Below are 144,179 nucleotides of genomic sequence, written 5' to 3' on the forward strand. Positions count from 1 at the left end.
GGTTTTTTTCTCGAAGTGACACACCACCTGAGTTATGCTCTGTTTTTGGGTGAATTTTGACACACCAAGCTCAAAAGGTTGCCCATCACTGACCTAGATGGAATTGCTTGCCAGCTCTGGGAGAGGAGGGGGAAGAAAGAAGGAAGATAATAAGGATCATATAACTTGGAACACTTTTGTGGAAATTTGTCATTAAAATTTAAAAATTTTTAAAAATTAAAAAATGATAAAAGTGAGATCAGCAGAACCAAAACTGTATTCAAATGAACAACACCTGTGTATTTGAAGAAAACAAAACTGAATGTAACAAAATTTCAAACAGACTTGGGAGAGGATACAATGTAACTACCTTTGACAGTTAATTAGTTTGGTTTAGAGAAGTCTGTGTTCCTTTTGTATGTTTGGTTTCATTGATTGTTGTTATTTGTCCTTTGTTTTCCAAGAAGATCAATTATATCAAGTCGTGATGTCTTAACTTGTTCTTGAGTTGGATTTAAGTGAAACAGAGTTTCCCAAAGTGGTCAGCCTCACTCTCTTCCCTAGTCATCCATGGCCAGTAGCTGGACAAGTGAAAAATGACTGGCATTGGCTCATGATACAGTGAATGACCTTGGCATCTTCCATGTCTGACCAAGCTCTAAGTGCTCCATGGTACCTGCTTCAGCTGCCTTCATGGTTGTTGGACCTCACTGATAGTTAAGTTCAAAATTTATATTATGAAAAGAGTACCTCCTTGAAATGAGAGTGGGAAATTGCTCTGGAGAATGGAAGCCCAGACTCTAATTCTCATCTCCTTTCCCTGGGCTGACAACTCTCCCAGTGTCCTGGACAGAGGTAATAAAGAGTCTTTGTTTTGAAGAGGACCAATGATATTGGGGGTGATGTTTTGATTCATGTATGAATTAGATTTGAGTGAGGCAAGGTTGCACAAAGTCATCAGCTTCCCTCTCTCTTCCAGAGTCATCCAAATCTAGTGGCAGGACAAAAGCCAGGACAACTGGTGATGGTCCAGGATGCAGTGGATGACTTTGGCTTCTTTGATGCCTGACCAAGGTCTAAATACTCCACAAAGCCTTCTTCAGCTGCCTTCATGGCTATTGGAATAAATTTTTCTCATCTACACATTCCTTCAGTGGAAGTTTTCACCGGTTTAGGATAGACACTCCACCAATTCAGTGGCTTAAGGTCTGTCCTGATTGAGTAACTTTGCCAAAAAAGATTCTGTTAGCTTGGCATGACCTGATTTTGATACCTCAGTGCTGTGATTGCTACTTCCTTTTAGACGTGTCATAACAATCTCTCCAGAGATCATTTAGCTCGACATTACATTCTCATTTTATGAATGATGAAACCAAAATAAAAGGGAAAGAGATGAGAATAAGTATTTATATAGGCCCTATTATGTGTCAAGTGCTGTGTTAAGTGCTTTGCAAATATTATATCCATACCACAACACTCTGGGAAGTAGGTGCTGTTATTGACCCTATTAGTGACTTGTCCAGGATCACATTGTCAAGAAGTTTTTGAGGCTGGAATTGAACTCAGGTCTTTCTGACTCTAGTTCTGGTCCACTTAGATGACTTAAGTACAAAGAGGCAAAATGTCATACAGATAGAAGCAAAATTGAGACACTGAAATCCAGGTTTCCTTCATTTAAGCCCAGGGCTCTTTCTGATAGTCAGTGGGGGTGCTCATTTGTTCAATGAATGTCTTATCCTGATTTTTGCCTCCTTATCCCCAGTGCCTAGCACCTGGTAGGCACTGAATAATTTTATTGAAGTAAATACATGAGACTTGCTTAGTTGTAGTTGAAGTAAACTTTTGTAAAAAGCTGAAATTTGCATACAAAAAAAAAAAAAAAGAGAAAAAAGTCTCCGTCCTCCCACCAGGTGGCGGTGTTGGTCTATTTCAGTTGACTGACATTCTACGTGCCCGCCCATGCTGATGAGCTGGACAGCCTGTCTTCAGACTGTCACAGAGGCGGGGACTGAGACACAAAGGCTCAAGGGATGCTGGAAGACAAGATTTTGAAAAGAAAGCCTCAGGAGTACACGTGAAAGCAAGGTTTCTCTTTGTTGTGCACCTCCAGAGAGTCCAAAGAGGATCAATTGGGTCATGACATATAAATCAATTAAACATCTTCAGCCCCAGTTTCTCTATCAGAAAAATGAAGATGTTCGTCTTTTTTTTTTTTTTTTTTTTTTTTTTGGACAGGGAAGAAGATTTTACTCCATAAAAAGAAGTCTCAAGTAATTAGAACTCCCCAACAATTGAATGCGATTCCTATTAGGAGAATGAACTACCTGTCACTGGAAGTGTTAAAAAAGAGGCTAGAAGAACATTAATAATGATAAAATGTAGTGGCAGCTAGGCAGCTCAGTGGATGGAGAGTCAGGCCTAGAGATGGGAGGTCCTGGGTTCCAATCTGATGTCAGACACTTCCCAGCTGTGTGACCCTGGGCAAGTCACTTATCTCCCATTGGCTAGCCCTTACAACTCTTCTGCCTTGGAACCAATACACAGAATCGATCCTAAGATGGAAGATAAGACATTAACAAAATATAATGATAAAATGATAAAAAATATTTCTATAGCCCTTTAAGATTTGCAAAATATTTTACAATTTCATTTGAGCCTCACAACAAACCTAGGAAGAAGGTACTATTATTAACTCTAATTTGCAGATGAGGAAATGGAGGCAATCAGAGATTAAGTGAGTTGCCCAAGGTCATTTCGATAGCAAATATTGGAGGCTGGTTTTCAATTTGGGTCTTATTGGCTCTCTAGATCCAGCACTCCACCCACTCTGCCCTGATGCTATTGGGGGAATCATCCTTCTCCTCTGAGTAGAGACATGTTGTCGCTCAGTCATTTCAGTCACATTCAACTCTTCATGATTCCACTTGAGGTTTTCTTGGCAAAGAATTGGTGTGCCATTTCCTTCTCTGGTTCATTTATCAGATGAAGAACCCGAGGTAAGCAGGGTTAAATGATTTGCCCAGGTCACATAGCTAAGAAGTATCTGAGGATGGATTTGAACTTAGGAATGTGAGTCTTTCTGACTCTAAGCCCAGTCCTCTCTCCATAAAGACATAGAACAGACATTCTTTGAGTGGGCACAGATAATGGCATGCATATAGGTATGGCAAAGACATGGAAACACTGATTAGAACAACAAGGAAACAGAATGAGTAGTTAGTGGACAGATTGGAGTTGGCAGGGCAAATACTCACCTGCCATTGAGATTTTTTTTATTTAAAAAATTATTACTAAGCATTAAGTCAACAAACATTTAAGTACCTGTTATATCCAGGGCCCTGGACTAGATGCTAAATGAATAGGGACACAAGTCACATTATTATTTTTAACTACAATGCCTTTGCCTTTAATTTTCAAGCTCTTCAGTGGCCATGATGAAATAATCTGTACTTACCTTCTGCTGAGGGAGACAATAAGTACTGTACTTAGGGAGAGAATGCTGTACCTGAATTCAATTTGGCCTCAGATCCATGTTAGCTGTGTGGCATTGGGCAAGTCACTTAACTTCAGTTTCCTCCTCTTTAAAATGAGGATAATAGTAATACCTACTTTCCAGAGTTGTTGTGAGGATTAAATGAAACAATAATTATAAAGCATCTAGCACAGTGTCTGACACATAGTAAGCACTAAATATTTGTTGTCTATTAGTATTATGATTATCATTATTGTTACTGGGGATAGCTAGGTGGTGCAGTGGCTAGAATGCAGGAAGACGCCTCTTCCTGAGTTCAAATCTGGCTTCAGACACTTACTAGCTGAGTGACCCTAGAAAAAAGCAAACAACAGCAGTGCCTCTTTTAATGGCATCTGTGATTGCATTCACTTTTTTGTTCGCTAAATAAAGAGAACACTGGAGTCAGAAGCTAGGAGACAATGTGGCAGGGTGGCGGAAAGAACCCTGGCTCTGGTGTGGGGGAACTGGCTTCAAATCTTGGCTTCGGTTGGCTCTGTGACCTTGGGCAAAACACCCAATCACCTTGGGCTGTAAAATGAGGGGGGATGGATTAGATGATGGCCTCTAAGGTCTGCCTTGGGTCCTTGGCCCTGTGTTATTTCTGGGCTTGTGTTTCCTTCTCTGTAAAATGAAAGGGTTGGACTAGGTGATTTATAGAGTTGCTTCCAGCTGTAAATGCTATGATTTAGAGGTGGAGGCATATGACTGTGCTCAGTGTCCCCCTTGAACAATAGGAACACACTAGTTACTGACACCTGAAATGAGCAGGGACACAAGCCACATCACTATTTTTAACCATAATGCCTTTGCCTTTGAATTCCCAAGCTCTTCAAGATCCGTGTGTAACTTTTGTGGAGGATAGAGAATGGGATGCTGCAAGGGTAAAAGAGGGTGCTGGTAGAGCCTGCTTGAGGGCTGGTCTCCAAAATAAGGACCTAGGGTCAAGGAGTATGTGTTTCACCAATAAGAGGGTAAGAAGATGTGTTGTACCCCCCTCTTGCTTCAACAAAGAATAATGAGACTTACCTCCATCACTTCTACAACTAACCCAGTCCCCACCAACAGTCTCCCACCCATCCCCTCCCTTTGCTATGGACTGTCTCGACCAACTGGCCCCTCAGGGTAGTTACAACCCAACTGTTAATCCAGAGATCCCCCAGCAGTAGTGTGAAGGTACCATTTGGAAATTCCCAATCCCACCCTCAGCATCCCTACCACCATGTCCCAAATCATCTCTTGGCTGTAGCATGCATCTCCTCAGGAGGTAGGTTCTATGATCAGAGACAGTGTCTGCTGAGTAAAGGTTCTACATGCACCTCCTTCCTTTTAGATGGGACAGATGAAAATGCACAGGATAAAAACAATAACAATAATAGCTAAGGTTCTGCAAAATGCTTTCTGAACCCCTCATTTTATCCTTAAAACAACTAAGATAGGTGCTACTATTATTACTCATTTTAGAGATCAGGAGACCAAAGCAGACAGACAGAGGTTAAGCAACTTGCCCAATGTCACCTAGCTGGTGAGTGAGGCTGGATTTGAAATCAGCTCTTCTTGATTCCATTATCAGTTCCTCCACCTAACTTCCTGAAGGATGCATTATGTGCTTCATCATAGATATCACTTGTATCATCTTTCCTTCAGATCTACCCAGATGCCAATCTTCTTTATTCCTGTTGAAGGCACTGCTAGCCTTCTAGTCATCCATGATCTCACCATCTTGGGGTTTCTTTCTTCCTCCACAGCCTTCCAGTTGCCAGATCTCATCTTGACTTCTTCCTCACTCACACCTATCTCCTTCTCTTCAGTGGCTCCATATTGACACTAATATCAAATATCATTTTATCTTTATCTCAAACTGTTATATTTCCTATTTTTATGTTTCATGCTATGTATAATTATTGGCACAGAATGGTATGTATACAATTTATTTATTTTTTAAAATATGAAAAACTTTTTTCTTTCAGTTACATGCAATAACAATTTTCAACATACATTTTCTGAAACTTTGAGATCCAAATTGTCTACCAATTTATCTTCCCTCCCTACTTCCCCTAGGCAAGAAACTTGATTTGGACTATACATGTATGATCATACAAAACACATTTCCACATTGTCATGTTGTGAGAGAATACTCATACGCGACCAAAACCCCCAAATAGAAATACACAGAAATAGAATGACATGAAAAAAGTATGCTTTGATCTGTGTTCAAAGTCCATCAAATCTTTCTCTGGAGGTTCATGAAATTCATTTTAAAGACAATATGCACATATTGAAAGTACATACTAATATATATATATATACATATATATTTTCCTAAATGGAATACTATATTAAAAAAAATTAGGCCATTGTGGGAGAGATTTCCCTGAGATGTTTCTATAGTCCCGAGGCTACAGAAACTCAAATGCAAATAGAATAAAAGGGAAAAGGTGAAGTTACACCATAAGGAAATGTGTTGGCATTTCCAGTATAGATATAGGTATTTGATACATCTATTTATGGCCATCACTATTGCCTGTGGTTGTAAGAACGGTTGCAAGCTATTGGCTTGGAATCCATTAGACTTAGCAGTGAGAGAGGTACTAACACAGGTATGTCTTTGGGAAAATAGAGGAAAGCCCAGCTGCAGCATGAGTTTAGTAAGAACAGAGTGGCTCAGATTAATGTCATTTCTTCGTGTTTGTGTATGTGTGTGTGTGTGTGTGTGTGTGTGTATGAATATGACTTGATTGGCAGTTCTTCTCCAGTGACTTGCCATGACATGAAGGTGGCACTTGGTCTTTATTTTTTTATTTTTATTTATCTATTTTTTTAAACCCTTACTTTCCTTCTTGGAGTCAATACTGTGTATTGGCTCCAAGGCAGAAGAGTGGTAAGGGCTAGGCAATGGGGGTCAAGTACTTGCCCAGGGTGACTCAGCTGGGAAGTGTCTGAGGTCAGATTTGAACCTAGGATCTCCCGTCTCTAGACCTGGCTCTCAATCCACTGAGCTACCCAGTTGCCTCCTCTGGCACTTGGTCTTTAAGGGATATGGGCTGACCCTACCACGCTAGAGAGCCTTCTGTCTTGGGTGGGTTGATGAGTTTGTACATCAATCATCTGTGGTCCAAACTACTTAAATATGGTAAGTTTTATTTCTGGAGGATTGGAACCGGGGAATGATTTTTATTTTTTTATCATAGCAACTCGATGAATTGTCTACTAAGGCTAGGGTGGGAGGGGTAGTGATCATGGTATTTTCTCATTGACTGAGCAAGTACTCATACAGATAAAATCTTAAAACTTTGAAGTACTAGAAAAAAATGCATCAGCGAAATAACATATAGAGAGAATAACTTATCCTTAGCAAGGTATGTAGCAAAATCACTTGGCAACTATGGAAAGAGTTATTTGTTGGCTTTGGACTTGGATTTGAATCCTGCCTTTACCACTTTCTACTTTTTTTTCTTTTTTAAAAACCTTACTTTCTGTTTTAGTGTTAATTCTAAGACAGAACATCGTCACAGGCTAGGGGCTAGGCAATTGGGCTTAAATGACTTGCTCAGAGTTGCATAGCCAGGACATATCTGAGGTCAGATTTGAACCCAGGACCTCCCCCTCCTCTAGATATGGTGCTATCTAGCTACCCTTACTCCCTACCTTTTTGACCCTTAGGCAAATTATTTAGCCTTACTGATTCTCCCTCAGTTTCCTCAGCAGTTGAGGGGGTTTATCATTCCAGAGCACTGATGATGAAGTTTGTTACTAATCTCCTGGTCGAGAGGTGGATTCGAGGTTCAGAAAGAGACATTTAGCAAGGCTGGGGGACATATTCCTGTGCTACTGGAGAGGCTGAGGAGGGTGGATTGCTTGAATTTGCAGAGTTTTGAGCTGCAGTGGGCTAAACCAATCTGGTGACTGTATCAAATTCGACATTAATATGGTGAGCTCTCATCAATAGTGGGTTAAAGAAGAGCACAAATTCAGGTCATAAAATGGAACAGGTCAAAGTTCCTGGGCTGATCAGAGTGGACATAGGTCTGTAGGGAGTCACTGTATTTCCAGATCAGGCAAAATAGGGAGATGCAGTGTTTTAAGGGGAAATGACACATTTTTGGACGTGACCAATGAGGGAAGTTGACTGGCCACGTTTGTTACAAGGATTTTCTTTTTCTTTTTTTTTTTAATTGGTGGAGGGAAGGGAGGGGAAATGGAAGAAAATAATGGGTTGTCCACCCTCCCCCTTCCCCCACCCAAGATAGGAGATTCATTGAATATATTTGAATATATGTGAATATATATTCATATCTATATGAATACACAGGAAAGAACAGAAGGCAGGCCAGAAGGAAACACAGACAAGCAAGACAGTTTTGAAAGCTACATGTGGGATTTGTCATATATTTAAAAGGAAAGGCAAGCTGTGCATATTAGCAATTTTCAGTTTCATATACAATCCTTCTTTTCTCTTCTACTTTGTATATATGTAAATACTCATTTTATTTGGTGTCAGAACAAAAAAATAAAAAGAATCAAAGAGGGAGTTGGTTTTGCTGATTTCTTTCTTTTCCTTTTTATTTATTTATTTTTTTGCTGAATTATTTCTTTTCTTTCCCTTTTTAGTCTTTGTTCCAAGGAACGGTTTGCTAGATAGAAGAGAGGAGAGGAACCTATTGGCAGTCATAGATGATGTAAAAATATAATATACCAATAAAATATTTTTTTTAATGAAGGAGTTGGACTAAATAATTTCCTAGGCTCCTTCCAGCTCTCTATCTATGATCCTATCATCCTTAAAGACAAGATGTCTTGGAGATGTATTTGAATGAGAGTACTTGTGGCTGAATTTGCAGCTAAATTCAAAGAATGTTGATTAATGGGTTGGTGTCAAGCTAGAGATAGGCCTCTAGTGGTATGTCTCCAGGCTCCATAGGCTCTACCCTGTAGAACACTTTTATACACACTGGTTGAAGACAAAGGCTTTCTAATCAAGTTTGCCAGTAAAACAAAGCTTGAAGGGAAAAGCCAATGAATTCAATTTAAGGTTCAGAGAGTAGTGACAGGCTAGCATAAGGGGCTTCAACTAACAAGATAAAATTGAACCCGTGCAAATATCAAGTCCTCTCCTTCTGGTCAAAACACCAAATGGGTAGTGGGGGACCAGCCTTAATCTCAGTTTAAGGGGGAAAAGACCTTCCCTTCCCACTCCTTTTAATTTAACTATGATAACAAATAACTGATTTCATGGAAGGGGACAGGGGAAAGCCGATACAACCCTCCATGTGTAAGAGGCTGAGGAGCCTGCTTCTGGGAAGGCACTTTACTGGCTAATAGAATTGCCCTGCTCTCCAATTTAGAGCAAGCACAAACATTCCATAACTGAATGGCATCTGCAACCCAGGTACTAAGGAGATGGACTCTTGGGCAGCTGAATAGACAGGCCTGGGGTGCATTCCAAACAACACTAGATATCTAGCACCTTGCATTTACTTAGTTCCTTTTCTTAACTCACTGCTATTTGGGTGAGAGATAAGAGGAAAGGTCCTCTGGGGTGTTGTGATGAGGCTGACATGTGGCCAGCAAATGGGGGACCCCTGGCCTTTGCTTCTGCTACTTTGAGATGAAGGGGTATTAGAGACAACCACCATATTTGAGAGGTTAGAATCACAACCCTCCAGAAATTAGGGTATTTCTATTCCATGTTGTCATGCCCTTCCAAGAGCAGGCTCTCAAGCCTCTTCCATAGGGAGATTGCCTCAGCTCCTCATTACACTTACATAGCATTTTATGGTCTATAAAGAATTTTACTTCATTTATCTTACAATCTTAGTCTGCTTTAATAAAACTGCAGTTCAGAGAGGGGTGGGATCATGAATCATGTAACTATGGAAAAATACTCTAAATAAAAAAAGTAAAAAAGAGTATAACAACAACAATAAATAAATGTTATTAAAAAACAAACTATAGTTCCTAGAACAAAGGAAGTAATTTTCTGATTATAGTGTATTAGACCATTGTGTAGATTTTAGGACAATTGTTTTTCCTGTGAGATACTTCATATTTTCTTCTACTTCTTCTTTTTTTAGATCTTTTGACTTCAAATATTTTTTGATGTCTCATGGTGTCACTGGCTTTTATTTGGTCAATTTTAATCTTCAAGGAGTTATTTTCTTTAGTAAGGTGATGCATCTCTTTTCCTAAGCTGTTAATTCTCTTTTCAATATTTTTTTTCAGTCATTTTGATTGCCTGACTGTATGACCCCAATTGGGGTTTTCTTGGCAAAGATTCTGAAGTAGTTTGTCATTTCTTTCTCCAGCTCATTTTACAGATGAAGAAACCAAGGCAAATGCATTTAAGTGACTTGCCTAGCATCACACAGTTTGAGGTCAGATTTGAACTCAGAAATATGAATCTTCCTGACTTTAAACCAAGGGCTGTATCTTCTGTGCCCCCAGGCTTCATTGTCATTTGGCCAATTCTTAATCTATCAATTATATCATATTCTATTTCACATTGTTCCATCTTTCCCACAAGAAGAATGTAAGATACTTTATCAAATGCTTTGCTAAAATATACATAAACTTTATAAATTGCTCTCATCTGCTAGTTTAGTAACCTTGCTAAGAAAGGATAAGTTTGAGGTTGTCCTTAAGATGGATTGATAGTGCAACAGCGTGAATGGAATATCCTTTTGTGTTCAAGGTAAATTGACTAGCCAGGACTCTTTTGGCATGGACTTTGTATAGAAGTCATTGCTTTGTGTTGGATCACTGATAATAGATAAGCATTTATTAAGTACAGTGGTACCTTGATACGTGTGCACCTTAAGTCACAAGCAATTTGAGATATGAACAGTCACGATCACAATTTCATTTATTTATTTAAAAAATTTTTATTTTTATTTTGAGTATTTTCCCATAGTAACATGTTTAATGTTCTTTCCCTCTCCCCACACTCCCCTAGCCCCCCATAGCTGACGCAAAATTCCACTGGGTTTCACATGTATCATTGATTAAGACCTAATTCCATATTATTGATAGTTGGATTAGAGTTATTGTTTAGTGTCTTCATCCCCAATAATATCCCCATCAGCCCATGTGTTCAAGCAGTTGTTTTTCTTCTCTGTTTCTCCTCCCACAGTTCTTCCTCTGAATGTGGCTAGTTTTCTTTCTCATAAGTCTCTCAGCCTTTCTCTTGATTCTTGCATTGCTGCTAGTAGAGAAGTCCGTTATATTTGATTGTACCACAATGTATCAGCTTCTGTGTACAATGTTTTCCTGGTTCTACTCCTTTCACTCTGCATCAATTCCTGGAGGTTGTTCCAGTTCATGTGGAATTCCTCCAGTTCTTTATTCCTTTGAGCATAGTATTCTATCACCAACAGATACCACAGTTTGTTCAGCCATTCCCCAATGATCAGAATTTTTTGCTTTAAACAATAAGTAGATATTTGAATTATGAGATTCCACCCTTGGGAGGAGTGCGAGGTGGATGAGGTATCGAGTACAAGGGAGATTAAGGAAATGTTGAGGATTTGGGGAAAAAATTTAAACAGTTTGTTGAAAAGACACACTCAGAAAAGTTGCAACAGGTTGTGTGTTGGAGTTGTGTAATGACACTTGTTTCACACATTTTTGAAATGTTCTGAAAGGGAGGAAGAAACAAACTTCTATGGAAAGGTTTTTGTTGAAATGGCCTCTAAGTGAAATTGAGGAAAGTGTGACAAAACAGCCAGAATTCAATGAAGAAAATGATGATAATTAAGTGAAGTTAAAAATAGTAATTAAGTTTAGCAATAAAGTTACATATCATGAGTAATATGTAAGGTCAAATTTGCATTTAAATGTGGTATTATGTGTGTAGAGAGTAAGTTATGTTAAGCACACAAAATGAAAATGAAAACCTTCTCTGCCAGCATCTTCGCCTGACCTTGCAGGTAAATAACATTTTATAAGCAAGTTTATTTCTTTACATTCTTTGTTATCTATAAATATACTTATTTGTTATTTACAAAGTACATTTTCATATTTAAAAGCATATAAAACAAAAAATTCATGTATTTTGGGGGGCTGGAATGGATTAATTGCATTTCCATTAATTTAAATGGGGAAATTCAATTTGACACACAAGCAAATTGAGTTACGAGCTTGGCCATGGAACTAATTAAATTTGTGTGTTAAGGTACTACTGCACCTTTTTTGTGCCAGACTCTATACCTAAGAAGTGAGCCGTCAGATTGTCATTTTATCTTTTGGCCTTTCTCCTGTAGGGGGCAATAGAATTAAAAGCAGGTCTGGGTCTGTAGAGGGTGGGATAAGGATAGGGGTGGGGGAATGGCCCCTAATGGCTACCTTCCAGGAGATACCCTTGGCAGAAGTGTATGTGCCTTTTAATCACCCACATAGTCCAGAGGAGAGTTTTTAAATGATGCTGAATTCCTAGTCTTGGACTTGGAGAGGCAGTGGTGTAAGCTCTCAACAACAGCCATGGCAAGGGGGAGCTACATAGACCAAGTGGGAAGAGTTCCAGTCTTCTCTTGGATGGAGAGGAATTCCTGGGCAGTTGGATCCCAGGACCTAGCCTTCTTGATTGCTCTTCCTATGTATCTAGAATATACTTCCTTTTCATCTTCATCTCTTAGGATCTCTGGAATTTCTTTTAAGAAAACCCTAAACATCACTTTCTATATGATTGTTTCCTGAATCATCCAGCCATGAATGCACTCCTACAAACTACCTTGTATTTATTTTGTCAGTGTGTATCTATCTCTAATCATATCTATATATTTATAGGTAAGGAATCATGGTATATTTGATAGCAAGATTGAAACCCAGGAGACTTGGGTTCAAGTCCTGATTTGTTTTCCACATACTGGCTATGTGACTTTAGGAAGTCACTTCTGCTTCTTCTTTTTTGAAACCTTACTTTCCATCTCAGAATCTAAGGCAGAAGAGTGGTAAGGGCTAGGCAAGGGGATTAAGTGACTTGCCCAGGGTCACACAGGTAGGAAATGTCTGAGGCCAGATTTGAACCCAGGACTTCCCACCTCTAGGTCTGGCTCTCAATCTACTCAGCCACCCAGCTGCCCCTGCCCCTGTCACTTACCCTTTTAATACTCTAAGAAACTGTTTTGGACACTTCCTAACTGTGTGATCCTGGGCAATTCACTTAACCCTGATTGCCTAGCTCTTGCCAATTTTCTGTCTTAAAATTGATACTAAGACAGAAGGTAAGGATTTAAAAAATACACAAGGAAATTCTCTAAGACTATAAATTGAATAGAAGGTATGATCTATATTGGTAGAAACATTTCCTCACCGGGATTTCCTTATATCAGTGAAATCACACATATTTCCTATCATCTATCCATCCATCTATCTATCTGGCTATTTGACTGTCTATCTGTCAGTCTGTCTGTCTATGTATGTATGTATGTATGTATGTATGTATGTATGCATCTCTCTATCTGTCTGTTTATCTGTCTATCTCTATCCATTTATCTTCTACCTATCAATTTGTCTATCTTATTTAGCTATGGCTATCTGTCTGTTGTTTTTTGTTGTTGTTGTTTTGTTGTTTACCTGTCTGTCTTCATGTTGTCTCCCTCGTTAAAATATAAGCTCTTTGAGGGCAGAAACTATTTCACTTCTTTCTTTGTATCTCCAGAATTTAGCACAGCACCTGGCACATAGTAAGCCCTTAATAAATCCTTTGTTGATTGATTGACTGATTACCTGGACAGCTGTAGCCTTTGCGTCGTCCCCTATAGTTGTGTGAGTATGTATGTGTCTGTGAGCATGAATGGAATTGTGCAGGTGATCTTGGGATCTTAAAAACAATGTCAATGGATCACAAGCCTTGGCAAATTTCTGCCATGCTGGAAAGACAAATGATGTCTGCTGTCCAAGGAACAGCCTGGGTAAATACAAAAAGGCTCTTCAACAGTAGGCTAGTCGTCGGATGATACATTCTTTATCCATCACAACCCATGAAACGAAGAAGAATACAAAATGGCCCTCAGTCCTTTGCACCATTTTTCTGCTTCCATAGTGGCGTTGGCAGAGTGGCAGAAAACGAGACTGAGGATGTGAAGAATCACATGATTTTAGGATAAAGCTTAGACATTAGGCATCATCCTATTTTTAAACATTCATTTAATTGTTAGTAATTTAGGGGACCGCTGGGTGGCTCAGTTGATAGAGAACCAGACCCAGAGACAGGAGGTCTTGGGTTCAAATGTGGTATTAGACACTTCTTAGTTATGTGACCCTGGACAAGTCACCTAATCCTTGTTGCCTAGTCCTTACCATTCTTCTACTTCGGAACCAATACAGTATTTTTACTTTACACATCGACCCACATATAGCCTATGACCAAATACTTAACCAAAATTCTATTCATTCATTCATTCATTCATTCATTTGTTCATTCATTTATTTATTTTTATGGCAATGAGGGTTAAGTGACTTGCTCAAGGTCACACAGCTGGAAGGCCAGATTTTAACACAGGATCTCCTGTCTCTGGGCCTGGCTCTCAATCCATTGAGCCACCCAGCTGCCCCCCTTAACCCAAATTTTACAATAAGGTACTGTTAATACCTCATAAAAGAAAAAAGAAAAAACTCAGACTTCTTCTGTGGGACAAAGGGAGGGCCAAAACATTTTACATGGATTTCCCAGATCTTGGTGGACATCATATCCCAGTGGAAGATAAGGATTAAAAAAATTGTTAGTAATTTAAATATGAGATATTTTTCTTTTTTGTCCCCCTCAAACCCTTACTGTCTCTCTTAGAACTGATACGAAGTATCAGTTCCAAGGAAGAAGAGAAGTAAGGATTAGACAATTTGGGGTTCAGTGACTTGCCCAGGGACATTAGGCTAGAAAGTGCAAGGCCATATTTGAACCTAGGACCTCCTGTCTTGAGATATTTTTCTAATGATCAATGAGTTGTTACACCAGTAGAAGAATGAACAACAACATTACTAATGTTCTCACAATAAATGAAAGCAAAAGACATTGAGAAAATCGCTGCTCATTGGATAGATGGTAAATCAGTGTTTTTCTGGGATCTGGAAGAATAACTGAAAAGATGAATTGATCAAATTATCTTGTCTGTATTATGTCCTTCATTTAGCAGCAATTAGCCTCTGAGTGAATGATTTCGTGGTAAGCCAACTGTCACTCCAAAGAGAAGAGAATAGTCCTTGCACAATATTTACGGTCTCGGTGAGGTTTCCTGAAAGATATTCTTTGCCTCCAGCAGAGGTCACAGAAGGGCTGGAGATGGGGGTGCTGTGGCTTTTCAGATCAGTAACTCGAGTTTGGGCTCCACTGCTTAGCTGGGCAGGGCAGGGAGTGGTCTGTGGTCCCAGAGCAGTTTGTGGAGTGTGGTTGTTCCTGAGATGGCTTAAGAAAATACATCCAAAGGGCAAGCAGTACCCTAAATGAGGGGAAGAGAGCTGGTGGAGGCTCTGATTGATGGCAGTAGAGAAGAGACACTTAAAAAGTAGGTAGACTGAACTAGAGCTCACTTCCTAGCATATTCAGGTATCCCTTCCATGATGCCCTCTATGACCTGGAAAATCCATGTAAAATTTTTTTGGTCCTCTTTTTGTACCAGAGAAGAAGTCTGAATGTTTTCTTTTTCTTTTATGAATTGATGATACTACCTTACTATAAAATTTGGATTAAGTATTTCATTATAGACTATACGCAGACCAATATAAAGTAAAAATACTGTATGAAAAAGAAACAACACCCCTCAGAATAAATATGAAAATAAAAAAAGAAACATTCAAGGAGAATAATACTGAACATACTATACAGGTAATATTATACATAATAGTATACACAGTTCATGCATTTATGAGTTACTAAACTTTTCATTAAATTTTAAACCCTTACCTTCTGTCTTAGAGTCAATCCTGTGTATTGGTTTTAAGACAGAAGAGCCATAAGGGCTAGTGACTTGTCCAAGGTCACAGAGCTAGGAAGTGTTTGAGGCCAGATTTGAACCTAGGACCTTCCTTCTCTAGGTCTGGCTCTCAATCCACTAAGCCACCCAGCTGTCTCCTGAGTTATTAAACTTTTAACATTTCTAGCCTTTGTGTGTCATCTGTTGGCTTTTGCATTCTTTTGGCAAATTCAACTTTTTACTTATTTTAATTCTGAAAAAAAGAAATTGTCTATATTTGTGGTATTAAAAGACAAAATATGTTGATATTATACAATATTGTGCATATATTTTATGCATTTCTGAGTTTCTAAACTTTTTCTGTGTCATCGGTTGGCCTGTGGCTTCTACAAAACTCCCCCCCAAATTCCCATTTAATTCCTTATGCCGACCCATGATATAGTGAAAATGCAATGGGGAAAGTTATAATGTGGAAAGGATACCTGTATATGTGTGTGTGTGTATTTATGTATGTATGCATTATAAAATAAATGTGTGTATAAAATCATACACAAGAATAAACGTATAGCCACAGATGACACATAAATGCCACCAGATGACACAGAAAAAGTTTAGAAGCAATATAGCCCATGACCAAAAACTTAGCCCAAATTTTACAATAAGGTACCATAAATACGCCATAAAAAACTTTAGACTTCTCTGGTGTGAAGGGAGGGGCAAAATTTGTATGCAGATTTTCCAGATCACAAGGGTGTTAGGTCCCTAATCCCTGAGATGTGAAAGGGATATCTTATATGTATCTAAATACACACATACATACGTGTATGCCTATATATAGACATCAACACATATATGCATATGTGCATGTGTGTGTGTGTTTCAGGCAGGATATTAGCACTAAAGAAGCTCAGGTTTTCCCTTTTGATACAGAAAAGGTTCTATCTCTGATGTATGCTAATGATATTTCAGTTTTCCAGGTCCCAGGAATTTTAGAGCAGTGGTTGGCTAAAAATAAAAAGGCAGAAGAACATAGGATTAGAACACTCACTTTTTTCTTATCTCTGCTTAGGATGTGTAAATGGATTAACTATAGTCCCTGGAACTAGAAAGCTACCAAATAATCACAATAACAACTACAACAACTCCATGTGGGATGAAATGAGCATTATCTATGAAATCATAATTTCTGAAACAGGGATAGATCTCAGCAATTTAGGGATGCAAAGCAAAAAAATATAAAGCAATAAATTGCAGTAGGTAAGCAGAAAAAATAATGTGGTGACTCAAAAATCCTAATGGAGTTCTCTTTATCTCTAAATAACTTGACCTCTGACTAGAGAAATGGCCTTGAGGCATGTATTTTGGTGAAAAGATAATAGGGTCTGTGCTCAAGGAGTTTACAGCTTTCCCTCGATAAATTTTCTGGCAAGCTATGTCAAGTAATTTATAAAGGAAGGAGATAGCATTTGTAGTTTGCAAAAATCCCAACCTTTGAAAGCTATTAAATGAATGAGAGTGATGTTGCATAGAAAGCATATTCACAGCGGTTGAAGATGCTTGATCATTTTCTGTTGGGACTATAAAAAACCAGCGAAGATTTGATTGTCTGATAGTTTAGGATGGAAGCCTTTCACCTATGTTTCTGAGAAGGAATCGCTCAGGTGGCTGGGGAATGGGTGGAGGGGAGGAGAAGCGCCCCAGTCCAAGTCTCAGTCTTTCTTTCACCTCTTGTATAGAGTGACCTTAGAAAGTTCAAAAAGTTTTTGACTTTCCTATTAGCAGTATAGCAGTATCCCCAGAACAGCTGATGCCAGGATCTGAATCAAGACCTAAGAACAGATTGGAGGCATTGAGGAAAGGAAAGTTCAAGGATCTTCAAGGATTTCAACACAGAAGCTACATCACACCTCAAGGGAATATCTTGAGGACTAAAGCAAAAGGACTTCCAGGAGTTATGAGTTACCACCTTTGCTATATATATATAATGTAAGTTTGAGTTCACTTTTCTCTGAATTTTATTTGTACTTAAAAATAATAGTGTGTCACAGACTGAAAAAATTGTTTTTATGTGTGTTAGAGGGGAATATTTTGTACCAACTATGTTGTTGTTCAGTCATGTCTGATTCTTCACGATCCTTTTTTGGATTTTCTTGGCAAAGATGCTGGAGTGGTTTGCCATTTCCTTCTTCAGTTCATTTTACAGAGAAGGAAACTGAGGCAAATAGGATTAAGTGGTTGCCCAAAGTCATATAGTTTTCTTTGCAAAGATACTAGAGAGAGTTGCATTTCCTTCTCCAGCTCTTTTGACAGATGAGGAAATGGAGGCAAACAGGGTTAAGTGACTGACCCAGATGAGGCTTCCTGACTCCAGGTCCAGCACTCTATCCACTAAGCCACCATACAACTCTGCCACCATATAGAATACCTATTTCTAAAAGCTAATTTAGGCTAAGTGACTAGCTCATATCAGCTGATGATGATGGGGAGCTTATAAGTCTAGTTTTGTGAATTACAGCAGTAGATGATACCCCCAACTCCTCATGGCCATCCTCAGAATATTTAGGCGATATAGTAGCTACCTTCTGTGGACCCGGCCTGCCATTACAAATAAAAATTTGGGAGAAAAAGTCCAGGATGTGGGCTATGAAGCAAATTGTTCATCTGAAAACCATTCTATTTATATTTAGGAAAACTCATCAGTAGGTTGGCCCACATGGACGATAGCACAGATGCTTGAAGCTTGGAATTAAGGCATTCTCTTATGATCTCATCACCTCTTTTGGACTTCAATTTTAGTGTTTGCTTTACCCTTTCTAATGTGTGGATCATTCTCCTTAATAGAGAAAATGGAAACAAAATTGTAAATGAATAGTTTTGTTTTCTCTCCATCATCTGTTAATATTATGCCATCTGCCTCAAGAAAAGGATCCATCTATTCCTTGTTTTTGCTTTAAATATAACTTTTTTTAAAGGCTCTTTTTGTTTTCCTAGTATTTTTTTAATCCTTAACACTTTCTAGAATTAGCAGCTCTGGGCCTTGGAGGTGGCTGCCATAGCAGGAGCAGTAGAAACTTTGGGAGTTGGTCAACAGGTCAGAAAGAGATTAAGGGGGACCCTTTGTTGGCATTGGGTACATGGGGCACTGATTGGCAACTCTATTGCCAGTTCTGAGTTTCAGTTCCAGGACAGAGAATAAGGCTTGTGATTGATCATGAGGGAGTAGGAGCCCTGTTCCCAGTATCAAAGCAAAAAGCAGCACTAGCACTTGGCATCTGCAGGAGAATAGAGGACCTAGTTACAATTCTAGAACCAAGAGAAGCACTAGCATTTGTCTACAAGTGAGCAGGGGCCTCTTCTGGGTAAAGACCAGAGTATAGATCAAGAAAGCAGTGACCACACCTCTCACTGGATCACATTGCCTTGGAATCACTCAAAACTTGTAGATCTCTAGAAGTAGCTCTGAAAAGAGCAGCATGAAAAAGCATGAAGTAGGGGCAATGCCTTTCCACTCCAGGTGAACAGAGCTGAACTTTAACATAAAGTTCAAAGTCAAGAAATAGGCTGAGAAAATGAGCAACCAACCACACACACACAAAAGGAATTGACCATAAAAAGCTACAACAGTGACAGGGAAGATCAAGATATGAACTCAGAAGACAAAAATGTAAAAATAGCTACAAGTAAATCCTCAAAAAATGCTAATTGGCTCCAAGCCCAACAAGAATTTTTATAAGTGTTAAAGAAAGATATGAGTGGTGGAGGAAAAATTAGGGGAAAATGAGAGTGATTTTTAAAAAAATTGTGAAAATGAAATTAATTTGGTAAAAGAGACACAAAAATACTGAAGAAAATTAAAATTTTAAAACCATAATTGGTCTTACGTGGTAAAAAAAAGTGTGAAAATTCACTGAAGAAAAGAACTTCTTAAAAAGTAGAATAGGCCAAAGGAAAAAGGAGGTACAAAAGCTCACTGAAGAAAGCAAATCATTAAAAATTAGAATGGGGAAAATAAATACTAATGACTTCATAATACATCAAGAAACAATACAACAAAATTAAAAGAATGGAAAAAATAGTGAAAATGTGAAATATCTCATTGGAAAAACAACTGATTTGGAAAATAAATCAAGGAGAAATAATTTAAGAATGATTGGGCTATCTGCCCAATCTAAACATCATATTTCAAGAACTTATTAAGGAAAACTGCCCCAATATTTTGGATCCAGAGAGTAAAATTAGAAATCAAAAGAATCTACCAGTAAGCTCTTAAAAGAGATCCCCAAAGAAAAACTCCTAGGAATATTAAAGTAAAAATCTAGGGCTCCCAGGTCAAGGAGAAAATATTGCAAGCAGCCAGAAAGAAGCAATTCAAAAATGGAGGAGCCACAGTCAGGATCACACAAGATTTTGTAGCTTCCATGTTAAAGAAATAGAAGGTTTAGAATATGATGTTCTAGAAGGCAAAGGCAAAGTTCAAAGACGACAAAAAAATACAACCATGAATCCAACAAAACTTAGTATAATCTTTTAGGGGAAAAATAAATATTTAATGAAATAAAAGGACCTTTAAAGCATTTCTGATGAAAAGACCAGAGCTGAATAGAAAATTTGCCATTCAAATAAAAAATTCAAGTGAAGTTTAAAAAGGTAAACATGAAAGAATAATCATGAGACTCAATAAAATTAAAATGTTTACATTCTTAGATGGAAAGATGATACATGAAATTCATAAGAACTTTATCATTATTAAAGCAGCTAGAAGAAATCTGTATAAATAAAGGGCATGAATGTGAGCCAATTGTGTTGAAAGGATCTCAAAAAATATGAAGAGGTAAGAAAGAGTGATGTTCTGGGAAGGGGGCATAGAGGAAGTAGAATGTGGAAATCTTTCTCATATAAAATAGGCACATAAGGAAGACCTTTTATAGTGGAGAGGGAAAGGGAGGTGATAGGAAATGCTTGAATTTCACTCTCATTGAAATTGGTTCAAAGGGGGAAGAATATATATACACAATTAAGTGGATATAGAAATCTATCTTACCCCATATGGAAAAAGGAGGGAAAGAGGGTAATAGAGATATGAAAGGGGAGTGATAAAAAAGGAGGATAGGCTAATGGAGGCAGTGGTCAGAAGCAAAATAGACTTCTCAGAAGGGATAGCAGAAGAAAATAAGATGGAGAGAAATATACTGTAATTATAACTGTGAATGTGATGAATCAAAGTAACTCACAGAACAGAAGCAGATAGCTGATGGATTAGAAACTAGAATCCAATAATATGTTGTTTATAAGAGACACTCTTGGAACAGAAAGACACACACAGAGTTGAAATCAAGGACTGGAGCAGTCTATTATTCTTCATCTGACATGAAGAGGGCAGAGGTAGCAATCATGATCTCAGACAACGCAAAAGCAAAAATAGACCTAATTAAAAGAAAAAATCAGGGAAACTACATTTTGTTAAAAGGTGCCATAGACAATGAAATAATATAAAAAATTTTATAGCAAGTTTCTCTGTTAAAGGTCTAATTTCTCAAATATTTAAAGAACTGAGTTAAATTTATAAAAATGAGAGTCTCTCTATCAGGTTGCTTACTGTCTGAAGAAGTAGGACAAGTTGGGATGGAGTGAGGAAGGAAGGGTGGGAAGGAGGGAAAGAATTTGGAACTGAAAAAAAATTTTAAATTAAATTAAATTATTAATTTAATTTATTATATGTATAATAAATTATTTTAATTAATTTAAATGTTAAAAATTATTTTTGCATGTCATTGGGGAAAAATAAAATACTATTTAAAAAAAGATTCACCAATTCACTATATGTGCATTAAGTACCTACTCTGCAAAAGATAAATATTTAATATAAATTTGGTGAACTGAATGTTATTGCATTAAAGTGAATTGGTATAGTTCAGAGTCTGGAATGTCTACAAAGAGGTATCAAAGACTGAATGGCATTTTATTTATTTTTTATTTTTTTATTTTTATTTTTTACATTTAGAAACCCTTAACTTCTGTGTATTGGCTCCTAGGTGGAAGAGTGGTAATGGTAGGCAATGGGGGTCAAGTGACTTGCCCAGGGTCACATAGCTGGGAAGTGTCTGAGGCCAGATTTGAACCTAGGACCTCCCGTCTCTAGGGCTGACTCTCAATCCACTGAGCTACCCAGCTGCCCCATGAATGGCATTTTAAAGCAGAAGTTCTTAAACTAGAGGGAGAATTAGTTTGTTTTTAAAAATATTTTAATGACTTTTTTCATATGATCTATTTTCTCCATAAAATAAAATAAAATAAAAATAAGAACTGTTCAACAATTGGTTTTTGTTCATATATTTTTTTTTTGTTTTGAAAAGGACCAATGATATCGTGGGGTGGTCTTGACTTGCTCATGAATTGGATTATGTTAGGCAGAGTTGCATAAAGCCATTAGCCTCACTCTCTCTTTCGGAATCATCCAAGTTCAGTGGCAAGACAAAAGTCAGGATGATTGGTAATGGCCTGGAATTCAGTAGATGACCTTGTGTCTTTAATATCTGATCGACCTTTAAGTTCTCCACAGCATCTGCTTTTGCCAGTTTCATGACTGGAAAATCGTTCTCATTTTTCCATTTTGTTGGGAGAAGTCTTCAAATGCTTGGGGTAGGCACCTCCCTAACTCACCTTAGAGTTTGAAGCCTATTGGTTACCCTTAGCCTGGTTTAGCCTGTTGGCTGTGGTATTTTTACTGGAGTATAACTGCTGTACATGATAGTTTCTTGGAGAACCAGGTGAGAATTGGGTGGAAGGTAGGTTCCAATGGCAGATGATCAGCCTTGAAAAGGGCTTAGTGGGCATTCACACCAGAGACGCTAGTCTTTTCTGAACACTCCACATGCCCTTTTCTACCTCCCATTTTTAATGGTCAAAGGATATGAACAGAGAGTTTTCAGAAGAAGAATTCAAAGCCGTCTATAGTCATATGGGAAAAAATGCTCTAAATCACTATTGATTAGAAGAAAAAAAACAACTCTGAGGTACCATTTCATATCTCTCAGAAATGACAAATGCTGGAGGGGATGAAGGAAAATAGGTATCCTAATAAATTGAGTGCTGGGCTTAGAGTCAGAAAATCTCATCTTCCTGAGTTCAAATATGGTCTTAGACACTTATTAGCTGTGTGATCTTGGCAAGTTTCTTAATCATTTTTGCTTCCATTTCCTTATCTATGAAATGAGCTGGAGAAAGAAATTGCAAATGACTCCAATATCTTTGCTCAGAAAACCCCAAAATGGTGTCATAAAGAGTCAGACATGATTAAAAAGTGACTGACCAATAAAATAAACGTTTGGTGGAATTGTGAACTAGTTGATCCATTCTGGAGAACAATTTGAAACTTTGTCCAAAGGGCTATAAAACCGCAGAACTTTTTATCCATCAATATCACTACTTGGTCTTTCCCCAAAGAGATCAAAGAAAAAAAGAAAAGGATCTAGATTTACAAAAAATATTTATAGAGGGCAGCTGGGTATCTCAGTGGATTGAGAGTCAGGCCTAGAGATGGGAGGTCCTAGGTTCAAATCTGGCCTCAGATACTTCCCAGCTGTGTGACCCTGAACAAGTCACTTGACCCCCATTGCCCACCCTTACCACTCTTCCACCTAGGAGCCAATACACAGAAGTTAAAGGTTAAAAAAATATTTATAGAAGCTCTTTTTGTGGTGGCGATGCATTGTAAATTGAGGGGATACTCATCAGTTGGAGAATGGATGAACGAGTTAGGCATATGATTATGATGGAATATTATTGTGCTAAAAGAAAGGATGAGGGGAATGGTTTCAGAAAAAAACAACATGGCAAGACCTATATGAATGGATGCAAAGTGAAGAATGAAGTGAGAAGATCCAGAAGCTTGTTGTGCATAGTAACAGCAATGTTATAATGACAATCAACTATGAAACACTTGGCTACTCTGATCAATACAGTGACCCAAGATAATTCCAAAGGACTTATGATGAAAAAATGCTACTACTTCCAGAGACAGAACTGATGGGCTTTGAGTGCCAACTAAAGTATAATTTTCTTGTTTTATTTATTTTTTGGTGATATGGCTAATATAGAAACACATTTTACCTGAGTTCACAAGTATAACTGATATCACTTTGTTTGTCTTTTCAATGGGTGGGGTATGAATGGGGGAGGGAAGGAGAGAATTTGAAACTTAATTGAAAAGTGTGGGGGGGAGCTAAAAATAAATAAATAATACTTTTTTAGAAGAAAAAAGAGAAACTGATGTGGATGAGGAAGGAATTCTAAAACTAATTTTGATTTTTTAAGAAGAAAGAGATTTATGCAGAATATAGAAGCAAGGACAAGAAACAAAAGTTGAATACAAAGGTGTGCCACAGACCTACAAGAATTATGACAAAGGAGTTAAAGCCCAGAATGACCTTAGGCCAGTAAACAAAGCAAAGGACAAGACCTTTTTTAAAAAGCTAGATTTGTGGAAAAAGGAGGATGAAAGAAAGGATAGTATTACTTACTGTACAGGATGGATAGATTGATAATTACTGAAAACAGAAGGCAGAGCTACTTCTAATTTTGCTTCTGTTTTCTCCAACAAGGAAAATGGTCTTTGGAATGGAGAGGACAGAACAAAAATAGCTCAGAGAAAGTTGATACCTAAGTAAGGAAAAGTCAATACTTTAAACATAGAGCACATAGTGGGACTGTTAAATAGCCATTTCACACCTTCCACTTGATGTTCCACTCTTTGAACAACTCCCTAAAAGTGTGTCTATATCTTCTGGAAGACCAGGCCAGGGTTTGTGGGGAGGTGACATGGAACAAATATTTATTAAGCTCCTACTCTTTGCCAGGCACCTGTTCTCTTAGATAACTCTAATAACTTCTTACCAGCTAACCCACTAAATATACCATCCCCCATTAAACCAGAAATATGCATGATAAATATTAAACTAGAATAATGCTTCACAAGTATAACCATATATGATTCTTACAACCCTTCAAGATAATGTGCTATTATTATCCCCATTTCATAGTTGAGGAAATTGAGGCTGACAGAGGGTGACTGACCCAGTGTCACACAGCAAATAATTGTCTGAAGCTGGATTTGAACTCATGTCTTCCTGATCTTGGGCCCAGTGCTCTAGTCAATGTGCCACTTAGCTGCCCTGAGCTCATTGGCCTGTTAATGGTTATGTTCTCTGTTCTCTTCTGAGAAGCATTATAATAGCAACATGGAACATCTCCTAGAGCACAGCTGACAGACCGAAGGACAAGGAGTTCCTGAACTCTGAAACTTGTGAGGCTGCCTCCAAGGCTGGAAATGTCTATCTCTGGATTGCTGTTCAGATGTAGATGAAAACATATGATTTATCACTTGTTTATTTGGGGATATGATTTGGGATTTTGGTTTCATAAGATTACTCTTTTACAAAAATGAACAATATGCCAATAGGTTTTGAGTGACAATACATGTATAACCCAGTGGAATTGCTTGTCAACTCTGAAAGCGGGGAGGGAGACAAATGAATCATGGAACCATGGAAAACTTATGTGCAAACTTGTTATTGGAATAAAATAAAGATAAAATAAAAATAAAAAAGGATTGCTGTTTAGTCATTCAGTCCTATAATCAAGGAAAGAAACAGAAAACAGAAGAGGGAGTCAAGGTCTGGGACCAGGTTTGCTCAGGCAATCCATGTCTACCAGGGATGAGCAGCCACTATTAACACTGGTGGAAGGAGGAAAGACTTTTCCTCACTTCATAGGAATTACCAGAGGAAGAATTCCTTGCTACATATTCTGGAGAGAAGGAAAAAAGTGAGAGTGGAAACTACAAAGTGGAAGGTTCTTTTTAGTGTTGTGAGTGGGGAATTACTTCCTTATCCTGATGTGAAAAATTCTTCAGCCCTGGAAAGAGCAGTTAGGTGGTATAGAGTTAGAGCCCTGGGCTTGGCATCCAAAAGACTCATTTTTACAGGTCTAAATCTGGCCTCAAACACTCACTATCTGGGTATCCTTGGGCAAGTCATTTAACCCATTTTATCTTAGTTTCCTCATTTGTAAAATGAGATAGAAAAGGAAATGGCAAACCACTCCAGTATCTTTACCCATAAGATTCCTAAATGAGGTCATGAAGAGTTGGATACAATTGAAAAACAATCAAAAAGTCCATAGGAAATGGCTCAGGGTCTCGCAGTTCAGTGAGTACCTTGTTTATTCCCATCACATATCCTTGAAGGAATGGCTGGTGAACACCCAGAAAAAGAAATATTAATCACAAAGAGCCAATGTGATTTCAGCAAAAACAAGTCACAACAGAGTAAATTTATAATTTATTTTAGACCAGTTAGTAAATTGATGGGAGAAAAGAATGCTGCAGAAGGAGTTTACCTAGATTTTAAGGAACATTTGATAAATTATCTCATGTTATTTTTATGAAAAAGAGAGATATGGACTGGACAACAGAACAGTGAGATGGAGCAAAATCTGGTTGAATAGCCAGACTTAGAGAACAATTCTTAATAGTTCAAAGTCAGCTTGGATGTTCTAGTGGCATACCATAGGGTTCTGGGTTTGGCCCTATGCTATTTAAATTTTAAAATAGGGGGCAGCTGGGTGGCTCAGTGGATTGAGAGCCAGGCCCAGAGATGGGAAGTCCTGGGTTCAAATCGGCCTCAGATACTTCCTTGCTGTGTGACCCTGGGCAAGTCACTTGACTCCTATTACCTAGCCCTTACCACTTTCCTGCCTTAGAATACTGTGTATTGATTCTAAGGCAGAAGAGTGGTAAAACGCAGTATTGATTCTAATACACAGTATTGATTCTAAGATGGAAGGTAAGGGCTTAAAAAAATAAATTTTAAAATAATGCCTTGAATTAAAGCTTAGGAGGTAGGATTATCAAATTTTCCCATGATAAATTTGGGAAAAATAGTAACCCTATTGATTAACAGTGAAGATCTAAAAAAGGTTTTAACAGGCTAGAGTAAAAGTGTCATATATGTAGCCTGTGGCATAGTCCAGTGTGACTGGAACCAGATTAAATTGTATTAGGGAAATATTTAACACAATAATTAAAAATATAATAAAGCATAGATAACATTACATTTAAAAAATAAGTCAACATGCAGCCCACAGGGACCTCTTTGTGTGGTTTAGCAGCCCTTCTTTCTCTTTGATTGACACCACTGGGCCAGAGCTTGGGAAGAATCTCATAAGATGAAAAATCAGTAGCGATAAGAATAAAAAGTCTTAGATGAAGTTTCAAAAAATCAGCTTTGCCAATACAATAAAGGAGAGGAAATTATCAATTTTTTCTGAAAAAAAGATCAGGGGTTTGAGTGGTCTGCAAACTTCAAATGAGTAAATGGTGTATTCCTTAGGCTATATAACAAGAGCTGTCGATTCCAGGATTAGCTGGGCAGCTATGCTGTGCAGTGAATGGAAGTCTAGCCTTAGATATAAGTTGTATCACCCTAAGCAGGTCTCAACTTCTGTTTACCTCTGTTTCCTCATCTGTAATAATAGCACCCACCTTCCATGGTTGTTGTACGGATCAAATGAGATAATAATTATAAATGTGCCTGGCACATAGTAAATATTATATGTGTTAGCTATTAGTATTATTAAAGAAATTACAATAGTTTTCCCTACGTGGAGTGATATGTTCAGTTCTGGGTGCCACTATTTAAGAAGAATATTGATAAACTTGGGAGTATAGAGAGAAGGGCAACCAGAGTGGTGAAGGGTCTTGGATCTACTGTATGAAGGTTATTTGAAAGAACGTGGTTTATTTAGTCTAGAAAAGAGGAGATTCATAGGGAACATGTTAGATGTCTTGAAGTATTTGAAGGGGTTTCTTGTGGACAAAGGATTATGCTTGTTTTATTTGTTCCCACAGGTCAGAAGTAGAAGTAATGAGGTGAAATTGCAAAGAAGCAAATTAAGCCTTGGTGATAGGAAAACTTTCTAAAACGGGGGTGCTTTCTAGAAGTAGGATTGTCTGCCTAGGCAGGAACATTTCAATTTCCTCCTTTCTTCTGGTTTTCAAACGAGAGAGATGTCATACAGCACCATAAATTGGATTGTATCCAGTTGTAGCCCTTACCAGACTGACCTAGGTTCCTCCCAAGAGAAGAACTGGTGGGAATGGTAAAGACCAAAGCTTAGATCATAAATCAGGACTGAAAATATAGAGCTAGAATGATGAGTGTGTTGGTAAATATTTAACAACCAGTTCTCCAGGAAAAAAAAATACAAGCATGGTGGACTTTTTTTAAGAATTTTTTTTAAACCCTTAACTTCTGTGTATTGGATCCTAGGTGGAAGAGTGGTAAGGGTGGGCAATGGGGTTCAAGTGACTTGTCCAGGGTCACATAGCTGGGAAGTGTCTGAGGTCAGATTTGAACCTAGGACCTTCCATCTCTAGGCCTGACTCTCACTGAGCTACCCAGCTGCCCCATGGTGGACTTTTAAGTTTAATCTGTTTTAACATTTTATCCGTCATTTCTTAAGTCTAGATAATCAACAAAACAATAAATCAAATCCTGATTTATGGCATTTGCTAATTTCTAAAGTATACATTTTCACATTGAAAAAATTTAACCTTTGATCCACCACGTTGGTTGAGCTGACTCCAGTACACTGATGGCTAGAATCCATCCGTAGAGAGTCTGAAGTACCTTTAATACTATTTGTTGATTTGTTAGTTGGTTGATTAGTGGAATAATGCTGCTTACATTACAAGAATGGAGCAGCATGTTGAAGGAGCAAGTACTGCTCCAATATATTAATAGTATATAGTATGGAACTATATTTACTGTTGTCCTTCAATCAACATCTCTAAAACTAGATCTTGCCAACTTGATCATAGGATATTGAGACAAATAGGATCTTTTAGATCAGCTAGTTTGCCCTTTTCATTTTGCAGAGGAGCTAACAAATGTTAAGTAACTTCTCTGAGGTCACATAACCAGTAAATAGCTGCTTGCACCTTTGTTTTGAAGATCAATATCACAGATAATGTTTTAAATTGAGTGTGAATTGTATTTAAGTGAGGTAGAGTTGCACAAAGTTGGCTTCAGTCTTCCAGAGTGATGGAAATCTAGTGGCAAGGCAAAAGCCAGGATGACTGTTAATGTCCCTAGTAGATATCCCTGGCATCTTCAATCTCTGACCAAGCTCTAAGTATTTCACAGCAGTGTCTTCGGCTTTCTTCATGGCTGTTGGAACACATCGTTTTCATTTGCCCATTCCTCAGGGAGAAGTCTTCTTGCGTTGGGGGTAGATACTCCTCTAACTCATGAATAGATTTATGTATTGTCTGTTACTCTCAGACAGTTTTACCAAAGTGTGGCTGCTGTGCATACTACAGCTTCTTGGAACCACAGGTGAGAATTGGGTGAAAGATGGACATCAAAGGTGGATAAATAGCCCTAAAAGGGCTCAGCAAGCCCTCAGACCAGAGGTGTTAGTCCTCCCTGACCACAAGGGCAGGGATGTGATTCCAGAGTTTCTGGTTCCTATGTTTTTTTCTTTTTTTTCTAGATTACATGTCAACATAATTTTTAATATTTCTTTTCTGACATTTTGTAATCCATGTTTTCTCCCTCCCTTCCATTCTTCCTCCTCCCAAAGAAGTCATGTAATAAGATATATGTTAAACATATATGAGCATATAATGCATATTTCCATGTTTATAATGTAAAACAAGACACATATTGCTTACACTAGAGAAAAAATCGTGGTGGAGATAGTGAGGAATGCTATATTTCTATCAGCATTCAAACTGCCTGCTCCTTCTTTGGCAGTGGATATCCTTTTTTTTTTTTTTTGTCATGGACACCTTGGAGTTGTTAATATCCTTCCTAAACTACTGTGGCATCTGGATGACACAACATTCCATGGGTGATCTGACCAATGCAGTGTACAGAGGGACTGTAACCTATATCTTGTAATTACATTTTTGTCTTGCTGATATTTGAACTTATTTTACTTGCCTTGAAAATATTTGAGTCATTCACAGTTCATGATCATTCATTATTGTTATTGTGTACAATCTTCTCCTGGTTCTGCTCACTTCACTTTGCATCACTTCATATAAGTTATTCCAGGTTTTTTGTACTTATCTTGTTTGTCATTTCTCATGGCACAATAGTTTATACTACATTCCATAACAAGTTTATACCACAACTTGTTCAGCCATTCTGCCAATTGATGGACATCCCTTCAGTTTCCAGTTCTCTGTCACCATAAAAAGAGTTGCTATAAATATTTTTGTACATATAGTCCTTTCCCACTATCTTTAATCTTTTGGGGATTACAGGTCTAGTAGTGGTATTGCTGGATCAAAGGGCATGCACAGTTTTATGGCCCCAAATCCTTTGCCTTTTCAAGACAAATTGAGCTTGTAAATTATCCAAAACAAATTACATTTGACTCCAGGGCAGTCCCAAAGTGAGCCTTGCTGCCTTAGACAGTAGTAAGTGTTCCCTCACTGGAGTCTTTCAAGCAAATACTGGATAACTACTATTTGTCACTGATATTGTAGAATGCATTTTTGGTCAGGGATGAATTGGATTAGATGAACCCTGAGATCTTTAGAGCTCTGGAATTTTTTGGTTCTCTAAATACTTTATGTGATTCTATGATCCTTTTTAAGTACAAGGACAAGGAATGTGGAGAGAGTTTTTGAAAACCCATCCGAATGTGGCAGAATCTAAGAAAATCCCCTTTACAACATCTCTGGCAAGTGTTCCTTCAGCCTCTGCTCACAGATGTCTAATGAGGATAAGTGGGATAACCACTACTTTCCAAGATAACTCATTTGACATTGAATAGTTCTAAATTTTAGCAAGTTTTTCCTTATATTAAGCCTAAATCTGCTTGTTTAGAAACCCCATTCATTGTTCCTGGTTTGCCCTTAAGGGCCAAAGAGAATAAGTCTAATCCATCTAAGTAATAGTCCTTCAAATACCTTAAATCAGCTACCTCATCTTTCCTAAGTCTGTTCTCTAGGCTAAGCATCTCTGGTTGTTTCATGACATGATCTTGAGACCCTTCACTATTCTGGCCATCTTCCTTCAGACATCACCCAGCTTGTTAATTTGTTTTTGTGTTTAGTCATGTCCACTCTTCATGACCACATTTAAGGTTTTCTTGGCAAAGCTATTAGAATGGTTTGCCATTTCCTTTTCCAACTCATTTGACAGATGAAGAAACTAGGGCAAACCAGGTTAAATGACTTACCCAAGGTCACTAAGCTAGACTGAATCCAAGCCTGGATTTGAATTCAAATCTTCCTAACTCTAGTCTGGCCTAGTCTGTGCCACTTAGCTGTCCGGGTTGTTAATATCCTTTCTAAATTGTGGCATCTAGATCAGAACACAATATTCCATAGGTGATCTGACCAAGGCAGTGTACAAAGGGACTATAATCTATATCTTGTAATTACGTTTACTTCTTGATGATACTTGAACTTATTTTCCTTGCCTTGAACAAATTTTGGGAAATGGGAAGGCTACGTGGCAAAGAGGAGATAAGACAGAATTTAAAATTGCATGCAAAACAATCCTCAGAATAGAGTATCTTCATTCAGATAATTGAGAGTTGACTTCAAGTGAAGCAGTTTTATCAGATACCTATCAAACAGAGGTTTAGGGATCTCTATGGTCAATTAATATGGTGCAGTGAAAGAAATAACAGGTTTCACTATTATAGGAAAATTAGAGAAGTCAGACAACTTGAGTTTCTTTTCCATACCAGAATGAGTATACTGTCTTCTCTTCCTAGTTTCCTCTGAAGAATGCATCTAACTAGAGGCAGACACTGGAGGGATTAAAAAACACACAACAATTTTCTCAATTATCTTGCCAGTTGTCTAGACATTTACATTTTTTATTTTTCCTGGCAGTACCCTTTAAAGAGCTCAATTTTTATAACGTTTACAAATTTACTGACAGCCCCGGCTTATTGGCCTGCCTGGAGAATTTCTTTAAGCTCACACAAGTAGAGAGGAGGTTGTTAGAGCATCTCCTCTGGCTCCCAGTGTGACTGAACAGTTCTACACAGGACCTCGAATGACACCTTGTATGGAAACCCCAACCATCAGGCATCACCTCCCTCCCCAAGCCTCCTTTCTACTCAGATTGTGTTAGGATGTCCCAAGCAGCACCAATCTGGATTCTGTAGTTGTTCTTCAGATGACATTGTGGCCTGCAGAATACTAACATGTCTAAACTGAGTCACAGTGATGATATCTAGAACATGTTGTACATTAGGCAGGACAAACCCAGATTTCCACATTCTGTCCTATTCCATTCTATTTCATTCCATATTTATTTGATATTTGCTATCTGCTTAAGAAGGCAGCTAGGTGGCACAGAGTGCTGGGCCAGGAATCAGGAAGACTTCTCATACTGAGTTCAAATCTGGCCTCAGACACTTAGGAAAGTATGTGACCTTGGGCAAGTTACTTAACCCTATTAGCCTCAGTTTCCTCATCTGTAAAATGAACCAGAGAAGAAAATGACAAAAACCACTCTAGTACCTTTGCCAAGAAAATCCCCAGTGGTCTCATGAAGATTTGGACACAACTAAAAATGACAATAACAACATGTAGAGGATGGAATAAAGAAGGGGGACTCTAGAAGCAGATGGACTGATTAGGCTGTTACAGTAATCCAAACAAGAAGTGATGAGGTCTTGAACTATGTTGATGGTTGTATGAGTGGAGAAGAAGAATTCTGATGAGGGATATTGTGGAGGTAGAAGCAGCAAGACTTGGCAACTGATTGGACATGACAGGGAGTGATGAGGCAGAGGGGAGAGTCAAGGAAGACTCTGTCATAGAAAATCTTGATTTGAAGAATGGTATTGGGCTCATCAGAAATAGGGAATTTTGGAGGAGCAGGAAATTTGGTGGGAGAAATGAATCCTGTTTTAGACAGTTTGTATTTGAGATGCTGATGGGACATCTAATGTGAGAGAGTCCGTGAGAGAAAAACACTCTGGGTATTTCCTGATCTCCTCCTCTCATGCATATTGATATATTTTGTTCCTCTTGTTTCCTAATTTTTCCCCAAAGCATTTTGCTCATACTTTTCATATATATGTTTACATGTTGTTTGTTGAGTCACTTTAGTCGTGTCTGACTTTTCATGAAACTATTTGGGGATTTCTTGGCAGATACTGGAGTGGTTTGTTGTTTCCTTCTTCAACTTATTTGACAGATGAGGAAACTGAGGTCAACAGAGTTTGGCTTGCCCAGGGTCACACAGCTAGTATCTGAGGTCAGATTTGAACATAGGAAAATGATTTTTTCTGACTACAGGCTTGGTGCTCTATCCACCATGCCATCTATCTTTCCAGATATTTATTTAATTTAATATTAAATAATCTCTCCTACTAGAATGGAAGTTTTCTGAGGTCAAAGATGCTGTTTTGTTTCATCTTTGTCTTGCTTTCAGGACGTAAGCTTGGATGTCTGTTGAACTGAATTTTCCCTTCTCTTCTTCTCCCACCCTTTAGACTTGCCTTCTCTGTCTTTTTCCTTATTCTTCCCTTCCAGCTCAATGAAGACCATATTTACTTGCTAAAACATAGCTCCTACATTTCATCTAGTTTTACTTTTCTATTAAATTGAATGGTTATTCCATTTGTGGCATGGCCTTGTCATTTTCCTTCTCCTAGTATGAATGAGTCTATCTTGAAAATAACCTCCATTTCAGTGTAAAATGAACACCATCCCCCTACTCTATATTTGCATTTTTCCTCTTGCTTAGTTCCCCAGCTCTGCTAGCCATAGAGCCAAGCAAAGTTGATCTGCTCCCCTGAGGCCAATGACAGATTAGTAAGCCTCTGTCCTACCTCCAAGGTCAGCAGCAGACTTGGACTGACTGTCCACCATTTTTTCAGCTTCCTGTAGTACATACATTCATAGGAAATTGTTTGTATTCAGAGCTGACTTGGCTGACAGAGAAATGTCAATCGATAGATCTCTTTCTGCTATGGCTAGTAATAACAATAAAGGTTCTCCCCCTGACTTTCACCCAAGTTATGTGAACTGTGATCCTTTTACCAGGACATCTTCTCCTTACAGCTGATCTCCTTTATGGCTATGCCATTTACTTTCTAGCTCTTCTGACTTTCCCCAAACTAGTATGATTTTGTGGAAAGAACTCTGGACATAAACAAACAAACAAACAAAAGACTCAGGAGATCTGGTTTCTGGCTTTGCCAGGGATTAGTTGTGTGGTGGTGGGCAAATTACCTTTACTTGTCTCAATTTATTCATCTGTTTAATAGGGGACTGGAAGAGTTGGAATAAATGACTGAAACTCCCCAATCAATAACTCTGATCCAATTTGCTCAAACCTTAACAATCAGGATGATCCCTTGGCAAAGTTTTGAAGTAGACAGTATGCTGACGTGTCTCCCCATTGTAGCATTTCTTCAGCTAGGACAGAGGCTCAGAAGTTCAGTACTTTTATTCTGTTTCTGTATTAAATATATCCATCTATCTTTGCTATGATAACCCATTCAAAATTTATTTAGAATCATTGAATATTATCATGAAAACACCAATCATCTAGTTCAATCTTCTCTCATTGTATAAATCATAGAATCCTGGAATTTAGAGACAGAGGGAAATGAAACCCAGAAAGAAGTGACTTATGTTGTGTTATTCCCTCTTATGATGCAAATTAGATAATTTGATAAACTGATCTGTGCTATGGTGAGCTAATGATAGAAGGTTGGATGATTTTTTTGGTTACAATTTAATAGTCACCTTTAGGCCTCGATTCCTCTCCCCTCCCTTCAATTGAGGGAGCTGTGCTAATGTAGGAATTTCAAGATTCAAAAGCAGACCAATAAGGGAAGATATTCTGGGGGCAGAGGAGCATCCTGACATCCCTCATATCATGCCATATGAGCGTTCACATAGTTTCTGGGGAGGACCTGCTGGCAGGCATCAGGAGCTCCAGCTGTTTTCTACTGAGACCATTGGCTGCTGGCAGTGGGGGGTCAGCTCTCCTTGGGTAGCAATTCATTTGCTAGCAATTTATATCATAGGGCATTGAATGTGGCCCATTTCCTAAGAAAGCAATGCAGGCAAAAGGAGCGCAATGTCAGCCCTGGGAAAAATGATAGTGACGAGTGGTTTTTACTCTCTCCAGGTGTTAAGATATATTACTCCTTTTCGGGACCTCCTCCTGCCTAGTTCTCCTCTTCCCCCTTCAGATTCTCTGCACTCTCACACTGTTGTTCATCCCTCATTTTTGAAGAGGACCGATGACATCACAGGGTGATGTCTTGCCTTGCACTTGAATTGGATTTAAATGAGGCCAAGTTGCCCAAAGTCATCAGCCTCATCCTCTGTTTCAAGTCCAGAGGCAAGACAAATGTCAAGATGACTGTTGATGACCTGGAATACAGTGGATGACTTTGGTGATTTTGATGTCTAACCAAGCTCCAAGTGCTCTGTAGCTCCTGCTTTGCCTGCCTTCATGACCACTGGAACAAATTGTTCTTATTGACCCATTCCTCTTGTTGGGGGGGGGAATCATTTTTTTTGGGAAAATCTAATTTAATTTAATTTTCAAAATGATTTTATTTAATAAATTTTATTTAATTTTTAAAAATTAAATTAAATTTCATTAACTTTAATTAATTTAGAATATTTTTCCATGGTTACAAGATTCATGTTCTTTCCCTTCCTCCCCTCCCCCATAGCCAACCCGCAATTCCACTGGTTTTTACATGTGTCATTGATTAAGACCCATTTCCATATTATTGATATTTGCACTAGGTTGATCATTTAGAGTCTACTGGGGGGAATCTTCACATGCTTGAGTCCTCTCTGGTATTCTTAAACTGATTTAGCCCCTCTGCTGAGTTGATTTTACCAGTCTGTGATTGCTCTACATGTTGCAGTTTTTTGGAGCCAAAAGTGAAAGTTGAGCAAAAGGTGGTCACCAATCCCTCACGCCACAGGAGCTAGTCCTCCATGTACATACATCCCAACCTTCATGCTACTCACCCACACTCAGAAGTCTAATCTCATCTCTTTTCTGTAATACACACACACACACACACACACACACACACACACACACACACAAATCACAGAAATTATATAAAACCAATCTAATCCCAGTGTGTATCCAGCATACCCACTTTTTTGAGTACTTGCTATGTGTAGGGAAGTAGGGAGACATAGACTCTGTTCTCAAGAAGTTGACCATCTAGAAGAGATAAAGACAGGAAAAGGTTGAGGAAAACGAGGAGGTGAAATAAGAAATACTTTTTGGTATTCTTTTTATAATGCCACATAATCTTAATTTTAAGACATTTTAATGCCTGCTTTGTATGTTATGCTATGTTTTATTTTTAAGTCCTTTTAAAATGTTCCAAATAATGCAAATAAAGCTAATAAGGGATTTCTCTCCTGAGGTATATGATAAACGGTTGTTCAAGTACATGATAGGATGAATAGGTAGAAATGGACTTAGCATTTCTTTAGGGGCCACCATCCAAGGGAAGTTTCTATCAGGCATACGGAGAAACTTCTTGATTTTCAAGGTGTTGAAACATTGGAACAAATCATCAAAAGATGGTTTGGACTTTGTTCCAGAAAGTCTTCAAGAAGAAAAGAGACAACCATATGCTCTTCGTGGTGCAGAAAGTCATTACCAAGAGACCAGAATATCTCCTGAGGTCCTTTCAAGATTTTAGGTGTTACCCATAGCAGATGGTATCCTCAGGGATGACTTTTTTTCTATCTTGATTTTTTTTTCAGTTAACTAACATTTACTTTCTCTCATTACCTCTTCTCTCCTATTGGAAACAATGTTTAAAAACCCTTGTAACAGTGGTCATGCAAAATAAATTCCCACATTGGTCACTTCCAAAAAGACAATAAAATAATAACAATAAAACAACATTTATGTAGTATTTACTATGTGCCAGACACTGTACTAAACATTTTACAATTATCTTATTTGATCCTTACAAATGGCCCCGAGAGGTAGGTACTTTATGTCTCTCTCTCTCTCTCTCTCTCTCTCTCTCTCTCTCTCTCTCTCTCTCTCTCTGTGTGTGTGTGTGTATATGTATATGTATATATATATATATATATATAAAATTCTGTATCTTGGATCTATCATTCTCTCTTAGAAAGTGAATAGCATGTTTCATCATTAATCCTCTGGAATCTTCATTGGTCTTTTTTTTGCATTGATCACAGTTCTTAAATATTTCAAAGTTGTCCATCTTTATAATATTGTTATATTATAATATAACAGTATAAACTCTTCAACTGGTTCTGATCACTTCACTCTGAATCAGTTCATGCAAGTCTTTCCAGGTTACACTGAAATCATCCTTCTCATAATTTTTAATGGTATAATAGGTTCCAATTACATCCATATATCATAATTTATTTAGCCATTCCCCAGTTGATGGGCAACCTTTTAGTTTTCAGTTTATCACTACAAAAACAGGTGNCTCTCTGTGTGTGTGTGTGTGTATATGTATATGTATATATATATATATATATATAAAATTCTGTATCTTGGATCTATCATTCTCTCTTAGAAAGTGAATAGCATGTTTCATCATTAATCCTCTGGAATCTTCATTGGTCTTTTTTTTTGCATTGATCACAGTTCTTAAATATTTCAAAGTTGTCCATCTTTATAATATTGTTATATTATAATATAACAGTATAAACTCTTCAACTGGTTCTGATCACTTCACTCTGAATCAGTTCATGCAAGTCTTTCCAGGTTACACTGAAATCATCCTTCTCATAATTTTTAATGGTATAATAGGTTCCAATTACATCCATATATCATAATTTATTTAGCCATTCCCCAGTTGATGGGCAACCTTTTAGTTTTCAGTTTATCACTACAAAAACAGGTGCTATAAATATATAGATATAGATATAGGCGGGTTCTTTTCCTCTTTAACTGGCTTTATTGAGGTAAAGATTTAGTAGTGCTATTTATGGGCTAAGGTAACTTTCTTTACATGGTTATTTAGAGGTTTAGACAGATAGAGGCTGGTAGCATTGAAACAGTCCCATTTTTCTTGATTGAATTTCTGTGATCTCCAAAACATTTGCCTTTGACATGTGTTGTTGTCCTCTCAGGTCATTAGGCCATAAATTTAGAGCTAGAAGAAATCTTAGAGGACATCTGAAGCCATCTCATTTTAATAAAGGACTTTTGACCTGATGAGAGACTAAATGTATTAATGAGGAACATGGGAGAGGGAAGCATTATTCCTCATGTTTCTCTAATCCCAAATGATTAGGATGTTGACATCAAGATCTGCTTTTCTTTCATTTTGGATATTTGACTATTCTAATCTTGTGGAAAATCCGAGCAGCTCTGCCTTTATTTCTTCTTAATGTGTGTATACTTCATGGAAATATCATAGATTTTATTGTGTCTCTCCCTGGCCACCATTCCCTTATATATGCTGCTTCCTCCATTCAAATATAAGCTCAGAGCAGCTGGAGGGCTCAGTGGATTGAGAGTGAGGCCTACAGATGAGAGGTCCTGGGTTCAAATCTGACCTCAGACACTTCTTAGCTGTGTGATTCCAGGCAAGTCACTTAACCCCTATTGACTAGTCCTTAACACTCTTCTGCTTTGGAACCAGTACCCAATATTAATTTTAAGATGGAAGGTGAGGGGCTTAAAATATATATATATATATACACACACCTTGAAGTCAGGTACTGTCTTTTCTTTTGTATTTATAACCTCAGCACTCAGCACAGTGCTTAGAACATAGTTAAGCCTTTGAGGTTCAACAGATTTTAATTATGAAAAGCTCTTAACTTTTGTATTAGATGACATCTTACAGTTTTTGTCTCAATATAACTTCCCAAAGAAGGCATAGTCTGACTTGAACATTGGGCTTGTATCCCAGATGTAAGACCTGGACTTACTATCCTGTATAAAACATTATGTGAATTTTTTTAAAAATATGGGAATCAGGACGCTCTTAGACAGAGGTCACATTCACCACTAGGACTTTACATACTACCGAGCATACCATTAAGCCCTAAATCTCTACCCGTTTACCATAGATAACAGCAAAAACCTTTTGGGAGGGAACTGGATGGATTGTGGGAAGGAGGCAGAAGTGAAAGGACAGCACTAACATTTTACATTGTTCTGACTAAGGATATTACCACATGGGTGACTAGAGTTTTACCAACATTTCCACCTTGGGGACTCATGTTCCTGTTTGGTGACTGATTCTTATAATGTCATGTCATAAAGACTTGAAGCATGCTATAATTCCTTCCTTCCTCTGTGGCCACCTCCTCAACAAACAAAAATGTCTTCTCTCTGCTCACAAATGCTCTTCTCTTTCCCCCTCCAGGTCTGGAACCATGAATCAGGATCAAATCAATTCTGTCATTGTTTTTGAATTGAGCATATTCCCCAATGGCCCCATTCATCATCTTCTTATAATTTAATGGAACAAAATGCCTCTCTCTGGCCCCCATTAGAATATAAGCTCCTTAAGGACAAGTACTATATAAAATTTTGTGTTTATATCCCCACCCCTTAGCATAGTGCTTAGAATATCATAAGCACTTAAAAATGCTTTTTCATTCATTCATTCATTCATTCATTGACATTCTGCATTGTACTGACTGGAGTGTTCTGAATACTCTACTTCCTACTGCTTGATTTAGCTGCAAATGTTTTATCCAGAAGGGGCAGAGTCAGTGAGATATGTAACCTTACTTTGCCTCAAGCTTAGAGCAGTTTTCTGAGGGAAAGTCTTTTTTCTCTCACTCCATGTGGCGCATCCCTTGTTATAGCCTCACTCTCTCTTCCAGAGTCATTGAAACCTGGTGATAAGACAGAAGTCAGGATGACTTGATGGCCTGGAACGAAGTGGATGATGTTGACATTTTCAATGTCTGACCAAATTCTAGTGCTTCACAATGTCTGCTTTAGCCACTTTCGTGGCAGTTCAAACAATTTGTTCTCATCCACCCATTTCAATGGAAGAAGTCTTCACATACTTGGAACAGACATCCTCCTAACCCATCAATGAGTGGTCCATTGGTTACCCTCAACACTTTCTATATAGTACGTGTTTGATAAATGCTTGTTGGATTGAATTAGAGAAACAACTTTTGGAATTTATATCTATTACACTAATATATTACCTTAAAAGTTTGAATTCCAAAATAATAATAATTTCTAGGAGCACAGAATTAAGAGCTGGGAAGGATCATTCAGTCTGACTCTCTCATTTTGGAATTAAGAAGCTGAAGCCTAGAAAGGTTATGTTTTGTTTGCCATGAAATAAGTAGTAAATAACAGAGTTGGGATTTGAACCCACATCCTCTGACTTCAAAGCCACACTTGCCACTACACCATACTTCTGTGCTAAATAATATCTAAGGGGAAGGCCCTGACTCCTGGCATCATACTTTACTTTAGACATGGTGGGGTGGATAGTGGAGGCTTGTATGCTAGCTATGCTCCTAAATGTTTTGGAATACCGGTAGATCCTTAGTATTCACAAGTGATTGTTCTAAGTTAACCTATAATTTTGTTATTTTGAATTGATTTTATCTTAGATAAAACATTCTAAATGATGGTTTAGTTCTCCATTCAGGACATACCAATGGACATAAAACCCAAAGGGGCATGCACCTTGAGGCTTTGAGCGTGGAAGAGCCCCACAGTTCTACCTTTCATACAAGTTACCTTGTAAGTAATGATGGACCTTCAGAGGAGATTCTTGTGACCCAGGAGCCCCAGGGCCCACCTGCCCAAATAAAGAACGGGGATCAAATCCTTCCTCAGGCATTTGTTTGCTGTGTGCCTCTGGCCAGATCATTTAATTGCTCTGTGCCTCAGTTACTTCATCTGTAAAATAAATGGATCATATCTGATGGCCTCCAAGGTTCTTTCTATCCTTAAATTTATGATCCAAAGATTCTCCTACTTCTTTGATTTCTGCATTCTGGAAGCAGGGAGGCCAAGTGTTACAGAGGAGAAATAAGACATATTTCTTTTTTTTTAAACCCTTACCTTTCAACTTAGAATCAATATTGTGTATTGGTTCCAAGGCAGAAGAGTGGTAAGGGTAGGCAATGGGGGTTAAAGGACTTGCCCAGGGTCACACAGCTAGGATGTGTCTAAGGACAGATTTGAACCTAAGACCTCCCATCTCTAGGGCTGGCTCTCAATCCACTGAGCCGCCCAGCTGCCCCCAAGAGATATATTTCTCTGGGTATCTGCCATAGTTTTTGTTTGAAACAGGCAAAATTTGACTATGGTCTTCCTACCTCCCTTCTTTCATGGTCCTTCCATCTTTTAGTATCCCTTTCTCCAGGGTCATAGTACCATCCCTCATCCTGCTCTGAGCCTCCTACTGTAACACCCTTATCTAGGCTTGTTCTGTGCTCTAAATTGGTCCATGCTCAAGCTCTTTGAATAATCTACTTTCACTCCTCCCTTCAAAACCTACATCCCTCAGGGGAGCTGATTTCAGCTAGGCTTAGGAGAAAAGCAATCTGATTGTCTGATTGAAGTTCTGCAGCTCACATTAATGTGTGAATAACTGTCAGCCTCTTAACCTTCCCAGCAGTATTTGAATTTTTAAAAGAGGATGTTTAGGAAGGGAAATTAATCTCTAATTTTAGACAGGGTAACAAGGTAAAGTGTAAAACAAATCCAGATAGGATTGGGGTCAGGGAAGATCATTTGGGACAGAAAATTGGCCCCATGGGCTGGTCAGTCCCTTCTGAGAATCTGCAGCTAGGATCCACTCCCTTCAGTTGTTCCTATTTTCACAGCTTTTTCTCTCCTCCATTTTTGACTACATGCATTCTCCAAAGGGGATAGATGCCATTGCAGCAGCAATAGCAGCAGCAGCACCAGCAGCAGCTGCTACAAAGATTCTAGCAATTTGAGTGTGGGTCAGAAGGGAAGGAAGCAAGAACAGAGTTAACTGTTTGTAATATGTGAATGGTTTATTAAATGAAGTCTGTTTAAATTAGCTCCCTTCCCCCTTCTCCATTTACAGCACAGAGATCGAGTGGGATAGTGGAAAGAGAGCTGGATTATTTTTCTTTTTAAATTTCTATTTTTAATATGCAGATATTAATAGAGAATCATGGCCTAATTATTTATTGATAGGAGTGTATGATCAAAAATTTGGAGACCACTAAATTAGAGTACACTGGAAGAACACTAGACTCTGTCAGAAGTCTTGAGTTTTTCCTTCAATACAAAAGACTTATTCAAATGGCAATTACATTAACATTACCTACTTTACAGCATTGTTGTGAGGTGATGATATAACATTATAAGGTGATGGTATAATAAATATAATTTTATTTACAGTCTCTCCAAGATAATTTTTCTTGTCAGGATTCTGGACCCTAGTTCTCTTTTCCTTGTACAGTCTTGGTACCCCAAGCAACAATCAGGACAACTATGTATCCATTTGGAGTATGTCTTTGAAAGATGGATGGCTCTCCAATATGGTGGTGATGACTTCCTCTAAAGGATGTTTCACACTAGATATGGGGCCACCAACTGCTGTTGGTCTTGTATTTATGGTAGGATGGGTTTATTGATATGACTTTTCCCAATGATACAACCCTAAGGTCTATTTGCAGAGAAAATCACTTTCGTAGAGTCTGAAAGTAGCTTCGTTCATGTTTTCTTCATTTCGGGATTGTAGGATGTCACTGTGACATAGTTTCCAGATGTGCATGTAAGCTTACCCCAGACTTAAGACATTTCTTATAAATGGTATACATTTGGATATAATGCCAAATAGGAGAACATGGCCAAGTGCCAAGCTCAGCTTTTTTACAATACACAAACTGACTGGGAGGGATGCCTTCAGCAACAATGAACAACACTGCCCCCTTCTTAACCTAGTAAGGGTCCCAGAAAGCTACATTTACAAGAGTACCCCCTTAACTTGGATCATGAATTATGTCCTTCCCAATGTCCTTGATGTAGTTATACCTCTCAGCTATGTCTATATGTTGTCCAAAGCTTGGCAACCCCTTTTCTGGGTTCTAGGTGGGCAAGAGAGACAGAGCCAATACCTTTCTTCTAACCACAGATCACCAGGACCCTAATGGGTAGCCTGACTCTAGAATAGTTAGAAAGAGGAAGAGCACTGGATTTGAAGTCAGAAGACCTGAATTCAACTCCTTAATCTCCTTAACAAATAAATGTGACCTTGATCAAATGAATTATCCTTTCTGGATCTTCATTAACAAGTGTCTGCTATTTAGCACTGTGCTAAGCGAGAAAGGAAGAAAAGAAAAGGAAGTAAAAAAACCAATCCTTTCTCCAAAGGAGCTCATATTCTAATAGTTTTCACATCTGTAAGAAGAGGGCACTGGACTAGGTGATTTCTGAGGTCCCTTTCAGTTCTGACTTTATGATTCTATTAATAGTAATAAAAATGGAAGAGATGATAGGCTCTCTCTTTACCAAATGAGATGCCAACTATCTCTACATATGGAGAAGAAATATTTCTTTATGCATGGCTGAACTATAGGGGCGGCTAGATAGCTCAGTAGATAGAGAGCTAGGGCTGGAGAAGAGAGGTCCTAGGTCCAAATCTGGCCTCAGATACATCCTAGAAGTGTGACTCTGGGCAAGTCACTTCACCTCCCCATTGCCTATCCTGTGCCATTTTTCTACCTTGGAACCAATATTCAGTATTGGTTCAAAGACAAAAAGTCAGGATTTAAAGAAATAAATGGCTGAACTATCTCCATATCTCCCATCTCAGATCAGGAGGCCAATTTGTAAAAAGAGAGAGAAGAAGGAAATGTGATAGATTGACAGTACTCATGAGTGAGTGAGGAAATTATTATCATCGAGATTCTATTAAGGGTTCTGTTGTACTTGATACTGTAAAGGAGTTGAATAGTTACACAGAGACCCTGTCTGCTTTTGGAAAGTTTATAGTCTAAAAATAAAAGGTGCGTGTTAACTAGATTTCTATTATTTTTTGAAGTATTTGTCTTTTTACTATACTCCTTCTTGGTCCAGTTCTGCTCTTGGATTACAAAGTTCTTGAACATGACCCAACCCATCCATTTGGCTTTGTCCATCTGCAAAGAGCTTTCAAAGACCCCAGTGAAGACTGCTTTAGATTACTAAGTGAGGAGAAGTCCCATTTAGGTCTCTAAGATAGTTGATGCCATTGTATTCGTCTATTGTCCTAGCATCTGTTTCTTGGTCCTTTTGATCCATTCCATGGCACATCAGTCCTTATTGTCCGCATCCTCTCAGAACCAACATGAAATGTTTTATTCTTCTGCAACCTTTCATTTTCATTTCTCAAATTCTGCAATTTAACACATAGTGGTAACCATCAGTTTCAAGAATGGTCAATAGCTATAGGTATAGGAGAAAATCAGGAGGAATGAAGCATGTGTATTCAAAAAAGTAATAGGATCCCTGGGTTTTGAGTTGAAGAGGGATGTAGGATGAGCCTATAGTCCCAGGGTACTTAACCTTCTTGTGTATCATGGACTCTTTGGCAGTCTAGTGAAGTCTATGAGACGCTTCTTAGAATAATGTCTTTAAATAATTGAAGGAAGTAATACATTTCAGTTAGAAGCTAGAGAAAAAAATATTTTTCCCCATCCAAGTTCAGACTTCTTGAAATCTACCCACAGACTTCAGATTAAGAACCTCTAATGTAGTCTAATCTTCATATTTTACATATGAAGAAACTGAGGTATAAGTTAAGTGCTTTTTTCCCCCAAGGTCAAAAAGATAATCTGATCTGGTCTGCCTGGACCGTTGTTCACAGTTCAAATTGCTCTGCTTTGTTTCTATAGCACGAGCCTTTTCCAGGCTCAGATAGGCAGGCAGTGAAGCTGGGGCCAATTTAGCTTCAATTAGTACTCCACTTCAGAGCTGCTCTTGAAGGTTTTATATTTTATTCAGTGTGTTAAATGGTAGCAGTTGAGGATGGAGAGGAGTTGTCTGGGAATAGGTGCCTCAAATCAGGGCTTGAGTGGGAGGAAAAAAATAAGTAAAACAGCTTGCTTTCTGTTTATAGGATCCATATCTTGCTACCCTTTTAGACCTCTTAGACTCCTTCAGCCATGTCTACTATAGAACTCCTTCTAAGCCCCAGTACTTTCCATGTGACTGGATTATTTAACTGATAAGACACTCTCTGCTGCTTCCTTTCTCTCATCAGTGTCCTTTCTGACAGTTCAGATGTCACTTCTTTCAAGAAGGCTTCTTTGCTCTCCTTGATATTTCATGCTCTCTCCCTCCTCCAATGACCTTCTATTTCCTTATCAGTGTCCATATTGAGTCCCCTCGGAAGGATGTGGGCTTTTGCAGACAGGAAAAGCAGTATCATTTTTTGAATTTGTAGTGAGCACCTGGACTAGCACTTCACATATGATAGGAACTTAATATGTGTTTGTTGAGTTGAACTTCAACCTTTCCAGTCCCTCCTCTTCCTAAAGTGCCCATCACCTCATGTCATCCTTGCTCTCAAACAATTGGCAATTAATGCTGGGTTTTTGATAAAACATCTCGTACTATTCTCATGGAAGACAGAGCACTATGAACTAGCCAGTCCATAAATAAATTTGGAACTGGTTGAATGTCAGGTCTTAAAGAGACTATAGTCATTAGGGAGCCATGAAGAGAAAATGGGTCATAAACACTTAAAGTTACTAATGGTTCAATGTCAGTTTGGCAAGAGGTCTCTAGTGGAGCACCTTGGAAATCTGTGCTTGACTTTATTCTATTTAACTTTTTTAAACCAATGACTTAGATAAGGGAATAGGTGACATGCAGATCAAATTTACAGATGATGTCAAGGAAGGTAAGATAGCTAATAAGTTGAATGGATAACAGATTCAAAATCTATACAGATCTTGACTAACTTGAGTGTTGGGCTCAATCTAACAATGTGAAATTCAATAGATATAAATGTAAATAGCCTTCCACTTAAGTTCAAAATATTCACTAGGTGCTATCAAATGGTTTAGAATAAAAATTGTTAGGATTTTATCAGTGGAAATAACATTAAAGAAGAGTCATTAACATTTATTTTCTTTGTCACTGCATGACAAGGACAATGGAATTTTCCACCTGACTTAAGCTAAAACCTTCCATATGTTATCTCCTCCCATTAGAGTATAAGCCCAGACTGTCTTTTTTATTTGCATCCTGGGCACTCAATGCAGTACATTGCACATAATGAGTGTTTAATGAATGATTTAGTCCTTCCTTTGTTTATGAATCAGACACTCATGTGATCCTAGACAAATTTTTCAATTTTCTATGCCTCAGTTCCATTATCTATAAAATGAGGGAATTGGAACCAATAGCTTCTAAGGTCCTTTTTAGCTCTAAATCTAGGATTTCATGATCTTTTAGTAATCTGCCCTTGTCAGACCACATTTGGAGTATGATTAGTTCTGGGTGGCAGTGTTTAGGAAGGGCATTGATAAACTGTTCAAAGGTAGCCTATTAGAATATAGAAGAATCTTAAGTTCATGTGACATAAAAATAGGTTGAAAGAACTGGTGATGTTAAGCATAGGGAAGAAAAGACCCAAAGTGACTAGCAAGGCAGTCATCTGGAAGAGGGATTAGAATTATTCTGTTTGATCTTACAAGGCAAAACTAGCAATAAAGGGTAGAAGTTGCAAAGAGGAAATTTAGAAATAATTATCAGGAGAAGTGTTCTAACAATTTACAACTATCTAAAAGTGAAATGGCACTGTGCAATAGAGCAGGTAGTACAGTGGATAAGAGTACTAAATCTGGAGTCAGAAAGTCCTGAGTTCGAATTTGACCTCAGAAACTTATTAACTGTGTGATCCTTGGCAAGTCTTTGTCTCATCCGTAAAATGAAGGAAATGGCAAACCACTCCAGTATCTTTGCCAAGAAAACTCCAAATGGGGGCACAAAGAGTTGGACACAACTGAAATGATTGAACTGCAACGAAAGGTTTTTCCAGGAGTCAGTAGGAGATCTTCATTGAAGATCTTCAAAATGAAGTCTGATGAGCACTTTCCTTTTTGAGTACGGTCTGGAGTTCTGACATTTCTCCCAACTCTAAAAATGGATGCTTCTGTGTTAACTAATGTTAATCAAGTAATGTGCATGTAGAGGGGGCTTTTTGTTCTGGCTCAGATTGGACTAGGTAGGCTCCAAGGTCCCTTAAAACTCTTATTCCTTAGAACTGGACAGTTTACCTACCCATTTGCTTGCTAGCTCTCTGATTAGCCCTACCTTTCCTTAATTCTTTTGTGTAGTGTCAGCCTCTTGGGTTTCTTTATTGTCAAGAGCATCCTCTCAGCCACCTAAGTTCATAACTTAGATGTCATTCTCAACTCCATGTTCTCTCACCCCTTTTATAAAATATGTTGCCAAAGTCAGAGGATTTTAAAATAAAAATATTTTATTTTAAGTAAGATGTCTTGCATACATATCCTCCTCCTCCTCTGACACTACATTGGTCCAGGCCCTTATCACCTCAAAAATTATGTATAAACTCTGTGCAAAATAAATTGAAAATAATCAACAAAAAGAAAGCAATAAAATTGAGAGAGATTAAGAAAGACTTCCTGTTGAAGATAGGATTTGGGTTGGTATTTTAAAAAGCCAGAAGGCAGAAATGAGGAGGGGGAGGATTCCAGGCAGGGGAGGGGAGAAGGGGACAATGAAACTTCCTGGAGTCAGGAGATATGTCTTCACTGAAGTGTATTTTTAAGGAATTTCATGGAGACTAGTGTCACTGGACTAAAAGTACATGAGGTGTTTTGGGGAGGCAAGATATAAGAATATTTGAAAGGTGGGGAGGAGGTTATGAAGGACTTTATTATTTTTAGTAAATTTATTATTTTATTATATTATATATATATTATATATCATATAATATATGAAATATATAAAAATAAATTTATTATTTATTAGAGGATTTACTATTTGGGTTATAAGGAGCTACAGAGTTTATTGAGTAGGGGATGACATGGTCACACTGAAGAAGATCACTTTGACAGCTGAATGGAGGATGAACTGAGATGAGTAGAGACTTATAGCAGGGAAATTAGTCACTTGTAGCTGGAAAATTTCAATAGTCCTGATGTGAGGTGATGAGAGCTCGCACCCAGGGTGATGATGCCGAAAACAGATCTCTTTGTTCAAAAGATTCACATCCTACTGGAAAGATACACTATATTCTGCTTCTTACCCCCTTAACCTCTAATTCTTAGAAGTCTTCTTTCTGGTCAGGAGCTGAAATGAAGAAAGGTAGTGTGGAATGATGCTGATATGGCCAGCCTGGGGCAGGGATAGGATTTAGAAAGGAACTAGTCAGATGGGAGTAAAAGAAGGAGCTGTCCAATGTACCCTGGCTAGATTTATTATATGTTCTTCTGATTACTTGTATTTTGGTGATTTGTCTCTGAATTTAATCTATTCCCTTATAAATATAGCCTAGAAAAAGCACACAGGCTCTCATAGATGAATGGCAGAATGGGGTAAAGGCTTGTAAGAGGAGTAGAAGCCTGAGGCCATAAGCCTTTCAAGGTAGTGGTGGTTTGAGGGCTTCAGAGGAAGTAATCTCAGAAAAGAAGAGTATTGGGCTTTATCTTAGACAGTCCAGAGACTAAGACAACAGAAAGAAATCAGCAATTTCTAAAATTATCACACAAAATTTATTTCCACATTATTCATGTTTATATGTGAATAATCCTATAAAACCAAAACCCCAAATCTTGTACTCATATAAATAAGTGGTAAATCATATGTTTTTCTTCTGCATTTCTACTCCCACAGTTCTTTCTCTGGAGGTGGGTAGCATTCTTTTTCATAAGTCCCTCAGAATTGTCCTGGATCATTGTATTGCTGTTAGTAGTAAAGTCTGTCACATTTGATCATTCCACAATATTTCAGTTACTGGGTATAATGTTCTCTTGGAAGAACTAGCAATTTGGATAGTGTTTTCTGGGACAGACCTGAAACCCTGGTCTCTAGGCACTGAGAATTCCAGGCTGGTGATCTTTGAGAAAGTGATTAACAAAGATATAACATGAAAGACCAGAGCCTTCTCTCCACTACTGGCTGACATGTAGGAGGCTTGTGTCCAATTTTGTAGTCTAAAAGCCATGGGGAAAAAGAAGAAAAAAAAGGTCAGGTGAACAATGGAAATGATGAAAGGGCTAGAGAGTAGAACTACAAGGAAAGATGAAAGGAGCAGGGATTACTTAGCCTAGAGAAGAACAGGCTGAAAGAACAACTTAATGGATGTTTTCAAGACTTTGATAGATTGCTAACAAAGAAGATGTTGGATATGAGAAGTTTGTGATTTCCCCAAGAGATCAAAATCATATTAACTGGCATCATAGAAGAGGACAGTTTCCCTAGGAACCGTGGGCATTTCACCAGCATTGAGCCAGATGAATATGGAACTAGGTCCCTGGCAAAGATCCTAAGTCCTTGGGCCTTACTAAAGTGCCCTTTATATTCTGTTGTTTCTCTGTACCAATCCCAATGTCATTCCCACTACTTGGAGCCTCTAGGCACTCCTGTGTTCCTTGGATCTTTGGGAAGAAGATCAATGAGTGCTTCTTATGTCTCAGAACTGACTTGTGCTGTCAACAGTTACAAAAGATAGAGGACCTATCCAGTTTTGAGCTTTTCAGTGTGTTTTCCTATTTTGTATCTTGTTGAATGGGCACAATCAACATTGAAGAGAAATGTCTTTTTTTATTACTGTTATAGGATCAGAGATTTAGAGTTGGAAGGGTCTTGGAGGTCCTGGCTCTGTCTTGTTGTGTGACCTTTGACAAGTCACTTGCTATTTCTGAGCCTTAGTTTCTTTACCAGTAAAATCTAGGGAGTTGGGGGGCAGCTGGATAGCTCAGTGGATTGAGAGCCAGGCCTAGAGATGGGAGGTCCTAGGTTCAAATCTGGCCTCAGACACTTCCCAGCTGTGTGACCTTGGGCAAGTCACTTGACCTCCATTGCCTACCCTTACCACTCTTCCAGCAAGGAACCAATACACAGAAGTTAAGGGTTTAAAAATATAAAAACAAAAAAAAATCTAGGGAGTTGAACTAGATCTCGGAGGGCCCATTTAGCTCCAAATCTAGGGATGTTATGGTCAAGTCCTATCACACACTCTTATTTTACTTGTATGGAAACTGAAACCTCAAGAGGTCAAGTGACTTGCTTGAAAACACACAGATAATCAAAAAGGACAAGGCTGGATTCTGGCTGTAGAATGTGCAAGTTCTTTGGGTTCAAATCCACTGTGATTTCTACACCATATCTTAGAACTCCAGAACACTAGTGCTGGAAAGGACCTTAGAGAATATCCACTTCCATACTTCCATGAAATGGAAAATGAAGTGACTTGAGCAAGGTTGCACAGGTATTTGACATGACAGCAAGGACTGTCCTAACCTTAAGAATGCAATAGCTGGACTTCCAGGCATGGAGCCAAGATGGAGGAGTAAGAAAACAATAGCTAAGGATTAGAACCTGGGTTTCCTGGCCCCTGTTCCTCGGTCATTGCTAGTGTTTATACAAATTGCTTCTTACTAGCTCCTAGAGGACAGAGACCATTTTTTACCTTTTTTTTTTTGGAGCCCAAATCTTAGCCCAGTGCTTGGCACATGGTAGCTGCTTAATCAGAGTTTACTGACAGCTTGATTATTATGGACTGAAAGAGCTGTCCTCTTACTTTGTGGAGACTTTGTGGAACTGAGCTCCCTGAGCTCTTTGGATCGTACCTCCAAAGGAGATGAACACCTCACTGAGGCACTAAGCCTCATCAAAGGGGATGGGAGAAATTGCTTTGCCAGGATGGGAGAAATTGCTTTACCAAGAAAATTACTCTCATTCATCAAGATGGTGATGAAAGGGGTGGGGGGGAAAGGCAGGCAGAGGACTTCTAGGGTGATTTATCTTATTCACTTTCTGCAGGAGAGCAGTTACAACTTTGCTTTGACTTAGGTTGGGGGCCTCTGAATGGCTAGTGTGTTCGAGGAAAGAGGTGGGACCAGCTCAGGGCACTTGATGTAAAGGGGCCAGGAAAAGTGCCTTGGAATTTTGGGGAGATGCTCCTGATTCACAATTCAACTCAATAAACATTTATTAAAAGTGCCTGCTATGTGCCAGGAGCTAGAGATACAGAAATATTGCATTCTACTTGCATTTCATGCTTTCTCACTATCTCCTTTTCTGATATGGAAGCAGGCTCTTGCAGGTTGCTTTCCATACTTATTAGGGTTGGGGAAGGTGGTAGGAGAAGAGAACCCAATAGAGACCTGCCATTTGGAGATAGAAGAGCCTTTGGATATTAAGAAGGATCCCTATTTCCTGTAGCAATCCTAGGGGTACAAGAACAAGGAAGTATTTAATACTATCAGGTACAAGATATATACCTACACCAGGGATTCTCTTGTACTAAACTCATGATATTTGGAACAAATCTTATCTCTTCTTCTATTAATTGAGGATATTGGCTTAGGTGTTCTAACATCCCCCTTCCCCAAGCCTGACAACCTGTGATTCTGTGAATTTGATTTTTAAAAAAATTTGTTTTTATTATCATGCAAAACACACTTCCACATTGGTCATTGTTGTAAGAGCACACTCATACAAAGCAAAACCTCCAAATAAAATCAGAAATACACTGATGTGAAAGATTTTATGTTTTGATCTGCATCCATCTGACCCTAACAGTGCTTTTCTAAAGATTCCATGAATTTGGATGAAATTGAAGGTGCTACATGTAAAATCTCTATAATATTGTTTAGCATCTTAGCGGGGAGAGGGGTGGGAAAAGAGGGAGAGAGAATTTGAGACTCAAAATTCTTTTTAAAATGTTGGAAATTGTTTTTACATGTAATTGGGGAAAAATAAAATAAAATTAAAATTAAAAATAAATGGAAGGTTCAGAGGGGATACTGATTAAGATGTATAGGCACTTAATAAATATTTGTTCAATTTAGCTCAGCGTAATCTTAACCTGGGAAAGCTTTCTAGACAAGGTGAGCCTCAAGCAAGATCTGGAAGAAGGTAAACAGTGGAGAACATTTAAGGCAGGGGAAATAGTATGAAAAAAGGCATGGGGGAATTCAATGCCAGGCTAAGGAATTCCATTTGACACCATAGACACAATTCTGAAGCCCCTGGAGAGTCATGTTGTGTGGATCAACAGGGTCTGTGTGTGCTAATATGGGGATTTTGCCTGTCTCTTTTGGGCCTATTCCTCATCCTTCTGGGCTTCCTGCCTGGGGAGGAGAGCTCCCTCTGCCCAGAGTGATTCCTTTCCCATTAGTGTCACACATTTCTGGCAAGTTGCAGATTGCTGGCTCCAAGGCTCCCTGCACTGTCCTCTCTGCCAGACCCTGCAATCCATCATCTATAGTGACAAGACTGAGAACGTAGTGGTATGGGCCAAAAAGAGAGCAGTGCTGCATGCCAGTCCTAGCTCACAGGCCGGCCAGCAGCAAGAGGGAAGGCAGTGGAGGGCAGGCCAAGAACATGTATGAGGATCTCCAAGCATACTCTAGCTCAGCAACTTTGTTTAGGACAATCTCTCAGCTTTTTTCATTTCGTAATGGTAAAAATATCTTAACTTTGTCCTGGGGACCATCTGTTCCTCTATAACTCTGGAGTAGTGGGGAGGGGGAGATGGAAGAGAGGATTGGAACCGGAGAGACGAAGAAGCTGAAGCATGGAAAGAATAAAAAGTAAGGAGGAAGAGGAGGAGAGGGAGTCAGTAGTTTCAGTGTACAGGATGAGAGGTTGCTTTGGGGATCAACAACAAGCTATAATTTGCCATAAGCTGGTGGCTGGGAAGTACTGGTTTAAGAAACTAGGTTTTTTTTTTTATATTAAAAATTTCTTATTAGCATTCCTCAGAGTTGTTGGCAACTGGACAATATTAAAAATAAAAAAGCCCCGAACTTAAAACACAACAGCATCATTTAAACCTGATCCACTTACATATTTATGTTAAGGCAAGAAGACTTTCCTATTGCTGCTTAATCTCAGGGCCTTTCCTCTGAGATTGTCTCCAGTTTTTCCTGTCTATATTTTGTTTGTACATAGGTGTTTTCATGTTGTATTTCTCCCCTCCCTTCCCCATTAGACTGTGAGCTCTCTGAGGGCAGAGATTGTTTTTTGGCTCCTTTATACCTCCAACACTTAGCACAGTACCTGGCACTCAACAAATGACTTGTTGATTTGATAAATATGAAAATACTAAATATATAACTATGATTATGTAAATATCTTCAAGAACTTAAAGGTCTGAGAATATTCAAAAAACATTATGCTATATTTAAACATTTACAAAAAGATACCACAAAGCAATTTTAAACATCTATGCACCGAAAATAAATTTTAATTTAAAACTTTTAAAAAGTTATGAGCTAGGTGGCTCAGTGGATAAATAGCCAGGCCTGGAGACAGGAGGTCTTGGTTTCAAATGTGGCCTCAGACACATCCTAGCTGTGTGACCCTGGACAAGTCACTTGATCTCAATTGCTGAGCCCTTAGTGTTCTTCTGTCTTGGAATAAATAATTAATATTGATTTTTTTGATAATTGATAATTAATATTGATTCCAAGACAGAAGATAAGGATTAAAAAAATCTGAGACAAAATTTTCAGTACTTGAAATACTTAGATATCTACAGTAAACAACTGTTTTCTACTATAACTAATATAATCTCAGAATTATGAAATAGCACGAAAAGTCATGGAGCTATTTCATAGATTTTTAGAAACTGCTTCATTTGCAAAGCACACAAAAACTATAAATGAATTTAGAGGTATAGTCCAATTCCTTCATATTGCAGGCACCTGAAGCAGTACTGCATGATGGGAAGATGACTTGATTTGGAGTCAAAAGACCTAATTTAAATCCCAGCTTGTTGTCTACATGACCCTGATCAAGTCCCTTAATTTCTCTGAATCTCAGTCCTCTCAAATGCAAAATGAAGAGTATTAGACCAGCTGATCTCTAACATATCTTTCACCTTAAAAATCTGTGATTTGATCAAGGTCACACTTAAAAGTGTTGAAGAAATCAGAAATCTGGGGATTCTTAAACAAAGAGTGACTTTTAGGCATTGAGGACAGTCATTGTAAAAGTGTGGAGAAAGAAGAGACATTTGAGGGGCAACAAGGCCAGTCTGGTTGGACCATAGAGTACATGGAGGGGGCTGATGTGTAATAAGCATGGAAACAGGGCAATGGGGTGGCTCAATGGATAGCCAGGTCTGGAGATGGAAGGTGCTAGGTTCTGTGAGAATTAAAATTAAAATCCAAAATACTTCAAGTATTATGTTTATAAAGTTTATTACTAATAACTCAAAGTAAAATAAACAAGCCTGAGTAAAACCATCCTCCCCAGCCAGGCACTTTGGGGGGAAAAGAGAGAGTGAAAGGTGGAGTTACGACCAATTATATATAAACAATGTAAACATGCAACTTGGGGATGAGGGGGAAAGGATGCTGGATAATGAAAAAGAATTCTGGGAGATGGAATCCAGAGGTTCAAGATTTCTAATTAATACAGTTCAAATCCAACCCCAGACACTTCCTAGCTATGTGACCCTGGGCAAGTCACTTCACTCCCATTGCCTAACCCCTACCACTCTTTTGCCTTGGAACCCATAGGTTTTAAGGTAAGGGTTTTAAAAAAAAAGCATAGAAAAATTATGAAGATCTTTAAATACCAAATAGAGGAGTTTAATATTTGATCCTAAATGATCTGGGAGTTTAATATTGTTTTTCAGTTGTTTATACTATGCCCAACTCTTCATGACCCCTTTTGGGATTTTGTTGGCAAAGGCATTGGAGTAGTTTGCTGTTTCCTTCTTCAGTTCATTGACAGATGAGGAAACTGAGGCAAACAGGGTTAAGTGAGTTGTCCAGAGTCACACAGCTAGAAAGTGTCTGAAGCCAGACTTGCTATTTCCTTCTCCAGTTGATTCATCAGATAAGGAAACTGAACCAAACAGGGTTAAGTGACTTGCTCAGGGTCACATGGCTGGGAAGTGTCTGAGGCCAGATTTGAAGCCACAAAGATGAGTCCTCCCAGTTGTGGGTCCTGAACTCTATTCACGGAGCCACCTGAGATACTGGAACTTATGGAGTAGGAGAGGGGCATGGCCAGATCCGTGATTTAATCACAAGTTGTCTGGGCCAAAGAGGCAGCAAATGCTTCATGCCAATTCTTGTCAGCAGGCTGATTAGTGGTGAGAAAGGAGGCAAGGCATGGGGAGGCAGGCCAAGAACATATCGGAGGATCGCTTTGGCAGATTTGTGGAGGATGAATTGGAGTGGGGAGAGACCCGAGGCAGAGAGGATAATTAAGAGGCTATAGAACGAGTCCAGGCAAGTGAGGATGAGAGCCCAGAGTGACTTTGTGAGTAGTAAGCAAGGAAAAAGAAGAAAGGAGAAAAAGGGAGAAAAAAAAGATTTGGCAATGGATTAGATATAAGGGGTAAGAGCAGAGTTAGATAAAAGTTAATCATAACAATAATAGCTATATGGCACTTACTATGTGCTCTATACATGAAAATACACAAAATATACCATTATTTTAGGACTTTTAAAATCATTATCCTCATTTTATGTTATTTTTAACTTTAAAAATATTTTTCCATGTTTATATGATTCATTTTCTTTTCCTCCCGTCTTCCCTTCCTCCCTCCCCCCTCCCAGAGCTGACAAGCAATTCCACTGGATTGTATAAATGTTGCCTCTTAATACCTATTTCCGTAGTATTCATTTTTGCTATAGAGCTATCTTTTAAAGTTGAGGACTTTTTGATTAGCTCTTTTTCTTTTTAAAAATAATAATATAATGGCAAAACAGAAAGGAAATCATTCTAAAAATCCTAAATTCTGAGCAATTTGGGGCCATAAGTAAACTGTAAACAAAATACCTTTTTAACAAGAATTGAGCTTAAGGAGGCAGCTGGGTAGCTCAGTAGATTGAGAGCCAGGCCTAGAGACGGGAGGTCCTGGGTTCAAATTTGGCCTCAGACATTTCCCAGCTGTGTGACCCTGGGCAAGTCACTTGACCCCCATTGCCTACCCTTACCACTCTTCCACCTATAAGTCAATACACAGAAGTTAAGGGTTTAAAATTAAAAAAAAAAAAAAAAGAATTGAGCTTAAATTTACCCTAGTTTAAATTTACTTATACCACATGTAATCAAAATTATTTGTTAAGTATATCTCGGAACATGAATCATGTAACCATGGAAAAATATTTTTAAAATACAATTATATTAAAAAAATAAATACACACATCTCGGCAATACTGCAAAAGCAGAAGCATCACGACAAATCCCAATTTGACAAACAACCATCTAGAACAAAACATCAACTTACAGGCATAGGCACAGTGCTATTTTATTGTTGATGTTCATTCATTTTCAGCAGAGTCCAACTCTCTGCGACCCCTTTTAGGGTTTTCTTGGCCAAGATACTGGAGTGGTTTGTCATTTCCTTCTCCAGTTCATTTTATAGATGAGGAAACTGAGGCCAACAGAGTTAAGTGATTTGCCCAGGTCACACAGCTAGGAAGTGTCTGAGAATGGATTTGAATTCAAGTCTTCCTGTCTGAGACTGGATTTGAACTCGTCTTCCTGACAGCCATTTCCTTCAATCCAAAATATGAAAAGATAATTAGCTAGTAGAAATAGAATAAGTACATCTGATTTAATAAAACAAGAAGATATAACCCCTGGAACATATAAAAACTTGAATTAACACTTGATAATATTTAGAGTTTTCATTCCATTTCCCTACTCCCCACCCAATTCCAGATGCATGGCAGTGAGCACAAGAAAACTCTCAGGCTGTGCCTGGGACGTAGTAGGTTGGGAAGGTGTGTCAGTAGGTATCCTCTACAACTGCAGGATTTTGGCCAGAACAGCCCCACTCACCCTCAAAGAAGTGGCAGGTGCTGATTCTGTCTAGTCTTGTGAAGGAAAGGAGGGTAGGAGATAATCAGGCAGCTGTGTTCATAGTGACAGGATGTGAATAACAACAGCTCATCAGGCTTGACAGAAATGGGATTGGAAAACTAGCCAGGGCCAATTCTGTCTTCTCCCGTCCTCCAAGGTTACTCATGGAAGGGATCTGGCCCATCAATCCCAATTTTAGCTGACACAAGGAGACTGGAGACCAAGGAAATCCAGGGAGTCTTTTAGCCCAGCTTCAGAATTATAGGTACCAGTGGAGGGGGAGGCACTGAAGAGTGAGTGAAAGAAATACAAGAAAAAAACTCAATGGAGTTTTGAAAGTTTCTTCATGAAAGTCCAGGCTATAAGTAGAAAAAACAAATGAGAAGGATCCCAACTGAGTAAAATGAAGAATAAGTAAAATCTCAAAGGGAAAATCAAAGCACCAAACATATTATAATGGGAAGGAAAGGGAACTAATAGAGAATGACAGATAAAAGATAGAATTCTATGGATTCCCCATAGGTCATGGAACAACAGCAAAACTCCAGAATGGTTCAAAAGAGAAATGAAATTCATCAAAGAAGAAATTAGGAATGAATTTAGGACAGAAATTAGAGCTTTCCATGTAGAAGTTTTAAAAGTGAAATTTTATTGATATGTTTTGTTTTCACATTACTTAAACAGGTATCCCTTCCATATCCCAGAGGTTAAGAGCATCCAAGTAAAAATTTTTGTCCACTCTTTGTATCAGAGAAGAAATCTGAATTTTTTCTTTTTCTTTTATGGGGTGTTTATAATACCTTATATTCATTTGTGAGTTACTAAACTTAAAGCTAGATAGCTACATTTCTAGCCTTTACGTGTCGAATGCTGGTTTTCCTATTCTTTTTGCAAACTAACTTTTTACTTATTTTAACTTTAAAAAATAAATTGTGTATATTTAAGGTATTAAAATAAAAAATGTATTGATATTATACAATAACATGCATATATTTTAAGCTTTTCTGAGTTTCGGTGACCTTGTTTTATGGAACCTCCAAATTTACCTTTGTTCCACAGGGAACTTGCCTTCAAGGAACTCCCAGACTGACCCTTGTCTTAGACTGAGCAATAAACCTTAAAGTACCCAGTGATCTCAGATAGAATTGGTAGATGTAGTCAAATCTTAAGTACCCTTTGGTTTTAGAAGTTTCTCCCATTGCATCTGGGCCTCTCTGAGGTAGTCCAGCCCTTCGCTAGAATCCTCTTTCCTTTGTCTCCATGTCAGCCAATCAATTGTCCTTCCTTTCCTTTATTCCTCAAAAGGTATATAAGACCCCAAATTCTTCAGTTCATTGGAAAATCCCCTTTGAAGTGCATTTTCTGGGCAACTGCATTCCCAGAGACCCGGAGCTTGTCTCTGTGTGGTATTTTGCATATAACTTTGTGTGGCCAATGTTAGAGCATTGTCTTCCTTGTCCTGATTAAATACTTGTTCTTTCTAATTACTTTGGTGATTCTGTGTTGAAGAGGAGATATTACTCTCTGTTTTGTTGCCGAACCCCAAGAACCATAGGATCTTTCCATTTGACTTACAGCCTTGAGTGCAGAGACTTTAACCTTTTCATTTGTATCTCTAGTTCTTAGTAGAGTTTTATGCAAAGTAAGTGCTTAACAAATGCTTTATTAATTTATGTACTCATTCCCCTTAAGGCATGAAAAGATTTCCTTCTTGTGATCAATGTCATAATCCTTTCTGAATGGAGAAAGGTGGATAAGAGCAATAGTTGTTTCAGGAGATGGGGAAGGCAATGATCTTAACTAGATAAGAGATATCTCTCCTTTTAAATTTGGTTTCTGTGCTGGAATGAGCCTTTGCTTTTGATCTTTTGTATATTTTACCTAAAGAGAAAAGCCTAGAAAAGGGTATTAGATTGTAGAAATATTTATTTCTTACTATTTTAAGATGAAACTGAAAAGTAAATGTTTATCTGCAGCAAAACATCCTGAGAATGAGCTAGGAGGTGACATGTGCTGAACAGGTCAAACCATCCATACTTTAACAAACAACACCTACTTTCAGAACCCAATGGAGATAGCCCAGGATCATGAGTTCAAGAGCCCCAGGAATACCAGCATATCTCAGACCACCAGCCCGGCTTTTAGTAAGACCCCTAAAAGGGTCCCTTAAGGGGAGTAACCCTTTTGGAGAAAGGGTTTGTTTTGCCATTCTTGCTACTACCACCAATCAGCTGCTACTAATTGTCAGGTACCTCTACCCCCAACTTTGGGAATAGCAGTACCCCTAATACTATTGGCCCTGCTCCCAGCCTATGTCCCATAGCTATCATCAAGGGGAGTAACTCTTCTTGTGGAGAAGTAACCTGGCGCCTGCCTCTGCATGTCTTGCCCAGCATCCATAGCTAAAGATTGGGAAAAGAAAGTTCTCAATACTAAAAATCTTTCTTATTGTCAAATGATTTAACAACAGATGTATGTGGTTGTGTCAATGGAGATGAGCTTAAAGATGTTTTACTATTGCCATTCTTTTTTATTTTTAAAAATGTTTTTCCATGTTTCCATGATACATTTTCTTTCCCTCCTTTCTTCCCTTCCCACTCCCAGAAATGACAAGCAATTCCACTGCGATATACAAATGTTATAACTTGAAACCTATTTCCATATTCATTTTTGCAATAGAACAATCTTTTAAAACCAAAACCCCAGATCATATACCCAAATAAACAAATGATAAGTCATATATTTTTCTTTTGAGTTTCTATTCCCACAGTTCTTTTTCTCAATGTGAATAGCATTCTTTCCCTCGAGATTGTCCTGCATCATTGTTTTTCTACTAGTAGCAAAGTCCGTTATATTTTATCATTCCACAAAGTTTCACTTTCTGTGTACAATGTTCTCTTGGTTCTGCTCATTTCACTCTGCATCAGTTCATGGAGGTTGTTCCAGTTCATACAGAATTCCTCCAGTTCATCATTCCTTACAGCACAATAGAGTTCCATCACCATCAGATACCACAATTTTTTCAGTCATTCCCCAATTGATGGACAACCCCTCATTTTCAAATTTTTCACCACCACAAAGAGTGCACCTATGAATATTTTTGTACAACCCTTTTTAATTATCTCTTTGAGGTACAAACCTCATAATGGTACTGCTGGATCAAAGGGCATACATTCTTTTGAAGTCCTTTGGGCATAATTCCAAATTGCCTTAACTCCACCAGCAGTGCATTAGTGTCCCAATTTTGCCACATCCCTCCAACATTTATTATTTTCCTTTACAGTTACTATCACCATTCTGAGGCTTGCCAAGAATTTTTAAGATTATAAAGGGATGTTGAGAACAAAAATTTTGAAAATTACAGTTGTAGAGGGTGTTTACATTTCCAAGCTGATTCAGAAAAAATTTATTTCACCTATGATGTACTTGAAGTTCTCTACATTTGCTAAAAAAAAAACAAAAAAACAAAAATGTGGTAGATACATGACTCAGTAGTCCTGAGGACCTGGGTTCAGATCTGGTCTCAGATATTTCCTAGTTCTGTGGCCCTTGGCAAGTCATTTAATCCTAATTGCCTAGCCCTTGCTTTTGTTATAGAAACAGAAAGTAAGGGTTTAAAAAAGAACTTAAGAGAAAAACTCTCCTTGTAGAAAAGTTATTATTTGTAAAATGACGGGATTGGACTAGATGACTTTTAGGGTCCCTTCTAGCTTCAAATCTATAATGCCAAGGGCTTAATATAGATCTTTAAGGATCTAATTAATGCAATGACCAACCAAATTCTAGAGAACCAACACTGAAGCATGCTATTCACTACCTAACAGAATTCAAGTTGCAGAATGAAACATAATTTTTGGAAATATACATTTTGACATGTGAAAAGTTCATTTGCTGGCAATTTGTTATGAGTGTTTTGTTTCTCTCTCTGTCTCTCTCTCTTTCTCTGTCTCTGTCGTTCTCTTTTCTCTCTCTTTCTTCCTTCCTCCCTCCCTTCCTCCCTCCCTCCCTCTGCTTCTTTCCTTCCTCCCTCCCTCTGCTTCTTTCCTTCCTTCCTTCCTTCCTTCCTTCCTTCCTTCCTTCCTCTCTTTTTCTGTAATAAGAAAGGGGCAAATAGCTAAAATTCTACCAAAAAAAGAGAGTATTATTATTGAACTACTTTTAAAAACGCACAGCAGTGAACAAAAGGAAAGACAGAAGCAAACAGACAAGTAGGATAGCTTTTTTTGTATATGAAAATGTTCACTTTTATTAAGTTCAGTATAAACAAAATTAAAGCCTTTAAGGTATTTTCTCTAGAACAATGCTTTTATTACCTTTGGTGAGATCCTTCTGGAACCTTTATTTTGAGGAAAGACTTAGATCTGCCATGCTTCACTCTCTAGATTTTGTCATCATGGCTTCCTTCCTGGGTACCTCCCCTGCTCCCCATGTTTTTCAAATCTCTTGTATATCGTGTTCCCTCAGCAGAATGCAGGCTCCCCGGAGACATGGCCAGTCTTTCTTTTTGCTTGAATTTGTATCTTCTGTACTTAAGACAGGGCCTGGCACATAATAAGCACTTAATAATGTGTTTGTGGATTTTACTTTGTTCTTCCTTGTGAAAGCTGAATTGGGAGAGTTGAGAGCTTGGATTCAGTTAAGTCATCTTGCAATCAAAATGGTGGTGGTGTCATTTGTTTATGCTTAACTATTTTGTGTTGTTTTTCAAATAAAAGCTAATGGTTGGGGGAAGGGTGACACACCTGTGTAACAATAATAAGATAAAGGAATGAATATCCTTTATAAAACAGGAGGCGAGCTTTATGAAAGATGAAGGTTACTATGGAAATAAAAAGGAAAATGAATTTTAGAAATATTTTGGAGATAGTTTGGATATAAGGGATGATAGAAAGGGAAGACTTGAAGTTTTGAACCCTAGTTAAGTGAGAGAGTAGCAGGGGCACTAGGAGGAAGGACAGATTTTGTGAGAAGATGATGAGTCATTGTAAGTACAATGTTGATTTTAACTAGCTTTCACCAGAAATAAGAATGTTGAAAGTAGAAGAAGAGAAGTGTAGGTTTGGGGACTGGCAGATGGTATAGTGAAAAGAATACTAGATTTAAAATCAGGACACCTGTATTTAAAAGTCCCTGATTTCAATATCTGGAACTCTGTTCTAACTTTACCTCCACAAGCCTCAGCTTCCTTATCTGTAAAATACTTATACTGACAACTTCCCAGGCTAGTTATGTTGTTGTTAGGTTGTTTCAGTCATATCCGACCCTTCATGATCCCATTTGGGTTTTTTGGCAGAGATACTAGAGTGATTTGTCATTTCCTTCTGCAGCTCAATTGACAGATGAGGAAACAGAGACAAACTTGTGATTTGTCTAGGTTCACAAAGCTAGTAAATATTTGAGGCCAGATAATCATTTCCTTCTCTAGATCATTTTGTGGATGAAGAAAGTAAGGCAAACAGAGTTAAAGTGACTTGCCCAGGGTCACACAACTAGTAAGTACTTGAGGCTAGATTTGCCATTTCCTTCTCCAGCTCATTTTATGGATGAAGAAATGAAGGCAAACAGATTTAAGTGACTTGCCCAGGGTCACATATGTCTGAGACTGGGTCTTCTTGGCTGCAGGACCAGTGATTTTCCATTGCACCGCCAACATTGCCTGGAAGATTGTTGTGAGGGCCAAATGAAATAATATACATCAGTGATTCCCAAAGTGGGTGCTACCGCCCCCTGGTGGGTGCTGCAGCAATCCAGGAGGACGATGATGGCCACAGGTGCATTTATCTTTCCTATTAATTGCTATTAAATTAAAAAAAATTAATTTCCAGGGGGCTAAGTAACATTTTTTCTGGAAAAGGGGCGGTAGGCCAAAAAAGTTTCGGAACCACTGATATACATAAAATGTTTTGGGAAAGGAAGCTATTACTATTTTTCCTCTCTGAGATTTCCTCCAGCCCTGGGCCACTTTTCCATAGTGAATGAGGTAGCACCGATTTCTCAGTTCCTGGTTAACATTCTCCCCACTCTCTCCTCACATATGGAATGGTCCCTCCCATTTTTGGTGCCCGTCAAGCCTGGAGAGGGGAGCTGAAGCCATCTGGTCAAGAATGTGGGACTGATGTGCTGTATTTAGCTCCCTGGGAGAAGTCAGAATGCGGGGTTGTAATTTCCCTGCATTTTCTCTGCTTCAACAAGGCGGCTGTTATAGCTGGAAGGAGATTCGCATCTGAGCAGACGGGTTCTTGCCCCAGCCAGCCTTATCCATGCTGACAGGTCCTAATCTTTGTAGCTTCCTTCCAGATATGCCACCCTTCCTCCCATCTCCACTCAGAAGCAGAGGAGCAATTTGGGTGTCTCTCCCTCCCACTTTGGGCTAACTTGCTTATGCAACTATCATCTGATGGGTTGCTAAGCCCTCTTCATGCCTTCTTGGTACATAATTGTTTTAGCCTCTTTTCTACTCTGTTCCAGTCTGGCTGATTTCCTCCATGTTGTTTCATCTCTTTCTCTTCATTGCCCTCCTTCACTATTTCCACTGCCCTTATTCATGATTATTTGAGCAACCAGCCTCCTTCCAGGTTCCCTGTATAAAGTAATGTGAACTTAGAGAGCTGACTTCCCCTTTCTGGGCCTCAGTTTTGTCTTCTGTAAAATGAGAGTTAGGATAGACTCTACCTTTCATCTCTGACATTAGGGATAAACCTGTGATTTCACTGGTTTAGGGAACTCCTTCTACCAATACTTAGAAAGAACTGAAAAGTTATATGACTTATGCAGAATTACCCAGCTCATAGGTGTCACAGGCAGAACTTGAACTCAGATTTTTCTTGTTTGTTCTGTTTTGTTGTTGTCTTTTGTGCTCAAAAAGGACCAAAATGATGACTGTGGGTGATGTCTTTTTTTTTTTTTTAACTTTTACCTTCCGTCTTAGATTCAATATTGGATATTGGTTCCAAAGCGGAAGAGGGGTAAGGGCTAGGCAATGGGGGTTAAAGGATTTGCCCAGCGTCATACAGCTAGGAAGTTTCTGAGACTAGATTTGAAACCAAGACCTCCCGACTCCAGGTCTGGCTCTATCCACTGAGCCACCTTGCTGCTCTTATGAGTGATGTCTTTTGACTTGCACATAAATTTCATGTAAGTGAGCCAGAGTTGCACAAAGTCATCAGCCTCACTCTCTCTTCCAGAGTTATGGAAAGTTCAGTGGCAAGAAAAAAGCCAAAATGACTGGTGATGACTGGGATGCAGTCGATGACTTTGGCAGATTTGATACCTAACCAGGCTCTAAGTGTTCGACAGTGCCTGCTTCAGCCATCTTCATGGTCGCTGGAACATTGTTTTCAATAGCCCCTTCCACTGGGGATGGGATGGAGTGGGAGAATCTTCCTATGCCTGGGGTAGACATCCCCCCAACTCATTGTCAACATGGGTTAGGCTGTCTGCTGAGATGGTTTACAGAGGTTGTGGCTGCTAAGTATGCTACAGTTTCTTAGAGCCACGGGTCTCTTCTCTCTCTCTCTCTCTCTCTCTCTCTTTCCTTCCCTCTTTCCTGGGTGGCAGATGGACTCCAAAGGTGGATGAGCAGCCCTGAAAAAAAGGCTCACAGCAGAGGTGCTAGTCCTCTTGGAACACCACTTATGCCCAATACAGCTCTTTACTACACCAAGCTAACGCTTTGTCTGCTCCAACTTTATCCAATTTTATTTTTCATTGATTTATGGGAGCAGCATACCACAGAAGCCTGGGATCAGACAGACCTACATTCAAATAAAGAAGAAATGACCCAGGGCAAATCGTCCAGGATCCGCGTGCCCCAGGTGACCCTCTAGGGTTTCCCTACTAGCTAGAGCATAGGATGATGAAAGCACAGACTTTGGGGATTTTCCCCTGTCATTTTTTGACAAAGGCAGGGATAGTGTCTTCTATTGATAAACTCCTAGCTGGAATGAACCTTAGAAATAATTCAGAGGGCACTTAGATGGCTTAGAGGTTTGAGTCATACCTAGAGATGAGAGGGCCTAGATTCAAATTTGACTTCGGGCATTTCCTGACTTGGCGATGCTGGCCAAGTCACTTAAGCCCCAGTTGTCTAGCCCTTAATGGTTTTCCTATCTTGGAACCAAGTGATTCTAAGACAGACGATAAGGGCTAAAAAAAAAAAAAAAGCAAGACTAATCTACCTGTCAATTTATAGAGAGGAATGTTCCAAGAAAAATGATGACTATGAAGGATTCAGAGAAACATGGAATGATTCATATAAAATTGAAGCAGAACATAGAATGCAAAATCAGGGATTGATAGATATTCAGTAGAATAAAGTAACTGAAAATAATAAGCCTAATCTCATGTAGTTATAAGGTCAAATTTACTCATGTAGGAGATGCATCACCTTTCTTTCATTAGAAGAGTCAGGAACAACAGCAGAGAATGTTTTGTACACTGTTTGTTTGTTTGTTTTAATTTAATTTTTTTATTTTTTAGAAAAATGTTTTCCATGGTTACATGATTCATGTTCTTGCTCTCCCTCCCCCCCCCCGCCCCTGTAGCCCACATGCATTTCCACTGGTTTCTTCATGTGTCATCGATCAAGACCTATTTCCATATTATTGATAATTGTACTGGGATGGTCATCAAGAGTCTACATCCCCCATCATGTCTGCATCAACCCATGTGTTCAAGCAGTTGCTTTTCTTCTTTGTTTCTACTCCTATAGTTCTTCCTCTGAATGTGGGTAGCATTCTTTTCCACAAATCCCTCAGAATCGTCCTGGGTCACTGTGTTGCTGCTAGTACACTGTTAATGATGTTGTGCTGTCATTTGGTTTTATGCTTAATTCCATTTTTTCCCTTTTCAAATGAAGGCAAATGGTGCGGTAGTGGGGATGAGTAGGGAGGCTATACCTGTGTAATGAAGGGCAGCTAGGTGGCCCAAAGAATAGAACCCAGGGCCTGGAGTCAGGAAGATTCCTCTTTCTGAGTTCAGATCTGGCCTCAGATATTACTAGCTGTGACCTTGGGCAAGCCACTTGCCTCACTTTCCTCATCTTTAAAATGAGCTGGAGAAGAAAATGGCAAGTATCTCTGCCCAAAACAAACAAACCCCAAAACAACAACAAAAAACACACATGGGGTTACGAAAAGTCAGATAGACTGAACAACAAAGTTCCTCCCAGAGTGCAGCCAATAGCAATGGAGGACCCAGGAGGACCCTGCCCTCTCCTACTCACCAGTTCCCTCCAAGACTGGAAGCATCACCCTGGCATGACTGCCCACTTATGTTCTCAGGAAAGAAACACAAAGCCTAAGAGGTACCCAGAAGCGCAGGTCCAAGCCCAGGCTCGGGACACTGTTTACAATTGAACATTTCTGTTCCATAGGTTTTAGGTATCTGTCCTGACACATGGGTTTTAATTAGTGAATTCAGAACTCCAAGCCAGCTTCTTGTACTCCAAGTCCTTCCTTTTATTTCAGACTAGCCTACAGACCACCTGGATGGTCCTAATGGACCTCCACTGTGAGCACGTCTGCTCACAGATGCCTGGATGACGATGCCATTTCTACTGACAGGGACAGAGAACTCCCTTCCCTCCTGCAGGGAAGAAGTAGGACAAGCTGAAAGGTTCAGTATGGAGCCGGTCCATGTTTCTTGTCCATTCTGTTGTGGGAGAGCAGCCCCTGAATCGATTTCCTGTCATTAATGTTCTGGACCTGGGAGAACTGGGCAGTGTGACAACCCAGGCCTGGCTGCTGAAAGCGTGAAAACATAGTTATGGGGGCTGGGGAGGCGGAAAGAGAGTGTGATTTAAGATTGGAGCCAGAACTTATGAACTCAGGGATAATGGTGTTAGCTAGAAGGGCAGCATCAAGGGAATCATCTATGAGTGACCCTGAGGCCCCGGAGAGAAAGAGGGAGGCACGAGGAGCTGGGTAGCTCAGAACTAGAGTGATGGGTGAGGGGGTGGCGTGTCAGAGAAGTCTTAATCTCACATGGTCTGATTTGGGAAGTACTGGTGCCTCCAAAACACAGGGAATCTGTCTCTTCAGAACCACTAAGCGTGGTGCTAGGTAGATGGAGTTTTGGATGGCTGAGTTTTCCCCTTCAATCTCTCTCTCTCTCTCTCTCTCTCTCTCTCTCTCTCTCTCTCTCTCTCTCTCAATCTCTCAATCTCTCTCTGTCTCTGTTTCTCACTCTGTCTATTGTCTCTCACTCTCTCACTTTCTCTGTCTTTTGTCTCTCTCTCACTGCCTCTCTCATTCATTCTCTCTCTTACTCTCTGTCTCTGTCTCTCACTCACTCTCTCTCTGTCTCTGTCTTTCTCTCACTCACTCTCTGTCTCTGTCTCTCTTTCACTCTCTGTCTCTGTCTCTGTCTCTGTCTTGCCCATTCTTCCCCTCTCTTTCCTTCCCCCTTTCCTTACACACACACACACACACACACACACACACGCTCGAGCACACATATACAGGTGTAGATATGTTTACAAATACCACCTCTGAAACACATTGACTGCGTGTCCCTAGGTCAGCTAACTTCTCTAGGCAACTCTTTACAATGGTCTATGGAATATCCTCTCCATGGACTTCCTTCTATCAAAGAATCATAGATCTACATAGGTAGGTTATATATTATCTTTGTATGTGGGAAATATTTACTACTCTTTCACCTCAGAATTAACAGACTTTTCTTGGTTTATTACCCATTCTTCAAAGCCCAGTTCATATGTCGTCTCTTCCCTGAAGCCTTGATTGAGGTTCCAACCTAGAAGTAATCTTTTCTTCATTTGGTCTTATTTGATCTCTCTCTGTCTGTCTCCATCTTTCTCTTTCTCTATCTTTGCCTCTCTGTCTCTGTGTGTCTGTCTCTTTCTCTCTCTTTCTTCCCCCCTCTTTCCTTTCCCTTTCCACATATATAGGTGCATATATATGAATATCTATTTACAAGTATATCTATCTATCTATCTATCTATCTATCTATCTATCTATCTATCTATCTATCTATCTATCTATCTATCTATCTAGTGATTTAATCAGTATAGGAAGCTCTTGGCATCTTCCTCTAACCTATACACACTGGCAATTTGTAGTATAACTAGGGTGGAATAAAGAAGGATTTTCCTCAGTGCACCAAAGTTAGAAGCTGCTGCTATCACTTATAGTCCTTCAGCAGGGTAGAAACAAGAGAGCTTAGAATCTAGGTAGCAAGAATAATTTGTTAAAATAGAATGGTACCAGATGGGGTGAGTTTCTTCTCCAACTCACTCTACTACCTGCTGTAGCCTCCCCAGTGTCTTTCTCCAGCAGTGGTCTTAGACTAGTGTCTTTGGGAAGGAAGGAAAGGAACAAGCATTTATTAAGCACCTGTTATGTGCCACAAACTGTGCTAAATACTTAACAAATATTTTTATTTGATTCTTTTTTTTAAACCCTTCCCTTCCATTTTAAAATCAATACCATGTATCGGTTCCAAGGCAGAAAAGCGGTAAGGGCTAGGCAATGGGGACGAAATGACTTGCCCGGGGACTCACAGCTGGGAAGTGTCTGAGGCCAGATTTGAACCCAGGACCTCCCATCTCTAGGCCTGGCTTTTATTTCACTGAGCTACCCAGCTACCCCTTCTTATTTGATTCTTATGAGAAGGAAACTGAGGCAAACAGATTTTAAATGATTTACCCCAAAATCAAGATATTTGAACTCAATTCTTCTGACTCCAAGCTCAGTGTTCTCTCCTTGGTACCGCTTAGATGTGTCAATGTCTTTGTCTTCCCAACATTGTCAGTGTCATGCCTAACCCATGTTAACTTTGGGCATGTGTCCTACCCTTTATTTTGGACACAAATTCCTTGTTAAAGCTCTATCTGCTATTCATGTTCTTAGTGAGTTGCTCGGGGCATTTATTTAGAAGTCCTATGGCCTGCCCATCATCACACAGCTAATATGTGTTAGAGGGTGGACTGGAACTTGCTTTCGGGCTGTCAGCTATCCCTTCTCAGCTCTATCAGTATGCCTGCTTATGACAGCTTCCTCACATCCAGAAACCCTTTCCTTCTTCTATTCTATTGGGATGATTTGGCAGAAATTCCAAGTCTGATTGATTGGATTCCAAGTTGGGTGACCTGGATTAAAACCTTTATTCTGCTACTCCCACTAGGTGGGAAATGATTTACTTGAGGGACTTATTACCTCTCTGCGGGACTCATTTGTAAAACGAGGATTTTAGACTAGTTGATTTCTGAGTTCTTTTCCAATTCTAATTTTTATGTTTTACTGTATGCTTGTTAAAATTCCATATAAGTAAAAGAAAATAGACTTCTAGTAAGGGTCTGGGGTAGCATAAGGTATCTAGAAAGTGCATGCAATATCATGCATAGATGTTGCTGTCTCCATCTTGCTGTTTTTGTTTTTGAAAACCCTTTCCTTCTGTCTTAGTATCAATCATGAGACAGAGTGGCAAGAGCTAGGCAATCTCGATTAAGTGACTTGCCCAGGTCCTCCCAACTCCAGGCATGGTGCTACCTAACTGCCCCTGTTGTATCCATCTTAATTACTCAGATGTATTTATGGTTTTGTTTTTGTTTTTTCTTTTTGCCTTACTTCCTAGTTTGGGAATATGTTCCAGATGGCTAAGTTGTAGACATGAGGTTCTCCTTGTATATTCTCCAGTGGCTCCTGGTACAGTTTTAAATTATAGAAATTCTTGTTAGTCATTTATACACTATTGGTGGAACTGTGAATTGACTTACCTTTTTTGAAAAAGCAATTTGGAATTAAACTAAAGAAGATATTAAACTGTATTTACCTTTTGAAAAATGATAGCATGGGGGGTAGGTGGGTGGTTCAGTGCATTGAGAGTCAGACCCAGAGATGGGAGGTCCTGGGTTCAAATCTGACCTCAGACACTTCCCAGCTGTGTGACCCTGGGCAAGTCACTTAACCCCCATTGCCTAGTCCTTACCACTCTTCTGCCTTATAACCAATACCCAATATTGATTCTAAGACAGAAGGTAAGGGTTTAAAAAAAAGAAAAGTGATAGCATGTGTGTTATGTGCCATAATATGTGAATAATATGAAGAAGCCTCTCAAATTCAAATTTGACTTCAGATATTTGCTAGTTGCGTGACCTTGGACAAGTCACTTAACTTCAGTTTGCCTTGATTTCCTCACCTATAAGATGGGTATAATAATAGCATCAACTTCCCAGGGTTGCTGTGAGTATCAAATGAGATAATATATGTAAAATACTTAATACAGTGGCTGGTACATAGTTGGTGCTACAAAAATTCTGGAAGTAGTAACTAATAGTAGTAGTAATTAGTATGAGTCACTGTCATCATCGTCATCATCATCATCATCATCATGTCATAGTTATCATTATCATAATAGTGGTAGTATAGTATCATTAAGTGTAGCCTGGTTGAAAGAGAGTGCAATGTGGGGTTAAATAACCTGGTTTGGAACACCTGTTTTTGCCATCTTCCATTTGCATAATCTTAGGCAAATTCTTTGGGTTTTAGTTTTTGCATCTGTAAAATAAGTGGGTTGGTTCCTCTGTGTCCTAAATCTATGAAAAATCAGAAGTCAAAGAAACATGGAAAACCTTTTATGAATGATGTAGAGTGAAATTATGAGAAACAGTTCAGGAGATGACTATAATGATAAAACTTTTGCTGTCATTTTCCACCATGTCTGACTCTTTGTGACCCTATTCGGGTTTTTTTTTGGGCAAAGATACTGGAGTAGTTTGCCATTTCCTTTTCCAACAATAATATAAAAGAAATATCAAAACATCAAAAGACTTTGAAACTCTGCTCATGTGGTGACTGACTTTGGAGGACTGGAGGTGAAGTGTCCATCTTAAGAGAGGTGATAGAATAAGGCAAGAAATGATGCATATGTTGTCAGATATGGTCAATGTGTTCTTTTGTTCTGCTTAATTAGATTTTTATGTTACAAGGGTCATTGGGAATGAGAGTTACTGAGGCCATGTGTACTTGTTGTAAGAATTAAAATTAGGTTTGACCATTCCCAATTGATAAATGGGCAAGGGACATGAATAGGCAATTTTCAGATAAAGAAATCAAAATATCAATAAGCACTTGAAAAAGTGTTCTAAATCTCTTATAATTAGAGAAATGCAAATCAAAACAATTCTGAGGTACCACCTTACACCTAGCAGATTGGCTAAAATGACAGCAAAGGAAAGTAATAAATATTGGAGGGGATGTGGCAAAATAGGGACATTTATGCATTGTTGGTGGAGCTGTGAATTGATATAACCATTCTGGATGGCAATTTAGAACTATGCTCAAAGGGCTTTAAAAGACTGTCTTCCCTTTGATCCAGCCATAGCACTGCTGGGTTTATACCCCAAAGAGATCATAAGGAAAAAGACTTGTACAAAAATATTTATAGTCAAGCTCTTCATGGTGGCAAAAAAAATGGATAATGAGGGGATGTCCTTCTATTGGGGAATGGATAAACAAACTGTGGTATCTTTTGGTGATGGAATACTACTGTGCTAAAAAAATAATGAACTGGAGGAATTCCATGTGAACTGGAATGACCTCCGGGAACTGATGAAGAGCGAAAGGAGCAGAACCAGGAGAACATTATATACAGAGATGGATACACTGAGGCACAATCGAATGTAATGGACTTTTCTACTAGTAGCAATGCAATGATCCAAGATATTTCTGAGGGACTTATGAGAAAAGGCACTATTCACATGCAGAGAAAGAACTGTAGGAGTAGAAATACAGAAGAAAAACAACTTCTTGATCACAAGGGTCAATGGTTGGGGATGCAGACTCTAAATGATCACCCTAGTGCAAATATTAATAATATGGAAATAGGTCTTGATCAATGACACATATAAAATTCAGTGGAATTGCACATTGGCTATGGGAGGGATGTGGGAAGAGGGGAGAGAAAGAACATGAATCATGTAATTATGGAAAAATTTTCTTAATCAATTGAATAAAATTTTAAAAAATTAGGTTTCACTCAATATGAGTTATAAAAGGGGTCACCATTTATAAAATATTAGCCCCTAAGTCAAAATGACTGTTAGCAGCTTTTATTTACAATAAAATAGAGATATTGAAAATGGGAAATGTAGGAAGGAGACAGAACCTTGTCTAGCCTACTACCCCTGAGTGCTGCTCCAGTGAAGTCAGGCTCAACCCCCAGCAGGGGCTCCCTCAATTTCCAATCTCCATGTGGAAGTCCTGGTAGACCTCAGCCAGAAGTCCTGGTGTTGTCTTCAGTTAGAGTTCCACCAACATAGAATGACTCCAAGGAAAAGTATGTCTTTTCAGCTCTATTCACAGATGCAGAATCCAAGGGAAGAGTTTCTCCAAAAGCCAAGGAAGAATGGTTTCCAAGGGACCAGTCTCTCCAAAAACCAAGGAAGGAAAGAGAGCAGGCCCTGTTGGTCTCTTCTTTTATACCCTTTTCCCCACATCATTTCCTGTCTCTCCCTCTCTTCACAGAAATTAATTACAGTCTTTCAATTTGTGTAGCACTGCCCAGGGCTAGGCAATGCCCTTTGGAGGTGAGTTTTCTCTAGTAAGTGACTTGTGAATTCTCTTAAGTGTTAAGTAGGGGTATTTTGAGTTCTTGATTTGATTAACCAAAAATAGACAAAGGGAGAGTTAATTCTTTCTTCACACTGTGGTCCTTCCAGAGAGAGGCATTGGCATGTGATTGTTTTTCTATTCTAGATTGTCATCTGCTCTAGAACCCAGAGCAAAGGCAGTTTGGGGATAGAGGGAATGGCAGTGGAACATTTCTGACAGTTACTACTTCTCTTTTTCCCCCTCTACTGGTGACTATAAATGGATTGGGAGCTAGAAGACTTGTATTTGATTGTCAGTTCTGTTAGTTGGATTTGAATATCCCTTTGGCAAGTAATTTCATCTCTGAGTCTCAGTTTTCCCATCCTTGACCCTTTAAGCAGACCTCAGAGGCAACCGCTGCATTTGTTCTGGAATAAGCTATAAGACAATTCGATATACAAATCTCAGCATATAAGAAAGAGGATAGAATTGTGATGTAACTTTTACGTGGATATTCCAGATTGGATGTGTCCTCTTTCCTTCCATTTGCCCTTGAGTTTTGATTGGACTTCCTGATTCAGTAGTCATAGGGATAGAAGTGTTTAGTGGCTGTGGGGAAAAACTGGGGCAGTTGACTATCATATTATTAGGAACAATTGAGTTTGAAGAATAAGGACTGTTGCACTGCGGTGGATGCAGGGGCAAGGAAAGCAACTGGGCACTGAGCTGTGGCCAGCATCTGTGGTCCTATCTGAAGAGATTGCAAACAGGTGGCCGGTGAACATGGTTGGACTAGGAGTCAAGGTAGCCAAACAGGAACCAGCATGCAGAGAGCCAAATCTGGACTGGACTCAGAGCCAAGAAAGCTTCTGAAAACCTCAGCAGCGAATGAGCCAGTACTGGGAGACAGATCTCTCCTTCCAGCCTTCCCTTGCCTAATTGTCTAAACTCTAAAGTCTCAGATATGCAACTCTCCCCTATGCCTCTCATAAGCCTCAGAAACTGGGAGGACTCAAACGAAGTATGTTTCAGTTGGGATATTGTTAGCCTAATTGGTTTCTTTTGTGTTTTAACAAATCATATGCTGTTGAAAAGTCAGATGTCTGAATCTTATGAGTAGGGTTGGTCAGTAGGCAGAACAAATGAACACTCTGGCCATATCTGACAATGGATACATCATTTCCTGCCTCTATTCTACCATGTCTCTCCTTAGATGAATGCTTCACCTTCAGTCCTTCAAATTCTGAATTCACTACAATGATCAGAGCTCCAGAGTCTTTTGATATTCTGAAATTTTCTTTATATTATATTGGAGAAGGAAATGGAAAACTGCTCCAATATCTTTGCCAAGAAAACCTCCAGTGGATTTGGAGACAGAGTCAGACACAACTGAAAATTGACAACAAAAATTATATTATTATGGCAATCTCCTGAATTGCTCTATAGGTTCTTATATTCCACTCTGCATTGGTTTATAAAAGCTTTCTCATATTTCTCTGATTTCTCATAGATTTAGGACAGTAAGAGACCATGCAGATCATCTAGTCCTGTTTTATAGATAAGGAAACTGAGACCCAAAGAATTTGCCTAAGGTTATACAGATGGAGCCAGAAAGTAGGAAATTTTCCAGACAAATGGAGGTGGGGGTTAGAACTATAGAAATTTCCATATCCAAATAATATTAAACCAAAAAACATTCTTATTTATTTATACTTATTTCTCTTAAATTTATATCTTGAGTTTCACATAAGAGTAGTAGTAGTGGTAGTAGTGATAATAGTAGTAGTATAGGGGCAGCTGGGTAGCTCAGTGGAGTGAGAGTCAGGCCTAGAGATGGGAGGTGCTAGGTTCAAACCCGGCTTCAGCCACTTCCCAGCTGTGTGACCCTGGGCAAGTCACTTGACCCCCATTGCCCACCCTTACCAATCTTCCACCTATGAGACAATACACCGAAAAGTACAAGGGTTTAAAAAAAAATAGTAGTAGTATATAGTTGGTAGCTCAGTGGATGGAGAGCCAGCCCTAGAGTTCAAATGATACATCCTAGCTGTGTGATCCTGGGCAAGTCTCTTAACCTCCATTGCCTAGCCCTTTTACTGCTCTTCTGCCTTGGAACCAGTATACAGTATTGATTCTAAGAAATAAGTTAAAGGTTTAAAAAATGTGGTTTGGGGGAAAGAGAGCTTAATGTGAGGATGTCCTTCTCTGGCTCAACAGTTAGAAAATAATAAGTAAATTCTCTGTACGTTTACAGAAAGCAAGACATGAACCAGATACCAGAAACATAACACCTTGTTTCTCCTAGGACGCCCAATAAGTATACCTTTAGCCTGTACCAGAATCACATTTGTAATGAGAACATGAATAAAACGTGACTTTTTAAATAAGAAAAATGCTTGCTTGGTAACTAACTTTCACCCTGGAATGAGGGGGAAAGCCCACAATCTAAACACAATGGTACTAAAGCAATGTGCCCTCAAGAGCTGGGTAATTACAGACATTAGTATAAACTTAAGTGTGTAGCCCCTGTCGTGGGGGCACACTTGAATTACTTCTCTCACTCTAAAACCCAGGAGGAGGTTGTTTTGACAAGGCATCAGAGTCTTTCAAAGTATGCTCAGAACCCACTTAGGTTGAGATGTCCATTCAACTGCTAATAGCCCAACTGACAAAGGAAGGTTAGGTTCATTTTTTTCTGCAAGAGGTTTAGAAAATTGGGCATATATTATTGTAACAATGAAATAAGCATCTTCAACCTTTAGTATCTTGCTGATGTGTTGACACTCAGAAAGGAAGTTACTCCAAAGACAAGGGAATTGAATCATCTCCATGAGACTAGGAGTCCCCCCAGGGTTGAGGATTGGGCCTCCTCTATCATCCTGAGATGTACTTGGGGATGGAGAATGAGTTCCCCTCACATACTGAGAGTTCCCTTGAGGTCATGGATCTGCTCTCTCCATCAGAGTATGGGTTCTTTGAGAGCAAGGACTGTGCCTCCCCTGTCACAACTTGGAGCTCACCAGAGGCAATGGTTTGGTATCTTCTTCAGTTGTATCTCCCAGGGCATCTGGGACCAGATTCCATATATTATTCAGTCATGTCCTACTCTTCATGACATCGAGGACCAAAACTGTCCATGGGATTTTCTTGGCAAGGATACTGAAGTGGGTTGCCATTTCCTTCTCCAGTGGATTATGGCAGAGATTAAATGACTTGCCCAGGATCACACAGTTAGTAAATATTTGAAATTGAAATTAAACTCAGTTCTTTCTGACTTTAGGCTCAGTGCTCTATCCATTGAACCATCTAACTCCCTCCTGGTTCCATATATAGGGGATGCTTATTCTAAACTGATGATATCTGATGGGAATGGACTCCATGGGAGAAAAGTGGTTGGATGTCACAGAGCTGAGAAGGACAAGCAGGGAGATGGGGAAAGGGGAACAAACTGGTACAGAAGAGAAGGAAGAGAGGATAAGCAGAGCAGAACGAGGGGTTGTATTTTCTCTCTTTCTCATTAAATTACAGCCATTTGCTTAGGAAAAACTTCTAGGCAGCTAACTGAAAAAGATTTAGTTCCAAATTGTGAATTCTATACCAAATGTCCTACATACTTGGCGCTGTGCCCATATGACAATAATAATATTAGCTGGGATTTAGATAGCATTCGAAGGCTTACAAAGCACTTTATAATTATTATCTCATTGATCCTCACAAACATCCTAGAAGGCTGGTGTTACTGATGTGGGAGAAACACACCCAAGTTTATAACAAGGTCTCACCCCAAGAATGGGAGACTCAAACTCCATTCAATCCAGAAGTAAGAAAAGAATTTTATTTGAAGAAGTGGTTTATGGTGGTATAATAGTCCAACAGCTGGTAGAATAGTCAGCAGGCTCATCATGTAGCCTTAGAGCTGATGGATAAGCCCAGGAGCTAATAGAGTAGCCTCTTTGGAGCTGATAGTATGGAATAACAGCTCCATTGTAGAGTGGCAGCTTCTACCATAGAGTGGCAGCTTCCACACTCTATGGATCAGGGTTGGCATAAGTATTGAGGTCTGGTAATTTGGCATTTCCCATTCCAACCCAGGTGGAGGTATGTTTTGGGTTTTGTTGCAATAGGAAATGAGAAGCATGAGTAAGACTGGGGGATTCTTCTGGAATGTTGGAGTCCCCAGCGTACAGGTTTCATGTTCCTCCATTGTCCACCTTGTCATCACTTGTCAACATGGGTGAGGTCTTGCTGCCCTACTGGAATGAGAACATGGTAGGGGAAGCAGTATATTGGAGGGCCACTATAGGGAATTACTTCCAAGAACAATATTAATAAAATAGATTAGGCCCAAAGCTGATGCTCAGTATAGAATATTACAGATCCATTATACAGAGTGGGTGACTTAGTCATTATGCAATTTATGCTTGACTAATGCTAAAACTACAGATTTTGCAGTTGGTGTTTAATGGGTACTAAATAGTGAGAAATGCAAGATTTCAAAGTATGAGGGTCCCATTCCTAATACTACGCCTCACTGCCCACTGTCAGCCCACATCATTATTATTAGCATTGATTTATAGATGAGAAAATTGAGGCAGACAGAGGTTAAGTGACTTGCTCAGGGTCACCTAGCTAGTAAGTGTCTGTGGCCAAATTTGAACTCAGATCTTCTTGACTCCAGGTCCAGCCCTCTATTCACACCTAGCTGCCTCTAATGAACTGCCTTTGATGAGCACTGAAGGTTTGGTAGGCAGTTTATAGGCACTCAGTTACTCAGTGGGTGAATGGGGTTGGGAGAAGAAGTTCAGAGTCGTCCTACAAAGTGATGCCTAGAACGACGAAGATTAGATTTCTTCTTAGAGGTCTAAAACTGGGAGGGATTTCTTGAGATTCCATGGTGTGTCCAGGAGTAATCCAATGATGAAATTTTAAAGTCAAAGAGACCTCAGCAATCATCCAAGCTAATTAATAGCCACAAAAGGAGTTCCTAGCTGAGGTGGGTAGGTGATGCAGGGGATAGAATGCCAGGCTTGGAGTCAGGAAGATCCTAGTTCAAACCTGGTCTCAGACAGTTACCAGCAGTGTGACCCTGGGCAAGTCACTTAACTCTATTTGCCTCAATTTCCTCATCTGTAAAATGAGCTGGAGAAGGAAATGGCAAACCACTCCAGTATCTTTGCCAAGAAAACTGCAAATGGGGTCACAAAGAGTTGGACACGACTGAACAACAGTAATGATAACACACCTGACAGTCCCTTACTTGAAGACTTCTAGCGTGGTAGAACCTACTACATGTCAAAGCAGCCCATTTCACTTTTGTACAAAATTACTTTCTTATTTTAAAAACCTTTACCTTCTGTCTTGGAATCAATACTGTGTATTGGTTTCAAGGCAGAAGAGCAGTAAGGGCGAGGCAATGGGGGTTAAGTGACTTGCCCAGGGTCACACAGCTAGGAAGTATCTAAGGCCAGATTTGAATCCAGGACCTCCCATCTCTAGGCCTGGCTCTCCATCCACTAAGCCACCCTGCTGCCACATCAAACCTACATTTTCCTCTTTGCAGCTTTCATTCATTGGTCTGAATTCTGCCCTTTTGGTCCAAACAAAACATTTGTAATCCTTTATCTACATGAGAGATTTTCAAATACTTGGAATCTGCTTTCCTATCCCCTTTGAGTTTTCTCTTTTCTATGTTAAATATTCCAGGTTTCTTCAACTATTCCTGACATGGCTTGGACTGAAGCCCCTTCTTTATTTTGATTCACCCAGATTGTCAATGCCCTTCTTAAACTTGGCACTCAGAAGGGCTCAAGGTATCCCAGGTGCAGTCTGATTTGGGCAGAGCATAGCAGGACTATGATCTCCTTAATTCTGGACGCTGGATCTTTCTTTAACATTTTTTAATGCATTAGGTGCATTCATGTGCTCATCCTCCGACAGCCCCTCCAACAATTGTCATTTTCCTTTTTTTAGCTTTCTTTGTCAATTTGATGGATGTGAGATGGAACTTCAGAGTTGTTTTAATCCACATTTTCCTTATCATTAGTGACATGGAGCATTTTTAGAATGAGGGGGTTGGATTTGATGATCTCGTAGGCCCCTGACAGCTCTCAATCTTATGGTCTTGTGTCCTTGGAATTAGAAGACACTATAAAGGGGTATCTAGAGCACCTAGTGGCTAGAGGGCCAAACTTGGAGAAAGGAGGTCATGGGTTCAGATCTGGCCTCAGATACTTCTTTGTTGTGTAACTCTGGGCAAGTCACTTAATTCCAATTGTCTAGCTTTTACTGCTCTTCTTCCTTGGGACTTATACTTAGAATCAATTCTAAGAAAGAAGATCAAGGTTAAAAAAGAGAAGACACTAAGAGATCATTTGGTCTCACCCTTTAATATCAGAAAGATAAAGTCATTTATGGCCATTTTACATAGAAGGTACCTGAAATCTCTGCAGCTGGGTGGCACAGAGATATAGTGTCTAGCCTGGAGTCAGGAAAACTCATCTTCCTAAATTCAAATCTGACCTGAGACACTTATTAACTGTGTGACTCTGGGCAAGTCACTTAATCCTGTTTATCTCCGTTTTCTCATCTTTAAAATGGCCTGGAGAAGGAAATGGCAAACCACTTCAGTATATTTACCAAGAAAACTCAAAATGGAATGATGAAGAATTGACTGAAAAATTACCAAACCACCTAAGACGCAGAGAGGTTAGGTACCTTTTCCATGGTCGTACAAGTAACTGGAAAATGTTGAAGGGGCAAGGGCTGGGATTTAGAACTTAGTTTCTCCATCTCCCAGTGAAATGATCTATACTCTTTGCTGCCTAATTTGAATTCCCTTCCCTCCTGAAGTCGATCAGGATATTCTGGGTTTATAGGTATATGAGGAATCAAAGTACTTAAGATCCAATTTTTAATCCTCTTGGGGGTGGGAGGGCAAACTGTCTTACTGCTTAGGGCCTTTTGGGATAGTGCCAGACACGCTGCCAAACACAGTTTATCATTTTCCTTCATGCCAAAACTCCTAGATTGCCAAAGCCAAGTGAGTCATCATCTCTAGTGAGTGAAGGAGGAAGGTTCTGGGGACTTGAAAAAATCAGTAATAGTTGTGTTCTGAGTCTCCATAGTGATGTGGGAGAAATGCATCCAAGTCTGTAACAGGGTCTCACCCCAAGAATGGGAGACTCAAACTCCATTCAGTCCAGAAGTAAGAAAAGAATTTTATTTGGAGAAGTGGTGGGTTTTGGTGGTGGAATAGTCTGGGAGCTAATCAGGTAGCCTTAGGGCTGATGGACAAGCCAGGGGCTAGTAGAGAAGCCTCTTTGGAGCTGATAGCAGTTCCTCTCTAAAGTGGAAGCTTCTTCCAAGGAGTGGAGCTTCCGCCATAGAATGGCAGCTTCCATTGTAGGGTGATACCTTCCACCATGGAGTGGCAGCTTCCACGCCCAGTGGATCAGGGTTGGCATATTTATTGGGGTATGGTCACTTAGCATCTGCCTTACCAAACTCAGGTGAAGGTATGTCTTTGGGTTTGTTGCCATAGGGAATAAGGAGCAGTGCACAGGTTCCATGTTTCTCCATCGTCCACCATTGTCCACCATTGTCCACCATTTGTCAGGGAGAGGTCTTGATGTCCTTCCAGATGGAAGATGGAGATGGGATACAGTACATTGGAAGACAAGTATAGGTAATTAATTATTTCTAAGAATAACATAAGCAATGAATAAAACAAAATGGGTATAAATCTGATGCCTAGCATAGATCGCTAGTGAATCTAGTACACGGAGTGGATAACTGAACTATCTGCAATTCATGCTTAAACTACAGGTGTTGCATTTGATGTTTAACTAGTGCTAACCAGTGAAAAATGCAAGGTTTTAGAGTATGAGGGTCCTGTTCCCCTTATTGCCCAATGCCAGCCCACATCATTAGCATCTGATGATTTACAGAGCATTTTGATCATCACAACCACCCCAGGTGCAATGATGTCTGTGACCATTTGATAGACAAGGAACTTAGGATTCAGAGAACTGAGGCAATGCCCCAGGTCATATAGTTAATAAGTATCAGAATCAGAATTTAGGATCTAGAGCTGGAAGGAACCTTAGGAAGCATATGAATGAGTATGTGAAAAGGCAATTGTTTTTATTGCTATTGTTGTTGTTATTAATAGCTAGTATAGTTTTATAAAATGCTTTACATATGTTATCTCACTTGATCCTCACAACAACTCTGGGGGTTAGGAGCTTTTGTTATTCCCATTTTATAGATGAGAAAACTGAGGTTGATAGAGAGTAAATGACTTGCCTAGGCTGACATAGCCAGTAAGTATCTGAAGCAGAATTTGAATTTAGGTCTTCACAATTCCAAGTCTAGCTCTCTCTATCTCTTGTGTTGCCTAGCCTTCCCATTAAAAGCTTACTTGGAAAGCTCTGTGCTAATGGCTGGGGATACACATAGAAAAGTAATACCACTGGGAACTCACATCCTAACTGCATAGAGATCAGATATAGAAGTGTCAGTTGCAAGTCAGATGGAAAGATAACATAGTTCTTAGGGTGTAGCATCAAAGCAGATGGTAATGCATTTTCTTTTTCCTTTTTTATATTCTTTTTTCTTTTTAAAAACATTTCTTTTTTTAATCCCAAATTTTACAAAACCATATAAAACAAACATTTCCATGTACAAAGAAAAGATTGTACATAAATGAAATCACAAATCTCTTATATGTTTAGCTTAGTTTTCTTTGTATCTACATAATAAATCCCATTAGAAACTTTCAAAGCTTTCCAGCTTTGGCCCATATTTCTTTCTGGATAGTCTGTTCTCTTCATTTATTTGTTTATTGAATTTATTCACAAGTGCCCCAGACCCTCTCTACCCGCCCTGCTTCACAGAAGGCATTGTCCAAGAGACCAATATGGTCATACAAATTAAGCCTTTCATGTTTTCCCTTTCAGTTCACGTCTTTATCATATCTTTAATAATCACTTCACTGAAAAAAATTATAGTGGTTCCTGATGTTGAACCAATGCCAAGGACTTTGTCAGTGAGAAATGTCTTCTTCAGTAGCTATGGCACTTGCAGAAGAAGTAGTTAGGTCCCGTTTCCATTGAGGTTACAGCACCAAAGATCGAAAGCCAGTGGGAGTCAAAAGAACATGAAAGCCTCCTCCACTGTTAGTAAGATGCACTAGAGATTGGAAGCTCAGTGTATGTTCCATATGTATAATATCATCAATCAGATCCATAGGACCCTTTGTGGACCTAGCCTTGAAGGCAGCAGAGGTAGCCCCCACAGAAACCAAGCCTCAGTAAAGGTACAAGAAGACTTTATGGGCCACACACTCAGAAGTGAGAGTTGAATACCTGTTCCATTTTTAAAGTATCTACTCTGGGTGCCTCCTCTTTTGCCATATTGGGAGAAGGTTTCAAGGTGGGTGAAGATCATGAGTTCAGTCATGCCCCGGGGAATGCAATCACTATGTTATTCTTTCTTTACCATAAGCATTGTCAGAACTATAAGATATCTTGGCCTCTAGGATACTGGAGCCTTAGAAGCTCCACACTTGACCCTGAGGGAAGAAGTTCTTAACCTGGTGTCTGTGAATCTGTTTTTAAAATTTTTGGTCAACTATGTTTCAGTATAATTGGTTTCTTTTGTAATCCTATGTGTTTTATTTAATTCATTTAACAACATTATTCTGAGGAGTCCATAAGCTTCATCACACTGCTAAAGGAGTCTATGACACAAAAAATTGAGATCCCTGGCACTAGAGAGTGGATCACCAACATTCCCCATGATATGGTGGGCAAAGTCCTTACTCATGTTACTTTCCATATCCCTGTGATAATAAATGTATGCTAAAGTGGATATCCTTTCTCCCTCTTATTTCTCCATGTTCTCTTCTCTGTTCACCTTAACTCTATTGTTTCATAAATCTTTATCTTCCACTGTGTCCCCAATTCCAATATGCTTTTTGGCATCCCTACCTCATTATTCACAAACTCACCTTTATTTTGGATTGCTTCACATCATTGCTTTTTCCATCTTTGTAGGTTAATGGGAAACTCCCCAAAAGATATTGTATCCCTGGTCAGACACTTCTTTACTGAGCACCCCTTCCCTGATGCTCCTAGAAGCACTGGGAAAGGAGATAGAGATCATCTATTCTATGCTCCTCATTCAAACATCCAGATGGTCCTCTATCACCACCACTCTTCTCCATTGTAGTTCATTCCATCCATTTTTACAATCCTGTCTAAATCTTTGTTGCAAACAAAGCACTGGCCTTCTTAGGTCATTCTCTCTCCTTCCTCTAGGATTACAATATTGAGTATAGTATAGAGCCCACGATATTCCCCTGCATCTTGATCTCTGTCATCATACTTTGAGATTTCAGTATATATGTTGACACCCTCTTAAACTAGTCAATCATTAAACATTTATTAAGGAACTATATAAAACGTACCAATTTTGATGCTATTCTCTGTACATTTGTCCCTGGATGTTTCCCATACCTGGAATACTGTCCCTTTTCATTTCTCCCTCTTGGCTTCCGTGGCTTTCTTAAAGATTCATTTCAAATCCCACCTTCTTCAGCAGAAGGTCCTCCGCTACCACTTCCTGTTCCTTCCCTCTAAGATTACCTTCTTTTAGGTAGATATCATATTACATTACATTATATTACATTACATTACATTATGTTATGTTACGTTACGTTACTTTACGTTATGTTATGTTATTGTATTGTATTATTAAAAAAGATTACCTTCAATTTACACTGTATTTATCTAGTGCTTACATAGTTATTTGCATGTTATCTCCCCATTAGAAAATAATTTCCTTAGGATCATGGTTTCTTTCCTTTTCTTTGTATCCTCAAGGTTTACCACAATGCCTGGCATGTAGTAAATGCTTAACAAGTGATTGTTGACAGATTGACTGATTGATGTAAAACTAGCACTCAAGAAAGAGACTTATGTCAGTTATAAAGATATTAGAAGCATCTGAATAGAGATGATAATTGAACTCAAGGGAGTTGATGAGACTACCAAAAGAGAGGGTATAGAATGAAAAAAGCAGGTCCAGGAAGCAACCTTGAGTATCATCCTTTGTATTTTGGGATGATACACTCACATTTAAGGGATGGAGACCAAAGATATTGAGAAGAAATAGTCAACCTGGTAGGAAAAGAATAAAAGAGAGCAGTTCCAAACAAAGGGAAGAAAGAGTATTCAGGAGAAGATGGTCCACAGAGTCAAGTGTTATGGGGAGGACAAGAAGGATAAGGTCTGAGAAAAGTATTGTATTCAGCAGTTGAGAGACCATTGGAAAGAGACATTTCAATGAAAAATGATGAAATTGGAAGCCAGGTTGCAAAGTTTTGAGAAATTAGGGGACGAGAGGAATGAACAAGGAAGAATGAGGAAGGAATAAGTGTAGACAGTATTTTTCTAGGAGGTTGTTCAAGGAAGACAAAAATAAAATAATGCTTGACAAGATGATGGGGTCAAGAGAAAGGTTTTAATTTACTATTAAAGAACAGAGGAGAGATCCATATGTTATAGGTTTGTAGTAAAGAAACCAGTAGGTGTTGAAAAATTAATGATGAGACAGACAGAGACAGACAAACAATAAGAGGAGATGGTGGTAGAAAAAAATCACTCTCATGATTTCCATTGTCATTTTTCTCTTCCATGGGCAGGGAATATCATTCTCTTGATCTCACTATCATCTGTAACTGTACATTTGTGATCTTCAACTGTGAAATCCAACCTCTAATTCCAAACCTTCTCCTTCCATCTGTCCCACTATCTCACTTCCTATACTTTTGCTTTGTCCTACACAGTATACAATTGTATATAATAATATTGGGAAGGTAAAACTGAAAGAACTTGACAATAGAATGGATATGGGGAGAAAGTAAGAGTAGGAATTTGAGGATACCTAGATTATGAGACAGAGTGATGGGGAGGATACCCTCAACAGTAAGAAGGGAAGGCTGGAAGAAGGGAATATTATAGTTCAGTTTTGAGCATCTTATTTGAGATGTCCAATTGGCAGGCAGAGATTCAAGACTGGAGATCAGCACAGAAGTTAGGGGAGGATAAATAGGTCATTATCAGTATAGAGATGATAATTTAGTCCATAGGAGCCGATGATATCCAGGGAAATAGTAATTTTAAGATTAAAATTCTCTGGAGACTGTATCCTAATTTATAATTATTTATTAAATGAATTAAGAGTGGATTAGAGAAAGAAAAAGCACCAGCCACATGTGACCAGCTGCTCCCTTCACAAATTTCCTCACCTAGCCAGCACCTGCTGGAACTCATTCTCTCCTAGCTGCTTTTTGGGAGCTTGCTGCACAATCCCACAACAGATACACCTCCTCTTACCATGGTTCTAGGGCCAAAAAGAGCCAGCTGTGCGGGGTGCCAGTATGTTTTCCTAGTCACCTCCTCTCTCCTTGGTTCCAGGCAAAAGTGCCTATTTCCTTTCCAGACCCAAACTTAATCTTTCAGTGATATCACTTTTTTTGAGTCCCTCTGATTTGGCAAGTTTGACCTCAGTCCAGATCAGAGGCCAGTCTTTCCAGCACTAGGAATCATGGGGGACAAAAGACAAGTGTCTTCCAGGTGCCAGGAAGCCACAAGGCTTCTGGTGTCCTCCCAGAGTGGACATGCATTCCCCTTAGTGAAATAAGTCCTAGGCCTTTTTCTTAATTCATTCAAAGGATAGGATTGAATTGCAATCTCAAAAAAAAAAAAGGGTCAGACTACTGTTAAATTCTCACTGTAAAGAGGGAGAATATAATGCAAATATCAATAATATGGAAATAGGGCTTGATCAATGACACATGTAAAACCCAGTGGAATTTTGCATCGGCTATGGGAGGGGGTGGGAAGAGGAGAGGGAAAGAACATGATTTATGTAACCATGGAAAAATATTCTTAATTAACTAATTAAATAAAAATTTTCAAGTTAAAAAAAGAGGGAGAATAGAAAATGGTCCACAACAGAATTCTGTCAGATAGCCATATTTAGTGGATGACATCTGGATAAAGATCTAGCATAGGAGACTAAGAAATCAACTAGGTAAGACTAAGGAAAAAGTAGTGGCATACGAACCTAGAGAAAAGAAAGTAACCAAAAAAAAAAAGGATATTATGTCAAATTCTGCAGAGAGGTCATGAAGGATGAGGACTGAAAAAAAATCATTGAATTTGGTAACTAACAGATCATTTGATAACTGGACAGAAGAATTTGAGATGAATGATGTAAAAACTAGACTATAGAGAGTTAGAATGAGAGGAATGGAAGTAGAGGCACCTTTTGTCAATGGCCTTCTCAAGGAATTTAGTCACAAAAGGGAGGAGAGTTATGGAATAATAGCTAGTGGGGATAGATGGATCAAATGAGAATTTTGAGAGGATTCAGGAGATATAGACATGTTTTGTAGGCAATAAGGAAACAACCAGTAAACAGGGAGAAATTGAAGATAGAACTAGAATCTCCTCTCTTTCTAAGTGAAAGAATAGAGATCATAGAGGGAATAATCTGTTGGGGAAGACAGAATGGAATGGGATCACTTGTATATGTAGAGGGGTTAGTCTTTGCATGGAGAAGGGCGGTCTATTCATGGGAGACAGAAGTGAAGGAGGAGATAGTAGCAGAAAGCATCTGAGTGATGTGGTCTATAACCTTTGTTCTGGTCTCCTTCTCCATCACCTTTTTTTTTTTTTTTAAATTTTAAACCCTTAACTTCTGTGTATTGACTTATAGGTGGAAGATTGGTAAGGGTAGGCAATGGGGGTCAAGTGACTTGCCCAGGGTCACACAGCTGGGAAGTGTCTGAGGCCGGATTTGAACCTAGGACCTCCTGTCTCTAGGCCTGGCTCTCAATCCACTGAGCTACCCAGCTGCCCCCTCCATCACCTTTTAACTCTTTCAAACTTGGCTTTGGAGGCTATCAATTCAGGTTTTATTAGTTCTCAAGTCATTCTTTCTCCTTTCTCAATAATTTTGGTGTCTGGCTCTTCACATTTTTTTCTACCTCAACTCCTACTTCTATATGAAGAAATTTCAATATCCAATATTAACACTTTCCCTTCAAACACTCTAATTTCTCAATTTCTCTATCTACTCGATTCTCATAACCTATGCCTCACTCTACCTTAGCCACATGATGAGATGGATGATCACATCCTTGATCTTGCCACCATCCAGAAGTGTTCCACTTACTTGATAAAAAAAATTTCCAATTCCTATATCATAACATATCATTCCAACTCTCTTCCTATGCCTCACTTCTCTGAAATCTTTCTGAATTGAGTTGTTAAATTAAACATTATGTGTCTTGGAGTTTGCAGCCTTGCATTTCTTCCCCCTGGAAGTGACCTATGAATTCTTTCAACTGGAATTTCATTTTCTATGCTCAGAAGTTCTTGGCAGTTCCCTCTCTATTATTTCCTTCATTGTGGTTGTAATGAAAATATGACCTCCAGATCTAGTTAATGAATTCAGACATTTATGAATAAATGCTGCAGAATAAATGAGAAAGATCTGATATTTGATGAGACAGAGGATCCTGTGGAATCTGAGGAGAACATGGAACTACACCATGCTTTTCCTGTGTTTTTTTTCCTGCTGTGTTTTTCTTGAACTCTTATAATCCTTAGGCTTTCTTTGTGTTTTATGTTTTTAAGATGAGTGTTTTTGGCTTACATATTGAGTATATTTTCCTTTCAGTGTTATTATTTTTTCCTCCTCTTCTTTTAGATTATCTTGTACTTCTATTTATTGGCATTCCCAAACAATTGTTCTCTCTTGTTTCTTTGGTTAGGCTTGCCAATGCAAATACAAGTTTTTCTAATTCTATTCATCAGCTTTGCTCTGAAGAACAAAATTCTACTTTCAGAATTCCCTTTCTCTTTTAAGCCACTCGGGAAAAGCATGTTGTGGTTCCATGTTCTCCTCGGATACTACAGGGTCCTCTATTGCATCAAGTATTGGATCTTTCGCTTTTATTTTGCAGTATTTATTCATAGATGCTTGAATTCATTAACTAGATCTGGAGGTCATTTTCCTTTGGTTGTTACTGAATTTCCTATTTAACTGTTTATAGTAAAGGCCTTTGAGGTTTTATCTTCCTGACATTTTTGGTCCTTACAGTTTATTTTCACCCTTATTCTCCTTATCCCTCACTTCTTGAATCCCTTCTCTCTCATTGTGGTTTCCTTGGAAACTGAATCTCAAAGTGTTTCAGCTTCCTCTCAAATCAGATAATTCAAGGTTCACTAGCCTAGGACTCTGCCCCAGCTGACTTTTTGGTGATCAAAACTGGCCCCAGGTAAATGCTTTCTCTCAGCTTTGGGGACATTGCCCACACAATGGTATGCTGTCCTGGTGGCCTGCTCTTACTTCTTCTATTCCTCTAGTCCTCTTTGGCTCAGCACCAGCACTCAGTTTCCTGGAACTGACAGTTCAGAGCTTTGCAGCACTGGTACTTCCAGGTTAGATCCCTCATATGACTTTTGCTTCTAAATGGCTGTGGCCAAGCTGGCTGTCAAGACCTGAGTAAACTTCCAAAGCCTTGAGCCAGGGTATCCATGACAAGGAGAAGAAAAATAGGGAGGCAGGGTATAGAAGTGAGTTTTGATGAAAGTCCTTTGGTCTACTAGAGCAGTCTTGCTGCTAATAGCTTGGGAGGTAGGAGAGAGGCACTGAATGAGCTTAGGGACAGTGATTGTCAGTTGCTCAGTTTTTGGTTTTTGAACCTTCTTTTGAAATCTGGATATCCTAGACCATGGAGAAAGCTGAAGTTTCTTTATCTTTGGCACACAGTTTTTGTGTTGGAGAGATTTGAGGTCTTCTTGGAGAAAATGTCTGATCCACCATATTGTTTTCACATGACTCAGAACTCCTCTAAAATCTATTCATGATCATCACTGAGACTTCCTATCTCTCCATCCATCACTATTCTCCCAGGTCATATTCTGCTTTTATCTCACTTTCTTCCTTTCCTGATCTTAACCCTATAGTTAAGCATTTCAACTTTATGCTGTTCCCTACTTTCAAATTCCTTGCTCCTTTGTCTCATTGGTGCTCACACATTTCCAAACCCTAATCCTACATTACTCCAAATATTTGCCTCTTGTGTTTCTATTCACAAGCTACTGAATGGAACTGGAGAAATGCAACTGAACCAATGTAGAACTGGGCCCTACAAATGTGTGTGATAATTAAATTGAACTGGGCCTTCACTGTAGCAAGACAATCATTTTATTCATCCATAATGGATTCTTTATCCCATTCCCACAGGAAGCTAATCCAAACTACATCTTCTCTCTTCAGGCCTTTTGCATCATCTTCTTACCCTGATCCTCTCAGCAGAGGACCTCATCTCAAACTTTACTGAGAAAATATAATCCTTATTCAACATCAAATCCTTCTTATTCCCTTTTCTAAATTTCAAAATTCCTTAACATCATCCGTCTCCTTCTTTACTCTAGTCTTCGATGAAGAGGTAACCTTTCGTACCAAGGCCACCCTCTACATGTACTCTTGTTCATATTCCTTTTCATCTTCTCCAGTAGATTGTCTCTATAGTCACACCTCCCTCTCTGATCCCTCTTTATTTATTGACTTTCTCCCTGCTGCCTATAAATATGTCCATGTCTTCCTCATCCTGAAAAATAACCCCTTTAGAGCCTCCAATTTCTTGACGCTAATATCTTATATCTCTTTTTTCTTTTATAGTTTCTTCTCTGTTTGTTCCCTTCTCAAACCTTTGCAATCTGACTTCTGACTTCATTATTCAATTGAAGCTAGTTTCTCTCAAATTGTCAATAATCTGTTGCTTGTCCAATTTTATGTTCTTTTTTTCAGTCCCCATCACTTCTGACTTCTCTAAGACATTTGACTCTATTGATTACTCTCTCCTTCCAAAATATTCTCTCTTCCCTGGGTTTTCATGACACAATTTTCTCTTGGTTCTCCTCTTACCTATCCAAACATACCTTCTCAGTATTTTTTCTTGGTTCATCATGTCTGTTACAACTAAGAGTCTGTAATCCCAGGCCAGGATCTCTTATGTTCTTTGTCTACTCTCTTTCTCCTGGTAATCTCCTCTTTTTGCACTATGGGTTCATTCAAAAATTTTTTCAGATAACTCCCAAATCTCTCTCTCTCTTCTTTGTCTCTCTCTGTCTGTCTCTTTCTCTTTCTGTCTCTGTCTCTCTCTCATCTTATTATCTCTCTCTATCTCTCTTATTAGCTCTCTATTATCTGTTTCATCTTCACCTGCCTATTAGATATTTCATATTGAATGTCTTGTATATCTCTCAATCTCAGCATGTCAAAACTGAAATACCCTTTCTCTAAGAATTATTCTTCTACCCATCTCCATTTTTAGCAATGGTATCATATCCTTCCAGGAATCCAAGTTACCCTTGACTTCTCAATTTCCATCAAACCATATACCCAGTAAGTTTCCTAATCTTATCATTAACATCTAATGCCCCTCTCCTCTTCCTTCCAATTCACATGATCACCACCTCTCATCACCTCTCTCTTGGACTACTGAAATAGTCACCCATGCCCCAATACCATTTTCTTCTTCAGCTCAGTTTTACAGATGAGGAACGTGAGGCAAACAGGATTAAGTGAATTGGCCAGGGTCACCCAGTTAGTAAATGTGTGAGGCCAGATTTGAACTTAGGAAGATGAGTCTTCCATTCTATGTACTGCAGTGCCACCCCCTCCCAATATGGCACATTGTAGGTGCTTAATGAATACTTATTGATTGACAGGGGGGTCTTTTTCTGACTAGGATCTGTTTATTGTATCATTAATAAAAGATATGGTGACTGGTTATTGTTACTTTTACTTGAAACACAGAATGTGAGCTCTCAGCATTGTTAACTGCCCTACCATCCCACCCCAACCCCACCACAAACAAACAGACACACTTAACCAGGCCTGTTTCTAATAATTTTGATTATCTAATCTCTTTCCCCAACACAGGCCAAGCTCTTGGCCCTGTCCCAACTCCCTCTCTCCTTTACTCCTATCCATCCTGGCTCCCTGCCTTCCACCCACACAACTGCCAACAACTGGCACTAGGTCTGGGATGTATGCCAGGGTCCATGCGGCTGAGAACATCATCATACCATTGGGGGTACCACGTATGAGGGGCTTACATGTGCAAACATGATAGAAGGATGAGAAATAGACCTGGGGTTCTTGGCCATGAAGGGGCCAGAACAAGATGATATCCACTAGAAAACCTAATCAGGGCCATAGAAATAGAAATGAGGGTTTGGAACAAGCCTTGGAAACCTTGGGTCAGTAGCTGCAGAAACTGTATTGTCTTCTCCATAGATCATTGGGAATTCTCTCTGTTGATTGACTTTATTACTTTTTTCCTTTCTCCAATCTAAGGAAAGTTCCATTCCTTCATAGCATACTCTCTATCCCCAACTGCTCATCCAGATCACCCAGTGCACCAGTACTTTCCCTGCCATGCCTCTGAGATTTATAGCCAATGTTCAATCCTCCTTTCTTCTTAATGACTTACCTCCCTAACAATCCTCCAACTAGCTTCTTTCTTCTCTGGGCTGAGTAAACGAGGCCTGGGGAGCAAGGTCTATCCACACAGGGCCATCCTCTACACTTGACTTCCAAAATATTATCTCACTCCATTCCTGTTTCCATCTTGTCCTCTTTCTTTCTTCTAGATCCTACAGTGACACTTTTTAAAAAACATTTATTAATATTCATTTTTAACATGGTTACATGACCTACAGTGACTCTTTATTGCTCCTCTTGTTCAATCTAAATGCTTCAGTTTGGTATTATTGCTCCTCTTGTTCAATCTAAATGCTTCAGTTTGACTCTACCCATTTCTTTCCCTAGCCTTTGGGTTAATGACAACATTCAAAGATTCTTAGGCTTATAGAAATGGAAGAGCACTCAGAAGTTCAACCTGGACTAGAGCAAGAATCTCTCTCTATAATATCTTCAATAAGTGACTATCCAGCTTTTCTGCTTGAAAGTTCCTCTATGTCTTAAGCTAAAACATTGCTTTTTTAGTAAGCTCACAGCGAGGTGGTGTGGTGGGTAGAACACAGGGCCTGGAGTCAGGAAGACATTTTCCTGAGTTCAAATCTGTCCTCAGATACTTACTAGTTGCTTAATCTTGTTTGTCTCAGTTTTCTCACCTATAAAATAAACTGGAGAAGGAAATGGCAAACCACTCTAGTATTATATATATATATACATATATATTATATGTATTATATATATATATGTGTGTGTGCGTATACACATATATATGCTTTTATATTTTATACATTTTTATATATATTTACATATATGAATATTTTTATACATTTTTTTATATAAACCACTTTGCCAAGAAAACCCCAAATGAAGATACAAAGAGCTGGACATGATTGAAACAGTTGAACAACAACAAAACTGTGAGGAAGATTCCCTTCGAATTCATTGAAACCCTGCAAGAACAAGGTAACTTGCCCTTCCAAATGAGAGTCCTTTATATGTTTGAAGACAACTATCATATTTCCCTCATTGGGCAGAATTCTATTCCAGTTCTTTCAATGATTTCTTGTATGAAATGACCTCTAGTTCCCTCACTGTCCTAGATGTCCTCCTTTTCACGTGTGCCTCTATAAGTCCATTCATAAAACTTGCAGAATGTTAGATCTGGAAGAGTTCTTAGAGATCATTTTGTCCAATACCCATATATTACAGATAAAGATACTGAGACTTACAGAAAAGTGGATTGCTGTTTATTCATGTTAAACCCTTTGGAATCTAAGTAACCATAACTATCCATGGGGTTTTCTTGACAAAGAGTGATTTACCATTTCTTTCTCCAGTGGATCCATTTTGTCAGGCAAGCAGAGGTTAAGTGATTTGCTCAGTCACACAACTATGAAGTGTCTGAGGCTGGATTTGAACTCAAGTCTTTCTGACCCCAGGCCCAGTGCCTCTTAACCACCTCTTAATCCACTATTAGTTATGGTAGAGCCTGGACTAGATCCCAGATTGCCTTTTTACCTGTCTAGTGCTTTTTTTCTGACCCCATACTATTTTTTTTTAAACCCTTGTACTTCAGTGTATTGTCTCATAGGTGGAAGAGTGGTAAGGGTGGGCAATGGGGGTCAAGTGACTTGCCCAGGGTCACACAGCTGGGAAGTGGCTGAGGCCGGGTTTGAACCTGGGACCTCCTGTCTCTAGGCCTGGCTCTCACTCCACTGAGCTACCCAGCTGCCCCCCCCCCCATACTATTTTTAGATACTAGGATGTTTTATTTTCCCAAATGATTTGAATTATTCTTAGTTTTAGTTACTCTTAGTTTTTAGCTACTCTTAGTTTTAGTTACTCTTAGTTTTCTCCCTACCCCGTCTTCTGTCCCACCCCCAGACATATGTAAAAACAGATGGTTAATTTTGTTAGATGGGGCAGCTAGGTAGCTCAGATGATTGAGACTAGGTCGAGAGATGGGAGATTCTTGATTCAAATCTGGCCTCAGACACTTCCTAGCTATGCGACCCTGGGCAAATCACTTCCCCACCCCCCATTGCCTAGCTCTTACTGCTAATATGCCTTAGAACCCATACACAGCATTGATTCTAATATAGAAGGTAAGAGTTTAAAATTTTTTATTAGAACATACTGAGGACAAGGTACTAGGACAGATGGATGGAACTGGCATTAGGATGGACAGATAGACAGGATAGCTGGCTTTCCCCCTTTCTCACATCACCATCAGAGAAACAAGGTTATCTCAAGAGATATTGTGAATGTGTACAAGAATAGTCTATGAGGTTATCTTCAGGGAAATGTGGGTCATAGAAATCAATGATACTCTGACTTGTAAATGACTTCAGATCAAAAGATCTATGGCTAATTTCCCCCATTAGATGATCCCCATGTCCATTTGCTTCTCCTATCCACCCCCACCAAGCTATAGATTAAAATACCATCCCTTTAGTTTATATACACAGAAGTCCCTTCTAGCTCTAAATCTTAGATCACCTGAACACTTCACCATCAGATTCTCCCAGCTGAAGTTTAACTCAGGAAAATCTTTACAAGTCTCTGGAGAGCTTTGTTGACACCTTAACTGATTATTTTGCATAGTAAGAAGCCCTTTGAAACCCAGGCACTTACTATTGATAATAGACATTTATTTAGCTGCTTAAAGCTTTACATTCATTATCTCACTCGCCTGACTGTAAATCAATTGATCTACAATCAACGGGATTTATTCAAGGTCTATGTGAGCCAGGCCCTGGAGATCCCAAGACAAAACATAAATAGTCCTTGCCCTCAAGAATCTTATATATTTATATATTACAAGACAGCACATGTATAACTGATATCAGATCACTTGCTATCTTGGGGAGCAGGAAGAAAAGGGACAGAGGGAGAGGATTTCACAAATTGTCAGAAAACAAATGCTAAAAATTGTTTGTACATGTAATTGTGTGTGTGTGTGGGAATAGAATAAAACATTTCTGGGAAAGGGAGAAATAACTAAAAGTGCTTAAAAATCTTATATTCAAAAGGGAGAGACAATATGTACATGCATAGGTATATACAAAGAAACTCAGAATGAATCGGGAGTGTGACAGGGAGTGAAGAAGGAGAGCTACTAGAAAGGCATGAAGAAGGAAGATGGAGCTGTTGTATGTGAGGCCAGTATGGCTGGATTATGCAGAATGTGGAGGGTAATGATGTGTGAGTTGATTGGAAAGGTAATTAGGTAAATACAACAACAATGATGGATAAATAGTATAGCTCTGCTGCTAGGAGGTGGATAGAGTGTTAGCCTGGAGTCAGGAAGACCTAAGTTCAAATCCAGCCTCAGACACTTCCCAGCTGTGTAATCCTGGGAATATCACTTGACCTCTATTTTTCTCTATTTCCTCAACTATTATGGAGATCTGAATAGCACCTACCTTATGGAATTGTTGTGAGGAACAACTGAGATTTTTTAAAATTTATTTATTGAAATGCTTTGTTTTTGTGTCACTTGTATTTCCCAATATATCTCTTCCCATTTGTTTTGTTTTCATCTTTTTCAAGGAAGTCAAGATAGAAATGGTCCTAAGACAGATCCCTAACTTGTCTCTTAGTATTTAGTAATCTGTCAATGGTCTCATTTCATTTCAGTCCAGATCTTGAATCACACCAGCCCCATCTGAGTCAAGGTTGGCCCAGAGCACTGTCATACATCCCTCTATTTCCACAAACTATTGCACAAACCTATGCTAAATAAATAACATCTTTTCATAATTGAATATGAGCACTAGTGTATGAGTGTTCCAAGAGTACATCTGACTCCAGCATTGCTTACTTTGGAGGTAGATAGAATTACCTGTCATAAGTCTTTCAGGATTGTCCCAGATCATTGCATTGCATTGATTACAGTTGATCATTGTACAATATTTCTGTTATTATGTACAGTGTTCTCCCAGTTCTGATTATTTTGCTCTGTATTAGTTCATGCTGATCTTTCCAGGTTTTTCTGAAATCATTTTGTTTATCATTTCTTATAGCACATAGTACTTCATCACCAACATATACCACAATTTGTTTAGCCATTCCCAAATTGATAGACATTCCCTCAATTTCCAAATTCTTTCCACCCCAAAAAGAGCTGCTATAAATATTTTTGTACAAGTAGATCCTTTCCCCCTCTGAGCCCTTTTCAGGGATGCTCATCCACCCTTGGTGTTCACCTGACACTCAGTTCTCTACTGTGGCTCCAAGAAGCTATAGTATGCCCTGAAGTTACACCCTGATAAACTGTCTCAACAGATGGCCTAAACCAGATGGAAGGTAACCAATGGGACACAAACCCATTGATCAGTTGGGGGGGGGGGGTCTACTTTGAGCATGTGAAGAGTTCTCCCATTGGAATGGGTGGTCAATACTTTTTTGTTCCAATGGCCGTGAAGGCTGCTGAAGCAGATACTTAGAGCTTGGGCAGGCATCAAAGATGCCAAGGCCATCACCCACTGCATCCCAGGCCATCACCTGTCATTCTGACTTTTGTCTTGCTACTGAACTTGGATGACTCTGGAAGAGAGAGTGAATCTGACAACTTTGTGCAACTCCGCCCCATTTAAATCCAATTCATACACAAGTCAAGACATTATCTGTGATGCCATCAGTCCTCTGAAAATGAAGGATGAACAATAACAATAAATAAAGGGACACAAGTCTATGGACTCCTTGAAAGTATCCCCTGTGTAACTCCAGAAGCAGACAGGTTGATGGGGATGAAATTTACTTCAATCCTGTTTTCATATAGGTTTTAATTCTTTCCCTTTCAATTCTTTCTTTAATGAAAGCTTTTCCTCATCTATGTCTAGGAAATTATATATATTGAATATGGAATTGTAGCTAGAGAACCTTTGAGAGCTTTGAAGAGAAGAAACCCTGAGTTTAAGTGTCACGACCTCTGACACATGCTGCCTGTGTGACCCTGGGCAAATCACTGGACCTTTCTGGGGTTTAGGCACCTTTCTAAGACACTAATTTGCAGGGAAAATGCTGACCTGCCTTGGTAGAGGGAGTTTCCTCATCTGGGGAATTCCTGATATCAATGAAATCATTGAACCAGTTCCTGTCCTTTACATCTATTTAAATAGTTTTCATGTTTAATCTAGGTGACTCTGAGCAATATTTCTATCTGTGCTAATTGTACAATTATATACCATTATTTTCACCATCATTATCTTATTCTTTTCATCTTTTTTAAAGTGTTCGGAGAGAAACAATCTGAAAATAAGCTACTACCTTACTGTTACTCTCTTAGCTTTAATGTTAGACAGGTGAGTAAAATAACTGGTTTTGAATTTTTTTTGTTTTTTTTGGGGGGGGTAATTGAGTAAGAATCCTTGTTAAATCGTTCATTGCCTAAAGACTTACGGAAAGTATCTTTGGGACAACTCCAATTAATACATAGTACAGGACAGCATGTACCTTTCCTGTTCCCATGTGGCTTTAATAAGAGGCAGCTAAGGAGCACAGTGGAGAGAGCAAAGGCCTGGTGTTGGAAGGACCTGGGTTCTAATCTGATCTCAGATACTTCCTAGCTGTGTGACCCAAGGCAAGTCTCTTAACTCTAATTGCCTGGCCCTTACTGTCCTTCTGCCTTGGAACTGGTACTTCATCTTGGTTCTAAGATAGAAGGTAAGGGTTAAAAAAAAAGAAAGGAAATATCTTTGGGACAACTCCAGTGAATAAATAGTACAGGACAATGTGTACCTTTTTTTGTTCCCACATGGCTTTCGTTTCTCCATAATTGAAAGCAAATTTAAAACCAAATGAAATAGTGCATATGTAAAGAGCTTTGCAAATTAAAATGCAATTTAAATGCTAGCTATTATTATTATTACTATTAATAATTGCTTGGCAATAATATTAATAATAATATCTTCTTTTTGGGGATTGACCCTTACTACTCTTATTTACACTCTGTCTTCTCATTAGAATGTAAACTCTAGGGCAGAGACCATGTTTTTTACCTTTCTTTGTATCTCTAGTACTTAACACAGTTATCTGTCAAATAGTAAGTGTTTAATAAATGCTTTTTGATTAATTGACTGGCACCAGTATAGGCTGTGTGAAAGAGGGTAAAAGCCTCTTAGTTATCCTGATTCCCAACAAACAGTGGTGATGGTATTGAAAGAGTCATCACTTGTACTGTGTCCTTGACATTTTTGGTGCTCCTCTTCTTAGACCTCCACTTCTTCCTCCTCCTTTTCATCTTCCTCCTCCTCCTTCCTCCCTTTATTCCTTCCTCCTCCTCCTCTTCCTCCTTCTCTTCCTACTTCTTCTTCTCCTCCTCATACAATAGAAAACCCAATATGAACTGTAAGATTTGGTATCACCTACATGAGGAAGAAGGTTATGATATGGACTTGGTCCTTCCCAAGTCAGGAGGAAAACCTTATCATTTCTGGTATTTTTCTCCATATTCAGTTATTTCTTCAGGTGGCTGCTATATTGCTTGTTTTTTCTTCTTTCTTTTGTTGTCTTTCTTTTTTCTTCAACTTCCTGTAGCTTCTTCAGTGCTATATCTATGCTCAATTTATTGCATCTCTAATGTCAGGGTTGCCTGCTAGATGACATAAAGCTGCTAAAGTACTGGAAAATTCTCTTATCACCACTATTATTCAATATGGTATGAGAAATGTTATCTATAGCAATAAGGCAGGTAGGTAGCATAGTAGACAGATGATTGAGTCAGTAGTCAGGAAGACTTGAGTTCAAATCCTGCTTCAGATTCTTACTAACTGTGTGACTTCTGGGTAGGTCACTTAATCTTGTTTTCCTTAGTTTCCTTCTCTGTAAAAGGATTTGGAGAGGGAAATGACAAACCACTCCATTGTCTTTGCCAAGAAAAAAACAAAAGATGTCATGAGAGTCAGACATGACTGAAAAAGGGACTAAACAACAAGAACAAAGCTATAGCAAATAAGATAAGAAAAAAATGAATGTGGAGTTTGGAAGGGAAAAAATCTGCCATGAGGTAGCAAAGCTATCACTCTTTGCATATTTTATGGTGTCACACTTATAGAATCCTGGGGAATCAACGAAAAATTGGTTGAAAAATGAACAGTTTTAGAAAAGTTTCAAGATGTAAATAAGTACATAAATCATCAGCATTTTCAACTAAATGAACAAGTCCAGTGACTATATAAAAGAATTACAGAGCAATTGTCACACAAATAATGACAGATCTAAACAATTATAGAAATATTAATCATCTATAAATTTTTTATTTTGTTGTTGGTGGTGGTTGATCATTCATTCATGTTCAATTCTTCATGATTCCTTGGATCATACTGTCCATGGCAAGTTTTCTTGGCAAGGATATTGGAGTGGTTTGCCATTTCCTTCTCTTCTGTTTATAAGATAAACAGAGTTTAAGTGGTTTGCCCAAGATCATACAGCTGCTAAGTGTCTGATTCTATATTTGAATTTAGGTCTTCCTAACTCCAAGACCTGTGCTCTATCTACTGAGCCAGCTAGCTAACTTCATTTAAGGGTAGGCCAATTAATATGACAAAAATGGCAATTCTACTAAAAAAACAAACTATTGGAACATTCTCTAGTAGGCTCTTAGGACTTTGATCCCAAGGGTTAGAGTGTGGAAGGAGAAACATTTTTTTAAGTTTTTTTTTCAAATATTTTATTTTTTCCATTTACATGTAAAAATTTTAAACATTCATTTAAAAAAAAACTTTGAGTTCCAAGTTCTCTTTCTCTATCTTTACTTTCTCTCTTCACTGAGAAGTCAGCAATTTGATATAGGTTATATATGTGCAGTCATGGAACACATATTTCCATATTAGTCATATTGTAAAAGAAAACACAGACCAAAAAAGAAAAATAAAGGAAGTTTTAAAAAGGGATGCTTTGATCTGTATTCAGACTACATCAGTGTTTTCTCTGGAGATGGATAGTATTCTTCATCATGAGTCTGTCTATCTTTGATCACTGTACTGCTGAGAATAGCCAAGTCATTCACAGTGGATAATCATATGGCATTGTTGTTACTGTCTATAATATTCTTCTGGTTCTGCTCACTTCAGTTTGCATCAGTTCATGCAAGTCTTTCTAGATTTTTCTGAAAACATCCTGCTCATTATTTCTTATAACATGATAGTATTCCATCACAGTCATATACCACAACTTGCTAACCCATTCCATAACTGATGATGTCTGGAGTGGGAATTTTTGGGGGGTCTTGATATAGCGAGATGCATCCCCTTTAATCACTAAAATAATCAGAGTCCAGGATAAGATGCAGACAGATGTGGCTCTATTGCTTATGGTGCAAAGAATGGGGACATTGTGCTTAAGTCAGAGACCCAAAGATACAAATGAATACCTTGATTTGTAAGAAACAAACACAATACTCTCCACCTGTGCAAAAGAGTGTCATTTAAAGACTGAGAAGGGGAAGGGCAAAGGGAGAATGAAGCTGTATCTAATTAAGCTAATGATTCAAACTTAACCTCTACTTGGAGTTTCTACTGCTAGCCAGAAATACATTGAGAATAATGCACTAATTTTCACTCCATACAATGGGCATCTCCTCAATTTCCAATTCTTTGCCACCACAAAAAGGGTTGCTACAAATGTTTTTGTACATATAGGTCCTTTCCCTTTCTTTTCAGGATATAGACCTAGAAGAGGCATTGCTGGGTTAAGGGGTATGCAGAATTTTTTAACCTTTTGGGCCTAGTTCCAAATTGCTCCTCCACATGGTTGGGTCATACTGCATTGGTGGAAGAGCAATATTTACTAACATTCGTGCTAATAGGTAGGGCTAATTTTTCCTTACCGTCTGAAGAAACTATTCTTGAGCTTAATTGGTCCAAAGAACTAAGACTTGAATTGATGATAAAACTTCTTGGTTTCATAAGTACAGATGTCTAGTGCACAAGGAATTGGGTGCTTCACAGATATGACATGAACTTCTCATCAGAAGTTGTGGAGGCAAGAAGTTGTATCTAACTGAACCAATGCTATGGCTCTTGGTAAATGTCCTTTCTAAGCTACTGTTAAATAGATCTCTTTTTGTTATTTTTTATATGTTCTATGAGCATCTCATCTTATTCCAAGCCTGATCCTGAATCACCAATCTCACTTGAGTCAAATCTGTCTCAGAACACTATCATAAACCTCTGTTTCCATAAAAAAAAACAAACAACAAAAAAAACATCCACATAGTTATCTGATGGTTCTTTGTTGACAAAACATTGGTTGAGTTCATATTGATGTGAACCATGGAGGCCCTTCTCATTTCACTCTTTGCCTGTCCATAAGCTCTATAAGATGATGTCTGCTTGTTCCAGAAATATTTCTGTAAGTTTTCAATGTATTTGTCATTTATTCTAAGACTGTCTACCAATCCATTTCTTCCTTTTTGGCAAAGAAGTGTTAACACTTTCTATAGCTGTCAATGTGATGGGGCCTCTGTTTTCTTAATACTGTATAAGATTTTATTAGGGTGCTTTCCATATATGTTCTGGTCCATTTTATGGTTCTGCATATATGCTTTAAGTTTGATATTATATAGTTATTAATTGCTTTAAATGTGCTCTTCCCTTCCCATGCAGTTTTGAATTCAGGATGCAAATGAGTGACTTAATTTATTCAGCCAAAGCTTTCTCTTTGTGTCTTTATGCTGATGTGTCTTGCCTAGAGGAGAGTAAGGCATCTGGAGATATTGCCTTCTTCCACTCGTTCAATGTGACCTTTGAAGTCAAGCATGAAGACTTCAATCTTTATATTTTCTTGGTGTACATTAGAGATTTTTAGTTTGTATTATACTGTCAGCTCTCCAGTATCAAATCATCCTAGTTGACACTTATCTCCGGAAAATCCTTTCAAGTCCCTTGATAGCACCTAATCTGTTTAAATGCCTGCTTTGTAGACACCTTAACTGCTGTGTATTACTATTCATGGTGAAAGGACAATCAGCAAATCATAGGATCTTAGATGTAAAGTGGGAAGGGAGCTTACTGATTATTTAGTTCAACTCCTTCATTTGATTCATTTAATTTTTAAAAATAAAATTGACTTTTAAGTACATTTAAAATTTTTTGTTATTATGAACTTGACAAACACTAATTAATACCAGCATTTCCATATACAGGGAAGAGTAGTAGATGAGGATTATACATGAAATCCTGAAACTTTATTGAATACAGTTTGGATTTAAAAGTATATAATAATCCAATATGTTAGTTCCTTAGGGATATTGTTTATGGCACTCATTTCTACATGAGAAGTCATGCTCCCTGAAGCAGCTGCCTCCTAATCTGTCTGTTATCATTGTGTCTCTCCAATCTCCAGGCAGACACTTCTTCCACCATCAGCCACTGCTACTGTGGAAACATTGGCTCAAAGGCATCCTTGTATTCTCATAACTTTTAAAGCTCTCAAGGTCACCTGGACATTTCCAACTCAGAATACTCATTTGCCTAAGAATCAAGAAATATCAACAAATCAATAATCCAGGACAACTCTGAGGGACTTATGAGAAAGAATGCCATTCACATTCAGAGGAAGAACTGTGGGAGTAGAAACACAGAAGAAAAACAACTGCCTGATCACATGGATAGATGGGGATATGATTGGGGATGTAGACTCTAAGTGATCACCCTAGTGAAAATATCAATAATATGGAAATAGGTCTTGATCAATGACACATGTAAAACCCAGTGAAATTGTATGTTGGCTATGGGAGGGGGTGGGAGGAGGAGAGGGATAGAACACAAATCATATAACCATGGAAAAATGTTCCAAATTAATTAATAAAATAAAGATCTATAAAAAAAGAATCAAGAAATATCAAACAATATAAAGATCAAGAAATATAAAACACAAAAACATAGAGGAGACCACATGCTTATAGCCATCATGACCAAGAAGGAGAATGGGGCCCACTGCCTCTTTCACCATCCCAGAGGAAGAAGAAGATGGAAGAGCGAATTGTCCCTTTCATATAGCCATTCATTTTTGGCTCTGCAGCCAATCAGGGAACTCTTCATCATCACACAGTTGAAATTTCTTAATCACAAATGGTTGGAATTAGATTTCCCTCATGGTAGACTGGAAGCAGACTATGCATGACCGAGGGACTGGTTCCCATCTGACAGTCCACTCAGGCTATGCAAGTAAAGGGGGAGAGTGAGCAATTTAAATAATAACATACAGACTCAGTCTCCCCATTTGGGATTTGCAACCGCAATTCCTGGCAAAGGAATTTGATGCTTTGTTCATCAGGTTACTTAGTAAATAGTAATTGTCATTAATATACAGTCCTCTAATTTGAAAATTCCTAAGTTTGAGACTTGAGATCCTCACATTCTTTTCTTCTTCTTTTAAACTGTTACCTTCCCTCTTAGAATCAATTCCATGTATTAGTTCTAAGGTGGAAGAATGGTAAGGGGTAGGTAATGAGGGTTAAGTGACTTGCCCAGAGTCATACAGCTAGGAAATATCTGAGGCCAGATTTGAATCTAAGAACTCCCATCTCTAGGCCTGGCTCTCCATCCACTGAGCCACCCAGCTGTCCCTCACATTCTCTTCTAAATCTTCTGTCAAGTGGAATCTGACCTCATCATTTAACAGAAACTGCTCTCTCCAAAATTAACGATTTCTAAACTTCCATATTCAGTGACACTTCAATTCTCATCTACCTATTTGTAGTATTTAATCACCAACTCCTGAATATTCTTTTCCTTGGATTTTTGTGACACTATTTTCTCTTCATTCTCCTTTACATCTCTGACTATTCCTTTTCAGTCTCCTTCATTCATTTATCATTCACATCCCACCCACAAACTGGATGTACCATGGATGATGCTGTATTCTAGGTCCCAGGTTCTCTCTTCTGTTTATACTCTTCAACTTGGTCATATCATCAGTTTTCATGTATTTTATTACTATTGCTGAGCCTCTAACTAAAAAGCCTTCTCTAACTCCCCTTAATTTTAGTGCCTTCCTTCTTTTAATTATTTCCCATTTATCCTATATATAGTTTGCTGCATATATATGTATACATATATATATATACATATATATATATATATAAATTTTTAAGCATGTTATCTCACCCATTAGAGTGTAAACTCCTTGAGGGCAGGAACTATCTATTGCCTCTTTTTGTATCCTCAGCACTGTTGTAGGGAAATTGTAGGATTTAACTTAGTTAAAAGCAGATTTTGCCAGGCAAGGCTGACAAGAGCTGGACCATTCCAAACCTGGAATGCTACAGGAGGGACTTGCTTAGTGACTCTCTCTCTAATGGCAGTTGGCTTTTGGGGAGTGGGAGTTTTAGCTACTGATTGAAGATCCTGTGGATTTGGGGTTATCTCTGTGCCTTGGGAAGTATAGTCAAGTTCATCTATCAAGCCCAGAAGTTCAGGTTGAGATTAGTGTCATCTTCTATGGTGGACATACAGATGTATCTTTCTCCCTGACTTCCCCAGTGGATTTACTTGGCTGTTTACCTGTGTTCCTGGGACAAGCTGATATATCTGATCAGCAGCCCAAGGACATCTTGTGAGAAACCTTTTCCCCTTGACCAGCATGCCAACCATTGCCCCAGGCTGTCTGCTGAAGGTTTAGAAATAAAGAGTAGCTACATCCCGCCCTCCTGTCCCTGTTTACCAATAGTTTGCAGTGGCAGATATTTCCTCTTATCTCCACTTCCTGTCCCTGTTTTTTTTTTTTTAATTAAACTCTGTTTATAAAAGCTTCCTCAGCCTTTACTCCTTTCCCAGGTATTTGGCTGATAATGTGTTATTTTCCCTGATTATATATTATCCCCAGCTAAGAGGTCTCACTTGTGGATATTCTGTTACTCTGTCTGCTCCCTATAGTCCGTTGTAACATCTGACTACCCTTTTCCCCCATTGTTGTGAGGGACTCATTTTAGCCCCTCTTCCACACTTGCTAACCATCTTTAACCATCCTTAAATAATTTACTTATTTCAGCACTTAGCATGTCACACATGGAAAATATTAGGCACTTCATAAATGTTTTTTAAATTGAATATACACATATACACATATATGCATGTATGTGTATAAATATATACATACAGTTAGTGCTCTTCTAATGATTGTCATAAAAATATGCATTTACTCTATAAGTGAACAATCTGAGTCTAATGTCATTTTTATATTTCCTTATGTGTCTGTATCTGCATGATTTTCCCTCCAAGAAACAGTGAGTCAACTCAGAAACCACAGCTCTTCACAATAACTCACAACCTGTTCCAACACCCACTTTCACAAGCAAACTTCAGGTCCTTTTAAAAGTAAAATGCATGTTATTCTATATCTTCTGGTGTAGTAGGAGCGATGAGATGAGGAGGCCTGGTTCACCTCCTATCACATCTTGGCCCAACGAGGCTGTCTTCTCACCTGAATCAAATCTGCTTCGCCAGCTCGGGCCCTGGGAGAACACAATGTGGCCACGCATCAGTCTGAGTTTGAAGACACTGTCACTATTTATCATAGTATTTATGGATCTCTTAACTACTTAATATGTATAAAATTCTGCCATTAAATTCCCATTTTTTTCATGTGTCACTGATATTTTTGAATGTTGGCCTCTAACTGCATTTTACCCAAGAGCCCGGTGGTTTTTATTTCATGACTTTGTTTAGCTTGGGTGATTTTTAGGAATACATGTATCACATTTCAGCAGAACTGACTATATATATTTACATACATAAATATGCATGTGTCTATAATGTGCACACATAGATAAACATATACATATAGTCGAGCCTCAACTTTCATAGGACTAGAAAATGGCATGAAAGTTAAAAAATGAGAATGTTGATACATTGAACCTATGGGAAATATGTGATCACCAAAAACTATGATCTTTTCACTAGAGATGGATGAAAATATACTTTTCTGCATATAATTCCTTATCATAAAATATTAATTCTGAAAATACATCCTTCTCCTAACATAGTAACCAATGAGATAACCCATAAAAATGTAGTACACAAAAATGAAATTAGTACCATGAAAAATCTTTTTTCTCATGAATAATTTCCTGGAATTCTATGCCTTTTTGTGCTAATATATCAATAAACAAAAATAAAAACAAAGAACAACCCCCCCCCTCCCACATTGATTTTATACAAAATTATACTGCTATAAGCCACCCTACCTTGACCATCCTCTGAAAACCAAAGGAGAGGTTGCTAGGACTTCACTCCCTGCTCTTGGAAGACATCAAGACTGGTGGGGTCTCAACATCATCTCCCATACTCAAAATTCATGGACAGCTCTTTACAATAATAGGGTGAATAAGACCAATGGAATTCCTGGTAGGATATCAATTGCTTCCAAAACTTGCATGCATTGTGCCTTTCATTTATTTCTTTATTGTGCATAGCCTCAAATGTGTATTGTTGTCAATGCAAAAGTAAAAATGAGGTTACTAATAAAATCATGTAAATGCTTGAAGTCCCCAAAATTAAATTCTGGAATGTTGAGAATTGACTGTGTATACATCCATCCAGCCAGCCAGCTCTAATCTCTCTCTTAAGCTCTAATCCCATAACCACCTTTTGAACATTTCAGACCAGATGTCCCCTAGACAGTTTAAACTCAATATGAACTCAAATCTTTTCTCCCATACTCACCACTCTTCTAAATTATTACCCCATAATTATCAAAGGCATTACCATTCTTCTAGTCATTGGCATCATCCTTAACTTCTCATTCTCATTCAACTCACACATCCATGCAATTGCCAATTTTGTCTTTTCTATATCCATGGTAGGGTAGCTAGGTGGTATCATAGTGCACAGAAATCTGGGCCTGGAATCAATAAAACTCATTCTTCCTGAGTTCAAATCTGGCCTCAGACACTTATTAGCTGGGTGATCCTGGGTAAATCACTCTGCTCTGTTTGCCTCAGTTTCCTCATCTGTAAAATGAGCTGAAGAAGGAAATGGCAAATTACTCTAGTATCTTTGCCAAGAAAACTCCAAATGGGGTCATAAAGAACTGTATGTGGCTGAAAAAGACTGAACAACAATCTTTGCAGCATTTTATGCATATATTTGTTTCCTTTTTATCTCTCACCCAATTATCACTCTGGTTTGTGTCCTCATTACCTCTTGCTTGGATTATTGCAGCAGACTTTTGTCTGGTCTCTTTACCTCAAACTTCTTTTCATTCTGATCCATACTCCACACAGTTGCCAAAATGATTTTCCTAAAACACAAGTCTTTATTTGTCACCCTTGACCCCACTTCCTTACTCAATAATGTGAAAATGGAATTAGCTCACCCTTATTCATTCTTTAGACTTTAGCCATCAAGAATATGTCACCCCACCCAACTTAGAATTAAGTGGTGAAGGAGAGGTCTGTGACCCACATGTGCTAGTAAGGGACAAATCAAAAACAAATGACTGCCCCTTGGGCAGTCCAAAACAAGGGTGAGGCTGTCATTTGTCCACATGGAACTGGAGGGTAGACACAAGAAGTGATGAAAAGAACTATTTTATAAATATGATGGTAACTGGGGGCAGCTGGGTAGTTCAGTGGATTGAGAGCCAGGCCTAGAGACAGGAGGTCCTAGGTTCAAATCTGGCCTCAGACACTTCCCAGCTGTGCAACCCTGGGCAAGTCACTTGACCCCCATTGTCCACCCTTACCACTCTTCCACCTATAAGACAATACACAGAAGTTAAGGGTTAAAAAAAAATATGGTAACTTCCTGTGAAGGGATTTGGTCCTTTGAACTTGGCCTTGGAGGAGCTTGGGTTGAGACCTCAGACTGCTTCCCTTTGAATTGTCACCTGAGTAAGTTAAGGCTGACTCCCTTTCCTTGGCATTTCTGTGCTGGAAGCCAGCCAGCAGCTCTAGGGGAGCTGGGAAGGTGTATAATTTAGGTGAGAAAGAAAAGAGTCAGAGACACAGTGGATTTCCGGAAGCTGTTCTGAGAACTTCCTGTAAATCTTTATTTTTTACACCTTTCTCTCACAGTCACACAAATGCTGGGAAATTTTACATTTCAAACCCAAAACAGAGAAGAGCTCAAGGTTATACCAGTTACATAAGAGTTGGCACACAAAATGTATTTCTACATATAGATTATACTTAGTCTAAACAGTCTTCAAGGCTACCAAAACCTTACTTTAAGTTTTATTTTAATAAAAATAACCTTCAAAATATTTCAAAAGTGGATTAAAGAGTGAGAACATTTGAGTTCATGGGGTTAAATTCAGTGTGAGAAAGCGATCCAGCGAGGGTATTTTGTTTTGAAATACCATGCTGTGTCCTTCAGACTCTTGAGACAGAGAAAGAAAAAGATTAAAGCAGCTTCTGCTATTTTACTGAGGGTATGAACTATTAACTCATTAAATACTGGTTTATTATGGAGTAATTAGGGGATTTATATAAAGGGGTTTTATATCTATACTACAAAACTTGAGGCTATCCTAAAAATATAGATCACAATAATTTCAATAATAAAAAGTGTTGATCAGAAGAGAGTCACACAGAGGGGTTTGATTGGGTTAGCCATCCATCTGTGGCCAGATTTTCAGACTGCAGGGATCAGTGCAGGGCTCTGCCATCCGCATTGTCTTTGATGGAGCCCTGATGAAGACCCTTATTTCTCTGGGGGGCTCTTGGAATTTCTGGAGGCACTAAACTCCAAAGAGGCCTCTTGTCTTAGAAAAGGCCTCATGGGTAGAAGCCTTATTTAATTAACCTCTGTGCCTCCTTTTGTTGGTGTCCCCTACTATTCACCCCCCTCTTTCCCACCCCCCATGTCATCTTAGACCATTTAGTATTCCACCCTCTCCCTGTGAATTATTCTTCTGATTACTATAATAGTGAATACTATAATAGTGAATAGAGTTCACTACAGAGAATTATACATAGCATTTCTCCACATAGGAATACAGATAATTAGATCTTACTGAGGCCCTTAAAAAGGCAAATTTAAAAATTATGAGTTTTCTTTCTTTCCCCTCTGTTTCTTATTTACCTTTTCATGTTTCTCTTGATTTTTGTGGTTGGATATCAAACTTTCCATTTAGCCCTGGTCTTTTCTGTGCAAATACTTGGAAATCTTCAATTTTGTTGAATGCCCATACTTTCCCCTGGAAGTATATAGTTAATTTTGATGGGTAGTTGATCCGTGGTTGCAGGCCCAGCTCTCTTGCCTTTCTGAATATCATATTCCAAGCCTTGAGGTCTTTTAGCGTGGAGGCTGCCAGATCCTGTGTGATCCTGATTGGTGTTCCTTGATATTTGAATTGTCTCTGGCTTCTTGTAAGATTTTTTCTTTTACTTGGAAGCTCTTGAATTTGGCTATTATATTCCTGGGTGTTGACTTTTCGGGGTTGAGTGTCGAAGGTGATCTATGGATCCTTTCAATGTCTATATTGCCCTCTTGTTGTAGGACTTCAGGGCAATTTTGCTGAATAATTTCTTTTAGTATGGAGTCCAGGTTTCTATTAATTTCTGGTTTTGCTGGAAGACCAATGATTCTCAAATTGTCTCTTCTAGACCGGTTTTCTTGGTCTGTCACTTTCTCATTGAGATATTTCATGTTTCCTTCTATTTTTTCAGTCTTTTGGCTTTGTTTTATTTGTTCTTGTTGTCTTGAGAGATCATTAGCTTCTAATTGCTCAATTCCAGCCTTAAGGGACTGGTTTTCGGCTATAATCTTTTGGTTTTCAGCTATGATCTTTTGGTTTTCCTTTTCAATCTGGTCATTTCTGGTATTCAATTTGCTTATCAGTTCATTCGATTTCTGAGCCTCACTTTCCAATTGCAAAATTCTGCCTTTTAAACTGTTATTTTCTTGCCTGATTTCCTTTTGAGCTATTTCCCATTTCTCTAACCAAATCTTTTCCAACTTTCTCGTCATCTCAGTTTTGAACTCTTCAAGAGCTTGTGATCAGTTTTCCTTATTTTGGAAGGGTCCGGATGCTTGTTTGTTCTCCTCCTCTGTTTGCTCGGTTGCCTGGATTTTCTCTGTGTAAAAGTTGTCGAGTGTTAAAGATTTCTTTTTCTTGTTGTTAATCTTTCTCTTCTGAACTTCCTGATTCTGGGTAGCCATCATTAGCCCAGCAGCTTCTCAGCTTTATCCTCGCACTCAGGGTCTGTCTGCAGTCTTTTGGGTCCTGAGGTCTGAGGTCTGGTTTTTCTCAAGGTCAAGCCCCCTGGTGGACCCCCTTGCTTGATCCTCTGCTGGAGGTTCCTTTACAAGTCTCAGGGCGCTGCTTCCACAGTCTTATACCCGTCTGCACTTGTTCCCCACTCAGGGTTTCAGAGCCTTCACTCGCGCCTGTGTCCGCCTCCACCTGCGCCTCCACCAGTGCCTGCGCTCTGTGTCTGCGCTCAAAGTCCGTGTGTGTTCTTTAACTTTTTGGGGCCCTAAGTCTTGCTGCTCTCAGGAACAGGCCCTGGAGCTGCCAATGACTCAATGGGTGCCCCAAACTTGCTCTATTTCTTTTTAGCTGGTTTTGGCGCTATAGGTGGTGTGTGTGGAGGGGTTGGGGGGGGGTTGCTCAGCCTGCGATTTAGTGAGAGCTGTTTCACCCCTTTATAGCATGGAAATGTCCCAATTCCATGTACCTTCCATGCTGTACCCTGTTGTGGGGTCCCTCCATTCGTCTGGACTTGTTTTTATGTCCCCTTGAGGAGTCCTGTGTGTTTCGGTCAGGAGAGGTTAAGAGCTGCTTTTTACTCTGCCACTATCTTAACCCGGAACCCTTTTGTTGGGCTTCTGAAGCCCTGCCTGGTTTAGGCCTTCAGACCAGGCAGGAATAACTCACTGACTCTCTGTCTCTCTGTCTCTCTTCTCTGTCTCTGTCTCTGTCTGTCTGTCTGTCTGTCTGTGTGTCTGTCTCTCTCTTTCTGTCTGTCTCTCTCTCCCCTACCTTCATTTTTTCTATTTGTAAATAAACTACCATAAAAGTCATCCTGACTTGGGTCTTTAATCGGAATTGTGAAAATTGATTCCTGGCAACCAAAAGTCTTAAATATTCAGTCCAACCTTAATTGTACCCTTTATAATAACCTACTGTAGCTCCCTATTACCTCTAGGATTAATATAAATTTCTTTGTCCTTTAAATCTCTTCAAAACTTAAAAAAAAACACATTACTTTCCAGTCTGACATATTGTTCTCCTCTGTACATTCTCCAATCTAGTTGTATTTTACCTATTTGCTGTTCTGGACGTGATGCTCGGACTCTGTGTTTTTGCATGGGTTGTCCTCCATACTCGGAATATTCTTGCTGATTATCTCTGTGGTTGGAATCCCTGGTTTCCTTCAAGACTCACTTCAAGTTTCGCTTTCTAAAGGAGACCTTTTCTGTGTCTCCTCTTCCCATCCCAAGCTGCTTGGGTCCTTCCTCCCCAAACTGTCTTGTATTCATTTTATATGCATTATATGAATACTTATATATTTGCACATTCTTTCTTTCCAATGTCAATTCCTCGAAGAAATGGGATATTTTCTATTCTTTTTGTATGCCTAATACATGGCAGGCATTTTATAAACTCTTTTTGATTGATTTGGGCTCAGTGAAATGGATAAGGGTCTGACCTTATCAATTCTATTCACACAAAAAAAGTGAATTTTCTCCTGTCTCTAGTGTGTCCACGTAAGTAAGCCTTAAGATGATCCCCTCATTGCTCTTTTGTCTTCTAAGTAAGCAAGATCTGAAATTTCCTGGATAAGATCAACTTCCTTATCCTGTTGTTTCCAGATGATAAAATTCATGACTGATGCTACTTTTCAGGCTGACCTTTTAAAGGGGACTTCCTATGATTCAATTAAATAGAAATTTAAACAGGTTCTACTAAGGGTCAGATACTGTGCTGAGCCCTGGGGATACAAAGAGTCAAAAGACAGTTTTTGTCCTCAAGGAGCTCACAGTCTAAGGGGGAGACAACCTGTAAACAAATAAATACAAAGTAAGCTATAATGAGATAAATAGAAAATAATTAAAAGGGGGAAAGCACATGAATTATGAGGGTTCCATAAGGTTTCCTGTAGAATATGGGATATTAGACCTAGAGATGGGAGGTCCTAGGTTCAAATCCGGCCTCAGACACTTCCCAGCTGTGTGACCCTGGGAAAGTCACTTGATCCCCATTGCCCACTCTTCCACCTAGGAGCCAATACACAGAAGTCAAGGGTTTAAAAAAAAAAAAAGTAGAATGTGGGATATTAGCTGGAACTTAAAAGGAAACCAAAGATAGTAATAGTTGGTAGTGGAAAAGAGAGAGCATTCTAGGCCATGTGGGTGAGAGAATTTATTTTTCATATATTGTATTAATTCTTACATCAGGGCCCTGAAGTAAAAAGGTCCCCAAGTCCAGTATATTAGAAAGAATGACTGATTCAAAATCTTGGACCTCAGCTATTATCTAGTCAACAGATTTTTACATTTTCTTTGTTCTCAGGAATGCATTCCTTTCACAAAGTCTGGCTAAGAGAAATGCTCTTTACAATGATTCTTTTCCTATATATGTGGGCTGTATGTCATGGGGATGGGGAAAGACTGAGAGTTTGACGGACCACCTCCTAACAAGCTATCTGCCAATTGGAGATTCTTTGAAATGTTCAAGAGAGGTGCTAAATAATGAGCTCCTAAAAGCGTGTATAGTGTTATATTCAATAATCTGGGAAGAGATGGATGTCACCTTGACTGACAGGGATGGCAGTTGAGAGACTCAGAATGTTCCCAGGTGCTGTGAGTCAGGGGCAAACTTCGGCTGGCCCCACCCTCTATAAACCCCTCACAGCCACTTTGGAGGGAGGTCTCTGGACTGAAAAGTCTCTGGACTCAGAGGCTGAGAACTAGAGATCACAGATCTCTGCAAACCTCAGTGGTTCAATATGGGCAGTGGGTGGCTAGAAGGGTGGTTGAAGAGTGGAAAGAAGAAGAAGAGGGTAGGAATAAGCCTGAATCTATTTCCTGATAGACTGTGAGACTGTGAGAGCTAGTGAACCATCAACACTAGCAGTAAGAGAGAATAAAGACCATCAATACATCTGCAGCAATAGCTTTCTGTATTCTCTGGCTTGGCTGTGGCCAGGTCCAGCCAGAGTTAGAAGGAGAAGTCAAATCTCAAGCCTCTACCAGATTAATAGCCTCCAGTCCTGATTGTTAATTAGCCCAATAGATAATAGATCAATAGGGTTTCCAATCCCCAATCCTTGACCTTGTTATCCTTTCCCTACTTATAGATAAAAGAGTGTTCAACAACAAGTACCTTCCCGAGTGGTCTTTCTATCACAGCCCTTGGGAAGGGAGTCAAATGCAGTCAGATCCTGAATGTTATCCAAGACAGATCAATAGCCCAATACCAATTTATCCAACCCCAGGTTGGGCCTGGAAAGGTTACCCATCTATCTAACCTCTCAAAGGTCCTTACTTGAGCAGCTGTTAGAGAATCCCTAACAGGTTATCAACCAAACCTGTTAGAGAGAAGGGAATATCTTATAGCAGCAGTCAGGGTGATAGGAGTAGGTGTTCCTCCCACCAATTGCAGCTGAGGAGATCACAAATAGAGACACATCATCACCATCATCATTATACATCTATATATCTCCCTTGTACCCTATATTTCTATAACAGTAGATACCTGATCCTTTGATAGCTTTGGTCATGGAGAGGGACAATGAACCATGTCACTTTATTGGTTGTGATGCTGGTCTAATCAATTAGAAATATTTCTTACCCAAAATAAGTCTCTTGAAATAATTTCAATTTTAACAGGGGACAGCAAGAATGTCCAGAGCAGAGATATAGAGTCTTGTTCATGGAATGGCCAAGAAGTGTGGGAGAATAAAGCTAAAAGGAATGGAAAGTTAGAAGGGGATTAGCCTACGAAGGGTTCTGAATGCCAAACAAAGCATTTTGTATTTGCTCTTGGAGGTAACAGGAAGAGAGTGGAGTTTATTGAGAAAGATGGAGATCGTCATATAGAAAGGCACTACTCACCACCAAGGAGTTGGTTCCTTGTGGGGAGACCTTTGCAACCTTCCAGTCCCTCTGGGAAACTATATAACACTAAGGATAGCAGTGGAGGGAGGCATTGGCTGATTAGGACACAGGAGTTCTTTTTTTTTTTAATTGAATTAATTTCCCCCCCAATTACTTGTGAAATCGGTTTCCAACATTTTTTCATAGAATATTGAGTTTCAAATTATCTCCCTTCCCCTCACTCATTTGAGATGGTAAGCAATTTCATGTGGATTTTACATGTGCAGTCATCTAAACCATTTTTTTCATATTAATCCTTTTGAGGAAGAAAACTCAAATAGAAAAAAAATTAAGAAAGTGAAAAAAAGTTTGCTTTGGTCTGGATTCAGACTCAGTACTTTTTCTCTGGAAGTATTTGACATTTTTCGTTATGAGTCCTTTGGGATAGTTTTCTATCATTATATCACAGAGAATAGTTAAGTTGTTCACAATTGTTCATTCTATAGTATTCCTGGCACTGTGTATAATGTTCTCCTGGTTCTCCTTATTTCATGCTGCTTCAGTTTGTGTAAGTCTTTCCAGGTTTTTCGAGCTCTTCCTGCTTGTCATTTCTTATATCACAATAGCATTTCATTACAATCATATACTATCACTTGCTCAGCCATTCCCTAATTGACAGGGATAGGAAAGGACTTGAGTTAAGCTAGAAGTTCCAAGAATAAGTATGAGCAACAATATAAATGGTGGCGTCACTGATATGTGATCCTGGAAGAAAGAGAGGAATGCTGAGATGAACCAAGAACCTGGTTCAGGGTAGGCACTGTGGGGACTGTGGCCAAAGGTCAGTGAAGTAGAGGAACAAACCTGACCTTTCTGTTTCATTGATGTTTTGAGTTATGTGTACTGTGGAGGCTGAGGAAAGCAGGGAGATGGAGAGGAGAGCAAGTCTCTAGAACAGGGGCTATTAATTGTTTTTTTGTGTCCCAGAGACCTCTGACAATTTAGTGAAGCCTTTGGACCTCCTTTCAGAATAATGTTTTTAATATATAAAATAAAATGTAAAAGATTAAAAAACAAATTACTTGAAATAAAAAATTTCAAAATATTTTTAGTAAGCAAATTCACAGACCCTTCTTTCCTAGTTTGAAATGAGGATTTTTAAAATTATCATGCAAAACATGTTTCCATATTGGTCATTGTTGTAAGAGCACACTCATACAAAACCCAAACCCCCAAATAAAATCATATGTACCCTGATGTGAAAGACAGCATGCTTTGATCCATATCCATTCGATTCCAAAAGTTCTTTCTCTGTTCATTCCTGTCATAAGCCTTTAAGGATTGTCCTAGATCATCACATTGCTTTCTTTCTTAGTTTTAGAGATAGATAGATAGGTAAATTACCATCAAGAGGTAATCCTTCCTAAATCTAAATCCTTCCTACTTTTAGAGCAAGGGTGAGTAAACTGCTGTCAATTTACTTTTGTACAGCTGGGGAGCTAAGAATGGTTTTAACGTTTTGAAAGCCCTACTTTGGAAAGTCTTATATACAAGTTGGTACCATAAGTCTGGCATATAGGATAGGCTCACTGTAGGGATAAGCCAAACTACCCAAGTTCTTTTTCCTTGCTAGGGACAGGGGTGGAGATGAGGAAGCTAAGATAAGACAACCCAGAACTCCAATAATGAGTTGCACATTGCATTTCAGACAAAGTAAACTTGCATCATGAAAGGATTTAGACAAACCTTATAAATGAATGGTGAGTCTTAACAGTTCTGACCCTGTTTTTCCAGCTCTTCCTCAATACTGCAAAAGGAGGGCTGGCTCACCTGGTCTGCCCCAAGATAAGGATTTTGGTCTTGGTATTTCTGGCTCTCATGGATGTATATGTAGAGTTTGACATCACTGCTTTAATGTGAAGGAGGCCACCTCCCTAGGCAGCTCTAAGTTGTTCACCTCAACCAGTTATACAGAAAGCAGAGCTTTCCCCAGTAGGAATTATCTTATAATTAACTTAGAGACTAGAGCATATGTAATTAACCATGGAAACCCTCCTAGCCATCTGCCTCTGTTTTTATTTAGAGGAAAATGGCAAATTCCTTTTTTTTTAAAAATTCCCTCTATTCTTTTTTGGTAATGGAGTTCATTTTCAGGATTCAGGTTCTCTCATCAAATGCTGTTGGTTTTCTATCTGGTTGGGGTGTCTTAACAGCTTGGCTAAATGGCTTAGTTTTGTGAGCTAGAGAGAGTTTGGGTGGACCCTCAGTTTGCTTCAGTTATTGTTGTTTCACTTAAACCAGCCCCAGAAATGGAACCACAATGGGGAGGGGTAACGTTGCATCAGGGGTAAAGCTACAATGGGGGCCCACAGACTTCTTTGCCTGCAATTAGGGCACCTTTCCTCATGCTGCTAAGAGCTAGAGGGCAAGGACTGAATCTTCCTATTTCAGTTCAATCTCTCATCTTCCAATTAAGACTGAGAATTCCTTAAAGGAAGAATGGCACCTTTGATTTCTTTTGTATTACTTCTGCGGTATGCTGTATGTTATGACAGCAAGGGTATTTCTGGAGGAAGCTTGCCATACCTTTCTAAACCTAGGTGCTCCCTTCTATTATTGCTCACCTAGTCCCAGGTTGTAGTAGGGCCTCCAGCTCAGATACAATTTGAACTAGACGAGCTCTAGGTCCCATCCCAGGGCTTAGAGTATATGATCATAAGACCTATATAGGTTTGGGTCCCAATCACTTTCCCTCTCCGGGACTTGATTTTTTTCTTCTGCCAAATGGATATAAAAATCATCGCATTGCCTACCAGTGCATGGAACACTCAATGAGGAGCTCTAGAATGTTTCAAAAGAAAAATTAAATCCATAAAAAAATAAATTAGAGGGGCAGCTGGGTAGCTCAGTGGATTAAGAGCCAGGCCTAGAGAAAGGAGGTCCTAGGTTCAAATCTGGCATCAGACACTTCCCAGCTATGTGACTCTGGGCAAGTCACTTGACCCCCATGTCCACCCTTACCACTCTTCCACCTATAAGCCAATACACAGAAGTTAAGGGTTAAAAAATAAATTAGAAATGAAGAAAATTCAAAACTAGGCATTCTTATTGCAAAATTCCTAAAAATTCATTTAGGAAATTAGAAAAAAAAAGTTGAATCCTCGATATGGAAATCTCCCTAAAGAGATGAAAACAATTAAGTAAAATGAAACCACAATTATAACATTCTAAATAGTATCTCGAAATGTATGAGTATATTAAGTAAAATGTCAGCTTCTTGGGTGCAAGGAGCATTTTGTCTTTGGATCTTAAATGCTTGTTGAATGAATGAAAAGATAAAAAAAACAGTTCAGACTTTTGGGAAGAAAAGGTCTATATTTGGATTTGGGATTGTCCTGGAGAAATGGCATGTAAGATATTTAAACAGGATTCAGATAACACCTGCCACCCTACTGCAGCAGAGGACCAGCTAAGCTTAGAATCTAGTTAGGAAGAAAAAATTACTATCCTGTCCTGCTCCCCTAAACTGGTGACCTCCTAGGGTCCCAGAATCTCTCCATTTCCCCCCCTTTGATTTGTTTTAAAAAGTTGACTTGAGAGTGTGTTTCATGTTGCTTGAATCTACCTGCTGTCACCTCTTACCCAACCCCCTCAGATGAGAAGACTTCGGACCACATATACACTAACATCTCCAGTCTTCCATCTCCTACTAGAAACTGCATTTCCCCTAAGGAAAGACTATTAGGGGCTGGAACAAAACTCCATTCCAAACCCCCTACCATCCAATTCCTCATTTCCAACACCTACTTTCTACCCCAAAGTCTGATCCAATTTCCACCCAGAAAACAAACTTCCCTTCATCTCAAATCTTTTCCTCTCCCACTCTTCCCATTGATTAGCTCTTACTGAAACCTGGCTTCCCTTTGATGTCACAGCCTTCCTGGCCATCTTTTCCATTATTGATTGCACCTTCACCTTCTCTTTGGCTCACTGGTCCACTCAGGGGAGTTCGAATACTTCTTGCTCCCCATTGCAGTTTCCTGGTTTTCTCCCTTCAATCACTCTGAAACCTTTCTTCCTTTGAAGTTCATGACATTCATATCCACAACACAATCAAAATCCTGTAAGCTGTGATTTATAGACCGCCCCCATATCTCTTTTTGCTCCTAAATGAGTTCAATATCTGACTTTAAAATTTTCTCCCCAACTCCTGCCCTCATACCAAGGACTTCAAAACATCCTCACTCTACATACACATTCTCCATCAAATACTCTAATCACTCAGTTCCTGAGCCTATTCACCTATCATGAACTACTCCATCTCAGCTACACACAAAGATGGTCAACCTTTAATTTTGCCATCACCCAGAAATAGGTCATTTTTATGTTCAAGAATTCTATGAGTCCCTTGTCCAACCATAATCTATTGATCTTTCACTTCTCCCTTTGCCTTCCTTTAAATTACTCTTCATCAGCATTGTGACTTCCAATCCCCTGACATATCAGTTCTCTCCCTTACACTAGCCAGTCTCTCCTCTTTTCTCCTTGACTCTTTGTTGAACCAATTCAATTCCACTGTCCTCGTCTCTGGAATCCCTAGCCCTCTTATCATATCACTGATTATGACCAGCCAAACTTCAGCCTTGGATCACTCTCGACATACCTTCCCTTTCCCTGTAAACATTTGAAGAAAATCACATAATTTTTCTGATTGGGTCCACTACAAATTAATGTTATATAACTTCAATTGGGCTCTCACTGCTGCTAGGTAATCCTACTATATCTTCTTTATTATTCACTATTCTATTCTCTACAGCATTTCTTCCAAACCTCTTCACCCCTTCCTAAACCTCTCATGGATCCTCTTCTTCCAACTCTCTCAGCTGAGAACCTTGTCAAATATTGTGTAGAAAAAATTGAGGCCATTTACTGGGAGTTCCTTCTTTTCTCTTCTTCCTCTTCTCTTACCCTCAGATGCTTTCTACCATTATTTCCTCCTTCACCCCATCTCTAATGAAGTGACCTTACTCCCTACCAAGGTAAAATCCTCTACTTGCTCAAGGGAATTCTATTTTATCCCATTGGCACATTGCTCCTTCTGTCATCCCCACTCTTTCACTTATTTTCAATCTTTCCCTCTCTCCTGGCTCATTTCTTACTGCCTGCAAACATGCCCATGTCTCTCCCATCCTGAAAACATTCTCACTTCATCTTTCCATCCCTGCTAGCTATTGTCCTAGGTCTCTTTTCTGTCTTTTAGAGCAAAATTCCTTAAAAGGTCATCTACAATAGGTGCATCTACTTTCTCTCATCTCAACCCTTTACAGTCTGGCTTCTGACTATTCCAAAACTTCTTTCTCTAAAGTTATGAACTATTTCTCATTTCTATGTATTATCTTCTCTATTAGAAAATGAACCCCTAGAGAACAGGAATTACTTTATTTTCCTTTTTGCAACCTCAGTACATAGTAAATGCTTAATAATAATAATTAATTATTATCAATAATGAGTAAAACCATTAACTGATAACTATTAATCCTCATCATGGTGGACATTTTTATATTATTTTCATGTTAGCAAAATACTTTACAGAAGGGAATAAACATTCATGTGCCAGGCACTGTGCTAACTGCTTTACAAATATTTAGGTGTTTTTATAATCTCCATTTTACAGTTTAGGAAACTGAGGTAAACAGAAGCTAAGTGACTTGCCCAGAGTTATTCAGCTAGTAAGTGTGTGGGGCCTGATTTGAATAGAGTCCTTCAGACTCCCATCTCAGTGATCTCCACCTTACTCCCTCAATAAATGTTTTATTCATTTATTCAAATGTGATCTTAGGTAAGTTAATTTGCCTCCCTAGGCCTCAGTTTATTTATCTGTAAATTGAGGATGATAACAGTTAAATTTTCTGCCAAACAGGGCTTTTGTGAGAATGAAATGATATGTGTCTAAAAGTGTTTTATAACCCTTAAGGGATATGTTAATGTGAATCTTATTATTACTATTATTATTCCTTCTCTGATCCATTTTTGTATTCTGACTAGAAGTGAATCTTTCTTCTTTAGCTTGTAAGATTTGTTCACTGAGGCAACATTTTCTTTCATTTTCTGTCCTTATCCTACCACTGAATGTTGTACTGAAGAAAGGAGAGCTACTGGGATGGATTAGGAATGGATAGATAGTCCTCCTGAGCTGAATAGATTATATCCAGAGCAGATCTTGGCTCCTTCCACTAAGCCATAGATTAAGCTAGGAAAGGCCTTGATAGCTGAGTACTGCAGAACTTTCCCCCCATCCTCTCCCCCTTCACAAATCCATAACTCAGACTTTTCCTGGGAACAGCCAGTCTCTCACCCTGGAGATTGCCAGGGTCAGCTGTTTTCTGAAGTAGAGTTAAGCATTCAGGGGAAACCTTTGTCCTATCAAGAGCCAGTGATCTACAGGGGGGAAAATTAATTGAGGGCTTTACAAATAGAAAGCAATTCAATTTAGGGGCTTTTAAAATATTTCTCGAGGAGAGAGATATATAAATGTTACGCTCATCTGCTTTTTAAATCAAGAACAGGGAACATAAAACTCTATTTTGTAAATACATCAAAGCATAAAATATAGATAGTTATAGGAGAGAGAGGAGAGGGAAAAAGGGAGAAAGAAGAGAAAGGCAGAAATAGCCAAAGCCATTATAGATGAGATGGAAAGAGAGAGTTGGAAAAACAGATACAGAGAAAGACCGAGAGGGGAGAAATGATGGGCAGAGAGGGAGAGGAGCTGAGAGACAGAACAAAGACAGTAGCAAGACAAATTGAGAGATAGACAGAAAGATGTATAATGAGGAACAGACCTTCGTCTCAATAGACAGAGAAGCCAAGAAGAAAACAGGTGGAGTAAGAGATGGAGAGTTTGGGGAAGGAGACACAGACACAGACAGCCACAAAGTCAAGGGCAAGGTCACAAGAAAAAAGAAGAAAACAACATAAAAGCGTGGAGAGAAATACAAATGCACATGGACAAAACTTTAGAGAGAGGTAGACATCAATCAACCAATAATCATTTATTAATTATTCATTATTATTCTACTGATTGCTACATATTATTATTATTACCATATGCTAGACCTTGTGTTAGGCACTGGAGATCCAATGAAAAAACATTAAACAGTCTTCATCCTCAGATGCAATGGACAAAATAAAGGCAAGTAAATGTGGAGTAGCTAAGTAATCAGTGGAGTGCCTGTCCTGAAGTCAAGAAGACTTCTCTTCCTGGGTTCAAATCTGGCCTCAGACACTTGCTAGCTGTGTGACCCTGGGCAAGTCACTTAGTCCTCTTTGCCTCTGTTTCCTCATCTGAAAAATGAGCTAGAAAGGGAAATGGCAAACCACTCCAGTATCTTTGCCAAGAAAATCCAAAATGGGGTCATGAAGGGTCAGACATGATTGAAAACAACTGGATAACAACAAAATGTTTGTGGAAAAGGGCACTAGAAGTTGAGTGGATGAGTGAGGAGCATCCAGCAAGCCTTCGTGTAGGATATAGTCCTTGAACAGGATTTTGAAGGAAACAAGACATTCTAAGAAGTGGAATTGAGGACACAGTTAATTCTAAGTACAGAGGAGTGCAGTGAAAAGATTTATACTTGGGAAAATGGAATGTTATGGCTTGTTTGGTGAGATGCTAGGGTATAAGAAGTAGGGTAATGTATAACCAGGCTGGAAAGGTAGGTGGTGACTAAATGTTGGTTTAAAAAAACAAACAAACAAAAAACCCTTATCTTCCATTTTAGAATTAATACTAAATATTAGTGCCAAGGCAGAAAAGCAGTAAGGGCTAGGAAATGGGGGTTAAGTGACTTACCCAGGGTCACACAACTAAGAAGTATCTGAGGTCAGATTTGAACCCTTGACCTCCCATTTCTAGGCCTGGATCTCTATCCACTGAGCCACCCAGCTGTCCTGACTAAGTTTTGAAAGGCTTTAAAAAAAGTTTTCAAATAGAGAAGTTTATATTTAATCAAGCCACTGGAGGTTACTGAGTAGAGGAATAACATGGTCAGGTATGGTATGCACTTTAGGTAAATCACTTTGGCAACTTTGTAGAGGTACACTGGAGAGGAGAAAGGCTTGAGAGAGAAACCAATTAGAAGGTTATTGCAAAAGAGAAAGGGAAAATAGGAGGGACAAGAACATATCACTAATGTTGCTCTTAAAAAATAAAAGATTTTAGATGAAAAGCCAAAAAATGACTTGATTTTCCCTTTTTACCTAAAATTTGGAGTTTTTAATAATTTTTTTTCTCTTCATTTTGGCAATTAGATTGAATGAAGCCTGAATTGGCCTAAAAGGGTCATCCCAGTAAGCATGCTAAAAGAGCTCCACTGGGAAATTTTAGGTACTCTAAGGACACGGTGATTCATTGCTTGGGTCTTTTGGGGGATGATGAATTTCCTGGATGCCTCCAACTAGCATTTTAAGATGATGCACTAAATACCCCAAGTAGTCTTTATTCTCCCTTGCTATGTGACAGTAGTAGGGAGGAACAGGGTGCTCCATGTCTTTCTGTCTGTTAAAAGAAGAATTCGTTTCCTGCTCAGGCCTCTTGAATATAACTCTTCAAGTGGCATCATGGAACTTTAGAGGAATGAGGCCATGATCCAACAAAGCAGACTTCCTTTGGGGACCTTTACCACTATTAGGGGCATTTTCTTTTGCCCTTAGAGGTTATGTGTATGTCTACATAAGCTTGTTGAAATGCAATACATAGGGAAGCATGAACTGATAGCTCTAGAATCTTGCCCACCCCTCTCTAAAGGAGGCTTGGAGAATCCTACTTGGAGTGGTTAAGTGGGAGAGACAAGAGCTTGGGACCACAAACTTGACCTGCTCTTCCCTCTTCAGAGAGGAGACCCTGATATTTATCTGCCTCTTCCTCATATTGCCAGTCTGGGAAAATGAGTTGCCAGATTGAGGATGTTTCCTAATCACTATCCCTTTACAGGGATAATAGGGGAATAGTTCCCTGAGCTATATTGGAAAACTTGACTCCCTTATCCTCAACTGCTAGTTATACAAAGACTATCACAAATAATGAATATCAAATAGTTTATACAAGTTGATATCAAACTGAATTCAGGGAAGTTATACAAATTAGAATACAACAGATAATACACAGATTGAATGAGTACTCCCATTGAGAACAAGTTATCTCAACTCAACTTGAATAAGGAATCCCCAATCTCATCCAAGAGGAAATTCTCCAAAGTCTCTACTATGGCAAACTAGAAATCAGGAAATATTCAAAGATCTGGATCATTGGCTTCTTTGAAAATTCTCTCTCCTTCCAGGCCCTTTTCATTGAAAAGGGCCTAGAATTTTATGTGTCCTCTTTCAACACTGGAAAAGGTCTCATCACTCCCAAACTCTCACAAATTCTTCCTGGGAATGGAATATTAAATAATCATCCTGTCCACCAGTGAGGAGAGTCTTTTTGCAAATGCCCAGCATTGAATCCCTTGTTACATTCCTCTGGAACTGCTCAGGCATAGAAGTGGCCTTGTAAATTCAAAAGGTCTAGAGGTCTTTAATCCACCATAACAGTTGGTTGGGATATTGGTAGAGGCAGGAGTGGCTGATTGCCTTTGGAAGTTCAGCGGAGGATTGGACTTGCAGGTAGAGTGACAGTGCAAAGCAGAGGTGAAATGTAAAATCCCTAATTAACAATCTTGCAAAACTACTTTATATTCTAATGAGATTTAACTATTAACCTGCTACCAAATTGTAACAGTAATTTAAAGTTATTACTACATCCTGTTCTGTTAAGGCGTATTTACAATTTTATTTTTATGTTTAGTCTTTCTTGTGGGTATAGGAATAAATTATTTGAGTTATACCTATTTCATCCTCTGCATTGAAGACTTTTTTTTTTGAAACTCTCACCTTCCATCTTAGAATCAATACTGTGTAAAGGCTAAGCATTGCAGGGGGTGGGGGTGGGGTAAGTGACTTGACCCAGGTTACACAACTAGGAAGTATCTAAGGCCAGATTTGAACCTAGGACCTCCTATCTCTAGGCCTGGCTTTTCAATCCACTGAGTCACCTAGCTGTCCCCTGAGTACTTTTTTATTCTCCAATTTTGAGGAATCTGTAACCTTTAAGCCATAATTTAATTTACTATAATTAAAATTATCCCTGAGACACAAGGGTAGGGGAGTTATTTAGGCAATGTATTAAAAAATGGAGTCCATTCTCCCAAGAGGCCAGCCAGCCTTCACAGGAATGAACCTGGTCCACATGGAATGTGTGGGTACAAGGAGGGGCCCCTGTGGGCCCACCCAAGCTATCTCTCAATGTTAGAACTATAAGTATAACGAGGGCTAAGGCTCTAAACTTTGTATCTCTCTTAACGTTGAGCAGAGCACTTGGCAAGTGGGAAATGCTTAATAAATATTTACTGTTATTTTCCACAGAGAAAATTCCAGCTTGCTGCTCTACAAAGCATGAACCTCATATCTCATTTTACAAGGATAAAGGTTTCCTTTCATGCAGTAACAGCCTCACCTGGGGCCCTTTTGAGACACAGATGCTGAAGACTTTCAAAACCACAACACTAAGCATAAATGGGGATATTATCTCTAGGTCTTTACCTTATAAACAAGATTGGACGAAATTCAGGTAAGAACCTCATTTAGTCTAGCATTAGAAGGTTCTTCTATCTCATCAGAAGAGCCTAATTCTCTTTTACCTCCTGCAAATTTAGAATGTCTGATCTGTTTTCCTGGGCTTGTCCAAAGTTTACTTTTGTCTTCTTTATGGAGGAAGGGTTCAACTTAACCAGGGTAAACAAGGTCACAAGGGAAATGTCTTATCTATTTAAAGGAAATAACTGTTCTTAAACATTTAAGCTATAGAATGGGCATACAGACAATGCATTAAATCATTTAAAATATTTCACTCATTAGACAGGAGGCTTTATTTTTCATTATTATTTTTAATTTTTGAATATATTATGTATATATTATATAGTTTATAATTATAATAATTAAAGTAGAAGGAGAAAGCCTTCAGGAGGCAACATTTTGTAGTTTTAGATGGTTGATTAATGAACAAGTGTTTGTTAGGTATTTACTATGTGTTAAGGACTGAGGGGGATATGAAGAGGTGGTTTTCACTTAAGGAGCTTGTAATCTAGCTGGGCAGAGAACACATAAGGAAATTATATGTATTGTTATTGTTCTTCTTGTTGAATCATTTCAGCCATGTCTGACTCTTTGTGATCCAATTGGGGTTTTCTTGACGAAGTCACTGGAGTGGCTTGCCATTTCCTTCTCCAGCTCATTTTCCAGATGAGGAAACCAAGGCAAACAGGGTTAAGTAACTTGCCCAGGATCATTCAGCTAGCAAGTGTCTGAGGCCAGATTTGAACTCAGGAAGATGAACCTTCCCAATCTGGGGAGAGACACTTTATCCATTGCACTACCTAGCTGCCCAATATGAACAATATGTAGAGAACTCTATATCATTAGGTCCTAAAATAATGTGGTCTAAGCTGGGAATATTATAAGGTCATCAGGAACACCTAATTAAAATTCCTTTTTTTTAATAGTTGAAGAAACTGAATAAGAGAGATGGTAAGAGATTGATAAAGGTTACAGAATAGAGGTTCTAACCCATGTCTTCCATTACTGGTTCTTCTATTCTTTCTACTATTTGGGGAGAGGGTTAAAGGAATCTGAGAAGTGAGAGATTCCTGTAGTCTAGGATAGTTATGGGAGAGGCTTCATGAAAGGTACATTTGAGCTGGGCAATGGCTAAGACTTAGATAGACTGATGGGAGGGAAGATTCTAAGGTGAGCAACGTGAACAAAGTGCCTCCTCGCTCCAGGTGGTGGTAAGTATAGTATGTTCATAGGACAGTAAAGAAATCAGTTTGTCTGGATCATTGGATGGCAGGAATGGCTGAACAGGGGGTTAGATAGGCAAGCTTCGACGTGGATTATAAAGGGCTCTGCAAACAAGACTGAGGATTTTTTAATTCAATGCAGTTCTTGATTATCTTAGGCAATTTTTAATAAAATCCATCAAACATTTGCTAAATATCTACTCTGTAGAGCAGTGATTCCCAAAGTGGGTGCCACCGCCCCCTGGTGGGTGCTGCAGCTATACAGGGGGATGGTGATGGCCACAGGTACATTTATCTTTCCTATTAATTGCAATTAAAATTTAAAAAAATTTAATTTCCAGGGGGCTAAGTAATATTTTTTTCTGGAAAGGGGTGGTAGGCCAAAAAAGTTTGGGAACCACTGCTGTAGAGGAAGATGTGATAGGTATGAAATAGAATGTAAAGTTTAGATAAGATAGAAGGTAAGAGTTTAAAAAAAAAAGAGGATAAGACTTCCATAGAGAGAATTATGTATAATATACAATATTCCATGTAATTCCATTAGGAAGAAAAACAGAAGATGTTCTGTAAGTTCTGAGAGAAAAGGTCAACAACAGCTTTAGGGGAGGTTTCTTTCCTGATCTCCTTTAATGCTAGTGCTCTCCCTCTGGTGATTATCTCCAGTTTATCCTGTCTCTTATTTCTTGTTTGTACAAAGTTGGAAGCATGATGTTTCCCCCAACTGGGAGCTAGGAGCTCCTTTAGGGTGAGAACTGTCTTTTTTGTCTTTCTTTATATCCCCAGAACTCAACACAATACCTGGCATGTGGCAAGTGTTTAATAAATACTAGTTGACTTGACTTTGGCATTAATGGAATGATAGTGATTCAATAGGCAAAGAGGAAGAGAAAGGGCATTTTAGGCACCACAGACCTGGCAAGGAGTACAAGGACAATGTAACAAATGTTTAAACATCTACTATGTGCCAAATGCTGCCCAAAATGCATAGCATACAAAGACAAAAATGAAGCAGACACTACTTTACAGGAGCCTCTATCTCTCTATGCTATAGGGGGAGTCAACATATACATATGTGAAGACTTCTCCTAGAAGAATGGATGCTGATGACAACCATTTGTTCCAACAGCCATTAAGGCAGTTGAAGCAGGTGTTGTGGAATATTTAGTGCTTAGTCAGACACTGAGGATGCCAAAGTCATCTACTGCATCCAAGGCCATCACCAGTTGTCCTGAGTTTTGTTTTGCTACTGATTTTGATGACTGGAAAAGAGAATGAGACTGATGTGCAACTCTGCCTCACTTAAATCCAATTCAAGGGCAAGTCAAGACATTACCTTGTGATGTCATTGATTTTCTTCCAAAATAAAGGATGAACAGCAGCCACCACAATATAATTACATCAAAATATCTACAGAATAAAAACAAAGTAATTGAGGATAGGAGAAAGGAAGACATGAGTAGCTGGGGGATCAGCAAAGGTTTCATGTAGAATGTAAGGCTTGAACTGAATTTTGAAAGAAAATAAGGAATTTGAGGGGAAGAGGAAGTTCATTTGGGACAGTCAGAACAAAAACATGAAGATGGGATATAGAATAGTAAGAAAGAAAGACTTTAGAGTGAAAGGGACTTCACTTTATGAATATGAAGAGGACTCATATATAAAAGGTTGGAAAGGTACCAGGAACAAGACTGAATGCCAAACAGAAGAATTCATTCTGAATCCTAGGAAGGTCCATTGGAATTTGTTGAATAGGAGATTAACAGAATCTGATCTATTTTTTAGGAATATCTTTTACAACTTGGCGTTTGATGAATTGGAAAGGGAAGAGATTTGAGGCAAAGGGATCTATTATGAGGCTATTGCAATAGTCCAGCCAAAAGATGATGAGGTTCTAAATTAGGTATGTTGATTGTTGAGGGTTTGAGAGATTGGATGTATGGATAGAATAGATAACACTTGACCTCTGATCAAATATGTGGGTTGAGAGAGAGTAAAGAGTCAAGCATGATACTGAAGATATGAACCTGAGTGATGGTACCATTGACCAAAAACGGAAATGTTTGGAAGAGGGGTGGGTTTCAGGGGTAGAGAGAATGAGTTTTATTGTAGGCATCTAATTTAACATTCTCATTTTATAGATTAAGAAACTGAGTCCCAAGGAGGTTAAATTGCTCACATTACATAGATTTTGTTGTTATCCAGTTGTTTTTCATTCCTGTCTGACTCTTTATGACTTCATTTGAGGCCTTCTTGGCAAAGATACTGGAATGGTTTGTCATTTTCTTCTCCAGCTAATTTTACAAATGAGGAAACTGAGGCAGAATTAAGTGATTAGGCCAGGATCGTGTAGCTAGTAAGTGTCTAAGGCCTAATTTGAACTCAGGAAGATGAGTCTTCCTGACTCTGGGCCCACCAGCACTATTGCCACCTAGCTATATCTCATCACACAGTTAATAAGCAGTTAAGGTGGGATCTGAACTCAAGTTCTCTAATTCAGAACTAGCCTTTCCAGTGTATAATACAACCTCCTAAGGAATAGCCCAAATAAAGACTATGAGGCAGGAAAAGATGAATTACGGATTAGAGAATGGGTCAAGATATTGAGCTTTCTTCTTTGGCTGGAAAATAGAGTATAAGGAAAGAAATTATATGAGATAATACTGGAAAAATGAGATGTTACCTAGACATGGAGGGCCTTAAATGCCAGAGGAAAAGGGAGGAGGGAAAGAAAGAATTTGTTAAGTTTTTGAAAAGTTATTTAAATGTAATTGTTTTCGAAGTTGTATTTCTTCCTACACAATTTAAGTTCCAGCAGAGCATTTTTGTTTTTGTATCCCTAGCACTTAGCACAGTGCCTAACTGATAATAGACACTTAAATATTTGTTGATTGGTTGTTGGATGGCTCCTGTGTTCTCTTCCAGGTCTATGATGTTGTGCCCATTATGAAATGAGATAACATATATAAAGCTCTTTGGGAATCCTAAAAGCATAATATAAATGCTAGCTATTATTTTTGTTATTAGGGGTATTAATAATGAAGTAGCATTTCTTTAAAACATATTCTCATTAAGATGGACCTTTCCATTACTCAATTACCCCCAAATCAGTATGTCTAGACCCCCTTGAGTAGAAGGTAACATCACATTGGATAAGTGAGAAATTAGAATCACTGAAACTGGGACCAAAATAGCTTTTTCAGGCAGAGGAAGGTTCTTTTTGTATGATGATGTTCCACTTTGAGAAAGGACTTTTCCCCCCTCTTTAATTCAAATATGGAAATATTGGAGATATAGAAATCCCTTATTCCTTCTGCCAGATGACATCTTCACTGATTCTTTTTCAAGAATAGGGGGTGGGTTGAGCTGGAAGTGAGAGGGGAAATTAAATCCTGGCCAATTTCCTGTTATGAAGATGAGGTGAAAACTATGGTCCAATGTGTAGAAACTGTTGGCTAACATAATACTTGGGGATTATTCATGCATTTTGAATATCCACATTTTCCTTGGGTCTTAGAATAACCAAAATAATGTCAAGTAATTGCAAGTGTAGGCAATATTTTTAGCTTTTCAGGGAGGTAGAATGAGAAGGGAGGGGGTGAGGTGAAAAGGCAGAGAAGAGAGGCAGTTATTTCCCTAGTATAAAATTCTCACTTACACAGCAAAGCTCTTTCTCTACAACTCCTTAAAGGAGATATACCATTATTACCATTTTACATGAAAGAGGAGAGAAATTTGGTTTCTACCTTTCTCTACCTACCCTCCCAGCTCGTTTGATGTAGACATAGGATGTGATCACTGATGAGAACTGTTGACAACCAGTTATCCTTTTACAAAGTCTTGCCTTTAGGTAAGCATGCCCTGTAGACTTTAAGTAGTTAATCCTTCTATCAAATGGTAAAGTCTAGGCTCAGAGCATTTGTGGAGAATGACTTTTATGCTTATACCAGAGGGCAGCAGGGAAAGGAAAGGGGAATTTCTCTTTTGCCACTTCTCCATTAGCTATTGTGTCTAGTAGAGGAGCAGAATGGTCAGAAGGAAACAACCTCACACAACAGCTAGAAAATAATTTCAAGAGAGTTTGAGGCACAGTTGACAGAGACACAACATGTCCCCTAAATCAAGGCAGACATGGATTCAGAAAGGAATATGATCAAAGAAAGAAGCAGTTTTGAGTGTGAGAGAAGAGAGCCACTTTGAACTCACAAAAGTGCTTGAAAGTTTTCTATTCTATTCTGTTTTAAAAAGCATCAATTCTAAGACAGAAGAATGGCAAGGGTTAGACAACTGGGGTTAAGTGATTTGCCCAAGGTCAGACAGCTAGGAAGTGTCTGAGGTCACATTTAAACTCAGGTCCTCCTGACTCTAGGTCTGGCACTCTATCCACTGTGTCTATTCTATTTTAAAACATGACAGATGAAAAACACAAGAGCTAAGTAGAAAATTTGAAGTCAAGGGAAACCTAGAACAGTAAATTAATTTGAGCAATGGAAGATAGTTAAATGATAATGAAATGCTTAAGTATATGAAATGAGCAAAGGATATGAACAAGGAATTCTCAAAAGAAGAAATGAAAACAATTTGTAGCAACTATATACAAAAATGTTCCAAATCACCAATAATTAGAGAAATGAAAACAAAAAAGAACTCTAAGGTTTCACTTCATACTCAGCGAATCATCAAAGATGGCAAAAGGGAGCAATAATAATCAGCAATAGAGGGGTGGTAGAAAGATAGGAATACTAATGTGTATATTAGTCAGTGGCACTGTAAACTGGTCCAACCATGATGGAAAGCAATTTAGATTTATGTGAAGAAAATGACTAAAATACCCACATCCTTTGACCCATAAGTTTTACTGCTAATTCTTTATCCCAAGGAGATCAATCACAAAAGATCCTATATACCAGTGATTCCCAAAGTGGGCGCTACTGCCCCCTGGTGGGTGTTGCAGCAATCCAGGGAGGCGGTGATGGCCACTGGTGCATTTATCTTTCCTATTAATTGCTATTAAAATTTTTTAAAATTAATTTCCAGGGGGCTAAGTAATATTTTTTTCTGGAAAGGGGGGCAGTAGGCCAAAAGAGTTTGGGAGCCACTGTATAGTATAGTATACATTGAATTTTTATGGAGGCACTTTTGGTAGTAGCAAAGAACTGGAAACAAACAAAATGCCCAATTGATAGAATGACTAAATTGTGGCATGTGAACATAATGGAATAACTCTGTATTGTAAGAACCAATGACTATGAGGGGGCAATTGGATGATTCAGTTGACTGAGAACCAGGCCTATAGATGGGAGGTCTTGAGTTCAATATGACCTCAGATACTTCCTAGCTGGACGACCCTGGGCAAATTATTAACCTCCATTGCCTATCCCTCACCACTCTTCTAGAATAGACCCAACACTGTATTGATTCTAAGATGGAAGATAAGATTTGACTAAAAAAATTTACTGATAAATACAGAGAAGCATGGGAAGACTTATATGAACTGATACAAAATAAGCAAAGTCTACAATCTCAATTCCCTGTAGATCATGCTTTTTATACTTTACAGTACTTCTCTCAAGAAATACATAATCTTTATCAATAAGTTATTCTGTAGGACATTGTAGGGGTGTGCTGGAGCCAACTCAAACTGGCTCAAGAGTTGATTGTCAAATGTGAAGATTTATATCACTAAAATGAGCAAATGCTACAAATGAGGGCTTGATTTATTATTTTGTTGATTGTTTAAACTTAAGAAAGTGATGGAGAAAAGTGAGGGAGAAAATGTTAATAAAGTGAATTAAACTTAAATGTGTTTTTTAAAAAAAAGAAATACGGAGGAAGCTAGGGTGGTTCAGTGAATTAAGAGCCAGGTCCAGAGATAGGAGGTCCTGGTTTCAAGTCTGACCCCTAACACTGACACTTTCTAGCTGTATGACCCTGGGCAAGTCACCCAACCCCCATTGCCTAGCCCTTACCATTCTTCTGCCTTGGAACCAATATACAGTATTGATTTTAAGATGAAAGATAAAGGTTAATAAAAAGAAACATACAATCTAATGAGAGAGACAACATATAAACAGCTATGCACACACAAGATATAAACACAGTAGACATTTAATTAAGACTTATTGGATTGAATTGGATTGGGTAGGATAGGAAGGCGAGAGAAATGAAGAAGGCATAGTTAGAGACTAAATTGCCAATTTGAGACACTGGAGTGGAGGAGGAATATATTATCAAGAGGTCAGGAGGTGGAAGTCTGGGACTAGTCCACCTCATTGGACAAGTCTGGCCATTTTATTTGTTTTGAAACAGTCATGCCTTTGGTCTCTGAATTAATGCTCCATTCCAGTCTCCTTTGTTCTTTCACTAGTTCAGTCATCAATGTTTGCTCACTTGTTTTCTAACAAGGAGAGGAAAGCCAATGAATTTTTTATCAATTTTGAGTGTGATTTTCTGATCCAGTCTAGAGAATCTGAAATGCTGGGGGTGGGAATAGTGGGAGGTAGAGTAGGAATAGCTTTCCAGAATTCCTTTTCCATTTTCTCCCTTTATGAAGGTGAGTAGGAGAGGTAAAAATAAGGAATGATACAGAAAACATATGGTGTAGAATGTTAAAGATGGAAGGAGAATCATCTAGTCCTGATCTCTCATTTTTCAGATGAAGAAACTAAGGTCTACAGAGAAGAATTGACTTATCTGGGATCTCATTGCTAAGGAGTGGAAAAACTAAAATTCAAACCAGTTCCTCTAATTCTAAATCCACTACTCTTTCCACTGACAACACTGCCTCAGACATGAGGCACTAGGATAAAATCAATCCTAACTTAGATATCCATTAGAATTTTTGAGAAGATTTATAGGCATCTGAAATCATAATCCCATTTGTTTTTTTTAAACTCTTGTACTTTCGGTGTATTGTCTCATAGGTGGAAGAGTGGTAAGGGTGGGCAATGGGGGTCAAGTGACCTGCCCGGGGTCACACAGCTGGGAAGTGGCTGAGGCTGGGTTTGAGCCTAGAGGCTCCTGTCTCTAGGCCTGACTCTCACTCCACTGAGCTACCCAGCTGCCCCCCATAATCCCATTTGTGGGAGTTATAGCAGTGCCAGTCTAGCGTGAGCCTGGGAGAGAAAGCAAGAGATCTAGGTTCTAGGCAATGGACTGAAACCATAACCCTCCCATGCCTCAGTTTCCCCAGATATAAAGGAGGAAATAACAATCCCTACCCAACTGAGATTTCAGGACAAATTAAAAACAAAGTGTTCAAGAAGGAAGCAAATACAAGACATTTTCATGTACATTTTCAGTAACTATGTACCAAGCGCTAGGTAGAATGGTTGGGGGTTGATTTGAGGATGAATGGTTGGAGCAGGGAAGGGTAAAAAGAAACTTTCAGGGAGATGTTTCCAATCTAACTAGAATATGAACTCCTTGAGGGCAAAGTCTGTTTTTGCCTTCCCTTGCAACCCCAGTGCTTAGAATAATATCCTACATAGAGTTGTTGTTCTTTCTTCATTTTCTGAAGAGGATCAATGGCATCAGGAAATGATATCTGGACTTGCTAGCAAATTTGGAGTTGCACTAAGTCATTGGCCTTACTCTCTCTCCCTGAATCATTAAAGTCCAATTAAAAGACAAAAATCAGGATGACTGGCGATGGTCCAGGATGCAGTAGATGTTGTTGGCATCTTTCATATCTGACTAAGTTCTAAACACTCCACAGGGCCTGCTTTGGATGCTTTCATGGCCTTTGGAACAAATTGTTCTCATCTACCCATTCCATTGGGGAAGTCTTCAAATGCTTGGGATAGATATACTTCTATCTCACCTTAAGGCTTGAGACCAGTTGGTTAACCTCAATTATTACCTGTAATATTTATGAACTTAACTTGTTGACTTGTTGCAATATATAGAAACATGAAAAGTTAATTAAGAATGCTAGTTAAGTATGGATCCAAGACAGTAAGGCAAGTGATATGAACTGACAATAAATGACAAAGGGTCCAATGAGTGATGCAGACAAATAAATTTACAGAAGGGATAAATCCCTGTGAACTGGAATGGTTAAAGAAGACTTCATGGCTATCTCCATTGAGTTGAGCATTGAAGGATACTTGGGATTCAAACAAAAAGGAAAGGGTACAATTCCTAGGGGATATGAAGTTTGCAAAGGTGTGGAGATAGGAACATACATGTCCTATTCATGGTTGAATGAAAGCAACCTAAAGTGGAGGGTTCTTGAAAGGGAGGTTGGATTGAATCATAGGATTTAGAGATTTAGAACTAGAAGGAGGCCAAATCTTACCACAGAGAGGAGAAAACTGAGATCCACAGGTGAAACAACTTCTCAGGCCTAGAACCTAAATTCTCTTATGTCATCCCATACTCTTGGAGTCAGGTCAGTCCTTGAATGTTTTAGGGGAGAGATGAGATGAAAGGTATTTTAAAGAAGGAGATGAGACCTATGATATCATTGGTTTAGGAAATTCCTAGTTGAAGAAATGCTGTTGATGCGGTTCAGCACCTTCTCCTCTATTTATTTTCTTAGAGTTGCTTTAGAGCACATGATTTCTTGACCAAGGCCACACAGCCAATACGTATCAGAGTCAAGACTTAAACCCATGTATTTTTGACTCTAAGTCCAGCTTCCTATCTACTTCCCCCATGGCTGCCTCTATAAAATGTATATATAGAAGACTATTTTGACAGTTTTGTGAGGAATAGATCAGATTTAGGAGAGACCAATGGAGGAAATTGAAGCAAGAGGCAGGGAAAGGTTATCCCCTAGATCAGTTAAGTCTTTTGATGCCTGATTCAGTGGCTTCACTTGGCCCATGCCAAGTTGCAGAAACAAATAATGTCAGAGTTGAAAAGGGCCTTTGAGATCATCAGCTATAACTTCTCAATGGAAGAGTGCTGGATTTAGTGCTTTTGATGAGATCCAAAGTTGGTGAGATATCCTGGTGAGACACTGTTCAGTAATTTATAGATCAAGAAAGGAGTTGGAGCATAGGTAGGTGGCATGGGGGATTGAAAGCCAGGTCTGGAGTCACAGGAGGACCTTGGTTCAAATCTGGCCTCAGATATTTCCTAGATATGTGGCTCTGGACAAGTCACTTAACTCCATTTGTCTAGAAAAAAAAATACAAGAAAGGAAATGGGCTAAGCCAAAGACTTCACTCTCCTGGCAGTGTTTTCAGAGCAAGGGCATCTCTTTTAGCATCTGTCTAATTATGCCATGTTTCTGTAACTGTTCTACCGCCTTCTCACACTAAACTCAAGATTGTAAGAACAAAACAAAACAAACCAAAAAATGAGAAAATATTCTCTAGGGGCTTTGTCTCTTCTGGGACTCTGGAACAAAATCTCTCTGCACTAGCCTCAATTTTTCCATTAACATTTTTTATTGATACATTTTGTTTTTACACCTGACCCATTTTCTGATGTGCACCCAACAATCCCTGGGATCTCCTTTGTAAGAAAACCAGTTTAGTAAAAATAACTTCCAAAGTGCCTAAATCTAATGTTGTATCAGTCTGCCATCTTTCTGAGGAGAGGGCAGTGTGCTTTGTCATCTGTTCTCCAGGACTTAGATTTCAATTAATTCAAGTATTGGTAGTGTTTTCATTGCTTTTGCCACTTTATACATTGTCCCCTTGTTTGTTTTTTGTTTGTTTGTTTTGTATTTTTAAACCCTTACCTTCTGTATTAGAATCAATACTAAGTATCATTTCCAAGGCAAAAGAGTGGTAAGGGATAGGCAATTGGGGTTAAGTGATTTCCTGAGGGTCACAGAGCTAGGAAGTGTCAGGACAGATCTGAACCCAGGACTTTCCCTCTCCAGGCCTGGCTCTCTATCTACTGAGTGACCTAGCTACTCTTATTCCCTTGTTTTCTAAAAAGAAAAAGAAAGCCAGTGCATTTTTAAAAATCTGACAATCATTTTCTGATATGGACTAGGAAACTCTCTGAGACACTGGGGATAGCAGATTGTGAAAATGGAGTTCCTAGTTTTCCTTTCTTTACCCTATATCAGTTTGATAAGGTCCTTTTATGTTACTGTGAATTCCTAACACATATTGTTCTTCATGGTGCAACAGATTTCCATTGCATTTGTATACCACAATTTTGTTCAACCCTAACCCAATCAAAGGGCACTTATTTTGATTCCAGTGTTTTTGCTCTCATTAAATGCTACTGCAGATATTTTGGTATAGATCAGTGATTCCCAAAGTGGCACCACCACCTCCTGGTGGATGCTGCAGCAATCCAGCGGGGCAGTGATGGCCACAGGTGCTTTGGGGGGCTGTGAATAACTGTAAGGGGGCAGTAATAGTATGTGACAGGGGGCACTAAGTAATATTTTTTCTGGAAAGGGGGCGATAGGCCAAAAATGTTTGGGAACCACTGGTATAGATGGAGCCTTTCTATCCTTGATCTAATTGGGGTACATTTCCTGACTTTCACATAGCTCCAGGGCTAACAAGGAAAAATCAGCTCTTGGCTAGATAAGAAAGAAGTCCATTGCTTTGGATGGTTCAGTGGTGGAACCCAATGGAAGGAATGCCTTGACAAAGATTTTTAAGAGTTTAAATTTAGGTTTTTATGCTAACAGGAGAATTCTAAAGTAATATTGTGGTTGCCAATTTAAAATATTATCCCTTAAGTCAAAATGATTGTAGCAGCTTTATTTTACAAGGAAGTAGGAAAGAGTGAAAGTGGGAAATGTAAGAAAGAGACAGAAAGTACTACCTAGCCACAAATGCCCTAAATGTAATCCTAATGTCTCCAGGCTGCAAATGCAAATCCGAAAGTGAATCTTACAAGAATCCAAAGTCCTAATTAGGAAGCCAAAATCCAAAGAGCAAGAAAATCCGCTGAGAACCTTCAGTGTACAGGAGGCTAAGACCACCAAGAATATCATCAGAGCTCACACTGAGGGGAGTGTCCCACCAAAGAGCCAATGAGCAGAGAGGGTCTCCTCACGGAAGAACCCAGGAAGGAATCACTCCACTCACCACCACAGGATCCAAGAGAAGTATCTCTTCAAGCACCAAGGCAGGAATGACTTTAAGCCAGAAGATCAGAAGAGAAAAGAAGCCCCAAATCCAGGAAGCCATGGACTTTTTATTGTCCTTTTCATGTGTCACTTCCTGTGTCTTCCCCTCTTCACAGGAACCAGTCACAGCTTCCAAACTGTTTAGTCCTACCTAGGGTTGGGCAGTCCCCTTTGGAGGTGAGAGTTTTTGACTTGTGAACTTTTTTACCTAGTGACTGGTCAAGTGTTAAGTAGGGATGTTTTCAGTTTTTGATTGATTAAACTAGAGGTTGCTGATTGATTACATTAGAAATAACAAAGAGAGATCATTCTATCTTCACAGATTGTTGTTAGTGACTTCCTCCACCATTTCCATCATAGACACATAGGACTATCTATCCACTATTGCTTCCCTTTGCATACACACAGATACACACAATGCACACATGTGCATAAATACATACATATATGTGCACACATTTTCATTTCCCTTTTATAGGTTGTCTCTCTCCCCCAACCTCTATTAGAATGCAAGTTCCTTGAGAGAGAGGACTGTCTTTTTGCTTGTATTTATATTGCTAATACAGTGATCCCTTACCTATTGTGGAAGTTATGTTCTAGAGACCCCCACCATAGGTGAAAATCTGTGAAGTAGCAATGTTATATTTATTTTATATTTTAAGGCTTTATAAACCCTTCCCACTTTCCTATAAATCTTTTCCACACTCTTATTAACTTATAGTCACTGAGCCAATCATCACTCAGGATACAGAACACAGCGCTGTGGTTGGTTGTCTTTCATTCCATCAGCCAATAGTGTGCCACAAAATCCCACAATATAGCAAAAACTCTGTGGTACAGAATTAAATATATATTTTTTAAAAACCAGTGATACAGAGAAGCTGCAATAAGTGAACTGGGATATAGCAAGAGATGACTGTATTTGACATGGTGCCCTGTCACATAGTAATTGCTTAATAAATAAAAAAGCTTGTTGATTTGACTTGTTGAATATTGTATAAATGGAAATTTTGAACCTTGGACTTCATCCCCCATAAGTCCCTTAGTTTTCCCAAAATTCCCTTTAATCTCTCTTGCGCCTCCACGTTTATGTGGTCACATTATTGTTTTATAGTTGGCTGTAACTCCTCCCTCTTTCTCTTTGGTTCCTGGGAGTGAACTGGTTAGTACCTTTTAGTTAGTCTCTTTTGTTTGTTTATTATTAATAAAATATTTATAAATATAATATTTAGTATTTTGCATATTAATTTTAATCTCCACGCTATAGAATATCAGAACGAAAAGGAAGCCTGGAGTTCAGCCTCTTCATTTTCCAGATAAGAAAGTAAATCCCAGAAAAAGGAGTAAATTAGGCAAAGTCACATGAGCACAGGTACTAGCAGAATCAGGACTAAAACCCTTGTCTCTTGCCTTCTGGTCCAAAGTTCACAAAACTTTTTTCTTTCTCTTCTTTCTTCTTTTTTCTTCATCCTCCCTCCCTCCCCTTTCCTCTTTCTTGGCCTTATCTCTTCTTTCATGTTTTTCTCCTGCTTTTCCCCTATCTCCTCTCCTAGTTTATGCCTTAGGCCTTGCCAAGAGCAACCATAGGCATAGCTCAGCTCCTTGGGGCTAAATAGTTGATTGACCTGCCTGCCCTCAAACCCCTCCACGGGCCTATGGTTCATAAAGCAGATTTCCAAATTGATTTGATGTCCACTGTGGAGAGCCACTCCAGAAATATCAGCTGTCCACCCAGGCCTGTGCTAAAGGACACAGGATGGAGCATCCGACTCCTCCTGGGAAGGGAGGATTTTGCAGCCAAATGTTGTTCCACCCGCTAAGAAGCTTCTCTTGTTCTTCTGCTCAAATGGTTCTTTATTCAGAAGAGAAAAAAGAATATTTGCTTCAGTCCTCTTCTTGGTTTCACAGAAAGTAATCAGGAAACAGATGAGGCCCCTTGGATATCACAGCTATTAGTGGGACATTATTGGCTCACCAACCTGTAAAAAAAGATCTCCGCCTTTGCTAAGGTAATTATCAGCCTAGGTGGTTTGCCTCGGTCCAGGCCAAAGAGATAAGCCTGTATATTTCCATTTTGCTGGCTGCAGTTTGCCTGTATGGCCAGGAGGTTCAAATCAAAAGTTTAATTAAGAATCAGAGTATCTGTAGGTCATGGCTATGTGGTATGGTATGGTGAGGCCTGGGGTAGGGGGTATGGGAGGGGGTTGGGGAGAAGCAGTGGATTTATTAGGGAAGTGAATAAGTTGAGACCTGAATTTTAGTCCAAGTTCTGCTGTCAACATTGGAGGAGGAAGAGGGGAGTTCACTTAACTCCTCTGGGCCTCAATTTCCACATAGGTAAAATAAGAAATTAGTGGCTTGTACTAGAGGATTTTTAAAGTCTCTCTCAGCTTTAGTATTACATAATAACATGATTCCACAGAGGCAGTGTCTTTCATGCAAAGTAGTTTGAGAGAAAAGAAATCAACAATTTTGCAAATATTTATAACAAGAGAAGCCCATGGTGAGGTATTCTGTGCATGGGGTATTGTCTCCATTTTGCAGATGACAAGGTTGAGGCCCAGATAGATTTAGATGATTTTTCAAGGTCACACAGTTGGTAGGGGTGGCAGGGTTATGACTTAAACCTGGCTCTTCTGTCTTTGAATCAAATAATCTTTCTATGTTGCTTTCCCATATATACACATGTAACATATTATTAACTATTATTTAATTATTAAGTATTTATTATTAATGATAATATAATTAATAAATAGTAATTTAAATTAATAAAAATAATAATTAATAATGTTGATGTAACATATAATTAATATTAAATATTAATAATATATTTGTGTATATATTTTATATATGCCCTTATTTCCTGTCTGAGTAATAACTCTCAGGCAAAAGGGTAAAGGCTAAGCAAATGAGGTTAAATGGCTTACTCATGGTCACACAGCTAGGAAGTGCCTGAGGCCAGATTTGAACCCAGGTGCTCTGGACTCCAGGCCTGGCTCTCTGTCCACTGTGCCACCTAGCTGCATTCTCTCCCTTAAAAAAAAATAAATCCTTACTTTCTATCTTAGTAATAACTCGTAATAACTCGTAATAACTCTAAGACAGAAGGGCAAAGGCTAATTTGTCTCAACTAGTACAAGTGAGAGACAATCTTTATCTTATTCCACTGAATTTAATAAAAATTGTATAAATGACAAAAGAAGTATATCAATCCTTGCCGACTAAGAAGCTCCAATAGTAACAATATCTGACATTTATATAGTTGTAGTGTCCCAGGGGCACCCGTGCCAACTCACAGATAAACCCTCCAGGGGGGTGGCTACTCTCAAAGTGTGGGTTTTAAGTAACTGAGGAAAAGACTCATCTGGCACGCATGTAAATTCCAAGCATGTATTTGGTGGGACCAATATTGTGTAGAAACTGTATTGAGTTGACTTTGCTCTACTCAGAGACCAAGGCAGTAAAACGGATAGTGTGCCCTCAAGGTGGTGATGGGAAATGTTTGTATTTTTGTTTTCGATTTATCTTCAAAGGAAATATCGTAAAAGGAAATAAGCATTAAGAAATTAAATGGAACTGGACTATTAGTCATTGCTGGCTTATAGTGGAGGGTACATTGCTGGTGGGGGCTTGAGCTGAGAGCAACTGAGAGTTCCCTTTCTAAATCCTCAAGGCATCTTTAGAACCCTGAGGAGATATTTTAACAGTCCTCTTTCTGAATGAGTCCAGAGGTTATTCACTACATACACAAGACAGTTAGACAATAATATAGGATAGGAAAGATAATGTATAGAATGTTGGACTTGGAGTTAGGAAGAGCGAAATTCTACCTCTTACACATACTATGGACAAATCACTTAATTTTTTAAACCCTTATCTTCTATCTTAGGATCAATCCTGTGTATTGGTTCTAAGGCAGAAGAGCAGTAAGGGCTAGGTAATGGGGGTTAAGTGACTGCCCAGGGTCACACATGTAGGAAGTATCAGAGGCCAGATTAAAACTTAGGACCTCCCATCTCTAGACCTGGCTCTCAATTCACTGAGCTACCCAGCTTAATTTTTCTATTCCTCAAAGAACTCTGACTCTTAAGTTATAGATGGGCTTTTATTTGCAGTGCTCCTACACTTAGAATTTCTAATCAAACAAAATCATGAGTACTTGATGTACTGACTCAGACAAAACTAGATCAGAACCAAAAGCAAAAAGATGTCAAAAAGTTATTGCTTTGGAAGGGAAAAATCACTGGAGGCTGGAGGAGCCAGGGAAGGCTTCTTAAAGGAAGCTCTTCCCCAGTTCTTAGATGGAATCCATCTTGATTCTCACTATGCTAGGACTATCATGGGGTCTCCCAAGCACCAAAGAGGAAGGTAAACAAACTACCAAAAATATGCTTCAATCTGAGGTCAGAGTCCTTCAGTTCTCCTCTGAATGTGCTTTCCATTTTTCATCATGAGGGCTTTAGAATTGTGGTGGATCATTGTATTCATCACAGTAGCTAAGACTTTCATAGTTGATTATAGTTACCATATTGCTATTATTATGTATAATGTCCTCCTGGTTCTGCTAACTTCACTTTGTATCAATACATGTCTTCCCAGGTTTTTCAGAAAGCATTCCTTTCATCATTTCTTATAGCACAATAGTATTCCTTTATAATCATAAATCACAACTTGTTCAGTCATTCCACAACTGATGAGTATCCCCTCAATTCATAATTCTGTCACAGCAAAAAGAGACACCATAAATATTTTTGTACAAACAGTTACTATTCCTTTTCATTTTATCTCTTTGTAATACAAACCTGGTAGTGTTATTGCTGGGGCAGAGAATATGCACAGTTTATAGCCCTTTGGGCATAATTCTAAATCGTTCTCCAGAATGGATATATCAGTTCATAACTCCATCAATAGTGCATTAGTGTCCCTATTTTCCCACATCCCCTCCATCTTTTGAGACAATGTTTCAACTCAAAAGATCATCCCTAATGACCTAATGGGACTTTAAGGGCCAGTGGAGAGTAAGCTTCTAAAAAAATTGATAGCATGGAGACCTTTGTGGACTAATCGAATTATACTGTGTAGGCAGGCATTTACTTTATTTCTTCATAGGGTCACTTTCTCTTTGTGGTACCCCATGCTGGAATGCTTTCATTCCTCATGTCCTTGGGGCTACTTTGACTTCCTTCAAGTTCCAAATAAAACCTCTCCTTTTACAAGAAGCCTTTTCCAATTCCTCTTAATTTTAGAGCCCTCCTTCCTTTAATTGTATCTTATTTGCTGATTTGTACATATTTCTTTTCTTCTTGTCTCCCTTATCAAATCATGAACTCTTAGAGGGCAGATTTTTTTTTTAGCTATCTTTGCATTTCTAGCACTTGACACAATGCTTGTTGCATAGTAAGGACCTAAAATGTTATTGAGTTACTCAAATGGTTTCCCATAAAAGCAGGAGGAAGCTTAAAGACTGAACAGAAGAGGAAAGAGAAGGGAGGGAGCTAGGAGGCAAAGGGGAATGCAAGGCTGACAATTCTGTCCATGGTGCTGAACAGAGAATCAGAGAATGAGATTGCTTGACTACTTTGTGTTTATCATTGCACCAAGTGCTGTGGGGGACACAGATGGTTTCATTGCAAACTCCCTGTCCTAGAGGATTCCAAATCAAGTTGAGAGAAAACAATACACACATATGAAAGCTTTTGAGATCTATTACAAGCAACATATCCAAAAGGGCAAAATGTTTGGCAATATATGGAAGTTCTGAAAGGGCACAGAATCAATTGGGGGGCATAGTAGTTTCAGAAGACTTTAAAAGAGTTAGACTTTGGGTTCAGATTAGCAGAAGGGAGTGGGGAATTTTGTGCGCAAAAGCAGAAATGCAGGAATTTTCCAGTTGTCTTCAGGGGAAAATGAAAGAAATAGATAACAATTGGCCTTCCCAGAACACAGATGACATAATGGGGATTGATGAAATGAGGGTGGTAAAGGAGTGTGTGAGTTGGGGCCTTGAATGCCAGATTGAGTAATTTAGATTTTGTTCAGCCAAGAAGGATGTCCTGTAGAAAAGACAAGGTTACTAGTATTGACTCTGGTCATTCTTGGCTTGGACTTCTCAGTTTATAAACATAGCTCTGACCAGAAACTGTGAAACTCTCGGGGAAATTTGCATCTGTGAAGCTTTTCACAGTCAGGTCAGTGAGAAGAGGGGGGGAGAATCATTTGTGTCATTTCGTTTTGATTCAAATTAATTTTAATTTGGTCAAGAACATTAATTCAATGTTTATTAGTAATAGGTAATTAGCTTTAGCCCAGCAGAAGCCCCAGGGATTGTTAGTCAGACCTGGTAATTGTGTCCTTCCCAGGAGAAAGGAGAAAGGGGTTTAAGCATCTGGCAAATATCAGGTTGGGGAAAGACAAATGGATTTTTTTTCTTCTCAGATCATCAATTTTGCTGTTCTCAACTATGGTCCCAGCAGACCCTGTCTCCCCCAGACACTCCTGCACATCCTGTCACAGCTGGCAGGGATGAAAACAAGAGAAAAAGCTACAGGAAGAAAGATGGGAAGTTTAAATAAAGGGGGAAATCATAGAACTGAAGCACTGCCCAAAGCCCACAGCACTCTATAGATAGGCAAGGTAGGGAGCAGGATGTACTCCATAGGAAGAAGGTAAACACCACCTGCTAGGAGCCTATCAACCTTTGTCTATTACTATCCCATAACCCTAGTGATTACCCTCTTCTTCAGATGTTTGAATCCCTTGAAGTGAAGAAGACTCCCAGAAAAAACTTTGAAGATAGAATTCCAAGTCCTCTCTGACTCCCTGAGTAGCAGCAGCAGCAGCAACAACAACACTGTTCCCTCTGCCCTCACTTGTCACCAGTAGTTGCCTGTGGGAGCCTTCCCATCCCCCCTTGGGGCTTTATGATGGGTAGGGAATGAACAACAGGCCCACTGACATGAGTGAGTCATTCTGAGTAGGAGTAAATGACAGAAGATGAGTCAGTGAGGGGAATACAATGGGGGCGTCAGCAAGGGGTTTGCACATGTCTATTTGTCCAAAGAAATATGGAAACCAGAGTCTTAAAAGAAGGGACTTAGTGTCTCTTCTGTCCAAGGCACTTCAGGTGACCGAGCCACTTGTGTGGTCTCTCTCTGGATCATATCACATGTGTCTCCCTTTCCCTGTCTCTGCTTTGGCTCAATATTTACTTTTCTGCCAATTTCTTACCCTCTTCCTCTAGCCTATTGGCTGAGCCAATCAGATTTTGTAGTCACTACAACTAGGATTATCAGAACCAATGACCTATCACTTAATGGTATTTTTTTAGGAGAGGGAGTACTGAGAGACACCAGTCATGAATCAGGTCCTGGAATTCACACACCTGTTTGTTGTAACTGAGCTTCCTTTCCACACCTTTCTTCCATATATCATGCTTCTTTATTGGTACAGAAATGAGAATAAAGAAACTGGTCCCTACAAGGCTGCTTCAGCATCCTGTCTCATGTGTCCTGGAACAATGACAAACTCCAAATGTGCATCAGGAGCAGTCAAGTAGCTGAGAGGAGAGTATGAAGAATGCTGAAGATAGGCTTCCTCCAGTTCTCTGTTTTACACACAATGGTCCTGTGTAAGAGAGTGATCAGTGTAGGCTAAATTTAGTCATGGAAAGCTCCCTAGAAAAAGTAAGTCTTGATCTGGGACTGTTCAAGAGAAGATGGAAAGACCTTCCGAGTGAACATTGGGAGTACAGCAAGTTAGTAACAGAGCCAGGATTAGAACCAAGATCTGACTTTTGATCTGGTGACTTTCCACTGAATCATAAGTCCTTTTCTTGAATGAATGAATAAACCAGTGAATGAATTTATGAATGAATGAGATGCAGAGGGGCTATCTTTAAAGTTCTGCATTTCCATGGTTGGTAATGAAATCTCAAATCTTGAGACATCAATGCAAACTCTACAAGCTGAGAGAGGAACCAGTTACATAAGATAATAATTGTGGTCACCTCCTTCCTGGCTGAATGAGATTGGGAAAAGTCTTAGGCACAGGCAGAGTAAGTATCTGCCTACATAGTATTATTTGAAGAACATTGAGAAGGCTTCTTTGTCCAGAGTTCTCCCTTCCTCAGTTACCAGAATGCTACAGATTCTGAATTCTCAAGTGTTGAATTAGGCACTGCCTTCTACAAATTCCTCTTTTAAAAAGCAAAGTTTCCTAGGAAAGTGTAAATATGAATTAGTGTGAGTATAAATTATTTTATTAGATTACATTCTTCTAAACTATGAGAACTCTTAGGCAATAGGATAGAGAGATGGGAAAGTTTGTGGGAAATGGAAGACAAACATTAAAGAAGAGAAAGATGAAGACTAAATCTGGCTTTTCAGTCTAGTCCAGGGCCAGACTCTATCCCCCATCATCACAACTCCCACTAAAGATGAGGGCTTAATGATTTAAGCTTTAAAGATTTAAAGCTTTAAACTAGACAGGAATGGGAATGGGGCTGAGGGATGGGGGGACTTTCCAGGATAGTAGAATACTGGCCAAAGTTTTTTTAATCAAAATAACCATTTTCAATGAATTAACAAAGGATTGAGAAAGATGATATAAGTTAGAAATCCAGGCAGAAAATCATTGCCTTTATTTCAAGTGTTACACTGAGGTTCTGGTTAAGCATAGTAAATAGGTGGGGTTGGAATTGTTCTTTTCCAGTGACC

This window comes from Gracilinanus agilis, chromosome 4, assembly GCF_016433145.1.
Source record: "Gracilinanus agilis isolate LMUSP501 chromosome 4, AgileGrace, whole genome shotgun sequence".
Taxonomy (NCBI): Eukaryota; Metazoa; Chordata; class Mammalia; order Didelphimorphia; family Didelphidae; genus Gracilinanus; species Gracilinanus agilis.